Consider the following 142,109-nt stretch of genomic DNA (forward strand, 5'->3'; position numbering starts at 1 on the left):
TCTGCCAGCTCGGATAGCAGGGTGAGGAGCTGGAGGGCAGGGGATGCTCAGCCACAGCCGCCTGCTGCCCTTTTCCAGCACAGCAATGCATTGTGTGCAAATATCATGTTGGGAACATAGCCCAGTTGTGCAGCAGTGTGCACTGGTGGGTTTGGAGGAGAAGCAAGCTGAGCTTGTGCAAGGACCTGATCAGTTCTTATGTATTGCATCACACGTGCACGACTCCAGTTGCATGGCACGGTGCTGCATGCGTGGTTTTGCACATGGGGCAGAGAACTGCCTCCAAAGAATGGGGAGGAACAGCCACCCTCCAAGCAAATGGGTGGTGGGCACCCCATGGCCGGCATGGATCCATCAGTACCTCTCTTGTTAAAGCCTTCAGCGGGTGTTTGTGTAAGTTTTGGCCGTGCTGATGCAAGCAGACAGGTCGCTGCTGCCGAGCTGCTGTATAAATCATCGAGTCTGCTGGCTGTGCTATTAGCTTTCAAGTTTAATAGCATTTAGAAATAAGTCGTATGTTTCTCTGAGATTCACTCGCGCAATTAGAAAGCCTGGAGGGATTTTTTTTTCTCCCCCCCTTTAAATTCAAAGTATTATTATAAAAGCTTTTGGAAGAAGAGGGAGAAAATAGCGATGGTTTAACTCTCCTTTTTAGTTCCTAAATAAAAAGTCTTTAAACTGGATCATTGTGGAGCAGGCTTTCCCATATACATTAAAGGAACGTGGCTGCAGCTGGAGAAGTGACTGTGTAAATGTGATGTTACGCACTCATGTCTACCCAACTTTAATCATTTCTGGATTCATCCACTGCAAAGTGAATTATGTTCCCTCTGCCCCCAGTGCAATGCTCTGGCATTCTGCAGCCAGCTCCAGATCCATCCCCAACCCACGCCTTAGAAAATTAACCATAATTAGCTTTACTATTGCATTGCACCTACGGGGAGCAGGAAGAACTTTGTGAAGGAGGAAAGCGTTGCCCTGCTTTTGCAGAAGCGCATTGGGTAAAGGCTGCATAGCACCAAAATCAGGGTGGAATAATGGGAATAGATATGGGGGTTGGTGGGCTTCTCCCTCCTGGGAATCCCCAAGGGCAGCCAATGAGGAGTGAGGATTATCCCACATTACTGATGGACACGCTGCCTTACATCAGTGCTTCACCCAACACCAGCACCATCAGAGCATCCCAAAGGGCAGATGGGAGAGTGATGGGGCATTGCATAAAGAGAAGGCTCAGCCTCATTGGGATCTTGGTAAAACCCCAGAGCTGGGGGCTTGTAACTGTACGAACCTCCCAGCTTTCATAACACAATTATAAGAACTTCAAATAAGAGCGAGTTTCCAGCCCCTGTGATTGCTGTTAAAAGGTCACATTATGACTTCTGTCTCCCAAATGCAAATCGCTGCTTCAAATCGTTATTAAACTCTCAGCTTTTTATGACCCAATTCATTGGTTTGTTTGGGGAAGGAGGGTGGGGGGCAGCTGACTGCTGCCATCGTGGTCTCATCTTAGCAGAGAGGCATCCAGGGAAATGAAAGCGAGCCACAAATCTCATTGCTCCAAAGGGACCAACCTGCAAGGGGACGTCGGGGCAATGGGGAACTGATTGTGAGGATAAGAAGAGCTGTGAAAGAGAGGAAATACATCCATGGCAGGAAATGAACCTGGGCCAACAGCTGGTGAAATCAACCCCACCAAAAGTCCATAGGGTCTTGCTTATCCAAGGGACACAGAGGGTGCTCAGCCATAGAACGAGAAGAAATTCACTTCTTCCTGGAGCCTTGCTCTGATTCCTTCCCATCGCTTCTGTTAAACAAATCAGGGCGTATCTGTGTTTCACTTCTTGAAGTATGAAATGGGAGAGGCTGTGTTTTCTGAGAGGAGATGATTTCAGCAAGGCCTGGCTTTTCAAGGGCTTCCTAAGCAGGAAAAGCTACAAATCTCCCAGCGATACAAGATCGTTGTATTCTTTATCCCAGGTTTACTCTAATGATGCTTCTCTCCTGATCCCAGTGCCTGCAGGAGGGCAGTGAGAGGAGCTGTTCAGAAGCAATGCTAAGCCCCAGATCCCAGGCAGGAATATGAAACATTAAGGAGCAGCTAACGAGAGGAGAATTGAAAGGAGGCTTTTCCCAGCAGAGGCTTGAGAAGAAAGCCCAGAGGCTCTCTAGGAAAAGATCAGCAGCAGGAAGATGTGCACAGTACAATTGCATCCTGCAAAGCCCAGAGCTGGTGATGGGATGGATTGAGAAGGGCTGGTAGAGGTGTGGGGACCTAAAGACCTCAAGAAATAACCTTTGCCTTACTCCATCCTGTTGGTAACCCAGCCTTAGGCTGCTTTTAATCAGAGCCGCAGAGCGTGGCGCAGCATCCTCAAAGCATCAACGAACAGAAAGCAATTAGAGGTCCCCAGCCTGCTGAGCTGTACAACCTGCTCCCCTCCTACCACTTTTTAACTATGCCTGGCCCATTATAAAACTAATTGTTTTCCTTTCATGTTTGTACAACAACCCAGGTCAGACCTGAGTGGTGAACACCAACTAGTTGACTCTTCTGCCTTGATATCAGTGCAGACCAGAACTACTTTTCTCACTGAGCCCTCCCCCTCTTGCCATGCTGATGGGAAGGAGCTCAGCTCCCCAAGCCTAAACAGTGCAGGGCGTGCTGGTGGGAGGCAGCCATTCCCTGCTTGCACAGCTTCATTTTTAATCAAAGGTGGCACGGCTGCTGTCCCTGGGTTCACAGCTTTCTTTTATCTCCTCTGAAACTCTTGGAGCTGGAAGGATGCCCTCCACCAGACCTCTATGATTTATACATCTGTAGGCAGGGAGCTGAGCATCCCAGAGCTGGCTTCCCCTGCTTCTTGGCATGGAATCCTCCCATTGCCTCACCCACACCTTAGCACTGTTCTCTCATTCCCCATCACACACTCCATCCCAGTGACCCATTTCCTTATATTTGCTCTTGTTTTGGCTCAGTGGCTCTGGTAAGGTTTGCTGGGCTGGTGTAAGGAGATGAAGCGTGAGAAATCAGATCTTTATAACCCGCAGAAACATTTGCATTTGCCTTTCAGGCTCGAGACATTTTAAAGTCGCTGAAAGTTGCATTTTTTATTTCTCCTTCGTGTTTCTATGCTAAAAACAAGTGCCCGTGCTTCTTGCAAGGAGCGATCCCACTGAAAGGAAGAAAAGAAATACAGACACTGAAGTTTTCTAATGGCATCATGGAATCCTTAAGGTCAGAAATGATCTCAGATCATCACATCCATCCCTGCATGCCTGTTGACCCATGGATCCCTATGACATCCCTGGAGCATCCCCCCCCCCCTCACCCATGGTTTTATGTCATTTCAACTGATGGCCGTCACTATAAAAATGAGCACTTTGTTTCCTGATTGAATTTGTTTGGCTCGAGCTCTTTGCTCTTACCATGCTGGATTAAAAGCCCTAAACCATCACCTTCCCACCCAGAACACCCCTGAGCTACGATGGCTTATTGAGCTCTCAAACGGAGCCGAACACAAAGCCAGCATTTGTTCCCTTCTTACAGCTCCTTGAGCCAATAAAGACCAAGAAGCAGCTTTTATCTAATTTGTTTTTTCCCCTTTAAAAGCAGGGGATATTTCTTCCCGTGGAGGCGGAAGCACACGCGGGCAGCGCTGTGCTGGGTGTGTATAAATAGCTGGGGCTGAGAGCAGAGCACAATAGCTGTCACTCGACCGCAGCAGAATGGGGACATGAGTGGTAGCAGATGAATTTCCTAAGCAACAAAGACCCTGTTTTCATGCAAATATCTCTTAGTAATAAAATCCAGGAGAAAAAGAAAGACAGATAATGTGTTATATAAGCAGAATTATCTTGGCGCAGAATGCTTCTTTCAAGGATTTTTTTTCTTCTTCTTGGAGACATCAGCATCCTTTCAGCAACTTGATTTGGGCTGCGAGCGGTGGTGAATGATGCGCAGCGGAGAAAGTGCTTCAGTCGCCTACAAAACGCTGTATGAATTTAACACAAGCAGCAGCTAATGCGAATAAAACTCAGGGAAAAAAAAAAGCTTCCTGGCAGTGATAACACGGCCTTCCCTCCCCCAAAGGATTTCTGAGCGCTGTGCAAACCTCCATTAATTAAGCCTCAAAGGAGATCCCATCCCCAGTTTTACAGCAGTGGTGAGATGGAACGTTCTGCTCCGGCGCAACGCAGGCTGCATTGGGATGTACTGGAGCCTGGACCCAGCATGGCTGCTCCCCTTATACTCCTTGTTTGTTCTACAATGGCCACAGGCCAGAGGGATTTTTGACTTTGCAGCTCCTGACCTTGTCAGGCTGCTCTGATGCCCGTATCCCTCTTGGGATGCTTCCACCACTGGGCAGCTCCAGCACGGAGCAGCAATGCCCCTCCATTCAATCCCAGGCAGTTCACTCTGCTATTTCTCCTTCTATTGATATTATTATATATATATATATATATATATTTAAAGCTATTTTGCATTTTCAAGGGGAGATCTGCAACAAAACAACTTCATCTGTGGAAGTGTATTCAAGGCCAGGAGTTGGCACCAGCGAGCAGCTCTGCATTGACTTCTGCAAGCAGTGGGAAGTAGAGAGAATACCCCTGAAAAATCAAATGCCAATGTGCTCTGTTTTCTAGTTTGACTTCAATACACACAGCTAGCAGAATAAAGGCTCAAAGCCAAGTCAGCAGGCTGAGGAAGAGGCAAAGCATGGAAAGCAAGAGGTAATGCATGAGCTGGGTGCCATCACTACTCCAACATATACCCCGTGCATTGGCATGCCCATGCCCTGCACCGTCTGTCTGCATTTATCACAAAGTACTTGGACTGCCTTGCTTGCCCCCTCATCCTGACACACATTACAGTAGTTTGCCTCAGTCAGGTAAGATAATTTAATGTAAAAACTGATTGAGATGGGGGCTTTCAAATAGAACACAGCATAAGTCTAATGTTTAGGTCCAAAAAACCAAAATGGCAAAGCCCTGGAGCTGGCTGAAATGCAAACCAAGTCCTAGATTGAGAGCTCAGACCCATTTGTTTTGTGAGATCTGACATTTGGAAGCTGGACCCTGAGCTCTGAGTGCTGGGAATCCAAATGAAGTTCAGATCAGTTCAGGTCCTGCTTGAATTTTAGCATCCTCCAGAAGCATTCGGCCTCTCCTCCTGCTGCTCCTGCTTATAGAGCAGTACCAGCCCCCCCCCTTCCCCCTCCAGCTCTGCTGTAATTACCTGTAGACATTCAGGCTATGCAGATATTTATGTTGTTGCCTGGCTTTTTCCTGCTCAAATCACGCTCCAAGTTCTTCCACCTTTCCGTCCATTAACAGAGCCTCCAAAGGAGCCAACAGGGAGATGTGAGCGTTCAGCTTTCCATGCTCGTTCGTTCCCCCGGTTATTAATGCACTTGGCATCGATGGCGTGTTTTCCTCGAAGCCTGCAGGAGCTCTCATCGGGGCTGTTAATGTAGCTGAAAGGTCTCTTGTGTTTTTCTTGGGAACGTGCATCTCCTTCCTGCTGCACGGAGCCCATTGGGCAGATGGAGTCAATCTGATTGCTGCAAGAAGAGGTTATTTTTCCTTTCTAATGAATGAAAGTTTGGGGCAGAATGGATGTTTTCCTTCCCCAGGGCTTGTCTCCTCACATTTGTGCTTGCCCGCTGTAGGTGCAGGTCCAGAGTTGAGGCTCTATCTGCAGAGCAGTTCCTCTCTGCATTGCTTCTGGTGGGAACTGTTGAACAGCTTGATGGTTGGGTATAGGCAGATCCTGTGCTGCAACACGTTTTGGAGGCTGCTAACAGTCCATATGCAGTCATGACATATTCCAAAGCTGTTACGGTGGGGTTAAAATACAGGACAGGTGTATCTGAGCAGACATTGAAATGGTTAACACAGCAGAGAATGGGAAGGTTGCTGTAGGAACTGGGAATAGAATCATAGATTTGTTTGAGTCAGAAGGGACCATCTGGCCCAACTCCCCTGCAATGAACAGGGACACCCACAGCTCTATCAGGTGCTCAGAGCCCCATCCAGCCTGACATTGAGTGTCTCTAATTACAGGGAAACCACCACCTCTCTGGGCATCACTACTGTATGGGAATTGCTAGGTCACAGCCTGAACCAATGATTGAGCACTTGGTGAAGGGACACAGCCAGCCCTGGGGCACAGGTGAAAGCAGTTCAGGGAGGAGTGGAACCTGGTTACACCACACCTCCCTAAGCCTCATTTAAAGGCTGGCCCCCGTGGGGGGGAGCTTAGTTTGTTTGGGGATCCCTTCTTTTGGAGTGTTTGGTGGGCCCTGATCTTTGGGACAGGTAAGCAACTCTTTCTTTAACTGGATTATGACTGTTGTGCTATTTTTTGGGGTAACTTAGAACTGGTTATCTGCTGTTGCCTTTCCCAATGACTACACTTATCATAAATAGTTCTTTGTCTTACATACAGTCTGAATCTTCCCTAAATAGACCCATCTTTGTAGAGTGAGCTTAACTCGGTAACCAGAGCAGTCTCCATGCGTCTGTCCTTGTTCCAACCTGATAATCTTGTGCTTTTGGAAATGAGCCCTTTCCAGACCTTGGCAGTATCTATTGGTCAGGTGAGAGGGGTGGGAAGTTCATGGCACAGGAGCCTCTGGTGGTAGGGAAACATTCATGTCTGTTTTGCCATCAAGGTAAGGAGGCGGTCATGGTGACTCAGGGAGTCAAGAGAATGGCTGAGTTGGAGGGGACCTCAAAGCCCATCCAGCTCCAACCCACTGTTATGGGCCTGCTGGCACTCGCTAAATCAAGAACTCAGGTGGTCGGTCCAGTGCCCAACCAACCTGACCTTGAGCACCTCTGTAAATGGAAGCAGTGGTGGACACAGGGCCATGCCCCATTGAGCACGCTTGTGCGCAAAATGGGATCACTTGTTGCTACCTGAGCCGTTTGGTCTCCCCACACACCACTTCCATGTATATCATTGCAGAGACGTGCTGCTGAGCCCCCCCCCCGCCCCAGTCCCCTTTGTGCCCCCTTCCACCAGCACTAAATCTGTGAAGCAAACCCCAGCAAGAGCACTTTCCAAAGGCTGCCAGCTATGACAGATGTTATTTTATGGAACACGGCACCAGAGATGTGAAATACATAGTTCATAAATGTCAGGAGGAAGGAAGCAATATCCTGGATTGAGGTCGTTTGACTTCTTTTTTCCCCCCCCCCTCTCGTGTGAAAGCATTCTTCCCAATAAACAGCTATTGGTGCCTTGCTGCTGCTGGGAGTGAGGTGTAGTTTGCCTTGGAGAAGCCTGTGGCACCTTGCAGGCACTGGAGGCAGGAGGACAATGAAGAAAGAGCCTTTTCTAACTCCAAGGCACAACGTTTGTCCGAGGAGCTCAGTGTCAGGAGATAAGGCTGAGACCTGGCTTTGCTGAGCCCTCCAGGGGAGGGCATTGTAAGTGTGCATCTATAGGAAGAGAATACATATGTGTGTGTGTGTCTATATATACCCAGTGTGTATACATAGCACTGCAGTTAATTATGATTAGCAACAAGCTGGGAGGGTTTCTGCCATCTCCGTAGTGTATAATGCTCAGTGCCAGCCTTCAGTGCTGCTCTGGATTCTCTCGTGCTCTGCATTCACCCTGAGGCCATGAGCTCCCCTCTGGGCATGTGGTGCCCCTCACCATGTGGGGTTATTTCTGGAGCTATAGTTGACAAATATCCCCCTGGAGCTGGCAGTTTTTTAATGCAGGTGTCAGAAAGCGTTATCGAGATGGTCCATCAGCTGGGGAGGGCATGGGGGACAGCCCGATGTCACTCACATCTGCCCGCTTGTCTTTGCTGAGCATCTCATGCCTGGTAAGATGCATTCCCAGCCCGGCATGCACTGAAGTGAGCAGATGTGGCATTTAATGCTAATTCCCAGTGACTGGCTGCCCACGGCTCCCTGTGCTGTCACTTCTGCTGCTGCATGGCCATGCTGGGTGCCAGCTGCCCCCTGCTTCCCCTTCCTTGTGGTCAGGAAGGGATCGGTGTCAAGGGCTTTGGATTGGCATTAGCAGGGTGTGAAGATGGGGTGGTGCTGGACTGTCTGTTTATTCCCATTGCAGCAATGGTGTCTCCAACCCAAACCCTCAGGGTAGCTCTATTCTCAGTCGTATCCCAACCCAGACCCTCAGCATAGCTCTGTTTTCAATGGTAGCTCCATTCCCAATGGTAGCTCTAACCAAAACCAAACTACAGCATCTTCAGAAAGGGAGAGGGAACCATTTTCAGGCTTCAGGTGGGCAAGTAAGATGAGTTTTCCCCTGCTGCTGTGTGTGAGCTGTGGGGCAGCGGTCATTTAGGTCTTTGGCTGAGACTGGATGTGCGATAAGCTTGCACAAACCTGATCCATCAGCATATGGTTCCCATCCTTCCTCCTTCCCATCTGCACTCCTATGGATGTGAACAGATTCCCCAGCCCTGCTCCATCCTCCTCAAATACAAGAATGGCCCCAAAGCTTCTGCTCCAGTTCTAGGATGCGGCGTTCTCTTTTCTACCATGATATTGGCTTCAGGAGGTGCCTCATGGCTGTGATTCTGGAGTGGGGGGTATTGCAGTACAAAACTGTAGGGAAATGTCATTTTTCTTTTGTTTCAAAGCTGGGAGGAAAGTCTTGAATTTCCTTGTGTTCTCTCGGCTACGTTCAGCTGGAAAATAGGCCAATTTCCACCTTATCTAATGCCTCCAGCTGTGATGTGAAAAGCTCGAAGGAAAAACCACATCTCGCATGTTATCTCTTAACTGCAAAGTTTAATTATCCTCAGCTGTTCTGCTGAAATGTGGCTGTGTCCGGGATGCACTGAGTGAGGGCTGTGGGCACTGACAGTGACTGAGGATGGTGATATGAGCAGGGGGTGGCACTTTGCTTTTGGGGGTCTGGATGCTGTTGGGGGAGGTCTGGAACCTCCAAGTCCTGGTGGGGGTGGAGAAAAGCCCCCTCCAAAAGGAGCTTTCCCTGCAGGCATCTGGGAGGAGAACATGGTGTATCGATCCAACACAGCCCTGTGCAGCCTCCTATGTTGACCCATGGGTGTTTCAAATCCAGATAGCACCTTAATTTTGCTGCTTGGGGAAGGATGAGGCAGGCAGGGATGTTCCCCATCCTCCTCCCATCAGACAGTGAGTTCCTATGATGAGGAGCACAGATTTCCTCTTCTCGTTCCCCAGGCTCTGCACATTCTGTGCCCAGAAACCTGTGTGGGATCTGCGTGCAGCAGAGATGTCCATCAATTATTTATAGTAGGAATATATTCGTTTTTGCTCTTAATTTATTCATCGATGGCTTCATTGTAAATAGAGGGAGATAAAGAAAAGGGGAGGGGGAGATGTGTAGATATGGATGGAGATGTGGAATAGCTCCGGAGAAATAAATCTGCTAAGGAGGGCGAAAATGTTACAGAATGTGATAGAGAGGAGATGAGAGAGTTTGGAAGAAATAAAAAGCTTTAATCTAAGCAGGGCTTAAATACACTTGCAAATGTCAGCTCCCTAATAGCTTGTCCGAAGTCTCAGCATGTTAGGAAATATAAATGATGGAGAGATCCTTCTCTCCTTCCCATTAGCAAACATCAGTAGTGCTGCGTGTCTACATCTGTTCTCCTTGATTGCATCTGGCCTTGTAGGTGGTTGGTTCTGATTGGGTTTAATTCATTAATTTCTCTTTGGGTGCAGCTTCCTTCATAACCTCCCCTGTTCTTCTTGCTCCAAACTCTTCTTATTTCCCTTTAGGACTTGGGGTTTGAATTCCTGTAGCAGTTGCATTGGGAAGAGATGGGGAGCAACAGGGTGTGATGTAAAGAGCTGTGAACAGCCCACTCTGCTTTTTCAACCCAATGTTGCATTAATGAAATAACAAAATAGTCAATGCAGGCACTAATGGAGGAAGGGGAGGAATTCAATTCCTGGGTTCCATCTTGGCCAACTGCTCTGCCTGGAGGTCTCCTCTCATCCTGTCCAATGAGGGCAGTGCTCAAAGCCTTCAACCCCATAGGGACAGATCTGGTGAGGACAATAAGTACCCCCAGTGCAAGCAGGAAAGTGCACTGAGGTTCAGCTCATCTGGTGTAATGCTGTTATACAGGCTCTGGTTTCTTTTTATCCCCACGGCAGCCTGGTATTTTCTTCCTGGATTTGTGTTATTTTCTGTGTATTTGTCAAGGACAACAATATTTAGGAAGAAGAAACAAAACACCCTCCAAACCCAAAATACACAGCACTTGAAAGACTGAGAGATCAAGATCTCTGTCAATGAAAGGAGTAAACTAAGAGCGTGACTGCAGAAAGCCCTGTGAGGATCCTATCTGTCATATTGCTGTCAGCTTTCTGCTAAACATCCATTAAAGAGCATTTACATGAAAAGCATGAGATCCCTTCCCCAATCAAGAGGGAACCTAATGCTGCCAACAAACTGCAGGTGACATCTGAAGCCTTTTTGTGTGCAATGGGGGCTTTTTCTTCCTCACAATGCCTGGAGGTGACTGCAGGGCGCCTTCTGTCTTCCATCCTGCTTATAGAATCATAGGAACCTTATGGTTGAGAAAGACCACTAAGACCATTAAGTTCAACCATCAACCCATCACCCCCACTGATGTCCCTCACCCATTCTGATCTCTCCCATGGCTCTACCTGGATAGATTTGATCTCAATGAGCCAAGAGCAGTGCCTAAAGTTAAAGGATGCCACTGGATTAATGGGACTTTGGAAAGCTCAGCAGAAATCCTTTGGAGAAAGCCAACCTGAAGGTCTCATTGAGGCAAGGTTCAGTGCTCTGTGCATTGTGTTAGGTCTTAAGCCAAGCAGATGGAGCAACGTTCAGTGTCTGAAAGCTGAAGGCGACCACGTTTTAATTGAAATTAAAGCTGTGCTCTCAGCTGGCCTGGTAATTAATCATGGGATCCACCACCAAAGGTCAGTGCTTGTTGTAGAGATGTGCTCTGACTGCATTAGGCTGCGGGCAGCTGTGCTTGAGCTGGGAATTACTGGAGCATTTGCACACTCTCATTAAACACGATGTCAGGTGAGGTGTGGGCATCTTCCAGCCTTCAGCAATTGCTGCTCATTGTCCCTCTGTTTCCAGCAAAAAAAGGAAGGGGGAGGCAGAAAAAGGCAGAGATGTGCAACTGCAGACCCTGCTGTAATAGGACACAAGCAGTGCCTGAAGAGTGCAACCAGGCAGGGTTGCAGCTGGCATAAAGATGCACAGCAGCAGTAGAGGTGGTTTGGCTCAAACAGGTGGCTCCACCATGCAGGAAAAGGCAAATACAGCCAAGCCAAGTTGTTACTGGTTAGGGCTGAGGGCAGCTGGTTCACAAATGTGTTGTATCCAGCCCTGAGCTCAGGGCACGCAACTCTCAGAGCGAGTTGCAAAGCTGGGAGTCATTAAATAGAACAAATCGGCTGCTAACTAAACGAGCTGCAGCAGCAAACGAGGTTAATGCATGCAGCGTTGACAGCCACTGGCATGGGGGTGGCCAGCATGCTGTGTAGCAACAAGAGATCAGAGCTCACCTCTCCCTTCCTGATAGTCTGGGGAGAGGTTTTCATCTTGCTAACAAATGCTGTGTCTTTATAGGGAGCGTGAGTGATTGCAAATGGCTTTTGTGTAGTCATGATGACATATGTTGAACCATATTTCCGAGGTGATGGGATGCTGTGGGGGGAAATGTGGAAGCAGGAAGCTCTTCCCCAGAGGAGATGCTCTTAAAACTTGTTGTGAAAAATCTGTTGCAGATGCATCCCGGTTGGTGCGTTGTAATGTGAGAATCAGCATCCATGGCCAAAAGGCATAATTTATAGGGTAGTACCTCTAGGTTAATAGGGAGCGGTGCTAAAGCTCTCCTCTCCTTCAGGAGCTGCAGTGTTAAACTTCATTTCTCAGTAAAATCCAATGCAAAAAATCATCCAAATGAGTTTTCTCGACTCGAGCTCTGCGAGGAGGGCTCGTAATTTCATCACATCTGGGGTGTTTTTATGGCAGCTTTTCTCAGGGCTGAAAACCCGCTATTAAATCCCCAAAGCCTATCACAGGGAGGAAGTGGAGTGTGTGTGTGGGGGTGGGGTGGGGTGGGCTGTGAGCTTGAGTGTTTCACAGCTGCTCTGTGGAAGTGGGGGCTCTTCCCACCTCTTGCTGCTCCCAGGCACTTCTCCATGCTAAGCAAGTGCAGTGAGTGCTGCCTATGAGCAAACCCCATCCCTTGCCCTGATTTCCTGTGTCCTGAGCTCATTCGCTGCCTGTGAGCACAGAGCAAATGCTGCCAGGTGCAGCTCTGGGTCTTAGAGAGAAAAAGAAGTGCTGGATAGAATGGAAGTTATCCAACCAAGCAGTGCACAGCAAGCTTCCCCCTGTGTTCCTGGCTGCTGTAGGTGAGATGCTCATGGCTGGGATGCAGGTCTCCATGAGATGCTGTGTGCATCCCCTACTGCTGGGGGGTTGAAATGGTTCCTGTATTGCTTCCCCTCCTTTAGCACAGCTCCTGAGGCTCTTCAACAGGGACCCCAGAGCCACAGGTTCTCCTCTGCAGATGGGCTGTGATCAGGGACATCACACTCATTCCATCTCATTCCCTTAAGCTTTCTATCTCTTGCTCATCTTTAACCAGATGCACGGATCTCACAATGATTTATGCCTTGGCCGGAGTGAAAAGGAGCCCAGATGTAGAAGGCGGCACAGAGGCTGCTGTCTTTTTGTAACAGATCAATGCATATCTTTTCCTGCTGTGTAGTTAAGACTCTTCCCTCTCTCTACATCTCTCCAAGGGATGCAGCCGGGTCAGAGATGAGCCTAAATTTCTTTAGGCATGGATTCAGAGCCAGTATTTAAGGCAATGTTGATGCCTCGTGGTGGAGGATGCTCGGCACGCACGTGGCTCCTTGCAGGGTCAGAGGGATGCAGCAGCATTGCAATAGCAGCTGCCTGTTTGCATCAGGCACACCAGGATGTTAATGTTGAACATTTGGTGTTAGATTTCCTTCACTGCGCGTGCTCAGGGGGGAAAAAAAAAGAGCATCACTTTTGTGTGTGTGCAATCAAGGAAACTCTGCTCTGATTAACGTACAGTATCCTTGGGGAAAGAGGGGGGGAGGGAAAGAAAGGAAAAGAAAACAAACAGAAATTGGACCCAAGATCTTTTTGCATAGTGCTCAAGGCAAACAAATAAAGGATGATAGATAACCAAATACTGGAGAGGAAATTGTCCTCGTCTCTCCTCTAACAGCCCCACAAAAGGCCCATCTCTCTGGTTTTCTGGTAATTACCAGCCTCTCTGTCAGTGGGTTACCTTATATTAATTAACGTTATTTATTGCTGTTGGCAGAGTGACTGCTACAGTAAATCAAGCAATTAGCAGCCTCGCATATTGCACTCGGAAGAGAAGTAACCAGGTGCCAGAAAGGATTTACTTTCTGCTTCATGTTTTATTCAGGCTCTTGGTTTCACATTGCATTTCTCCATTGTGGGCACCAGTTGCACTGTGAGAGGTGTGATGGGTAGGGATGGAGGAGCACAGGGGACCTCCTGGTGCCACCAGCTCCAAGAGAAGGACATGGGACAAGGAGGAAAAGTTCCCAAGTTTTCCTGCTGTTAGAACTTAGGTTTGACTTTAATGGCTTGCAGTGAGGTGGAAGCAAAGCCTGGCTGCAAGGTGAGATGCTGAGAATGGGGAAGATGTTCCCAAAGCCTCAAATGAGGTGAGCATTAGTCAGCTTCCAGCCAGGCTAATCTGAGTCCAGCCCACAGCCTACCAAATCCTTCCTCCAATGCCTCGCATGTAGTTTTGCTGCTGCTGGTCCATGCCCTCCCCACCTTCTTGTCTTTCTCCATTAGCATCCATGAGCTGTGTCTAATCCCATAGTGTCAGCTCTGGACCTGGAGGATGCTATGGGGAAAAAGCCCTGAGCTTAAAACCTTTCTGTTTCCATCTCTTCCTCCCTCTGTGACACTCTGCAGGTGAGAAACATGCTGTCCTCAGCCAAATGCCTGCTCTCACGCGTTATTTGAACAGTTTCCTAAACATCTCTCTGCAAAGTCCTGTAATGAAAGGAGTGGTTTCCCTTGGCTCCCTTCCCAGACCTACCCAACAGAAGGATGCTGACCTAAGGCTGTTAAACACTTTGATGTATGGCCGCGTCTCCTTAAGTAGAAGATCCATATTCTTAAGCTAAGCTGCCATGACACGGGGACATTATGAACTCTCTGAACCAACTGAATCCTACAAATGAGCCATTAGTTGACTGCACAGCGCGTTGGCTCCCTGTGCCTGAGGGGACTCCTGTTAAAGAAGATAATTGTTGCTGTCCATACGCCCTGCAGGCTGCTGTGTGTTCATTTTAATGCGATTTGTTTCAGCCAACCCCTTCCCAAGTCCAAAAACCCCCACGCTGCTGGACTGAGGGGAAGCTGTGGTTCTATGGTGCCCAATGAAAGAGGGTTCAGTGAGTTTTGCCTTTCTCCTTGGTCTGGAAACTGGAGGAAGATCTACACATCATTCATCAAAACATGACTTCTATTTGCCCTGGTGCCGAATGCCATTTGCTGCTGATGGTAACTGTGTTTGAGGTACCCAGTGGAGACCAGCGCCATTGAGAGGAGATGCCATGAGATCCTTGGAGATGCTGAAAGCAGCAAACACTGAGCGCTGAGCCCAGCCCATGCTCTCAGGCAATGCTGGTGCAGCTCCATGCCCCACTGAACCACGTGCAGGTGCTGGGGAGAGCATCTTAGAGAGATGCCCTGCTTGAGAAGATCACTGTGGAGTCTTAGCATAAGGAAAAAAAAACCCAAAAACCAGAAAGAAGGCTAGAAGAGGGGGGGGGGTAAAAAAAGAAGTGTAAAAATGAGTGATTTTTATCAAATAAGAGTAGCATCTCATCCAACAAACCCAGCATGCAGTGAAAGCCCTGGGGGGTTTTGCACACCCTGTGCATCCCAGCAGCACTGCTCGCCTCTCCGCTGCGCGCCGTCTTTCTCTGCTCCCACTGTGTTGGCTTCCCCTGACAGGTCTCATCTGTCTTGCAGCACTGTCTGCATGCAGAAGTGTGAAACGCAGATCATCTCTGCGGAGAGGGAGGACTTGTGGGCTGTTTATTGCCTGGCGAGGAAGGGAAAAGGGATTTGGTTCCTGAGAGCGGCGCGTGTAATGACGGATTATTCCGTGACCTCCTCTGCAGGCAGCAGTGGGGAGCCTCCTTCGAGGAAACTTGGGTCATTTGGAAATGGAAGCAAAATATTTGCTCAGGGTGATTGTTCTTGAAGAGGCTGTTGCTGTGGTTTTAGTGATGAGAGAGGTGCGAGAAGGAGGGCTCCTCTCTGAGCACGTCAAATGAGATATGTGCACTCGAGGCTTAAATCAACAGCTGTTTTAGGGGGTTTGCTTTCCACCCATGGGGGAAGCCTTTTGCCAGCATCGTCTTTTGGGTTTTAGAAGTGCTGCTCTGTGCTCCAAAGCCAGAGGTGTTGGATCAGAAGGCATAAATCATGGAGTCAAGGAATGGTTTGAGTTGGAGATGACCTGTAAAGGTTACCTGATACAACTTTCCTGAGGGGCTGTTATCCAGATTTCTATTGATACTTTGGAAATAGCAAAAGGGACGTGGTGTGGTGAGGCATTGGCATAGCTGGCCATCACCGTGCTGGGAGGTGACCCAGAACCATGAGGATGTGACACTGAAGGACATAGTTGGTGGGATGTGTTGGGTTTGGATTGGGGGATCTTAGTGGTCTTTTCCAAACGTAATGGCTCTGTGATCCTATGGGCTCGTTGGGGATGGGTTGGAGGTTGGATTTGACAATCTTAGTGGTTTTTCCTCACATCAGTGATCCTATGGTCTCCCTGCTGGCGGTGTATGGGAGTAAAGTGGCCCAATGTGGAGCAACAGAACAACGCGTTCCATCTCCTCCTTCTAGAGGGAAGAGTTCAGAAGAGCAGCTTGCAAGCTTGCTGCAGAGCAAGGAGGACCCCTGACAGGCAAAGTGTTTGCCTTGATTTTATTCTCATTTATTTGCTGCCAGGGTTCCTAACAAATATAAGCTTGCACAGCAATTAAATTACATTTAATTTGATTAGATTAAAGCTGAGGGAAGCGCTATTCTCCCTCTGTTATGTAAGGAAAAGAGAAATGAAACACGACTTTGGGCTTAGAAATGCAAAAAAAAACCCAAATTCATCTCGATGAAGGAAAGGAGATGTAATGAACTTGAATGGAGCAGGAAGCCTTGAGAGAGTTAGAAGTTTGGGGGATTCATCGAAGGACATAATTGCAACATGTATATTGATTTTTACAGAGATAAGAAAACAAATGTTTGTGGAGATGGGACTTTAGTTTATTACATTTATTTCCCCACAGAGCTGATGTTTCTCCATTAGGGGAGGGGAAAAAAAAGAAAGACCGTGTTCTTAAATGCATTGTTTTGTGCTTTTCTTTTTTTCAGAGATGCTTATTAAGTTATTGCCTGATCCCACTGGCTCTATCTCTTTGCAAATTGGTTTGTCTGGAAGGAGGTTACACTTCAGGCAGCTTATGAAGCATCTTTTTCTCCTCCTTCCCCCCTTAATTGTTTGCATTAAAGAAGTGGCATCTCACCATGCTTGGGAACTCGAGGCAAAATCCTTCCTGCTCCATCGTGGAGAGAAAGTGGGGCAAAGCAACACTGTGACAACCGTATGGGAGAGGTGAAGCTTTCCTTTATCCATCAGCACGCTGGCTTTGGCCGTGTAAATTAGTCAGCATTAATCCTGTGTGCTCCTAAGTCTCCTGGTAGCTGTTCAGAGCTCGCTAATACCGCTGCTTAATCACGGCTCAGGTTCTGCTTTACATGTCAGCCCAACAACGCTCCCAGGTCCTCCTGATTGGGATTTAAGTTCCGATTTCTCTTAGAGCATAATCAGGCCTGAATGGGAGATTAAAATAATGAAAGTGAACTTTAAGTGACATTCAAACACCGTCACCTGCTGCTGGCTCCGCTTCCCCCCCCTCTGCATTCTGGGAGCTGCAATTTACACCATCATTCACTGCGGGGTGATTACAGCTGCATCTATTCAACGTGCTGCAGCAGCCTGAAAGGAGCGTGTTCAGCTGTCAGGACCTGAGCTGTGCGTGGCTTCCAGGAAAGCTCAATATTTAAAGTGTGTGATGGGGGCTGAGTACTCACAGAAAGCCGGGACTGATTCTGAATTAGTTTTCTCGACGTGGCATTTACAGATTGTAATGAATACGTATTATGGTTGTGGTGTATAGTAGTAAGGGCTTTATTGATTTACAGATCATTATTTTACTATACATCCAGATAACAGCAACCTGCAGAATTACTCATGTGGTCGGGGTCAGCTGCTGATCCAAAGCCTCTTGTTATCTATTCTATTCAGATCTGGGGCTGCTTAAATCAAAACCCAGCACAAACAAGCTTGAGACAACAGGAGAATGTGAAGCAGGAGGGGCTGCTCCTGTTTGGGGGTCCCATTTATATGGACCCCACAAAGCTGCCCAGTGGGAAGGTGGTGCTACAGGAGCTGGTTGAGGTGGGATATTTGCACAACTTCACTCTGTTATGAGTTTCCCATTCTTCTTTCTTTCCTATCCCTTTTTATCACAAAGGCAGAAGAATCAGGAGGGAGGGAAAGATTCCCCATTGGTATTTTGAAATGGAAATATACTGCAGGAAGTGAAGGAATGAGGAAAAAGGCTGAATTTAAGGAACAGGTTGGGAAAAAGCTTTCTGATGGGGTAAGAAGCAGAAATCTTCATGGGGAGCAAAGTCTGATGTGATGGAGGAGAGCAAGCAACCCAGTGACCTAATGGCACGTGTCCTGCTGCCTGGGCATCTATGTACATGGCATATGCACAGTGACTGCTGACTATAGGAGTGCTGGCAGCGGGATGCTGCTCTCTCTTAACCACCGCCGCTGTGAAATCAGCTTTCAGCCTGACATCCCCAGCCCTATATTTGCTCAGGGAATGGAATCCAAATCTTCCTGCCCTGCAGTAATGCATAGATCAAGCATTGTTCTGCTGCCTCCTCTGGATCCCCATTCTTCCCGATGTCAGTGCGTGCATCTGGTTGATAAGGAGGGGATGGAGGAAAGCCAATTCTCGAGCTTGGTGTGCAGAAGGAGCCCGGCACCAGTGGCACAATGCTACCAAAAGCAGTGACAAAATTCAGCTGAGGGACATGGGATGCTGAGGTAGGAGATGGAGCACGAGGTGATGGACCACTGTGCTGTGGTCGGTGGTAGGGCCATATCTGCAAACTGCATATCAATGGGAGATCTCTGGTGCCGTGATGCTGTTGTGAAATGCTCTGGTGGTGGGAGAGGGAGGAACAGGGGCAAGGAATGCAGAAGAGGTTGCTGATGTAGTGCTTTAGCCTGCATCTCCCAGGTGATTTCACCAGGACCCTGTAACAGTACAGGTGATCTAGCAAACAGCATCATGGGATGCTTATGGAAGTGATAACTTGGTATGAGGTCGTGCCATGTTTTCCTGCTTGGTATCTCTTCTCCCTTCCCATCCGTCCACAGTGACATCTGCTGCTTTTATCTCCCTCTCAGCAGCAGGGATGGGAGCTGAAGAAGGCTGCCAGGCAGGAGCCTGGCTGTGCTCCCTGGGAATCTCCCATCAATCTGCTGTTCGGAGGCAATAAAGCCTTTGCCTCGGATGTTTGCAGTGCATTTGTGTTGCTGTGCTCTGTTGTGCTGTAAGGATCTGGAAGTGCTGCCAAGTTCACTGCAGCTCCCTTGTGGCAGTGGCTTTGTCCCTGCTGGGGTTGCAGCTGGTGGGACGCATGCCTTGCATTGCACCTCGCCTCCCCTGCCTTAGGATTCCTGCCTGCGCCTTTGATTTCGCTGCCGTGCTGGGGACAACACGCTGTTCTGTTCATTTGTTTTCTGATAATCTCCCCTGGTCTCCAAGGCTTCCTTCCCTTTGCTGCAACTGCTGGCTGCTAATTTCCATCCAAATCAAGTGTGGCTCGTGGCTGCTCGGCATTCAGGCACAGCTTTTAAGGGCTTAGCACAGATTGCCTTCCAATGAGCTGAGGTACAATGGGAAAGGAGGGATGCTGCACGCAGGGAGGCAGCTCCAGAACCTCCTATGTGCCAAAGTGCCACGTCCTGGCTGCCAGGAAGGAGATGTGGAGGTGTTTGCTTAAGAATCAGAGGAAAGGACTGTAATTCTTCTCAGAACTCTCATACATGGGATGCTCAGGATCTCAGCATCCCTTACATATGCTTGGTGGATGAGGGATTTTGACTGTTAAGAAGCTGTTTGTAGATATAACTGTGCATCTTGTTTTCATGCATCCATCACGTTTCCTAGTCTTGGCTCCTTCCCTGTGGATCTTTCACCATCATTATGCTGATCTGATGCCATGTTTGCTCTGGGAACTGGAATCATCCCCAGAATGACTTGCAGTGCCTTTGGGAAGCTGCAAGGTGCTGATGCTCATGCGGTGCTGCCCAAAGCAGCAGGAGTGCAAAGTAGGATTGTGATGTGGAGAGGAAGAAGAGGAAAGAAGCAGTCTAGGACATACCTGGAAGAACACACCCCAAAACACAGGTTTTTAACAGCCAAAATAGGATGCAGGGCAGTAAAAGGCCATTAAATGCACTTTGGTGGGATGGTGCAACCATACAGGTATATTTATGGCTGCGGATGCAGGCCAAAGGCACCACAGGTCTTGAGGAAGCAATGGGAGGATGAGAGCTGACAAAGCAACAGAAATCAAGGCAGCACAATTGCTGTGGCTTCCTATCTGCAACTGGGGCAGCTTTGCAGCTCTTTGCTTCTAATTACCCACAGATAATAAGCGAATACAATAGTGGAGGATATTAGAATAATTTACAGTTCATCAAAGAAAAAAGATTGGGATCGTTTGCCTTCAGTACATCCGTTTCTGTAACGAGGATCCTACCCAAGAGAGCATCCAATCAGCCCCTCCTGACAACTCTCGCCAAAAAATCCGTTACAGCTATTAGCAACAAACTTATTAGCTGGTAATTAACTCTGTAATTAACTGGAAGAGACTTCAGCAATCAGCGCTGAGATCTGGTGTGAACAAGTCGTTGCATCGAGCGCCTTTATGCCTGGGCAGGTCGGTGCATGGTGACAACAGCAAGAGGTGACTGCTGGGCTGTGTCCACGTGCAGCCTATGGGATCTTGGCAGCATCCCATGCTTTCCAGCTCTTTAGATGCCAAAGTGCAACCCAGTATCTCCCGACGAGTTGCTGAACAACAACAACAACAACAACAAAAAAACCCCATTGCAATGGAGTTCTTTGCATTGAAGCGCTGAATTCATCTCTTCCTCTTCGTTTCTCACAAAGATATTGTCGCCTTCTGATCTTCGGGCCGCTCTCTCCAGTCTGCCTTTCAGCACAACCAGGCACTCCAGCTCAAGTGGGTTTTATTCCCAGTCTCTCCCTCCTCTGCCCGTCCCCTTCCCTCTCCACCCACTCTCACTGCGGTGTTTAATACCGCCTGCTCTCCTGCATGAGAGTCGCCTCCGTCTCATCGCGGATATGGAGGGACTGGGAGCAAATTCTGTATTTAATAGAGCCATCCTCAAGGACACCAAGGCAGCTATTCAGGAACGATCAAATGACAGGTTTGAATATCAAACAGCAGCCCTGACAGCCGGGGAATCAGACGTCTCTCGCCGTACACCTGATATCCTAATCTGAAATGAGAATCTCGGGGGAGGCACGGCCTTTTCAAAGGGTGCTTTTTTGGAAGAAAAAGGTAACTTTTCCCTCAGCCTTCAGAAGTTTTAACAAAAGTGCATCCATTCAGAGGGAATCATTTATCTGCGGTGGCAATCAGCTTAAACGCGTCCCATTATCAAGCTGCCTGTTACTGTACATCAGCAGGCGCTGCTACGACAACGCGGCTGAGCGCGGATAACACGCCGGTAATTACTTGTCTGCAACACAAGCTCAGCTGATGAAGAGGAGGGGCGAGCAGGGAGTCAGGATGAGAATGCAGAGGGCAGGGAGGGGCTGGGATGCCTCGTACTGCATCATATTCCCTTGGTCCCAATGGGATCGGTGCTGCCCTATTGCATCGCGCTGCTGCTCCATCCCAGCACTGACACCCCATTACCTTCAGCCCACGTCTGCACAGAGGCTGCCTTTCTCATCTCCAAAAACATGTAAGCAGGGCTGTATCTCTATACCTTATATGTATATTTCTTGATATATAACTTAATAAAAGTTTATGGACCTAGGATAAGGAATCCACGCTGAATAAGATGAAGCAGGATTGAAATATGGTCCAATTAAGTCTGTAACAGGGCTGGCTTTACTTTGAACATCCTCCAACTTGAAATGAAATCTCCACTGAAGGAGATAAATCAGCCAACATAAAGCTCTGCCCTGCTCAGCACGAGCAGGGCCGGGAAGAGCAATCCCAATAGGAGTCTGCTCTGCATCTTTCCCTCCCACCTCCTCTCCATCACTTGGGATGCTCATCCCCATCCTTCCTTGCTTGGTCCCTGTAGGAATGGGGCAGGAGCAGCCCAGCCTGGCCCTCCATCTCCCCTGCACAGAGCCCATCCTGCAGCACACAGTGAGTGCCAAACCCCTCTATATCCCCGCAGCATCAAATTGTTTTGCCATCGTGCTCCCACAGCTGCAATTAGCAAATTCATGTGTCAGTTTTATTTCCCCTTATTCAGCGTCCTCTTTTTTTTTTTCCTTCCCTTCTGCCGCCGCTTGAAGAAAAGGAGATTATTTTTAATTACAGTTTTACACTCGATTAATGAACATCAACAATGTGCTAATGAACGGGACGGCGGCACGTGGACACGATGTGCTCGCATGGCTTTCAATGAGTTTCTGTAGGCATCGTTATTTATCTGCAGGCTGCTCTGGGGAGAGCTAGAAATGGGGAAGGGCAAAGCGGGCAGAGAGCAATGTGAAATTCTCCTGCATGTGGGCACATGTAATGCCTCAGGGTTTGACCTGGTCATGGGATGGGTCTGAGCATCCCTGGGGCTGCGATGTTGGTGGTGGCAGTTTTCTATGTGTGCAAATAACTCCGTGTTATTGGAAGTTGCATCCTGGTGTCACTCTGCATAGTTAAGAACAAAAAGCAGCGTTACTGTAATTTTCTGTCTCGTGGTGATATCACCCGTGGAGTTTGAGGCTTTGTTTTTCATCAAAAGCAGCTTTACGCTCTCCCCCCAAATACAAGGAAATGTATGGGTTTTCTGCATGTGGAAAAGGTCACTCCATCATCAAAACCCGCCGCCTGACACGCTGTTTTTATTGAGGTGAAAGGCAGAAGTATTGAAATTCTGCCAAGCTAAATGAAAAGAGAAAAGCAAGCTCTCCAAAACAAATAGCAACCCTCCAAAAACCTGCTTCTGCAGAGGTGTGGGTTTGGGGGCCGTGGGTGCAGCATTTCTCTTCCCAAGTTTTCTCCGTTCAAGTCAACTTAATGAGGGAGCATCATTCTGATGGGCATCCCTCCTGCTACAGGGCTCTGTGCTGCCCTTTCCTCCTTAAATCCTCCTCGGGAGCCTCCTTAGCTCACAGCTCTTCGGGTGATCCGGAGCGTGAAGGACGCTGCAGAGCTGCAGCAGGGTTGGGAGGAGGATGTGGGGCAGGGATGGAGACCACAGCATCCCGATGGCACCCAGTGTACTTAAATGATGTATGCTAAATCTGTCCTCTTTTCCTTGTAAAAACTGCTCTTTTTGGGCTTACTGCTGTTGCTGTCTTTGTATATTTGGTGTATCTACTGCACTGTATGTTAGGTGCAGTAACAATAAGCCTTTACTTTGTGAAGTCCAACTTTCTCTTTGCCCATCTCCCCTAGTATTAAGGCAGCACCCACGCATCTGTCCATCCATCCGTCTATCCATCCATCCACCCACCTTTTCATTTATCCTCCTGTCCATCTGTCCTTCCATCCATCCATGTGTCTGTTCATCCACCTGTCCATCCATTTGTCCATCCATCCTTCTATCTGCCCATCTATCCATTCATCCATTTGTCCATCCATCCTTCGATCTGCCCATCTATTCATTCATCCATCTGTCCATCCATCCTTTCCTCTGTCCTTCCGTCCACCTGTTCTTCCATCCATACACCTGTACATCCATATGTCCATTCACCTGTCCATCTATCCATCTGTTCATTCATCTGCCTGTCCATCCATCCTTCTATCTGTCCTTCCATCCATCCACTTCTCCATCTGACCATCCAATCATCATCTTTCCACCTATCCATCTATCTATCCATCCATCCATCCATCTGACCATCCATCCATCCACCCCCTTATCTACTTAACCAAACACCTGTGGCCTCGCTCTGCCTGCAGCACGAGGAAGGAAAGCTGTGCATTAAAACACTCCCCCTCCTTCTCAGCATTTCTGATATTATGAGGAATGTCGGTGAGGATTTGGGGTTTTATCTTTAGAAAACACGCTGCGTACCAGCGGTGTGTTTTTACGGTGACAGTGTCCCTTTAAGGAAGAGATTTATTGAATTCCTGAAGTCTCAGCCCAAATCAGTAAATACTGACAGGTTGGATACCCACCCCTCCATTCCCCCTCCATATGAAAAAGAAAAAGCAACCCAAAGGAAAAGGCAAAAGCAAATGCAAACGCTATATATTTGTCTGCCTCCCGCAGAAGGGACCTACACTCATCCTATCTACAAGGCTCAATGTGCATATGTCCCCAGCATGATAAGGCTCCTTTGAAACCATTTTCAATCCCCGTGCTCTGTTGCCATTGGCTGCCTTGTTGCCGAAAATTTACCATGAAAGGAAAAGGGGGGGAGGGGGTGAAAACACACCCAAAAAAGACTCCGGACTGAATCAAATCTGTTTACTCCCAATTCATAGAGCGTTTCCCTTCCCTCCCCATGGGGGCTGTGCCTGTATCCCAATGCATTGGCACCGCATCCCCATCACCATGAGGTGGGGGATCCACCAAGACCCCATTAATTCCGCAGTGAATTCCAAGTCAGGGTTGGGGGTGGGGGACGACTGGGTGGCACCTCGAGGTGGAGTCAGCCCTGCAGTTGTCGCTCACATTATTATTTATGAGCCTGGGAGCCTTTTGTGATAGGAATGAGGTTTGATCCCTCAGCTAGAAAGTATCTGCTGCTGTCTCACCCCTTCCTGTCTCGTTCCTGAGCAGGCTGAGGGCTGAGGCTGCCGATGCTTTCTGTTTTCATCTCTAATAATTGCTTAATGGTGACGATTAAGCTTGGCAACGCTCTGCAAACTGTCACTCTTGGAGGGCTCGTGGTTTTTTTCCTGTTCTGGCTGCTTTTGAGATAGTCTGCTCTTTTATTTTTATTGTTATTACTATTTTATATCCCTTCTTTTTTCCTCCAGTGCCTCAAAGTGAAATAATCAAGCTGCAGTTTTGGGTGAGGGGCTGACAACCTCAGCCTTTGTTTGCAAACTCTGACCCCCATCCATGAGCTCCATCCATAGCCCTGAAGCAGCATCCAAAACACAGCTGTTGTAAATCAGTGTTAATGCACAGACCCTCGTCTCCGTGGTGTTAAACCTGCACTGACCAAGAGTACGAGCTTGGGGGACCTCATTACTTTGCTTTTGGGGTGAGGCTGGGTGCAAGGAAAGCAGTGAGATGCTCAACCCCCAGTGAGGCGTTGCGCCCATCGCTGCATCACGCACACAGTTATCTTGTAGTAACATTGGTTTTTGCCCGCGTGTGTGTTATAAGGTGTATTAATGACAGGCAGGCTTTGGAATTGGATCCCCAGGCTTTAATGGGCTGTTTCCCTCCACCAACAGACGGCTGCTCATGGCTGTCCCATTGCTGAAAACACCACGTTATAACAAGAGGGGAAAACGGTCCGTGTCACCCTGAAATGTTAGCAGAGTAATTGGGAGACGCAGCGAAACGACGCACTAAAACACCCCGTAAAACCAAAGTGCTTCATCACCATAACGGATGAAAATATATGATTGCTAAATAAAAACAAACCCCCAACGATGGGTTGGATCTGATGGCTTTGTGAGAGCTCATTGGCACCGAATGGGGGCTGTGATGGCAGCTGGCCTTAGGGGGGGGGGGGACTGCCCTCAATTTGGGGCACGTAGGATCCCAGTTTAGGGCTGTAGGAGGGTCTGGTGCTGGACTGTGTGGCGTTGTCCACTTTGTCTCCTGTTTTCCTGCCCTTGTTGCTGTGTGGATGGAAAGCTGAGCCCTGTTTGTGCTCCTGTAGCCTCTCCTCCCACCAAGCAAAACCACCCGTAAGTAAAAAAAAAAAAAGGGGATTTTTACTTAAAAATTAAAAAAAAAAAAATTAAAAAAAAAATACCACTCTTCATTTTATTCATAGCAGCTAATTCCATTAATTATGTTATGATGCAATTAAGCATTTCATTTCCTAGCTATTAAAGCTTAAATTATTTATTAATAATTACAGATCATTAGCTGATAATGTTCACTAAGCAGCTTGGGAGCTGAATAATTCATCTGCTGAGGATCCCCCCCTCCTGCCTTGAAACGTGGCTCTAACCTTTGCCTGTGCATTTGGGTGCTCGTTTTGCAGCCTGGGGAGCAAACACCCCCTCCAATGCTTTGTGGCCACGTCCTGCAAAATCCTTGAGGGTTTTTAGCCCTTCCAGCCCATGAATAGCAAAGCAGAGGTCGGTGCTGCTCCTCCTGCTCCAGCCTTGGCAATGGGAAATGCACTTTGGGATGCAGGGGAGAGGAGCTGGGATGGAGCCCTGAGCCTCAGGGGAGAGAGTAAAAGGCACTTCAGTGTAACGCAATTAATTGCTTAATGCTTGTATGGCACTGTGGGGATGTAAAGAGTGAGGTAAGAGCTCGGTGTGTTGCTGCTGGAAGCTCTGAGGAGCGATGTGGTGTGCTCGGAGCCAGAGATGTGCTCAGTGTGGAGGTGGGAGTCCACTCTTCTCCCTTTTCCCATTTTCCCCCCTTTTTGACTTTTCCCTCTTTGTTGCTGGGGAAAAGGGAGAAGGGGGAAAATGGGCCAGGCCTGGAGGAGTTCGTTACCTTTGTAACATCCTATTGTAGATCTCACAGGAGCAAAAGTTTGGGCTGAGCCCATTGCATGGGATGCAGAATCAATGCTTCACCCCAGACCTGGACCGGGGGTGCTTTGCAATGAGATGGCAATGGAAATTGGTCTTCAGAACATGAGATCTGTTGGGGAGCAAAGTGGCAGAGCCCTAGGAGTGGTTGGGATAAACCCAAGGGATGAGTGGGACAACAGCTGCAGGAGTTGGGATCCCGTGGGAGCCATCCCTTGCAATGCGTGGAGCGATGAGTGTTGCTGTCAATTAAAGGATGCTCTGATACCCGAGCTGAACACCAACACGAGGCCCACGTGTAGCTGTAGGTGTTTGTGTGGACACTTTAAAGAGCCCAGCAATGCCTGGTGGGAGGGCAACAGGGTTGGATGGGGATGGTGCTGCTCATCCCATCCTCTCCTCGTGCCTCCAGCAATGCTGTCCATCTCCAAAGTTCTCCGGGAGGTGGGGAGCAGAAATCAGCATCTTCCATCAGCAGCACAGCTCCCTGCAAAGAACAGGGAAGGGTTTTGTTGCCTGTCTGCCTCCTAATGCTTCTTACCATCAATTAACATTTCAAAATGAGACGGCATTCTCGGCTGAAAAAAGCCGGAGGTCTCAATTTGAAAGCATCGGAGTTCGACTTTCTGATTATTTCAGCTCTTTTCTTTTGTAAGTGGGGGAGAATTCATTGAAACGGATCCTTTTCAGCGCTGATTCTGCTTCTGATAAAACAGTGTTTTTTAATTAAAGGAAAAATTACCAGCGGTGAGGCTCCATTTGCTTGCAGAGTTAAAGAGGGGCTGTCGCAGCGATGGGGACAATGTGTGTCGAGACAGACAGCTCTCAACCCATCAACCCACACTCAGTGCTGGGAACTGTGTCCAGATGTAATTAAGAGGCGGACTACCCTAGAGATGCCTTGAACTGCAATAAATAATTCATACAGGCGAAAAACAGAGGAGGTTTGCAAGGCTGCATTGGGATGTTCCAAAGCAGGGACCATCAGCTGGAAGCCCTCGCCATGACAAGAGCAGCTTTAAGGCAAAAGGGAGATTGCATTTTCCCATGTAGCATCCCATCCATACTGTGGCAGGCTTGCTAAAAGCCTTGGATCTTTCAAATAGCTCTGATTCAATGAATGAAGGGGAGGGAAGGATGAATCGATGTCAGCAATAAACAGAATTTGTTGCATAAAGCCTGGCTTGAAATCCAAGTCGTGGAGTGGAGCTGAGGCTGCCTTTTAAACTTAATTATGCACATGTTTCTCAGCCAGAGTTTATTGAATCATATGGTATGAACCATAAACAAACACTAAAAACCTGGCTGAGCTGATTGCTGCGAGCAACAAAATGATCTTTAAAGACCAAATATTTATTTCACAATCCCAGAGGCGGGAGGGAGGCAGTGGGATCCCCGTGCAGGAAACATCCCCATCACTGCTCTGAGCTGCTGCCTCATCCCCAGCCTTCAGGGCTTGGGAGCGTGAGCTGGCGTTGGGATGGTGGCTTTGGGGTGGTGACATTGGGGTGATAGTGCAGGGTTGGTGATGTTGGGGCATGGTGGTGGTCGCATCAAAGGATGCTCTTCACAGCATGGGGATGTCACAGCACTCTTCTGCAGCACTGACCCAGCTCTTTCCTCTCCTGTTTTTAGGGGTTCTGGGCTACTTGAGGTCCATCACTGCCCTGCATCATTCACCTGGATGTGGTTTGTTCCCAACCTGCACAAAGTGGGGATGCAGCTGTGAGCATCCCCTCCACACTGAAGGGCTTTGTTAGGGGAAAGAGCTGAGGCTTGAAAAGAGCCCCATTGCTGCTTTCGGGGCAGCTCAAGTGGGCATCACAAGAACACCCCCTTCATCCCCCTGTACCCCACAAACTGCTCCCTCCACCCATCCCTAGCGCCTTCCCTGTGCCCCCATGGTGCAGTTTGGTGTACAGCTTCCCGTATCCCAAAGGGGAGGAAATATTTGTTTGCAGTTGGATATTTATTGAAGAAATAGAAGATAGATATCTCTTTTTTTTTTCTGGGGGAGGGGATGAGAACAAACAGAGCAGCAGAGGCCGCCTCCATCCGCTGCCTTATCGGCGCTCCAGTTCTCCTTCATCTGCTTTGAAATCTCTGCAATTTACTCTTCCTTCCCTTGCAGTGTTTATGGCTTTTATGTTGTTGTTTGAAGGTTATTTATAACAATTATGTAAGGAAGGAGGAGTGCCACAAACTGAGGTAATTTACTGTAAAATAGCCAAAACTCTAAAGTTAACTAATTAATTAAATAATCACCAACAGTTGCCTTTCTGCAGCATTCCAAGGCACCCATTGCTGCAATAAAGCTTGGGGGTGGGCATTGCTGACCCGTGGTGTTTGCTTCTGATCACACCCAAGCAATTCAATTCAATTAAATTCTGCTTGGGAAGAAACAGCAGCGATGGAGGAGGCAGCACCCACATTGGGAGCTCCATTGGGAGCGATGCACCGCATTGGGAGGCAGCACAGCTCCATTGGGAGCGATGCTGCAGGATGGGAATGGTAGCGGGGCTGCAGGAGAATGGCCAAGCAGTGAAGGAAAGGAGCTTTTCCCTGTTGTCCCTGCAGGGCTAGGAGCCCTTTTGTGGTGCTGGCAGCAATTGGAGGGATTGAAGCTCTCTGTGGCAGGCGGTTTATTCAGGTCCGCCTCTGCAAATGTGATTAGGATGGCTTAAAGAGAATCACTCCTTGATAAGGTGACCAAAAATAATAATAAGGAGAAAAGCTGAATGGGAATAAATGAATTTGTTGGGCTGAACGATGATGGCTCGGTCATTAGTGGAAGGGAGCCAGCGCTGATGTGGCATTTGTGTTCTCCCTTTGGTCTCTCTATCACTTTGTTGACCCTCTCCCTCTCTGTCCTCCCCAGCAGGAGGAAAAAACACAGCCAAATGAACCAAGTGACTCGAGTAACATAGAGGTACCCATCGCCCTGATGGGCCCATGTCCTCATCCCCAGCCCCATCCAGGTTGAACCTTGGCCTGGGGACATGGGGACCACTTATAGCTGTGCCTTCCAGCTCCTCTGGAAGGATGAAAACCGTTTTCTTCTCTTTCTTTGCGTGCGCTTTTGTTTTTCCAGTGACATAATTACCTTACGGCAGGCGTTTAAGCGGCATCATAAACAAGATGGTACGTAAATGGAGTGAAAATAGGGAACAATTGACTGTAAATAAATACACAGGTAGCAAGAATGATAGCAAAAAAAGAGTTGTCTGATGAGACAAAAGCCATCAGACATGAGCTTGGTGACAGCCTGGGTTCGGAGCCACACAGGCACAGGGTTGCAATGAACCATGCCAAGGAGCCCCAGGGCTCTGCTGGCTGCATCTTGTAGGGCTTTGGGGGGATCCCATAGCACCCCCATTTTCCTGCCTTTTGGGATGCCCCATAGGCAAACACTGCCATGCAAGCAGCCCCCACCGTGCTGCCCTCCTGCTTTGAAGCCGCCTTGAAAGAGAATTTCCAATCAGCCCATTTGTGCTCAGTTTTACTGGGAGGCATCGAGGACTCCATTCTCCCTCTCCCAGCCCGTGTGGTTTAAAGCTTAATGTCTGTTCAGGGGCTGCGGGTGATTTTTTCATGTGAAGACAAAGGAGTTTTTGTTGTTTGTGTTCTTATTTTGTGTGTGTGTGGGGGGGGGGAAATAAGTAAATTTAAATGATGTTTGCCAAGTCACCGTGGGCTCTTATCAGCCCTTTCCATTTCCCGAGGAATCCCATTCTCTTTTCTGTCCTCTGTGAGCTCGAGACCTAGATCTGAAGAGCTGTTCATTATCTGCTTTGCCTTCTGATAAGCTCCTGTTTATAAATTCGCCTCCCCTCGTATACATCTCCATTTGTTTCTCCTGATCTATTCGTTTTATCCTGGAGATAAGGCTTTTTTTTTTCCCTGTGGCTGGCGCTGGTTCCTCCATTGGAGCCATTGGGTTTCACTTCTCTTTTGGGATACTGGGAGAGCTGATTGGGATAGTTGATTTTCCTCCTTCCAGAGCAGCAAATAGCTTTGGAAACTCTCCTTTCTTCCACCCCCATAAAGATCAGGTTGTGGTTGCAGCCCTTCATGAAGCTCTGCTTTATTATGTCCTAAGGATGGGTGATGGTTGTGGTCCCGTCCCGGTAAATATTTACTGACTGCAAAGTTTTCTCAAGTAATCATTTGGGGGAGAAAAAAAAAACAAGGGCAATTCATCACGCTGATGTCAGATCATGGCCTCTTTGTTCCTTGTAAAAGCCAGATCCATCATGCTCCTTCAGAGCAAGGACACGGTGGAAGGTCTCTGTCGCTGCCATGAAATATGCCATGCTGCAGAGGCCACCATGACCGCGGCTGGGAAAAGTTTGAGCAGACCCAACTTGTCCTTTTAATTACTCCTGAGCTTTTCCCAGGGGGTTGAGGCTGGAGATGAGAAGGCTGAGGCAATATGAGGGTGCTCCAGGATGGAAATGTTCCTGCAAAGGGGGAGATCTGCAGCTGAAAAATAGGCTGGATTCAAGGAATGCTCATCTGGGCTGCAGGAAAACGCAAATCCCTACCTGAGGTTGCTTATGGATGGAAGGGGGCAAACGTTTGCTGTCGGGTCTTAGAAACCAGATGGAACAGCATTCATTAGGGATAGGGCAGGAGGTTGCAGCAGGCAATCCCTCCTGGCTTCCCAGCGGTGCTTCACTGAGTGCATCCAGCTGCTGGGATCGTGTCTGTCCTTGCAACTGCAAGGCAGGGTGAGCAAGCTGGCTCTCCTGAGCAGCATGCCAATTGTTTGCCTGCGTGCACAGCTGTTCAAAGACAATAAAAATTACCCTCCTGCCCCGCAGATTTCTTTCTGACATCCCATTTGGGTTTGATTTGTGGGAGGAGGAGTCCTGCGCTGGCGTTTGGGCGGCAGCGATCAGGATGCAGGGAGCAGAGCATCCTTCCTGCAGGATTAAAGATGCACGAGCAGATAGGGAGCGTAAACGTGACTCTGCTGGGAGCCGGGCTGCTTTGCTGGCTTCAACCTCAGCCCTTTGCACTCTGCTTCCACTGTGGGGATCCTGGAGGGTGGCTGAGAGCAGATGGTGATACAGAGGACCAGCGCATCCATCACGTTTCATGCACATCCCTATGGCTATGGAGGCAACAAGCCCAGCCAGCAAGGAGCTTATTGCTGTCATAAAAGGGGGTTCTGTGCAGGGCTGGTTGTGCTTGTATCCTGCATCAAAATCACAGTGCATCCTGCAGGAGGAGCTTGTCTGGATGCTCTGACCATGGCTTGCACCCCAATATGAGATGCCCACTGCCAATGCTGCCCTCTGCATCCCCATATTCCCTCTGTCACCATACGTCTGCCCTGCCCACCACCCCTCCCAGAGCCCCGATGTGCTGCTGAGCCTCTGACGCTATCTCAGATCTATTTCAAGGCTGTTATCACCCTCACCTCTGGACACCGAGATGTTTTCATCTTCAGCTCCCCAGCACCTGGAGCTCTGCTCACACCCCCGCTGATGCTGTTATTGAGCAGCTCTGGGCCAATCTCCTGGTGCCGGGGGCTCTGTAGGGGATTAGGAGTGAGTGGAAACCCCACAGAGAGTGGGATGGGGACAGTGCAGGATGGAGATGACGTGGTGTTGGCGTGGCAAGGAGCTGGTTCCATGCAGGGAGCTATTGGAGCCGTCCTTCTCTTTCTCCTGGTGCGATTTCTGCTTTCTGGGTGTTGCGTTCCTTCTTCTACAGATTTGAAGTGTAAAGAAAAAGAAACCCCATACATAAAAGGGAATAGGGGAGGGGTAGGGAGGCTCGGCGCACCAGAGGGGCATTATTCGCATTCCAGTTCGTCTCTTGGGTGTCAACTTGTGTTACTCTGAATGTCTCTAAACACCGACACAGTGCGTGGGCCTTGGGGTAGAGCTGCAAGGTGAGAACTGCGGGGTGAAATTCAAATTGGCAATGGGCTTTTGCCAGAAAGGCATCCCGAATCCAAACAGCGAGGGCTGAGCAGAGCACCGAAATCTCAATTAGCTCTGAATTAAAGCTGGTGGGAGGTGGAAAAAAGCGAGCATCGATTTGCGTTGCCATTGCAGATGTGCCCTTGTTCCCATGGGAGAGAAGAGGGGTGGGAAACCTTTGCTCTCCAGGAGCCCCGGGGAGATGCACGATGCTTCTGCAGCAGCTCACAGCTGGAGGTGCTGTTGCATTGCTTTTCCCCGCTGGGGCACTGCCCTCTGCACAGCTGTGGCACAGGGGTGTTCCCACTTTGCTCCTGTGGCAGCAGTGAGGTGAAGGTGCCTGCATCCTTCCTATGGGAAAGGGGTTGCCATGGAAACCCATCCTTTTCCTTTTTTGACCACTTTCTGCACCACCATTCTAAAGGGGACCTGGAGTGGGAGGGAGCGGATAATAAGTTTGGCAACAAGAAAAGGCAGAAGGAAAACATTTGGACAAAACAAGGGGTTGGCACCGGGGGCTGGAAGCCAAACTAGCATCAGAATGGCTACGATGGGCCCATCCTGCCCCACTGCCCATCGTAGCCATTCTGGTGCTAGTTTGACTCCCAGGCACTGTCTGTGTGCTGAGCAGCCTCTTGCAGCCACCTGAACTTTAATTCCAGCGGGGACCAGCACGAGCTCTAACATTTTCTTGGAGGAAAAGGTTGTTACTGAGATTATTGACCTGGAGGGCAGAGTTAAAACAGACTGGAAATGGTAACAAAAAAATAAGGATTCCATTTTCTACCTGGACTATCAAGGCTCCCAGCAAAGTCTTCTCATCTCTTTGCTTCCTCCTTTTTCTTTTCCTGCTAACAGGCATTTTTTAAGGTCATGGTGCCTGCTTGCTGTGCATTATCAAGTAATTTGCACAATATATTTCTTCCCTCTGTGTATCTTTACTGATAATGTATCAAATGCCAGAGTGCTAACAGGAGGTTTCGGTGCAGGTGTTTGCTGTGTAGGCAGCAAGAGCTGAACTGTGCCTCCAAAGGGTGGAGGTGAGAGCAGTGAGATGAGAGGAGGACGGGTAGGAAGGTGAGGAAAGGTGGCAGCATTGAGTTACATTGGCAGGGAAACCACTGAATGAACCATCGATATTATTGCGCTGGATGAAGATTGCAATGGGGATTCACCCAATAGGGGATGGGGGAGAGGCTTCTCTGTTCTGATGCCATGAGCAATAATAGGGCAGAAGAAATGCTCTGGGTGCTTTTTGTGACTGGAGCTACACGTGTGGCTGGCATTAGCCATCAAGGGATGGAGGCAGCCAGCTGTCACAGGGTGCCCATGTGTGATGCTGGCCCCCAAAATAGTCTTGGGATGGAAGGTTTTGTGGGAAGGTATCGATCTGGGCTTGCCCTGGATTCAGTCCACTGCGCTTCAGCCATAGGCAAAAAGTCTCTTTAGTCATCTACTTCCCTCTACAGTCACTGGGAAGAAACAGCATCTCTGGCAGCAGCACAGAGCTGCTCCCCCCAGCCATGCTTTGTGCATGGTCCCTGTGTCACCACGGGGCTCTGGGCAATGGGATGAACCCCACATTGAGCTGCGTGATGGAGCAAAGCAAGAATAGCCCCCAAGTCTGGCTGGTGGTCACCCTCCCATGGAGGAACAAAACATCTCTGGGCTGACCTCTCTTTGAGCAGAGCTTCTGATCATTCTTAGGAACAGCTCATAAAGAAGAAAGCACCCAGAGCCCCACAGAACCCAGAGCATCATTCCCTGCTCCCTTTTCTTCTCAGGTTGCTGCTGTGCCGGGTTGAAGGCATTGCCTTTCTGCTGTGCTGCCAACAGATGCCTGCAGCTGGCTCCCTGCCTTCCTCTTGCAGGAACACGAGGAGTTTTTTGCTCTCTTAAAGTTTGTGCTGTAGTTGCCAGCGCTGCACAGCCCTGCCCACATCCACTCTGCTCTCTGAAAGCTGTTCCCTTTGGAATAAACAGGCAAACTTACCTCGGGGACAACTATAATAAATGGAGAAAACAGGCAGCTTGGCGTCGGCCATTGATGCTGAGGCAACATCCCATCCCCACGTATGTGCTTTGGTCTTCAGGCTTTGCTCAGCCTCCCAAAGGAGGGATGAGGGCTGGAAATGACGAGTCCCTGTTTGATGTGTGAAGAAAGCAAAGGGAAAGGGTGAGCTCCAAGAGAGAGCTGCGAGGTGCATGGGAACAGCTGCAGCTCCTCCAGAGCCCCTGGAGGATTCCTTGTTTGGTTGGGCAGCAATAATTACAGATTCTGATGTGGTCAGGTATATTAATGGCCCTCTGAAAGCTTCAGATCAATGATGGAAGGGAGAAAAATAGAATACATGCATAATTAAAAAAAATAAAGAAGAAAAAATAAAAAGAGCAGAAACTTTGCTTGACATGATGACATTACTGATTTTTTTATGATCTTCTCAAATGCACTCCATAACAGTTGTTAATTTAGCAACGTTAATAGCTCATCCTTCAAATGTCAGGCAGAAAGCGAGGCTGCAAAATGGGATTACAATGGGCAGAGGGGAGGAGGGAATGGAAACAGGGACCCAAAGGTAATGGCACCGTGCACCCACATGGCCATGGTGCATCCATCTCGGCTCCATCCCATTGGAGACATACTCCTGGTCATTGCAATCCATGGTGTTCCTCTATTAGTCTTGTGGTCAGGCAGCACAAATGTAGCGGTAGGGGAGGCCTCTTTCTCAATGGAGTTTTGTCCAACCTACCCCAAACTGGGAACTGTGCTCAATGAAATTAAAGAACAAAGCTTGTGCTAAATACAGGTGTCACCATGCAGAGATGCTTTGGTCCCCGTGGCTTGGGAAGCTGCTTTAGTTGATGAGATGCACAAAATGAGCTCCTGTCTTCCTCCTTCCCTTCGGCTCCTTGAGCAGAACTGTTGGCAGCAGAGCTGGGCACATCGCGGTGGTTTTTCTTTCTCAGTTCAGTGCTAGTAATTTATTCTGATTTGGGGAAAAAAGGATTAAAAAAAGGAAATCATTGGGGATCGACTCAAGTCTTTTGTCTGACCCGAGGTTAAATGTTTGTCTCATTTTGGAATTAATTATCTCCTGCTCAGGAGAAAAAAAAACTTTCCCTACTCATTGTGGCAGTGGAGAGACTGGGGGGGTGATGAGGAAGAGCCACAAAGGAACAGAAGGGCTGAAGGTTGGGCTCCAGATGGTGAGCACTGATAGGGCTCTGTGGTCTTCTGGGGTGTTCCGAGGATGGGGATGCTGCTGAGGTCTTGCTTTGCAAACCTTCCTCTTTCCCATTGCCATCACTTGCAAATGCAGGCTGTGGGATGCAGGGGTTGCACCAAGGAGGAGAGCAGCTAAAGGGTCCCAGCAAAAGCAAAGGGGGAATCCCTCCCTGTTCCCTCCTATGGGCAGGTTTTGGTGGCAGCGTTCCCAATGACAGGCTTGGATGTGTGCCTGCCTCTCATTCAGATGCAATATAGTGATTTACAGGAGGAGGACGGGGAGAGAAGAAAAATAAATGGAAAGGGAGAAAGAAAACCCTCAGAAATTCAATTAAATCTGTTGCCTCCTTTAGAAAGTGAGAGATACTCACTTTGAATGTGGCTAAGTGGGCCTTTCTTCTGCAAATCAATTTAGTTTATAAGATGCAAAAGGGGAGGAACAATACAGAGAAAGGCCTGGCTGTGCATTGTCAGCCCATGGTCCCTCACCTCCCGGAGCTGCTGCCTCTGTCTGATTTCCATCCCATTCTCTTTGGGCCTCCCCCTCCTTTTCTTCTTCTTTCTATTTTTTTCAGGCCGAATGGGCAGGATCCCAGGTGTTGGTGTTGCCAATTCTCTTGTTCCTGTTAACAGCTTTCCGGCCATCGATATTTCATTCTTGGAGATGCTAATGGCTTTGAGCACCTTTCAAGGCGAGCCTCCTCCCTTAGCTCAGCAGCACCGTGTCTACATTTGTCCCCAAATTGGGATGGCTCTCATTGCACCCATACTGTGTGTGAGGGCATCGAAACAGCCCCCTGGGTAGAAGGACAGCAGAAACCTCAGCCTTGGGTTTTCTGCCCCTGTGCTGCTCAAAGCACGCAGCCCCATCCCCCAAGGCTTGGCAAAGCCACCCCACAACTCATGTGCCATCCATCAGTCCCTGGCAGAGGTAACAGCGCCAGGCTCTGACCTTCCCCTAACACCCAATGAAGACAACAGGTGGGTGCAGCTGGCCCTGCAATGCTTCTGGCCCATTCAGAGTCCATTAGGGAGCTCAAAGCCATCGGAAAAGATGCCCAGGGTCATCAGTTCTTCAGCCTTTCTTTTTTTTCCTCCCATGTCACCCAAGAGCTTTTTATGTTTGAACCACAATGGCACCCATCCCATGGCAGCCCAGTAGGCAGCTCTATCCCTCCCTGGTAACCCAGAGCATCCCTCATCCTTTTGGGCTGTACCAGGATGGCAGATGCCCAAAGAACACACGGTGCATCCTGGGGACTGCTGCCAACTGTGCTGTCCATCCTCGGGATGCATGCAGCATCATGCTGCCCTAAACACAATTAAAGCAAATTAGCTTCCATTGCAAATAAATAATTGGGAAGCAGCAGTTCCTGGGCTGTGTTTGCCCAGCTTTCAAGATGCCACCTTCCTCTGTGTGCTCAAACAGAGCTTGGCAGATGCCTGAGAGCATCCTGCTTGCCAATGCAGCTTGAATGAAGGTCGGAGCAGAGGGGACAGCCTGGGGACAGCCTGGGGACACAGAGCAGCGCTAGGGCCAGGAGGCAGCCATGACCCCAATTTGCCTGGCATAGAGGAGCAATGACACAGCTGAAATCAGGCAGCAAGGCAAAGCAATGTGAGTGGGACCTCGATACTCCCGAGCAGAGCAGCGCGGTGCCACGCGCATCCGCAGCACCCAATAAAGAGGGCCCTGACCTCAATTGAAGCCTCTCAAAGCCACTGCGATATAAAAATTAATGAACTGGCCCGAGGAGAAGATGCTGTCATTTCAGGCTGGGATGAGTTCCCTGTGTCACCACTGCTGTCTCCCTTCTTTTGCTTTGCAGGGATGAAGGTCGGAGTCCGCGACACGGGCCAGACCCCAGTGGCTTTGGCAGGGGATTATGGCAGGGATGGGTGGCTGTAAGGGGATGGAGGAGGAGGAGGAGAAAAATGCAGAAACTGCTCGAGCTTAACTGAGCCTCCGTGCTGGAATCCTTACCCCAAATCTTCTAATTAATAGTCAGGATTAGCAGCTGCTGAGGTTGGGTCTTAGCCATCTAATCATAGCAGCGCAGACCGGCTGTGCTCAGCATCCCGAGCACAAGGCAGCCTTTCTAGACTAGCAGATAAATAAGTTCGCAAATTAAACAACAACAAAAAAACATTAACATTTGGATGGAAGCGTTGTGCTGTTCGGAGAGAGGGAGGATTTGCTGTTGCAGTGCAGTTCCTGCTAATAAACCCCTGCTTTGTGCTCGGGATCTGGCTCCGATTGCCACAGCCTCCTTCCAAAGCACATCAGTTTTCCCCTGCTGATGGGTCCTGCACCCACGGCCTGTTCCCAATGCAGCTACAACTCCGTGGGGTGGATGTAACCCACCCCACTGCCCCAAAAGCAGCAGGGCTCTGCTCCCATTGCTTTCCATCCTCCCAGGTTGCTCATGGCAATGTCACTAAAGATGGTGTTAGATATGGTGCACCCAGAGGTGCCCCAGACCACCGAAGGGTTCAGCCCATTGGGTCTGCACAGTGCAACCAGCTGAGCTCAGCTGGGACCTTGGCTAGGACTGTGTCCCTTTGGGGAGGTGCTTAGAGGGCACAGTGGTGATGGAATGACCGTGGTGGTGATGGATGAACTCGATGACCTTAATGGTCTTTTCCAACCTCAGTAATGATTCTGTGACTCTGTGATGGTTGCACCTCAGTCTTTGCACTCTGGTTCTCACAGCAGAGGTGGGAGATGCTGAGCTCACCTGAGGGCGTCCCAGACAAAGCACTGGGGGATCTGTGACTTTGCCCTGGGGATGCACAGTGCCTTTGTTCCCATAGCACTGCCACCCTCTGAGCACCCTGTGCCATCCTCTTTGTGCTATCGGATTTTCTTTTTTCTTTCCCCTTAGCATCACTGCCTGCTCTTTTTGTGAATGTACAGTAGGAACAAAGGAGCTCAAGCTGTTTGTCTTCATTTCTCCTGCTGCCTTTTTCCCATTCAACGCTGCTCCTGCCGTGCAAACCACTTCTCCTGGCTCTGTGCGTGCACTGCAGGTGGGACGAGCATCCTGAGCTGCAGACCCCGGTGGTGAGAGATGCAGGGGTTACAGCAATGCACCAGGGTACATTTTGCTGCCCGTAGCACTCACAACACTTTGCTTTCTCTTGCATTTATGAGTGCCGCCTCCCTCCAGCTGCTCTGCTGGGTATCTGCGACTTTTCTGCCTGCGTTGGGATGTTATGAAAATAGCCAGCTGTATCCAAAAGCGCACGGCTCCGAGTCAGGGGGGCTGAAAACATCATATGCCACATTGTCCCTTTGCAGGATGGAGATCAGCCATCCCCTCACCCTCAATTCAAAGGATGCACAGACTTTGCTGTGAGCCCCTCGCCCAGGGGAGGTGAGAGGAGCCCACCAATGCTCTCATGTAATAAGGATTCCTCCTCAAGTTCCATTCTTGCACATTAATGACTTTGTGGCCACAGGGGTCCATGTGGGGTGGCCGTGCTGGTGCTGCTGGGACCACGTTTTTTGCCCGCAGTCCCCCTGGCATTTTAGCACAGATGAGCAGGAGACACTTCACCACTTCCAATCGTCTTTTATGGAGCTCGGTACTTGTTGCCATCTGCTCCCAAATGCTCAGTGCAAATCAGCATTCACTTTTACTGTTTTAATTAACCTAATAACAAGCAGTGCGTGCTGGGCTGGGAAGAGGCAGGCAGCAGCGCTGTGCTCGTCCCCTTCCAAGTTGAAGCCTTTGATTTTGGGTCAAAACCCAACTCTTGAGCACTGGGTGGAGCATCGTTCACCCTTCATTCAACACTGGATGGCCGCTGGGGAATTAACCACGAGTTAATGAGCTAAAGGCAATGTACCACAAAGATTCTTTTCCTTTTCCCCTTAGACGCATGTATTGGCCCCCAAACCCCACAGCTCTCCCACATCCCACCCTGAGGCTCCAATCCCATCTTTATTCCCTCGGTGTCCAGTGGAGCACAGCACCTGAGCTCACCCTACTGCATCCATTCCACAGCATCCCCTTTGCTTCAGCTCCAAGGAGGCTTTAATTTCATGTAGTTTTCATTTCCTCACGGGGCTGTTGAGATGTTTTATCTCAGAAAGACCACTTTTTATTTCTTTTTCTCTTTCTCTTCTTTCTTTTTTTCTTTAAGCATAGGGGAAAAACAAAGCAAATGGAAACATGCCCTTTGGGTAGATAAACATACTTTTCTCTCTTGTTTTCTATGATGAATGTGTCAGAGAATGGGAAGCAAGAGAAGCAGAGGAGAAGATGGTAGTTATAAAAGTGTGTGTGGATGCATGGGTAGATAAACAGACATTTTGTTTCCGACACTGACTGGGTCACTAAGTGGATAAATAGATAAATCTCTGCTTCGTGGTTCCTATGGTGGCTGAGTCATGCAGGGGTGAGATGGGCGATACTCCACAGCCAGCGCTCCCCACTTCCCAAAGCAGCACCTCTTCTTGGCCTCCATAAAGCTCTGTTGTTCCAGCATCACAAGATCCTGGCCGTTATCTCTGTTAATTACATCAAGCTATCTTTTGCTGACTTTCCCCTGCTTTATTTTCTGCTCTTTATCCTGCCTTGTATCATCCGTAATAACACCTTGGATGCGCTCCCTCCTCTCTCATTCAGTCCCAGTGGGACAGTGGTGGGTTTGTGGATGTGTGCGAGGGAATGAGTGAGCAAGTTGTTTTCTTTTATCTCCTTCCCATTCCATATTATCGCTCCCCATGCCGCCTCCTGAAGTGTGATATAATTGCCTCTGAAAGCACTGCCTGCCTGTCATCTCTTATTGCTCGGGTAGGGTATCAACAAAATGCAAAGCTGCCACAATTTAAAAGCGTTCAGTGTCTTTTATACGTTTCCACCCCGTTAGAAACATATTTAATAAAGTTTTGACATGTAGAAAGAGGCCCAGTAAGTGATGATAAAATTCTGAATGGTAGCGGAGCACCAAAGGAGACGTATTAAAGTTAATGAATAAACGGGCTGATTTCCACTGAAAATATGGTTGTAAATAAGGAACGACGTGGAAACGGAGAGCAGGGCCGCGTGCGTTCATCTGGAGGATGCAGCAGAGATAAATGGGATGTGAATAAAGACCTGATGAAGGCAGATGAAAACGGGTGGAACTCCCCAGGATTTCTGGTGACGTGTGACAGAAAAGTGGGATCTCACCTTTTGTGGGATGTTTTGTGAGTCAAACCCGAGGGATATGGGTTGCAGGCTGCAAAGGATCCCTGTCTGTGCTGCTAAGCCGGTCTGTATCTTCTATGGGGGATGCTGTGGTCGTGGGGCTGCGCCCACATGGTACCCAACCCCTGGCAGTAGGGATGCTGTGCATCCAAAGAGCCTACAGCAGCAGTGCTATCCGGAATATATATGAGAAATCCAGAGATATGCAGGAAAACACTGCGTCTCCTCTCTGATCGTTCGCACAGCAAATAAGCTAAATTCATGAATAAATTGTTTGCTACAAATAGATCAAAACACTTGGGGCTTCAGCCATGTGCTGGCTTCTCACCAGGGAGAAATGTGTGCACTCGGCTGCTCATTCCAGACCGCCACATGGTCCAACCCGTCCCATTAATTAGCAGCATCCCCATGCCTTTGCTCTTGCTGGGAGGGAGGGCTTCCCATTCCCAGCCATCCCCCCTCCCCCCCATCCAAGCCTTTGGGATACGGCTTCTCTTTCTTAAATTCCCCTTTCTGCTCTTTTTCATATTCAGAGACACTGCTGAGGTTTCTCAGTGATGGCAAATATATTTAAAGATCACAGCAGAAACATTCAAGCCCAATTAGCCCACCCAGCCCAACCTCCCACGGGTTCAGCTGGGATCCTCCCATTGACGATGGAGCTCACATGAAGCGGATGCTGTATTTAATCTGACAACAAATGATCAGTCCCAACGAGGGAAGAAGAAAAACCATTCCTACAGCGATTTCTTTTGCCCAGGGCACTCGATGTAGGGCGAATATTGGGGCAAACAGCAGAGAAAAACAAACACTTATTTCCAAATATCCTTAAGAGCTCTATTTGGTGGTTAGTTATTTAGCGGAGCCTTAACGCTCGAGCGCACACTGTAATATTCCATGGGTTGGTGTGCTTGCCTGCTGCAATTACGTGTTTAGCCCTTAAGTAAGAGGTCAGCAGGACTGTCTTATAGTCAATTAGTCAGGGAAACCAGCGCTCTCCTCTTTCAGGCAGGCTGGAAATACTGTTGTTATTTCTTCCTCTTGCAGTCATGTGGTGCGGTTTTCCCTTTGCAAATCAGTAGATAATATGGGGAATACAAACACAAATGGGTGAGGATGCCACGTGTCCTTCTGTTGCACTCTAGTGAGGAGGTGGTGCTTGGAGGTTAATTGTGGTTTGGTGTTGGAATTGCATTGGGGAACCTGAGTGGGAGAGCCAAGTAGAGCTGGAAATAAGGTTTGTGTTGGTTTAATGAGCAGCTGCCTAACTCAGTCCATGGCAGTTTTGTTCCGTGAGTCTGGTTTATGTACTTTAGCAAACCAACCCAACCCAAATCAACGCTAACTCTTGGTTCACAAAACCCAGTGACGGTGGACATGGTGCTGATGGGCTGGCAGCTGGATTAGATGATCTTAGTGGCCTTTTCCAAGGGTTGTTGCAAGTGAACCCAGATAAGCACGCAAGATGCACATCTGGTGCAGACAAGCCTGCAAAGAGGGCGAGCTTTGCTTTAATTTCTGTTCTGAGCAGCTCAGGCACACGCTTGCAAACAGCACAACCCAACTCCAACCCTAGCAGACACCATCCTCCATTCCGAGCGAGTGCGGAGCTGCAACGAGGCCGCTGCTGCACTTAATGCGACATGACATTTAATTAACTTCCCAACAACTGTGTCGTGCTGCTCTCCGGGAAGCGGCTGTGCAAGAAGCAGGCACGGCTGGTCGCCGGATGCGGCGCACGGTGCAAGAGCTACTTGGAGGAAAACAGTTGAGCCAATGGCTCGTTCTGCAGGGAAATGTTCTCCTGAGGCTGGAGTGGGGACTCCAGCCCCTCCCCAGCCTCCAGTACGGTGCTGCATCACTGAGCTATATAATTGCATATTTGTTCCTGTTGGGTTTTGAAATATTAGCACCCAGCGCATCATTCCGGGGCGTCTGCGCGGCAGCTTCTGCTGCGTGACTGCAGGGGGGAAAATTGTGCAGTGGGAACAGCACTGGGGAATTAAAAGCGATGGCTGAGCAAAGGCAGGAAGGAGGAATGAGGGCAGATGTTCTCAGCTCTCCTGCCTGCTTGATCAGGAGCAGAGCGGGGTGGCTGTGTGCTGTGCATGGAGCTGGGTGTGCAGGATGAGCCCAGCTCTCATCACAGCTGCTTTGCCTCCACATCCTCCTCCATCCAGGAGATGCAAAGCCATGATAACTTCGGGGGTTTTCCCCTCTCTCTTTATTCCTAGAAGGCAAACGCATGCCCAGGTGAGAGGGCTTAAGTGACAGCACCTCCACGGCAAGAAAGAGGAAGGGAGAACAGGGGAATGTATGTCATATTGGCAGAATTGTTTCTAACTAGAAGGTTTTTCAAAGTTGTCTAAGTGTCAGCGGCTCTTCTTAGAGCCTGAATTTATTTGGCATGGTGTCACAGTTATCTCTGTTAAACAAGTCCTCATATGCACCTTTCAGAGCTTAAGAACACCTGAGGGAAAACGTATTAGGATCTCAGCTTTCAATCTTGCTGTAATTTCTGTCTTACCAAGGGAGGGGAAGGGGAAAAAAAAAAAGGAAGAAGAAACGTAATGCTGCTGCTGGGGATTTTTAGGGCTCTTTTTAATCCGAAGTGACTTTTGTGTGTCAGGGAAAGGTGATCCCTTGGAGGTGGGGCTGTGATGGTGCCCATGATGGTGATCCCACAGCCCGGAGGGTTGGAGCCGGCGGCGGATCCACGAGTCCAACCCAAATCCAATTAAACGGCTGGGTTGGAACCGTAATTGCTACAAAAAGCGACATGTCAGCTGGTGAGATGTTATTAAAAAATATAGGAAACAATTTGTGCTTCCCTCCCTCCCTTCCCTCCCCTCCTCTCTTGTACCACAAAGGCATGGATGGGAAGCGTGGCGTACCGCTGCTTCTCCAGCACAGAGCGTCTCCTCCAAGGTTCTTTCCAGGGAGTTGGAGCAAAACCAAATGATCCTCTGCAGTGCACTCCTGGGAGAGGCCGTGAAATGAGTGCTGGGGCTCAGAAATCAGCCTTCATCCCCTCTCACAGTGCCATCCTCCAATGCACGAGGCTGCTAATGACTAAGTGTTATCACCAGTATCGTTGTTACTCCAAAAGCCCTTCAAACAGCCATTAAGCCATCTGTTTCTCAAGCAGACTTCGGGGTGGTGTTTTACCCTAACTTTCTGCTGTTGTCATTCCAACACAGAGCATCTTTCCATTATCCCATCATCACACATCCCCTGAGATACGTGGCCACCTGCAGAAAGAAACAAAAACCTTTGTGACATCCATCTTTGAGTGTATGGGGGGCAGGTGATGCTCACCCCTTGGCACCATAGGTGTTAGAATAACTGTGTCCCCTGCCCTGCTTACAGGGTCTGCTTTTGCTGGCAAATAGCATCACCCTCCCGCACGTATTCAAACTGCAAAGCATGCTTTTATGACTGTGATTCAGCCAAGCACTTAAAGAAGTGCTTGGAAGTAGTGCGTGCTTGCACGTTTCCTTGACACTGCCTCTATTTGCAAGCAACAACAAGTCTGAAGAGAATAAACAGCGAGGAAGAGGAGAGGGCTGCTCCTGTGGGGCTGCGTTGGATGGGATAGCTCAGTGCCAAGCAGCATTGGGTTCCACCAGTGAGCATCTCCAAAGCAGGAACACAGTGCTGCTCTTCCAGCCAACACCCCCTCCGAAATTCTCCTTGTATCACCCTGCATAAAAAAACAGCCAGACTTTGGGTAGTAGGTTTGGCCCTTATGCTGAATCTCGGCCCCTTCATTGTTAACCAATCAAGCTGGAAAGTGACCATCAGCTCCCACTTTTCCTTGGCTGCCATGGAGGGGCACTGGGAAAGAAGTGAGAGGCTGGGAAGAGTAACAAATATTCACCTGATCTGCAGAGCTCAGGCAGAAGGAGACCAACATTTGCAGTGGGAATGGAAAGGACCCCTTATCCAAGAGCAACCATGGGGTTTGGTGTAGCAGAAAGGGATATGAGGCTCCATGCTGGGAAGCAAACACTGGGCTCTGTTGGCTCCTCTGCTTTGAATCTTCTACCACAATCATTTCTGCACCTTAATAATTGCCCTCAGTCTGTCTGTAAGACACGTGCCCTCCAAAACAAGGCAGGGTTTCCCAAGCAAGAAGCAGACAAAGGCGCACAACGTGTTCATCCAACAGCATACCGAGCAGTTCTGGGAGGGCTCCTCTGGGACAGTGGATGCTTTTTTGCTCCCACAAACTCTTCCAGGAGTCTCTATACTGTCAGATGACTGCTGGCCTTCGAGCTCTTGGCTTTGCATTGCACTTCTGTGTGCATAGGCACAAGGAATTGGGGCTTGCAGAGCTCAGCACCTCTGCAGAGGGTGCAGGTGAGGATGCAGATGGGCTCCGTGCACCTTGAGATCCGGGGTTCCCCAGTGGCTGCACTCACCCCCTGCTGCCTTCTCCACCTGCAGCTCCCCATCACCCCTAATCTACCTTCTGCAAAGATTCCCTCGTATTTGCAAAGCATTAAGAAAAATAAAAAAAGCCCTCTTCTAACTAAGAGCCTGCTTTCCATTCCGGAGATAGGTTATATTCTTCACTGCACACACACGCCTGCATATATTTGAACAAGTTTGATTCAGTATAGCTGACACAAAAACCACTTAGTTGTTTCCCCTACATCATCCTAAGTTAATACTCCTGACAAGCTCCAGGAGGCTTTTCAGCAATTTTTCTGTTTCAGCTCCCTTTGCTTCCTATGCTCTCAGTTTCGCCCCCTCTGTACAATTCCCCATGCCTAAGCAGCTGGCTCTACCCCAGCAATTGGTATCCGAGACTCTCGAAACAAGAAAGAATTGAATGGGTGTCCACGGGTGCACGATGCAATGACCTGAGTCGTCGGATGGATGACATCTGTATGCATTCGTTTTGTGCTCACGGTGCTTTCAAAGGAGATGAGAAATAGGGAGATGGAGAGGTTGGGATGCTCCGCACACCCAGGGTTGGTTTTATCACTGGGGAAAGGTTGGGTTGCGAGCTGAACGGGCTCCAAAGAAACAAGCCCTGGGGAACGATTGCTCATAACATTAAGTTTCCTTCAGCCAAGTACCCTTTCATGGCTGATGTACTAATTGATTGACCCTTTTCCTGCTTTCTGCCATTGTGAGAATGTTTTCCTTCTGTTGGTCTTTTGTGGCTGCTTCTGAAAAGCGGTTCCTTATCGCGGTCCTTCTCTTTGGGCCTCTAAATGTTTATCCTGTGGTTTCATTAGGTTGGTAAATAAACTCTTGCACCTTTTCTGTTCCCTAACGTTGCCTTTAAGTTTAATCTCTCACCAAGTAATTGGGGAAAAGAGGAGGTTAAGTTGGAGGAGTTAGATGGAACAGTGGTGAGGGAAATGACTGTATTTAAATACTTGATTTTAGTTAAATTATCGACTAAACACGATCACAACTTTGACATTCATGGTTCTTAATTGCGAATTTTCTGTATTGGGATGCAAAACCACAGCCTTCATTTGGAACAGGAGAAATGGGGGGCTGGGCATCCCAGTAAGGGGGAAGGACTGGGAAGGGCTGGGAAGGGTTTCCCATCCATCTTTGGAGGATCTGAGATCTCATTCCTATTAAAAACTCACTGAAAAACCCCACTGATTCTCCCAGTTTGATGGGTTTAATAGAAGCCCTGACTCACATGCATAGATTTCTTCCATTGCACTCAACATGGGGAAGAGCAATGGCTATGGGAGACGAGAGCTTCGTGCATCCAGGTTGGGGCAGGTTGTTTCCATGCATTCTGCTTTCCCCTCCCAAGTGTTTCATGCTGGATGGAGCTCCCCATGCAACCACAGCATTGGAGTAGCACAGTGAGCTCCCACATGGCTCCCCCAGCTCTTTAACTCCCTTGGAAATAAGCACAGCTTTGTCAGCAGCCCAAAAAAATAAGAGAGAGGAGAGAGGAGAAAGTCTAGAAAAGGAATGGAAAATAAATTGCCAGCTCCATTCAAATAACAGAGCTGATTTAAATCGGGGAATGAGCTCTCTTGAATTTCTGGGTTGTAATGAGGACAATGCAGAAGTATTGTTCAGAGCCTTTCAAGCAAGCTGTATCCAAACGCTCAATAGAATTAAGCTCCGATCCTGCAGTCACTTACGCCCATGGGTAGCTGGATGTCCTTGCTGAAGACATTATCCAGGCTTTCTTATAGCACTGAGGTGTGCTTCAGCCTTTGAGTAACTGGAGGAAGAAATAGCCCACGTGCAAAGCTGAAGAGAAGGAAGGAGCGTCGGGGATGCTCTGAGACAAGGATGACATGGACTGGTGCAGCAGTGCCCTCCTGCATTCCTCACCCACTCCTTCCCCCACCCCAGGACAGTGCACAGAACTTCCCCTGTTCACCCACAGTCAGTTCCCAGTGTTGTTCTTCTCCTGCTGCTCATCTCATTCAGACGTGCTCCTCATTTCCCAGTGTTTGTTTGCTCTGAGCGCTGGACCCCGCTCGATATTTGCTTTCCCATCCCCGCTATTTGCTCTTATTTCCATGTGTTTAACATATATATTTGTTGTTATCTGCCCAGCAATCACAGCCACTTCCCCTTGCTGCCTTCAGTGATGGGCATTACCATTACCGTGGTTATCCACATCCCACGAGCAATGTAAGGCTCCCTATGGGTCCCTGTGTGGGGCAATGTGCTCTGAGCCCCATCAGACATTGGGGTTTTGCTGCAAGCTGGAGCAGGACATGCAGACAGCAAAGCCACAGCTTCAGGCTTTTGCCTCTGAGATGCAGAAAGGTTTCCATAAAAGCTCAACATCTTAATTCTCTATTTCCCTCAGAAGATGTTTCTCTCCAAGCTGGCTGTTTCCTTCTGTGATTAGCTAGCTTATATCCAGCAACCTAGATCCTCTTTGCAACAGAAACCCCTTCCTGCTCTGCACGCAGGGACTACGTTTGTGCTTGAAGCAGGTGGATGGCACCCATGGGAGGGACCCGGTGCCACTGCTGTGGGTCATCCCCAGTTTGTGCTGGGTCCCTCCATCCCCCAGGCTCAGTTTTGGGTAGCACCGTAAATTCTGGGGCTGAAAAATGGAAATAAGGGAGACGGGAGGTGGAAAAAGACGCAGTAAGTGAGGCACAAATGGGAATTTGAATGCACGGGGTTTGCTCTCCAAAAGAACAGCCTGTTGTTTTGGATCAGGTTTCCCCTTGAGCAAACAATTGTGAAGTCAGCCCGTCCTGCGAAATGAGCTGTCACTCTGTGCCATGAGCCAACGCTATGGATCGCAGCGGGGAGAGACACCTGGGGGGGTGAGCCCTGCTGCTCTGCCCCAGGGTGCAGTGTTTTGGGATAAGGGTATGGTGCATCTTAGCACGCAGCAAGCAGAGCTTGGAAGGCAGCACTCCGTGTTGGCTGCAGGGATGCTCTTGGAGGTGCCAAGCAGCTCTGTGTCTTGCAACCCCCTCAAGGCTCAGCACTGGAAGCATCCCTGCCCTTCACCTGTGCTGCTATAGCAACTGCTGGAGCTGCTGCCGTCCTGCCCAGGGCTGTTTGCTTGGAGCAATGCCCACTTCAGGCACTGCAGTATCACCATCCAGAGGTCTCTGCAGCCCATGAAGCTACAGGGAGGTGTTCCTGCTGCTTGCTGGCAATGGTGCACACATATCCGTCCCACCACGAGTAGACCCAAATGCATTGGCCGTACTCATCCATCACGTTTATGCTCCACACTCCATCCCGATGGATCCCAACACGCTCCGCAGCAGACGCTGTGCAACAGGATCCATCATCTGGTGTGGAAGCACAGCCAGATCCTGCTGGGACAGCTTCATATCCTGCAAAGGGGACAAAAAAGCAGCGGACAAAAAGCATCGTAGCAAAAATTCTGCCGTGCTTTGAGCACTTTCTGGACTTCCCAGTTATGAAGCGCTCAGTGGGCTCAGATGTGGCTGCCACCCAATGCTGCTAATGACTGGATTTAATAGCAGCCATGCGAGTGGCTTTATAACCCCAGCAGTAAGCACTGTGCAGAGAGATTAACTGACTTTGCAAAGAGCTGATAAATATTCTCCAGTTCCCTGTTCTCACTGCTCTGGTGCACCCAATGTTTGGGGAGAGAAAAGAGGAAGATGGGTGCCTTCCTCACCCCATCACCTTGCCCAGTAGACATAGGCTGGATGCTAAGTCAGATGTGTTGATGTTAGAGCCTGGCACCGCTCTGCTTGGCCCTACCACCCCTTGGGGAAGGGGTTCCTCCCCCATCCGCATCTCCTTCCGCTGCCAAAGCCAAACGTGGCTCTTTCCATCCCACAAATGGGACCGTCTGGTAAAATATTTTGCAATGCACTGACAAAGAAAGCACTCTGTCAGAGGGAGATATTATTGATGTTGTTATTATTGCATCTCCCGTCTCCGCTGCAAAGGATGCCTGACCATGCTGACAGCTGCTATTAAGAAAGTTGCACAGGCAGTGTTACTGGGGATGTAATTCTTTCTTGAGCAAAGTTAAACACTAAAAGGGGTTATTTCATGGAGTAAAAGCAAGAGCTGTGAAAAAGTTTCTATGTGACATGTGAACGTAATCACGCTGTGCATTACCCAGGTAGACCTGTTAGCCATTCCCTGAGCACAGCCAGACCCTGCAGTCCCAGCTCTGCAGGTGGGAGAACATCCCCAGCACTCAGGGCAGTGTGGAGGGGGAATAATTCTGCTATAGGGCCCAAACCCAAAGAAAAGGCTATTTCTCCTTGTATGGGAGAAGCTCGCTGTATGGCCTCAGTCCCTTTACAGCTTATGGCATAAAACCAGGAGAAGTGCAGCAGCTCAGGCTGGGTTTGCTCTAAGGCATTAAAATAGATGGGGGGGAAGAAGCAGATGAAGCAAAGCGGAGCGCACATCAAAGTGCAGGCAGTTGCTTGCAGCATCCCTGTGAGCACCTGAAGGGCTTTGGTTGGCACTTGGGTGAGCACAATGCAAAATATGAGGAGCTTGAACAGCACAGATGCCCTTCCAGCATCCTTAGCTGAAGGCAGTGCTGGGAGCTTTGGGCCTTGCAGAACCCCAGCAGGGCTCAGCTTATCATGGGGACCCAGTCTGTGTCCCGGTGTGATATCTCTTGTGGGATCCCAGTTGCCATCCATTAGCAATTTCCACAGTGCTGCCATTTATCCCCGTCGTTTAGGGTTCGTAGGCTATTATTTAGTCTATTTCCAAGATCTTATTGCATTTTTTATTCATAGAGAGGTTAGATTTATATATTGAAGATCAATAAAAGGCTCTATCATGGCTACATTATTAATAAGGACTACATTACATGTAGACAGACAGCCCACTCGATCGGATTTACTTAGCAGATGTGCTTTTTGGGGGCAATTCTGAAAATTTACTACCTGTTCGATCTCTCTTCCTCTCCTTGTGTCTCCCCGGGCTCCCATCCCTCCCTCTTTCTGCACAGGGATAATAGCAGCTTTATTTAGCATTGTGTATCCTCTGTCCCTTCTGATGACACCATTGTTGTTCCATCCTCCAACAGCCCTGAAGCCGGTGTTGGTGCTTTGTGCCATAAGGAGAGCCTTTGGGGGAGGGATTTACCCAAAGCCAAAGGGGGAAGAGGCAGAAAATCTCCACCATTGGGCACCGTGCCCCACGCTGAGCTTTTGGGTGCCAGCATCCCACGGTGCACTCGCTCATAAATCTGATTCTAATCAGTAGCAATTCATTCTAACCACCGTCATTAACGGAGAGTGGGAAAATATTAGCCAGAATAATCAAATCTGATTTTTCTCATGCCGTCTTCTCCTGGGAAACCTGCGAGGCCAAGAGTCGTCTCAGTCAGCTCTATGCCCACCAAAGGATCTGTGCTTTTGAGCAGTCTTGGCTGTCCTGGCTTGCATAACGATGGGATGCACCATGGGAGCATCGAGGTGCCCAACAGACCCTTTGCATCCCATTCTCCACCTGCTCCAAGCACTCTCCATCCCCATGCCTCCAACCAAAGGGGAAAGCAGAGCAGCAGAGCAGCAGAGCAGTGCTGGTTAACACGACAGGGGCTGGCAGAAAGCGTGCAGCAATGCAGTTTGGGTTGAGGGGAGGAAAATCAATAAAACACATGGAGTTCTGCATCCTGACAATGGCTTTTCTTCCCCTGGTGCTTGTAGCATTCAGGAACTCTCCGCTCTCGGCTGTATGAAAAGAGAGCAGAGATGGGTTTACAAATGTTTAATTATCATCCTTGCTGCCCACCTGTAGGTGGGAGGTGTCAGATAAGGGTTACAAGGAAGATGTCTGTGATAACAGCACAATTGCAGTGAGAAGTGCTGCCGTTTATTAACAGAGCATCACCTGTTGGGTTGGTCTTTGCCTTGGTGGAGACCCCCATGGGCTCCCCAGGGTGTCTATGGGCTGTCTGCTCCAACTACAAGCAATTGTGGCACTGCACACCCATCTGGTTTGCACCCATAGGTGTAAAGGATGGGGTGGCCATCCCCACTTCTCTCCTCAGGGAGCAAAAGGAAACTGGAGATGGAGAAAGTTCAGCCCTGCTTTAGAAACAAAATACAGTAAGATAACAATCCGGCTCATTTTTGTTCTCCAATATCTCTCCTTTTTTTCCCCTTCTTTTTCCTATGCAGCAGGGAACAGCCTTCCAAAAGTCCCACGTCGTCCCCATCCACCTCACAAAAAGGCTGTGTGATCAGAATGAAATCAGGTATCTCACCACTTCAAGTACTTTTAATTGCGCCGTTCATTATGCAGCGGGTCGCTGCTTGTTACAGCGATTCTCAGCCATTAAATGGTTTTGGAGGGGATTTTTGTGTTTGGTTTTGGGTGTTTCTTTTTGTTCTCCCAGGAGCCCGTAGCACTTAGAAGTGTGCCATATAATGGTATAATCACCTAAATTAAATGTATCCCTGCTGTACGATGCTTTGTGTCAATGCTACATGAGGAGAATGGAGCCTGCAGCCCCATGGGGACATGGTGACGGCATCCCCAATGGTGACAGTTCTGCATCCCCAATGGTGACAGTTCTGCATCCCCAATGGTGACAGCTCTGCATCTCCAATGGTGACAGCTCTGCATCTCCAATGGTGACAGCTCTGCACTGCTTGGGGACTGCTGGAGGTTGGTGCATTGAGGCTGAGCTCGGAGCTTGCAGAGACACGAAATCAGCTCGTATCAAAGCAAGCTCCGTCGCTTCTCCATTGCCCTCGTGCAAAATCTTGTATCAGCACCAAGGCTGGAAACCCAGCAGGTGTTTTTGAGGCAGAAGAAGAGATGAAAGGCAATATTTGCTGGGGATTTTTGGAATCGTGCTGGCCCCAAGAGCTGGAGATGCTGCAGGATCCTCTGGGCAGAGGGCACAGCATCCCCACCCCCTTCCCATGTGGAGCAGGAGGGTGGGCCAACAGGTTGGAAAGGCATTGGTATGCAAGGAGAGGCCCCGGCAGCCTTTACATCAGAGCCTCACAAAGGCAATTCTCAGCAATTGATATAAAAAGGTGTCAGTTCTGGTTTAAGTACTGTATTACCAGCAAAGATTTATCTGCTTCAAAGGCAGGCCTCGTGCCACCGAGGGAATAAACAGCTCTTCTCCTTATCTCTTTCGCATAGCGCAATATTTTCTCCGTTCGAATTTGGCTCAGAAAAGACTTTTTTTTTCTCTTGCACTTGGCCGTTGGCATATTGTAATTTAGAACAAGATGTGATGCCCCCCTGGGGGTCTCATGGTGCTGGGGGGCATAGAGGTGGGGCAGGAGGGGTCCATGCAGGATGGGGGACCCGGGTGGGTATCAGGAGCATCTTCCCTATGTGCCGACGTTTGGCACTGGGAGCAAAGAGCAACAAGCAGCCCTTGGCCAAGCACCAGCCCCAAGTGATGCCACCACTGTGCACTGCGCTGCCTTTCCCCAACCATTCCAGCTTTTAAAATTACACCTCTAAACATATTTACACGGGGCCACATATATTTTACATGCCTGCACAATGCGTTTTATGAAGCATATAAAAAAAACAGATAGAAATTATCTGTTTCTCCTGTAGAGCTTGTCTCCTTGTTGGGGGGAAAGATAACAAGGACCTATTTCATTTTGCTGTTTGCTGCAGGACGCCGTGCAATAAATTGAGAAGCGAAGTTGTGAAAAATGCTCCTTTTTCTTCTTTTTCCTTCCCCCCTCCTTTTTTAATGCCATTCTAAGCTGGAAAGATCTAGCAAACGGAAAACATTATTTGCAGGCTATCAGCCCGGAGTCCCTTTTGCTCCCCTCTCTTGTTTGCTCACTGAAATGAATGGGCTTTTTTGGCAGCGAGGATCACGGTGTTAATCGGAACTAAAGAGCGCGGTGTTTGCGAAGAATCAAGGATCCTCCCCTTTGCAAACTCTGTGGAATGGCTCTGCAGGTATTTGGGTACAATTGAGCTCAAACAGAAGCGAGGCCCGCAGACGGGCAGCTCCGCTCTCCATCCATTGCTCAGTGCAGATGTTTCCTTGTCTGCCTCATTCACACAGATGGGTGGCTGGAGAAAGAGCGGGGCAGGTGGGGGGCAGCAAGCAGGGCTTCACCTTGCATAAACCCCTCATTATTCACATCCAAAGCAGTCAGGTGAATGGAGACATCGAGCTGTGCAATCGCAGGAGTGCTCAGGAGTTAATTAGTCACCTTGCTGGGCAGTGGAAGGAGCCCTATGGGGCTTGGGGTGGAGGTGTAGGACGGCTCCAGCACGACGATGCGTTGGGTTGTTATGGATTCTGCTTTATGTGCTTGCAAAAGAAAAAAAAGCCTTGTCTACACTATGGGAGGGTTTACAAGCAAATAAATCTGGTGATAGCGTGAGCTGAAAAACATCAGGACCAGGCGTTTGTGCCCGGATCCAGCTTTACTCTGCTGGCCATTAAACTTCCCGTCTGCACGCGGTGCTCCAGAGCGGTTTATGAGCACTTGAAGTGGCTGAAGCAGAGTGAGGAGCGTTCTTGCTTTCCTGTATCCATCTTTGGAGAGGACAAAGAGCCCAGCTATCTCCTGGGGATGCCAGGCTGGTTGTGCAGTGCTTTGGGAAAGCCCTGGTGTTGCCATGGCCAGCTCTGTGCCCAGTGGATATGAGCAGCGTCACACCTGCAGTGGTTTCACACCAAAGCACACGTGGGTTGCTCTGCATGCAGCCACCTGTGTGTCAGAAGCCATTGGTCACTAGGAATGCTATGGATTCATGCATCACTGTCAGGGCCCCACTTAGCCAAACCGGCTGGCTCCTTTCCATGCAATTACAATGCAGACACTTGAGCTGCAAGCAGCCGGGCCGGGCTCCTGCATACAGATCAACACAGGGTGTTAAAAGCAAAGCAAAACCCTGGAGCTTGCACCAAAGAACAGCAGGCCCTGCTGCTCTCCTCCCCATCCCGTGCCTATTACAAACCATGGCAGGTGGAGGTTCCTCCAGCCTACCCAAGTATTTGGCCACCGGCTACCAGCGGCAGGAAAACTTTGGGATTTATTCATGGCCACCTGTCAGCGGCTGTCATTTCCCACTCTGAGCTATAGCCTGAAGTTTGCCGTTCTATAAATCAGCTCCTCTTGGACATAATAACTCTTCTTTATAGGCTCTTTCCCCTCCATAAATAAACCTCATTCCATATGTATATGCTGCGAATGGCGAGCCCTGATTTGCAGCTCTCTGCTGGCACTGGGGGCTTTTCACCAGTAGGTCTCCAGTGGCTGCGGTGGAGAGATGGGAGATGAGGGGGGCTCATTCTTACCCTTGTTCAATGAGAGGAACCACCAAATGGGGGATTCAGCATCTGCTGAAGGTGGGAGCAATGCAGATCTACAGCACAGTGTCCCTCCACTGGGAGAGTACTGGGAGTGGGGGATCAGCCCAACCCCAGACAAAGAGATCAGTTCAGCCACAGCAGCTGAGCAGTTTCCGCGCCCTGCTGTCCACATGAAGAATGGAGCCCTCTCTGCTGGTCCTCGGGCTGGTATTTTCATGGCAGATTAACAGGAAGAAGGTCTAGAGGTGCAAGCTGAGTGGTTATTTTTTCCCTTAGAGAGACTGCAGAGCTTCACGCTGGCGGTTGTATTCAGGTTTTCCAAGCAGCACCCACCCCCAAGCCCAATTTTCTACTGCAAAGACACCAAACTCAATGGCAGGGGGGACCGAGCACCTGGAGCATGCCGTGGCATGGCACACTGGGGTGACTTCAGTCTCTTTTTGGTTGGAGATCCTCATTTGTGCAGCAAATGGGGACTGCAAGGCTGGGGATGAAGGGTTCTGCATGGGGAAGGAACTTGCACGCGGCTCCCGGCCTCTGGGATCGTTCATGCATTATCTGCCTCTTGACTATTAACAAAGCTGTTGGCTGCTGAGTATTACTCAGAAACCGTAATGCAGACTGATCAATAGTGCTCTCAGCCATGCCTGGAGCTGCCCAGCAAAACCATCCCAAAACACGGGGTGGGCTTCCCAGCCCCAAACCCACCAGTGCAAGGAGATGACTGTTGACTGAGGATGGTGAACTTCCATTGGATGTGCCAGCACTGCCTCCAAACCAGGTGTCCTCCTTAGCAAAAGGGCCCCAGCTATTCCCTTCCTGCTGCTGATGTGGGTTCATGGGATGCTCACAATGTGGGTTTATGGGATGCTCACGGTGACAACCACACAACACCAGAGAACATCGTGATGCTGCTCCTCATTTACATCCATGATCCCCACTTCATGGAAAGCATGGCCGATGCAATCCAAGCCCAAGGCGATTTATACCGGCGTGGCAAAAAACGTACGCCATAAATCATCTTCAGAGCAGAAGGATTTCAGCCTGCCTGTCCTAGATCAAGCTGCGTCCTTGTCAGTCTTCAGCTGGAGAGGAAATAAATCCCCCTCTCCTGGCTTTTTCCTGCTCATAAACCAGCACTTGGGTGAATCCAAGCCCTGAATTTCCTTGGGCTCGCCATGGTGAAATAGCCATAGAAACAGAAACAGAGAAACTGAGGCAGGGACAGAGAGACATGGGGAGGTCCCACGTTGCTGGAAGGGAGCTTTGAGGGAGAGGAAATGCTGCACGTTGCAAATCCCCTTCGTCACACATCAGCTTGCACAGCAAGAGCCCATGCAGGGGGCACTGGGTACATGTGGGACAGAGAAATGCAGAGCGTTGTTGGGTTGTGGCACAAGAAGGGGCTTCATGTCACCCCCCAGCAGGGTCCTCCCTTGTCTTCTATCCCCAGAGCTCCGTCTCAGGGTGAACAAATCCATCCACAGCTAGAAATCGATTTCCTAAGTATGTGATATGCACACAAAGCCCAACATGGACAAAATACATCAGTGTGGAGCTGGGGGGGGATTGGGGGGAGGAACAGCTGTGCTTCTTTCCTACCCCTCTCCCCTCAAAGCTTCTGTACAAATACAATGGCACTGAAATCCAACTAATTAGGCGGCGGTGCTAAACGAACGTCTTATTTAAGGATGGCTCAGCAGTGAGACACAATCTAATCAGGACGAAGCAGGAAATGTAGCAGTTTCCAGGTGAGTAAGCTGAAATGCTGAAGTCATTGCATGAAAGGGAAGGGGGTGGGGGGGGGGTGGGGGGAAGAGAAAAAAGCAAACAGGGCTGGAAATGACAAGGGAAGGAAAAGAGAGGAATCAGCTACATGGGCAGAGCAATAGCAACACATTGCCATCATTATTCCTGAGCGGCAAGCGCAGCAAAAAGAATGAGGGGGAAACATGGAATTAAATCAAATATGATTACTGAGCAAATAGAAAAGGAGCAGTGAGGGTGGGTGGTTTTGTTTTTATGGTTGGATGGGTTGTTCTTTTTTGCAGCGTGTGTTTGGGATGGAGGTGTCTGCTGCAGGGATGTGAATGTGCCTCAGTTTCCCCATCCCAGCTCAGGCAGGCCCTGCAGGTAGAGAACCAGCATTGGAAGCAGGTGGGAGCTGTTACCTGAAAGCATGCTTTGATCCCATTTCCATGCAAATTCAGCAGTAATAAAGAGCAAGGAAATGCAACACAGCTACTGGGGCATAACTGCTTCTGAATAGATTGCTTTTTCTGGGGGGGGGGAGTGTAGCAGAAATGCTGCATCGTGGCTTGAGGCAGTGATGGAGCACCTGGTGGGAAGGCAAGGCCAACTCAGTGGAGCTCAGCTGCATGCCATGCAATGCAATGCACCTGATTGACCTGATCCATCCCTTCCCAGCCCTCATTTAAGGGTTGGAGGTGGAAGAAAGGCCCTTTCCTTGTATACTTGAGGCCTTCTGAAGGTAAGCAGCTTCTTTATTTCTGTGCCCATGGCTGCTGAACTCAAGCAAATCCTCACTTGTTGCATCCTGGAACCTCATTGCTGTCCTTGCTGTGCTCCTATCCCTATATCTCAGCATGTGTGTCCTTGGGAGTTACGAGCTGCAGGGACCTGTGTGGGTCCTGGGAAGTATCCTTTGTGCTCTGGTTTGTGCTGGTTGAGCTCTGTTACTTTATTCTGGTTGTACTCATCCATTCAACGCCAGGTTCAGGAGTGTTTTAGCTCTCACACCATCCGTGCCACCAGCACAGTGCATCACCCAGAGCATCCTGCTGATGGGTTCTTAGCTGGATGACCACCAGGATGAGGCAAAGGGGCCATGAAAACATCCCTGCTGTAATCCAAGGTGTAATGCACAGCTGCTTTGGGTGCATGGACCCACTAAGGGGTGGTGATGGGGCTCTTGGGGGGCGAGGTGTTGGAGAGGAACCAGGCACCTGCAATTTCCATTTGCTTTCCTATAAGGTTTGCACTGAGGCTCCCGGAAAAGCCCTTTCACTCTGCTCCTGTTTTGCAGCTCTGCTGTCCCCCCAAAGCACTGTGCAGCCGCAGTCCGCATCCCCATTGCAGCAGAGCATGGAAGAGAAGCACGCAACGCCATCCTTCCTGTTGCACACCTCCCTGCTTGGATAGAATGGGCTTTAAATCCTCAGCCCTCCCCCCTCTGAGCAGGAGCCCCGAGCAGAGATCCCACAGCCCTCCCTGCTTTGTGAAGGTCACTCCTGCCCTGTGCTCCTCAGACGTGCTGAGTCTCCACCTCATTTCCTATGCATTGAACTTCCCAGACCTGCAGGACTCTCCGACAGCAAGGCATGAGGATTTGACCATTATTTTTCTCTTGCTTTCTCCCTGCATCTCTCTCTCTCTCTCTCTTCAAGAGAGGATTATGGGTTGCACCTATTAATTTTAGTCCTGAAGCAGCAAGTGGAACTTTGCTGAGTGTTTTACAACCTGCTTTCTCCCGAGTCTCTTCTCTGTGCCCTTCCTGGGAGCAAAGGAGAAAGCCATGCTATAAGGCATGGGAGGGTTGTGCTGCATCTGCATCCAGGTTAAGGATGCCGAGGAACCCCGTAGCAATGCATCACCCTCTTTGTGTTTGCATTTGCAAAACTGCAGCATTGCAACTTGGTGGTAGCAGCAGCCAAACCTCCCTCCCCCACCCCCCATTCACTTCCATTCATGCACAAGGAGAAAGGCAAGGAAAGGCCACAGGTTTGTTTGGCTTTTGGTGCATCTTGCAGCAGAAACCAGGCAGTGCTGTCGCCCCCCCCCCCCAAATGCTACACTTGCTTTTTGGGGGGGAGGGAGGGGATATCAGATAGGGTTTCAGCTGTGATTAAAATGTGTGGTGTGAGGTGGGGATGTCATAAACCCAGTGGTGATGGATGGATTTCAATCCCCAACTTTTACACCCCAAGTCCTGAGCCACTCCAGCAGCGAGCACAGCCATGCAGGGAAGGTTTTATGGAGCATAAAGGCACAGGCTGCCATAAAACTGGGGGAGTGGGAGGGAAGCCAGCCCTGCTTAGGAGGCAGCGTGGGCATGAATGCGTGGTGCTATGGGGGTGATTTCCAGCAGTGCTCTGGCAAACAAAACTGGGCACTGCCGTTGTCAGATCTGGGGTGTTTTTAACCATAACCGAGATGGAGAGCGGTGAGCGTCAAAGTGGCGTTCAGTGGGTTTTAATTGATCTCATTCTTTTTTTACTATAAATAACCAAAAGACTTGAGCCTAAATGGGCAAAACCCATGGTATTGATGGCTTGCAACAGACACAAGATGAATTGAACCCTCCGTCCGCCAGCATCCCTCTTGCAACAGGGGGAAACGCCGACGCCATAAATTCCTTAGGACAGGATTGCTATGCAGTGGCATAATACATCTTCTATTCAATCTTTTATACATTATGTTTTGTCCTGCAGTTCGGTCGAAATATTTATGGACTGGGAGATGCTCTTTGAAGAAGTATCGGCCCTCAGGGCCCTTCCTGCTAGCTCTGCTTGGTGGCCTTGGGTTATTCAAAGGGCTCTGCTGCATGGGGTAGGAACTAGAGGTTGCATAACTGCTAATAGTCAGCATTCATTGGTTTGGGTTTTGTTTCTGACCCTGAGGATGCCTGGAGCAATCGGCCTTGCCTCTCTGCTCCTGTTTCCCCTCCCCCCCCCCCCCCCCCCCCCAAGGAAATAGATGCATGGTGCACGATGCTAAGGCAGCAGCATGTCTGCTGCGCAAAGCTGGTGGGGGATTTGCAAAGCTGCTTTTGCTGGGTTTCTTCAATGGGGAAAAGCACCAAGGAAATGCACTTTAAATAGGTAAACAAAGAGAGGAATTCTCCCAAATCATAACTTCCTTTCATGTGGCTCTGCCTTAAGGCTTCTGGCTGGTGAAATTAAAGAAATACAATTAAACTGGAGCTGGCTCCCTGGTGCCTCTGAGCAAACAAAGGGGAAAAAAAAAAAAAATACTACCAGCACACGTGGCCAGACTACCAGAAAAAGCACCCACAACTTTGCTGCTTTAATTTAAGCTTCTATTCACATTGCTGTCAGCATCCAGGAACTGCTCCCATCTGCTGCTACTCGAGAGCCGCGTATGAAGTGTGCTGGCAGAGCTCACCTCCATCCATCCCTCATGGGCAGGTGCCAGCGAGCTAAAAATACAGCCAGAAGTGACCCTTTTCTTGGCAGCCTCTGGGAAGCCTGAAGGCAGCAGCAAGCCAGGCTCTGGCGTGGAGCAACTCTGAGTTGTTTTCAATGGGGAAGTGCTTTTTGATCGTAGACTTTCTGGTTAGGGCAAGTCTGGTTGGTTACGGAAGTGTCCTGTTGGCCGTGTTGCTGCATTGGTGCAATTCCAGCAAGGCTTGTTCCGCTGGAGCATCTCAGCCGTGCATCCCATGCATTTCAGCAGCTGCTGGTCCCTGTGGTCTTGGGCAAGCTGCACCAAGGAGGGGGAGCAGCAAACAGAGAGCTTGGAAGCCATCTCCCTGCCTTCTGGAGAGGGCTTTATCTCATTAAAACAAACGAGCAGATGACTGCTGCCTGTGTCGGCAGGGGGACTGAGCTTCATGATTACACTTTATAAACCCCAAGCTGTTTACTGCCTTAGCAGATAAGTTGAGCTTTTAAGAGGAGGAGATACAGTCTGGGGTTTGCACATTTAATAGACTCCTTGCGTGTGCATGCGGCTGTGTGATAACACCCCAAGCCCAACTGCACGTGAGGCTGCAGCATGGCAGGGCTTCGCTTCCAGGGCTTCTCTCCTCACCACCAGATGTAATGGATGCGCAGAACGTAAAGCACATCTTAATCAATGTGAGAGATTCTGCTTAAAACCCAATGATTTTGATCTGGAGCCTGACAGCGTGGTAATTTATATGCAGCTCAGCATAACCAAAGAGCTTGTTATGCAAACACAGACCACTGATTTGACAAATCTCCTGGAAACAGAATTAATGTCTGTATTCTGCGAAAAGATGTAATTTATTTTAATATTTTAAAGAGGGAAAATTATATATGCGTATGTATAAATAGAGCTAAATAGGAATAAACACATATGCAGACGTATATATTTACAAACACGCGTTGCAAGGCGCGAACAGCAAGGGTGAATGGATGGCCGGCTCTTTAGTGGCTGTGGATCATTGTATTTCGACTGCTGTCAATGGGATTATGGTGATTTACACCCGTCTCAGATGCAGCCAGGAGCAGGCAGTTAATTAGATCCATATCAATAACCTGGCTCTTGCAAAACACGGAGTAGGGACCGTCTGTGCGCCATGTTGCTGCAGGCGTTGTGCCGCTGCGCTCAACAGTGCGATGCTGGGTTGGAAAGGGGCTTTGTGGTGTTGGGTTGGAAGTGACCTCATGAAGTTGGATGGGAAACAACCTCCAGACCAACAGCTTATTGATGTGTAGCGATAGTACTGGTGTAACGTTCTGCTTGTCTTTTTCATGCAGGCTGTGCTTTATTTATGGCGGTGAGGTAGGAAGCAAAGCCTGCATAATTGAGGTTGTGATGGAACGAAATGTATGTGAGAAATTTCCTAATTTGATTTCAGGCTCCTCATCCTTCCATCTATTTGTCTTTTCCGTATGGATGCATCCATTCCTCCATCACTCTGTTGCTTCAGAGGCTCCCACTTCTGCAGGATCCACTCGTGGAGGAGGCAGAAATGCTGGTAAGGGTGGGAAGGAAAGCTCCTGTGAGAATCTGAGCATGGAAATGGGGGAGAGGGAGCTGGAGAAAGGAATAAACACCACTGCAAAGTGAGCGTGGGTTGGTTGGGCTGGGTTGATGGGTAGGGCTGGGTTGGTGGTGTAGGGCTGGGTTGGTGGGTAGGGCTGAGGGATCTTATAGGACTTCTCCAACCTTAAGGATTCTGTGATTTCATGGTTCTGTGATACTGAGAAAGAGGATTAATGCAAAGCTGGGGGTCATCAATGCAGGAGCACTCACCATTGGGAATACCAAATCGATCAGCAGTCATTGATCCCATGCTTCATGACCTGAGCCTTATCTCACCCTTCTCCCCACCTCACCCATGTCTTTAAGTGAGCAGCCCCCTCCTCTCCTGCAGCACAGCCCCCCAGTGCTTTTGCCCTCTATGTGTGTGTGCAGCCTCCTGTAGGCAGTGCAGTCCCCATACTGAGCAAGCAGGAGAGGCTGTAGGAAACTAATTAAGAATTCTGTCCTCCTTTTGCCTCAAAGATGCTATGCAAAACCAAAGCCTATTGAATGTTCAGGCAGAATTCTTATTAATTTTATGGGGGAGATAGGAGAATAATTGCCTGGAAACCCGGTTTAAAGAATGGAAACGGACTGTCTCTTCTTTCTTACTTAATTTGTATTGACTTCTTCATTTTTATTTTTGGGAGCTGAAATTGTGGAGTGTGACTTTCAATGCTTTAAAACGTGTATTATATCCCCACTTAAGGAGCTGCTGTGAAGTGGGCTGGATGAGAGAAGATGCAGCGTGCTGAATGCCAGCAGAAGAGTAACAGCGGTAAGGAGGGCAGATGTCAGGGCTGGTGCTGCTCCGTGGCTGTGAGGCTCTGAGCTGCTTTGGAATGGCTTTTGCCAGCTCAGGTGTGCGGGGCAGTTGCATCACCTGTGTGTGTGCCCACCTGTGTGTGCATCTCCCTGAGTTCCTTGCAGAGGGATGAGAAACTCATAGGCAGGGCAGGGAGAGAGGAATGCACAGCACAAAGCATGAAGGATGGGGAGATTTGGAGAGGCTCAGCACCCTTCCCTTTGCGTTGCAGCCACAATCTACACCCCAGGTCCTGTTACCCAGTGCTGCCCTGCACTGCAGGCTATGCCCAGGGCAGAGGGGTGGCAGCAGGGCAAGATTTGGGGTGCTACACCCCCAGCCCTGTATAGGAGTCATACAGCAACCCCACTCCTCTGTGCTCAGACATTGGAAGTGACCTTTAAATGTCATTTCCAAATGCCAGCCCCAGCTAAGTGGCTACAGAATGCCTTGATGGGGAGCAATGGGCCTGATCTGCTCACCTCCTTTTGGTAGCAAGGCAGAATGGCCACGTTGACCTGCCCCACGTTGGGGATGCAACTGGAACACCCCGTCCCCATATCCTCACGTGCAGAATGAGAGCTGTGCTGCAGGTCACGGCTCATTGCACGCAGGCAGTTTTGCTTTCTCCCCTTTGCATTTGCACACATTAGCCAACACGGTAATGAGTTTCCGTATGGGAGCTCAAGTGTGGCAAAGAAAGGGCTTGCAGCAAACACGGACCTCAGCTGAGCTGCTGTTTTCCTGCACTCTGCAGCTCCTCCTTGGCCTGGCTTCCACCCCAGCATCCCACTGAGGACCTGGGGCTGCAGGTGATGCTCACTGGGTTGAGAAGGGGGCAGCAGTTTGGGTCACTGGCTTTGTGTAGAGATGGAGGTTCCCATGGTGCAGAAATCGAGGCTTCCCTGGCATGGGAATAGGATTCCAATGGTGCAGAAATAGGGTTCCAGTGGTGCAGAAATCGGGGCTTCTCTTGTGCAGAAGCTGGTAATTCAATGGTGTGAATATTAGGGCTCCAACAGTGCAGAAATGGGGGCTCTTGTGGTACCACAAGGAGTCAAGCCCCTCTTTCTGTCACACAACGCGATTTGCCCTGCTTCTTAAATGCTATTAATTAGTTCAAAAGAAATAGTAGGCTTAAGAAAAACAAAATACCCTCAGCTCACTATTGTGGTTCTGATGCCTCACAGTGTTTCTTCCACACTCCTGAGCGTGTGCCTTGAGTTAGACCTGGCCAGCAACCAGGGGAGAAGAAAATCACACACGGTTTTGCTTCCCATTGATTGGAGGCGAGGGTGAACACACATGGGTTGCTCAGCACCAACCCAGGCACCCACTGCAGGGTAAACCCACCCAATGCTGTCATCAAATGGAATACAAAGAGCCCGTGCTGCAATCAGTGCCTTGCTGGGGCTGTCAGCAGTACCCGGAGTGAGATAGCTATCCAGAGGAAGGCGAAAGGCTTTGGCTACACAAATTGTATTTCCCTAGGCAGCAGATTAATTAAAACTATCAAGTGTTCCCAGCTTTTTGAAATTAACTTTGAAAGTGTTTGGATAAAGAAGAAAAAAAAAATGGGGAATTAAAGGAGGAAAAAAAAAAGAAGGTTGAACGTTTTCTTTTCTGTTCCTCTCTTTTGAGTACAAGGAAAGAGTGGGGGGGGAAAGAAGGCAGATTTTCTCCCCTCCTCAGCACATTCACATCACAGGGAAGAGCACAGCCCATGGGAGCAGAGCTGTGCTTCAATGCGATGCTGTGTGCTCAGAGCAGAGTTCAGGCTGTGCTTGCCTGGTATTGGGGTTCTGCAGGGTTGGGAAGGGCTGTGTGGGTTCCCCAAGGGGTTCCCCTGGTTTTCACTTAATCCCTGTCTGTCGTTGTGGTCCCATTTGAGGGCTGGTGATGCTGTTCAAGCATGGGGATCATGGATGGAGAGTGGAGAAAGCCCCAATGTTCTCATTGTCATTGCAACCCACAGCAGCCGGATTCTGGCTGTTCTGTCCCACTGTGGTCCCCATGTGAGTGCAAGGTGAGGCCTCATCAATAGTGCAGCAGATTGTCCTGCAGAGGCAGAAAGCGATGCAAGGGATGCAGGTGATGCATTGCAACGCGTGCAATGCAGGTGATGCATTGAAGTGCATGCAATGCAGGTGATGCATTGCAACGCATGCAATGCAGGTGATGCATTGCAACGCATGCAATGCGGGTGATGCATTGAAATGCATGCAATGCGGGTGATGCATTGCAACGCATGCAATGCAGGTGATGCCCTGGCAGAGCAGAATGCAGCAGCTGTGGTCGGATGCTCTGTGTGGCATAGAAAGCAATGGGGTGGATTTTCAGTGAGCATCTGAAGGAGGATGGGATCTCCAGCATGTCTGTGCTCATGTATAATAGAAACAGCTGGGGAGAGGCAAGGAGATGCACTGACAACACCTGATATAAACCAGAGGTGATAGAGAAATAAAATGGGGGGGGGGTGGGTAAAATCCCCACCCAACAGCCCGTGTACAAGACATTAGGGGCAATCAGGGAGAATCATGCTCAGTGCCAGATGAAGAGGCTGTGCCGAATATACAGGAGCCGACTGCCTGCGGGGATGGCTCTGTGTGATCTAAGAGAGCAATCGGAGCGACGGAGCCTCGCTCCCCTGTGGATGGGGGTTTATTTCTCAGCAGGTTTGGTGGTGCTGTAGGTAAATTATGCTTTGTCGTGCTTCCTCGGGTCTTATTTCATGGCCCAGTGATGATTGTGCTACTGATCTTCCAACGGGGGGTTGTTGTGGGATGGAGAGACCTTAATAAATAAGGATGTGGAAACCTTCCAGGAGAGACAATGGTTAAGCACACAGTATAGGCAGTCTGTCCTATGGAACATAGGGTGAAATAGAGGTGTCCTGCCCTCTTGGAGATGGTCCCAAGCTGTTCCTCCAGCATATACACACATACACATACCCGTGTTTTGCCCTATTCCATTCCAGGAGCTAATATAAACAAGCCAGGAGCAGCAGAAGCAGATCTGGGATCCCAAAGGGTCCTGGATCAAACCTAATTACTCTTCAAATGACTTCTAAGCAGCTCTCCCTCCCTGCTCCTTGGCTCTGAGGTTGCAATGCTGTTGATTCTGGGATGCTGAAGCGGAAACAGTGGCTCCATCCTTATTTCTTTCCTCCCCCCCCCCCCCCCTTATTATGGAGGCAATAAGGACAAGGTGGTGGCACAGGGACTGAGCCCGTGAGGCTGGCCCTGCTCAGCACCAGTTGTAAAACACAACGTTAACACAAAGCCCGCTCGGGCGCTTTTCTCTCGATTACCTCGGAATTATAATTACACTGGCCCTTAATATCCCCACATCCAAGTAATTACAGCCGACTTACAGCCTCCGGCCGCGTCTGATATTAACTTTTAATCACCTGGCTTCTATGCTGGGGAAGGGATGGTGGTGCTGAGTGGGGTTTTGTGCTCTCAGCATCCCCTGTGCCCCCCCATATCAGGAATAGTGTGGTGTGGGGCAACATGCCATGCCTGCTGTCCCCATGGCGTCACACTAAGCAGCTCCGGTGCTTAAATCCAGTGCTCTGGGGAGAGATGGCAGCCCTGGGGGTGGGAGCTGAAGGCCAACCCCCCCCCCCCACCCCCCAATCAAGGGGTGAAGGCAGCCAGCCCTGGGCGACATTGGAATGTAGGGAAAGGATGGGCAGCAAAAAGAGGGGGGAAAAAAAACCACTCTGCTTATAAAATACTCTCCCACGAGGACCCATTTCAAAGGCATTTTTTAATTAACCGTGCGTTTCGCTGGAGCTTTGCAGTGGAATTATTGTGCGTTGAATAAACACGGGTTGATTATTAAGAACATATTTACTGAGCCCTAAGCACGCTGCAGCTCCGGAGCCGTCGGCCTTTTTGCTTTGTGCTGGGAGCATCTCCATTGCCATCCAGGATGGTGGGATGTCCCAGTGATGAGGAGGACAGGAGGTTCCCTTCTTCCCTGCCCCATTTCCCAAGGAAAAGCTGTTGCTGCTTCTGTATTTCTTGGAGCAGACAGAAATGGGGACCTGGGGCTTTGTCCCCCTTATGGCTGATGGGCACAGGGATGGATGTGAGTGCAAGGGGATGCTGAGCAGCCTGATGGGGAGCACAGAGTAGAAATGATGGCAACAAGTGGAACACAGAGCAGAAAAAAAGTAACCGCTTTGGATTTTATGAGGGTGAAATAGCAGAAATTGGGTAAATATACATATATGAACCTCGTGTTCGGATAGGAGCAGATAGCCATAAGCTGGGCTCCGTTCCCATTGCAAGAGCAGATGAAGGGTTAACAGCTGTGATTTCAGCCCTAAATCAGCCACCTCCCCACATTCTCAGCTCAGGAATGGGGTTTGTATCCCCCCAAAAGGGCCCAGGGTTGCTCTGGGACCAAGAGAAGGCTTTGTGGCTCCCACTGTGTCCTCTTAAGAATAGATTCATGGCTCCTGCCTGCCCGGCCCATCATTTTGTAAGGTTTATGCACAAACCACATACGAATAGACTGGAAACATAAAATTATATAGGGCAGTTAATTGAAAAACTGCCTGCGCTGCATGTAATGATTGACATTAAGTGTTGTTTGGAGCAGGAAATCACTCGATATTAAACTGCAGCAGCACTGGGGGAAGCTGCCCCACCGTGGGTCCTGCTTTGTGTTGGGGCTGCTCCAGGTTTGGGATGGAGACAAAGCTTGCAGGTCTTTGCTTCAGGAGCCAAGGTGGAAGGTGCTGATTATATCACCTTATTAGCAACATCACCATTTATGGACATTTTTCCAATGAGGAGCTATCAATGTATTTCTTTTGCTGCTGATGTAGAGCTGAGCTGTGTGCAAGGCTTCACTCAGCCTTGCCAGTGATCTATCAGCCCTTCGATCCATAGGATTTCCCCCTGTTCACATTTAGCACTAGCTCAGAAGGTGGCTTTATAACCAAAATCCCTTTCAGCTCCCTGGGAACTCATTGGGAGCAGCATCCTTTTGGTTCTCCCCAATTGGGACCAGTTGGGCTGTGGGGTTGAGGATGAACAAGAGCAATCATAAGGCTCCCAGCAGCCCGCTTATTTATTTGAGCAACGACGGCTGAGCCTTTAAATATTTATAGTGCTTCCTAATGTCCTAAGAAGTGTACAGTAGAAAATAATCTGCAAAGAGAGCGAAGCCTCTCTGAGCTCACAGCAAATATCATTGTCTCTTTGCTGCTAAATCTTTGATGAGAGCTGGGGAAGAAGAGGGATGTGCACGTGCTGGGATTGCGCCCAACCCTGGGGCCTTCAGAGCTCCCATCTATGGCACCAACCTTATGGGATGGGGGGGGGGGGCTGGAGCAGGCCATGCTTCAACACAGCAGGAAGTGGGAAGTATTTAATCAGTGCCAGTTCAAACTTCAGCACTGACTTCATTACTCCAGTGACCATTACGGCGTGCCATAAAAGTTTAATGGCTTTAAACCCAAAGAAAAAGGAATAGAAAATGCCCCGTGATCCCGTTTTCCACCCCTTTGAGTTCTGAGAATAAATCTGCAAATAGGGAATTTATTATCCCTTGGTGAACGCATCCCTTCCCCTCTGGCTCCAGGGAATCCCCACCTGTATGGCTGTGTCACCATGCTGCCCCCATCCCCATTGATCCCCAATGATCCCCATTGATCCCCATTGATCCCCATTGATCCCCATTGATCCCCAATGATCCCCATTGATCCCCATTGATCCCCATTGATCCCCATTGCTCCGTGGCACATCGCAAAGCCCTTCTCCTCGCAGGAGGCAGCTTGTTGGTACGAACAGAATCAGAGCTGACATCCTGGGGAGAGGGAGGCTTTGAAGTGCAAAGTGCTGCAGGGTGAGCTGGTGGGGATCGCGGCACGTGGGGGACATCAATCCCCATTGGGGTTTGGAGTGCTCAGCCCTCACCCAGTGCAGCTGCGTAACGAACCCTGCGAGGAACGCGGGCAATTTTGCAGGGGAAATAGAAATGTATCTATAATTAATGATGCTCCGAGAACGCACGGCCCCTTATTAATGTAGCAATTTGGTGAAACATAATTTATGAGGCGCTGAGCTTAATCATTGACAAGATCCCGTGTCAGGCGTGTGGGAAGGGAGGGAAAGGGGAGTCGCCGGCTGTGATTGTGCATTCAGAGGACACTTGTATCATCCAGCACTCCTGGCAGGAGCAAACCCCTCATGATATGGCTGGAGGGGACCTGATGTAAGAAAGCAAATCCAAGCCAGCAGTGTGCTTGCAAACATCCTTTCCCCTGGGCTCTGTGCTCATGAGAAAATCAATAGATCTTCCCAAATGCGCCTTGCCAAAATGCTCTTCTCCATCCACGGAGAATGGATGGAAAGTGGGAGATACTTTTCTTGGTCTGTGGATCACAATGGAAGGGTCTTTTGGGTGACTAAGTGCTTCTCATAGCCCTGCAAGTGGTCCTCCCTTGGAGCAGCAGCAGTTTGGACCCCCTTGTAAGGGGTCTTAGGGGTGAACCTGGGGCTAAATTCCCCCATATAATGTGGGACCAGGCTCCAGAGTCAGACATTGAGGGGTTTCCATGTGGAGGTTTGTGGTGGAAGAGCGTTTGCTCACATTTCGGTGGGAAAACCCATTTTTGCAGGGAAAATGGAAGAAGTAAAATACCGACCTGGTTCTGATTACCTGATTTTTTAGGGGTTTTATAGTGATAATACTCAGCATATGTCAAAGCAGCACACGCAGAGAGGGGTGGGGGTAGCAGCCGGTGGGGAGATATTCCCCGTCAGCACTGGAATGGACCCAACACAAAACCAGCCCAGAACAGCGGTGAGTTTTGCAAAATCATCTTCTCATTTCCCATTCCTTCCCCAGCTCCAGGCTTTGGATGCTCAGCACTTCTGCAAAGTGGTGCAAGCTGTGATGCCACATGCTCTCTGCTGAGCTACCAGAAGCCCCTCTTCTCTAGCTTTTATGATTGGGAGCTATTAACAATTAAACAGCACTCTGTTATTTATCTTTTTGTCTTGCAAAAGCTCTTAGAGACCCCAGGCAGAAGCCAGGACCCCGGCTGCAAGAAGCAGCATCAGTGAGTCCGCATTTAGCATAGCAAGCAAGAAATCTGGTGGCAACATTTCTCCTGTGACAGCCCCCTCTCCTCAGCAGCTCTCTGCCCGCTATGTGGTTTAAATTCATTTTAGCAGTGATTAAAAAACCCTCATGCATCCACGGGAATCAGCACGCCGAGAGGCTTTTAGTGGATGTTTCTCAGCTGATGGCAGAGCGGTGACATCAGCACCACGAGGTCCCTCTGTGAGCCACCAACCCCAGCATTTGCCATGGGTTGGGATGGGATGATGGCCATCCCATCGCGTGGAGGTGGCCAGAAAACCATTTGGGTTTGCCTCAGCATGGGGACAGTGGAGCTGTGGGCAGGCAGACAGACAGATAGAGCCCCACGCAGCTCCGGCCCCAGCTCGATGCTTCCTCAAATCATGCTCCAGTCCGATAAGCATTTGCTTTAAAATGATAATTGCACAGTACGGGCTAAAGCACAGCAGCCGCCTCATGAATATTCATGTGCAGAGGGACCGGCGGTGCATTGCTTTCAAAGGGAAGCCAGTGGCACGGCTCTGATAGCAGCTCCGTGGGAAATGGCATCCCTGCTCAGCCAGAAACGTGGGGTTCTCATGTCCTTTCACCCCCCAGATCCTCACAGCGCTGGAGGAGCAGCCCAAGCAAGCAGCGATGCTCGGGTCCCTCTGCTGCATGGCACAACCTATAGGCACCTGCATAGAGCTAACTGAACCCATCCTGACTGCCGCCGACCCCAATGAGGTCACTGTGACATCTGTAAAGAAAAAGAGCCCCGAAATCAATTATCCCAATCTCGGTGACAAGGCGGCAGCCCGCCTTCAGCTTTCCAAGGGGATGTCTGCACGCCGCAGCCAGCCCTGTGCTTGCAGAGTGGTTTAATTAGTGTGATTTATGTCGCCTTCCATTGATTGAGTCCCCGGAGCTTTGGGAATCCATCAGAGGGAGAACGGACGGCATTGATCGGTTGGACCGAGCCCCGCGTTGGGATAACCGCGGCCACAGCGGTGGTTAATAAGCAAAAGTGATTCTGCGTGGGAAGCAGAAGTGGGATGGGGAGGGAGTTTGGTTGTCCCAAGCCCAAAGAGAGCTCATCCTGTGCCTGAGCATGAGGAAGAACTGAGCAATGGAAAGCGGTGAGAAAGCAAACTGAGCCTCCAGCTAAGCAGAATCCTTGAGAGTGCATAAAAATGGTGAGGTTTGGCATCCTTGCATGAGCATCCACTTACATAGAGCATCACAGCCCCTTCTGCAAGCAGAGAACCTTCCTGGGCTGAGCTGCTCCTGCTCTGCTCCGGAGCACTGAGCTCTTTTTCTTGCTCTTGGTTGAGTTTCTCTTCTCTCTTGATCCTAATAAAAACTAACTGAAAGCGAAATGAAGGCAAAAAGCTTTTGCAGGGCGAGGATGGAGCAAGGCAATTAGTTTGTGCTCTTGAAAATTATTCACTAATTGTGCAAGGAATTGTGTACAAAAAGGGAACTAATAAAAGAGATTTAATTTGATGCTGGGAAAGGAACGAGAGCGGAACGAGCAGCAGAACGCGGCTGAGTGCTAATGGGCTCTGCTTGGCGTGTCCCCGAGCAGGTACCGCTCGACAGACGTGCAATTGAATCTGGAGGCTTTGGGGACAGTGCTCAGAGCAAATTACCCGTGACGGCGCGATTGCCTTTTCCCCAAGGATGGGATTGTTGCTGGGGAGAGAGCATTGCGTCCCGGGTAACGGTACCGCATTGCATTGGGTATGGTGAGCAATGCCCCCATTTTGCAGATGGGGACACTGAGGCATGTGGTTCTGTCTCATCATGGGGTAACCCTGACCCAAAGATCTCCAAACATCCCCTGGATGCTTTGGGAGCTGTAGAGATGCCAGACCCGGTGCTGCTGGCACACGAGGCCACGGTGCTGGTGGTCTCGCCCCTGGCACCAGCTCGTTCTGCAGCATTTCCTTGGCTCTGCAAGGAGAAGGGAAAGGGAAAATAACTTCTGCAAGGGAATGAAATGCCTGAGGGGAACCTGAAGGCCCCTTCGGCAACAAGCTATGAGACAGAGGCTGAGCAAAAGCAGAAAGATCAGCCTTTTGTGGGATGCGCCCTGAGAGCGAGTGTGGTGCTGTTGGGAAGAGGAGGGCTCAGAGGTATCACAGCGGTGGGTGTTGTTTGGGAAATCAATGCCAGCCCTCTGTGGTCCATCCCCGGCACCCCCAGGCACCCAGAAGGCCTTCAGCCCCACAGGTTCCAGCATAAAGCCAACATCTCCAGTCAGCCCTTTTGGCACCAAACAAGCCAGGTGCTCCATGCAAGAGCACATCTGTATTTCTGCTTCGTTGTCAGCAATCCCTTCCAAAGCTCTGGCAGAGCTGCTGGGTGATTTTGTATCAACCCTACAAAAAAGCCTCCCTCAGTGCCTCTTCTTTATCCTCAGATACTCGGGGAAATGCTTTCAGACAGCATTCTTGGACCATGGGCACAAGGGAGCATAAATCTGGCAATGCATCTGGATGGCACGGGACAGCAAAAAAAAAGGGGCTGCTGGAAGACAGGTGTCCGCACCCCAGGAAACAGCCTGCAAAGCCCAGAAGGGATGGAAATATCTCCAGAGAAACACAGGGAATTAAAAAGAGTTGAGATCAATAAAAATGTTTCATTTCCACTCTTTCTGATGGATAGGAGCGCGTGGGGAGGGCTGCGTGATGGATGGGTAGATCTGAAGGCAGATGGATGAACAGGGAGTCTTAAATGAGGCTGGACATGTTTTGGGGGGATTGCTTTGTTTTGATGACAGCTTTGGTTCCTCTCCCTGCATGCCCACCCAAGTCTTGATCCCACACAGGGATGCATCTCTGGGGCTTGAAGGGAGCAGAAGAGCTTCCCTGGATGCCTGCAGCCCCAAGGATGGGATCTGCAGGGAAGGGACAGCCGCAACCCCATTATTGTCCTGCTGCATCTCTTTGACAGGTCTGGTGACGTTTATGGCTCTGAAAGCTTCAATAAAAAGCACTTTAGCCACGACCTAATTTCCAGTCAAATCCCACCACCTTCCCCCCTCCTGGATTGAAATCAAGGCTCAGCTCGCTGACAGCCCATCAGGCACATCCCTGCCCAGTGTGCATCTCACGCTTGGAATCCAAGGACAGGAGTTTGCTAAATGGCTAGAAAATGACACAGAGAGAGAAAGAAAACTGCTGCTGGACACTGACATCCCTACAGCAGTGACAGCATCCCCGGCACTGGGCAGAAGGCAGATATTCCATGGGTCTCCCATGGGTCTCATATAGATATCCCATGGGTCTTCCATGGATATTCTATAGACATTCCATAGGTCTTCCATGGATATTCCATAGACATTCCATGGGTCTTCCAAGGGTTTTCTGTGGATATTCCATGGGTCTCCTATAGATATTGACATTCCATGGGTCTTCAATAGATATTGACATTCCATGGGTCTTCAATGGATCTTCCTTGAGTATTTCATGGAGTTCCCCTTGTGTGAATGCTTGGATCTGCTTGGCACAGCTCTGCATGTGGAGCTGGGATCTTCCAGCTCTCTCCAACCTCTGCTATCACCACATGGTAACGTACAGTTATCATCAGAATCAAAGGGTTTATACTTGATTGAAGCCAACGTTTGGACAAGCACTGAAATGATACATTATGGAGATATTGCTGCATGATTTTCATCAGGTTGGGCTTCTGAAATAAAATAAAAGGAAAGGAAATCAATATTTATAGGAACATCTCCAGGTTTCCGAAGGGAAAAGCAGTTGGTTCAGCAGTGATGCTGAACTCTCTCATTGAAGGAAAGGGATTTTTAAACCCAGTCTCCCACTGGCTTTGTAATGGCACTTCTGCTCCACTCTTTAGGGCTCTCAGATCCAACTCTGAACTTCTGCTCCTGCGCTGCCCCAAAGGCAAAGGGCAGAGAACAGCCCTGAACCACCTAGCTGAAACCGAGGGGGAAAAGCAAAGGAAACACAAGGAAAAGTCCATAAGAGACTTTCCATAAGAGAAGAAGGTTCCTGGAGCGAGCAGAGAGCTCAGCTCCCACACCAGCAATGCTAAGTGAATGCCAAACACCATCGGAGCAGCACTTTATTTTCACTTTGCACAGGTCTAAGTGTCTGTAGAGCAATGGGAAATGAGGCCCCCAAGCCCCCGGGGCAGCACTCGCCCGCTTGCATTTGCTATCCACAGCACAATGAGCCACAACACGGGATTAATCTCAGCCCTGCATTATTCAGGCTTGTTGCTCGGGAAAGTCCTGCCAGGCTGAGGCTCAGTGCATCTCATTTCTGTGCTTTGCCTCTCGCCACAGTATCAAAGGTCCTTATTTAATGGTGGCTGCAATTTTATGCAGACAAATTGCCTTTGAACTCGAGGGCTGTAAGCGAGGCTGCGGGTGTTGCTGGGTTGGAAGTTTTGAGTCCTCGGGCATAGAACTAATCACACAGTCCTGAAATCCTCTCTTCCCCACGACTCAGTACAACCTCCAAAGCTCCTTCGTGCTCTCCCTTCCTCGGCTTTTTCCATGAGGCTGATGAGACAGGCCAAAATATTTGGCTTGTCTGATTGATTCTGCTGGCTCATGGCTCACATGTGGCCGTAGGTCCCAGGCTGGATTGAGCCCTACAGTCTGACACTGGAAGCTCTGCTGGGATGCTCATGCATTGCACACTCATGGCTGAGACAGGACATGGACAGAGGGCAGGAGTTGGATCTACACACAGGTATCTGTACCACCACACACAGCCCCGTGGAGGGGGTTAGAGGCAGGCATAAAGGGCTGAGCATCCTTTGGGGCACCCTGAGAAGGGGAGTGGAGCAGCAATGCTAAATCATGGCTTGAAGCAGTGATGGAGCAGCTGGTGGGAAGGCAGGGCCAACACCAAGCTCAGCTGCATGCAATGAAATGCACTGAGTGACCCAAAGGGCTGGAGCCAGGATCCACCCCTTCCCAGCCCTCATTTAAGGGTTGGCAGTGGAAGCAAGGGGGATCTTGCTGGAGCTCCCTGTGTACCTGAGGCCTTCTGGAGGTAAGCAGCTTCTTTCCTTTATTTCTGTGCCTATTGGATTTGAGCAAATCCTCACTTGTTGTAGCCTGGAATCTTGCTGCTCTGCTATCATTGCTGTACATTCACTCACGTTACAGGGAAATAAGGCAGGATGGGGATGGATGTATGGGATCCTCATGTCCCTTGCCCCAAACCACAGCCTCTTCCTCCACAATGTAGTAGGGTCTGAGCCACCACTGGGGATACTTCAGCGCGTGAAGCTGTTGAAGGAATCCCACCTGGATGCATTTCTCCTCCTCATGCTGTTCTTTCTCCTCCTTTCTTATTGCTCCTTGGTTCTCCTCCCCTTTTCCCTCTCCAGAGCGTGCTGGGTGAGTAAGGAAGGGGCATTGGTATGCTTCACAGAGACCTTGGGACTTCAGGGATTTATTTTAATCCAGTCCATTAATCAATTTCTCTGTTGAAATTGAATTAACTGTCTTTCATCAGCATCACATCCTGGGACTCGAACACAAGGCGCCGACACACAGGAATGCAGATGAGCACCTCTGCAACCGGGGCAGTGATGCTGTGAGCCCAGCATGCAGCTCAGCCTCACTGCTTTCCTACATGGAGCTGCAATCAGATCTCGCTCCTTGGTTTTCTTACTGGGGCAGGGTGGGGAATATTTGCTTGAAACTCAATTTAAAATGAAAGCAAATCAGATCTGGCTCTGTAATTCGAAGGCAAGGCGCTTATTACTCCTCTCTCCCTGCCACTGGGGTCCCTAATGCTATGTAAATCTGACAGCACAGAAAGGAGCCATTCCTCATATCTGTGCTTGGAAACCCCACTTCTTGTGGGATAATTGGATGTAAGTGAGGACAATGACAGCTGTCATCTCATACATGAACCTGTGTCCAATGTCCTGTGAATCAGCAGCACTGCATCCTTGCAGTTCCCATTGCCAACCACTGGGGATAGCACTCCCCATCCCACTGGCCTGCTCCTATGGGTTCAGCATCCACCAGCACCCATAGATCCCTAACCAGACAGTAAATCAGAGCTCTGGGTAATGGTTCTTCTTTACATTAGCCTTTAGCTGTTAGTTCATAGCAGCTTAACCTGGAGCGAGGCGCGAGGAACAACATTGCTATTGCGTATCAGTTCCCAGCCTTGGCCTAAAGAAGCAGAGCAGGAACAGGAGCAGAATTTGCAGAAGAGAAAGTTGCTGCATTATTGAGAAATTTGCTGATGAATAATTTAGTCAAATGAGCCCGCGAACGTTAGACAATATTGCATTACCAAATAAATCAATTACGGTACGCGGAAGGAAAAAAAACCTCCTCCTTGGCTGGTTGAAAAGCACTGCAAAGGCAAACAGCGTTCCCTTTATTAAAGAAAAGAAGTTTAAATAAGAATCTGATAGGATAACCAAGGCACCGCTGTGAGCTGCTCAGAGCCATGGAGGGGAGGAAGCTTCCTCCTCTCCCTCTATTAATATTCCTCTCCTGCTTTGGTGAGGTGAACCTGCAGCCCTGGCACAGGGAGCTGTCTGCAAACACATCCATGTGTTGGAGCAAAGGGAGCTGAGGTGGGAGTTCCCATAGAGGGTGTGATGGGGCAGAGGATGCTATAGGATATGGAGAGTCCCTTGAAGCCTGGAGCTGCTGGGAAGCTCTGTGTGTATATATATGTACAGCCCCATAAATATGGGGTAGGCTGGCAGCCGAGCAGCGCTGGGGGACAAAGGGAATTTCAATTTCTCCCTGCCCAAGTAGAAGTCGGGCTGCAGTTAGTTATGGCTTTATTCAGGGCTTGAAGGTTTTAGGGAGGGAGAGAATTAAGGCTCCTCGGCCGAGTGCCAAGCTGGGGCACCTGTGTGCTTAATTGAATCCTGAAAACGAGTTTAAATGTTAAGCCTTCTCCTGTCAGCAGTAATTGCCTGTCGGCTTGATGGAGAAACCTCTGCACATGGATGGTGTGCGTGCATGCATTGGTATAGGGTGGTGGGTGCTGCCTGAGCATGGCTTTCCTGGAGCTCTGCTACCCCTAAAAATGGAGCTGGTCTTGGTGATCTGAGGGGTCTCTTCCAAGCTGGATGGTTGGTGGTGATGGGTTGATGGTTGGGCGTGATGAGGTCTTTTCCAACCTTCATGATTCAATGAGGAGGATGAGGCAAGGACAGTGGCGCAGGGAAGGGCTGCTGGTGGGATGGCATGTGGGGAAAGCCAGCTGGAAGAGAAGCACGCAACCTCCAAGCATCATTTGCTTCATCATCTCATCCGTGCTTTGGGGAAACCAAGCTGCTATGTGATTTGGGATGGATTTGGGTCCTTATCACCCCGGGTTGACCTCTGCACCCAGTAGAGTTTGGGATGCTGGTGGTGACGCTGAGGGCTGAACTCAGCCTTCATGCAGCAGCACAGGCAGGCTCAGGTGGGTCACATCCAGCACATGCTTTGGCCTTTCTGAAGCTGTGGGAGAAACAGGCTTCTCTCGTGTTAATTAAATCACAGAAGAGGAAATGATGGCGTGGATGAAAGCAGCAAGCACGGAGCAGCTGGGAGCCGGTGCAGGGCTGCGCTAATGACGGCTGATTTCGCATTAGCACAACTGCCTTTGGTTTGCAGACAGAAATATGCTGAAGCAGAAGCTTTTGTCAAACCGGGGCCAAAACACATCTGTGAATAATTGAACAAAATTCATGTCGGAAGAGTCAGCAGTTTGTCACTGGCTTCCTCTGCGTGCTCAGAGGATGGGGAATGGCTTTCTGCAAGCAAGAGGAGGCGAAGGCAGTGCTGGCGGTACATCAGCAGCACGAGGGCATGCAGAAGAGAAGCTGAGACCTCCTGGGTGCACATAGAGATGGTTTTGGCCCCATGTTTTTGCTGTCCTGTGAATGGGAAGGAGGGAATCCATGAGGATTCAGGGGGTGTAGGTCCTGCCCTGCACCACTTTTCTCCCCTCCAGAGGGCAGCTGGCCCTGTTAATGAGGGCCTCTGGTGGATAATATTGCCCAGTGATGGGGTGACTTGCAGGAGCTTCACTGAGTGCCCACTATTGGTACTTAGGGACTGATAGCACTGCTCTGTCCCTTGCAGCCTGCAGGGTTTTCTCATTGATCCCACGTTCAGGAGGAGCAGCACCGAGCTGCCTGCAGTATCAACCCTGAGCACTGGGAAAACAACCTTGTTGTAAGGAAAGCGAAGGGAGGGAATCAAAAGGATTTGCAGCCAAACCCCCAAAAAACATTTCACCTTTGAAAGAGCTCCCGCCCTCGTTTGTACAACGCGACTTGGCCTATGGAGCAGCACCAACAGAACTGTTTGATTGCTTCTTGCTGCCGTGCTTTCAGCTGAAGGAAAAAAGAAATCAGCTTTCCCACTGCAGCCTCTGGCACTGCTGCTCTATGTGTGCTGCTCTCCTTAAGGCCGTGCATGCTGCTTTGCCGTTACCTTCAGCAGCACGACAGAACATGCATCTTGCAGAGCTGCCCATGTCTGTAAACATGCAGCAGTGCAAATAGGAGTAAATGCCTGCTCTGGGCTTCAGGGCTGATGCTGATGCTTTTGCTGTCCATTTGAATTTGCTTTTTCCCCTGGACAACCCTCTTTCTGTCTTAGCTTTTCTGCCCCCAAAGGGCACTGGCACATCCCTAGCCTTAATATCCTAATACTAATCTATTGAGCACTAGAGGGGGATGTGTTGGGGACAGCACAAAATGAGCTTCAGGGCTTTCAATAGCATTATGACAACACAAATGCCAGCAAGGTTCCTATTTAGCATTTGGAGACATCACATAAGTGTGTGCCACGGGAGCTGACGGCAAAATCCTATTTGCTCTATGTGGGTGCTCACCATGGCTGTGCCTTCACTCCTTCTTCCCCAAAGCAAACCATGCTATTTGCTTTCCTTTAAAACCCAACAGCTTTGAGTTTCTCATTCTTTCCTTCCTCTTGTCCACTTGGAATGAGTTTCGAGTTTCCTCTGCGTCCCAACGAGGGCCAGCAACTTCCCAGTGAAAAGGAAAAGAAAACCATGATTGGCACAAAACCCTCTGAGCCAAACTCGGAGGCTTTCAGGAAAATAACAAATATTGTGAGAACTGTAATAAAATTTGGAGAGCTGTCAGCTCGGAAGCCATAAATCACCACTCGGAGCTGCCGAGCAGCAGTGTGTGGTGAAGCTGTGCTGAGCTGGAGTGGCTCCATCACTGCATCTCCCCTTGGATATGGGGTAAGGATGGGGGCTGCTGGAGCTGCCACCTCTGTGTTCAGGGGAGCTTTGTGCATGGAGGTGATGGGGATGAGCATCCGACACAAAGCCCATCAGCCGGCTCTGATTTGCTTTCCCCCTCCCTCCAACCTCCAGATGAATGCATTCCCATCTCCTTGGCTGGGAGCTGCCATATGGATTCGATTCTTTTCCTGGAACTTGCTCTGTAACACATGCGTAAAATGAGTTATTTTCACCCTGGCCCAAACGCTGCCATTCCGCCACGTTTCCCTTTGACCTATCCTGCTCCTCTGGCTTATTTATGGGCATAATTACACCGCGCTATTGATTTTCTGACAGCTGTCCTGATGGTAACTATTTTACAGAATCAAGCTCATTTCTACAGCAAAGGTTTTCACGCTCCCTGGCAGCCCAACGTAGGCGACTGATGGAAGAAATCACCTTATTTCTGATACCTGCTGCTGCGGCAGAGCAGCCAGGCAGGACTGGGGTCTGTCTGTCTGCAGGGCCGTGTCCCCTCTTGTCACCAAAGCAGGAGGTATATGGAGACCTATGGGTTGGCAAGAGGGATTGGCTGCCAGGCAGCTCAGATTGGGAGCTGGAGAAGCCTTATCCTGGGGGTTCTGGCTCAGACTTTCCCCTTGGAGCACAGGGAGCTGGGAGAGACATCGGGGTCTCATGGGAATTTCTGGCACTCTTTTCCATCCCGGATAAGTCAGAGCAATGGCAGTTTTAGTGGAATACAGAGCTGAAGAGGAAAAACAGAAACTTAACTGAGTATTGAAAGAGTTCTGGGGTTGTTGTTTTTTTTTTCCTTTCCAGAATAGGAATTCAAGTGAAAACACATTGAAGCAGCAACATTTCCAAGTGATGTGTAAAACCACCATGAATTCCTGTGCGTGGGAAGGGAAAAAGAAAGCCCCAAACCAACTTTCTCTGTCTCTGTTCCATCCACGCTCTGTGCCAAGAAGCTCCATCCGCAGGCAGCAACAGAAACCTCTGGGCTCCATGGATCCCCAAGGCAGCTCCAAGCATTGCCCATTGCATCCAATGCGTGGTGGGGAAATAAAGGTGAGCGCAGAGGGACGCGTCTTGAAGCCTTGAAGTGATCCCTGATCCTGAAGAGCGAGCAGAGCCATCGCTTGGATCCAAAGAACTTTGCTGAGGGCAGAGCAGCCCAGGTGCAGGAAGGTATTAATTGGATACATGGTGGTGCTGAGTGCCTCATGTCCATCCAAAGCTGTGGAGGTTTCCTGGTGTGCAGAAGCAAAGCTCTGCAAAGCCAAAACCCGAAGCTTGGGATGGTTGGGGGGCACTGGCTATACTTCCAAGTCACCCCATTGCCATCACTGCAATGTGGGATGCACCAGCTGCAAGAGGTTGTTGTGATTTCCACCCCCTAGAAAGAGAGTCCTATAGAGGTTTCCCAGTCCATCACACTCCTGCTGGAGGATGAGGAGCTGGGTTTCCTCTATAGTTTGGGAGCAAGGGGCTGCATTATGGTGTGGGAGCTGGGGATAGGAAAGCAAACCCAGTGGGGAAAAACCTCTGCGCTGAAGCATGAATTTAATGCATGTGCCCAGCCAAGTGAATGCACAGCTGTGCTGGATCCCTTCCTTGGGAGGCTGCTGGAGGCAATGGCCTTGTGTTGTTGCACCAATGGAGGCTCAAACTGAGCATTAGGAACAATTTCTTCTCAGTAAGAGTGGTCAGTGGTGTCACTGTCCCTGGAGGTATATAGAACCATGGGGATGTGGCACAGAGGGACACAATCAGTGGGCATGGTGGGATGGGTTGGGGTTGGACGTGGGGATCTGAGAGGTCTTTTCCAACCATAATGATTATGTGAACTGCCATTCAGACATCACACCACAGCCTGGGTGGGATGAACCCCACAGTTATGGAGTGCAAAACCAGCAGCCAGAGGGGCAGCTCGGCAACAAAGCATCTCTTTCATCCCAAGCGTGAAGTCGGCCAACACACACATGGAGCAGCCCCACACCTTCCATCCTCCACAGCAACGTGGGTGAGCAGCAGGCCGTAAATTCACAGCACAGCTCAGCCCCTGGGCAGCACCGAGCTGCTCTTTTTCCTTTTAAAACAGAAATAAAGGTCATAATGAGGGGCAGCCATTAGAATAATTAGCCCCGGTGAAAACAAAAGTGTTGGGGGGGGGACACTGCGAAGTCGGTAATTGAAGCCAAATAATGAATATTTAACTATCTTAAGTAAAGTTTAATTAAGTTATCCTATGGCGGAGGCTTTTTGCAGTATATTACTGTGGCTTTCAAGCACATTAAGGTGAGCCAAATATAACTGTGCCAGGGGCACGGGGTGCTCCCCCTCTGTTCAGCCTATGGATTTCATTAGCAAGGAGCTGTGTGAACTCGTATATGGCTTTTGGGGCTTCACCCTGGGTGGAGGAGAAGGCTGAGCTGCTGCAAAGAGCTGCACTGCACCCAGGTTGCTCCAAATGGGAGCAAACAGCTGCTCCCACTTTGCCATGGGAATGCAACAAGTGGCTGCAGCATCCTAATTTCAGTTAACCCTCCTGTTTACTCCACGTCTGAGATGTTGCCAGGCTCCTGCTGCCTTCCCTGGGTGCTGCAGGCCGAGACCAATGGAGACCTTTCGTCTTCACCCCATAAACCCATAATCCTGGTCCCACCCGTGACCGGAGGTGCCCCCACCTCCAGGAAGGATTCAGCGCTGATTGCTCCTCGAGCACAACCCAAATTCATTAGCGCACTTCCCCTCTCTTCCCAGGTTTGCCCTTTAGAGCTCTCAGCGATGGCTGTTGATGAGCATTAACTTCCCCTCGGAGCACACCTGATGAACAACAGCCTTAATGTCACCCGCTAATTGCGCAGCGCTCTGTCTCCAGCAGACGATGCTCCATTAGCGGTGGTCCCGAACCGGCTCTGTTCCGGAGGAGGAGATCCAACCCTATGCACCCCAGCCCCACTCTTTCAAAGCTCCGCTCCTGCAATCAGCTCCAGGACTTGCGGAGCCGCTGAGTGATTCCTAACAACACCCATCAGGTGCACGAACCTTCCTGTAATTGCCTGTCCTTCTCGGGGGCTCTTAAAAGCTTTCCGCCAGAGGAGAACAGAAGCTCCTTGTCAGAAACAGGCTATTATACAGATGAAAAGAGCCCCCACTCCCCGCCTCTTGGTTGTGTGTGTTGGTTTTATATATATATATATATATATATTAATGTTTTATTTTTCCACTGCCACGCTCCTCTCCCAAGCTATTATGGCAGGGGGTGAGGCGCAGCTAAAAGGGCAGCACTTGCATGCAGCATCCCCGCTAGGGAAGGCTTTGCAGGGCAGCCTTAGGGAGGGCACAGCCTTTAGCACGAGCCTCAGTGCACACAGGACCATGCAAATCCACGCTCCTGTTGTTTATAATGCATGTGGTGTATGTTGGAAGCAATGCTCTAAAGACCTGCGTCCCCAAACCACAGTGTGACATCCCAAACTCTTGGAGGTCTGTGAGCATTGCGTGGCTCAGAATGAGCCTCAGTGCACACAGAGCCATGCAAGACCATGCTGTTGTTGCAGAGTTTGCAATGCACGTGGTATAAATTGGCAGCCATGCTCTAAAGACATGGAGCAATATGGAGCATGCTGCATGCCCTGAACTCCTGGGGATCAATGAGCATTGCATGGCTCAGAATGCACACACAGAGCCATGCAAGTCCATGCTGTTGTTGCAGAGTTGGCAATGCACGTGGCATAAAGTGGCAATAATGCTCTAACCCCAAAGCAACATCCCAAAGGTCTCAGAGGTCTTCAAGCACAGCTCAGAGCCTACAGGGCACCGCAGTGCAGCAGCACTAAGAGCCTTTGGGGGATGCATTGTAAACGTGGGATAACAGCAATTAACGTGGCTTCAAAGCTGGCCCACAGAAGGCATTTCAAACAGCTTCCCACCCGTCTGCCCGACATCAAACCGCTGCTCTGCTGACTCATAACGCTTCATTAGCGATGTGCCAGCAATTAATTCAGCTCTTGATGATGTTCGGGCACTTTTATACTGTGATTTCCATCTCCTTTATGCCAGTTTGGCTTCAGCGTCTCATTGGGAGCAGGTTGCAAAGCAGCAGAAGGAAGCAGGGCAGTAACTCAGTGCTTTCAAGCATCCTCAGCTCGCTCTGATTTCCCACATCTTTCTTTGGAACCGGCGACTTTCGGAGGCTCAGAGCACAGCTTGGACAGGCTGCTGGGCTGATGCAGTCTGACAGTGCTTCCACTTGGCTGCTGTGCAGATTAAGGAGAGGAAAACGGGGTTTTCCCTTTGAACCAATGCTCAGCCTGCACATGGGGGTCACTTAACGTGGCCAAATGTCCTTCTCTTTGGAAATAGCCTATCACAGTGCCACTCAGACACAGAGCAGAAGGCAGCCCTGCCCAGAGCTCAGGCACTTGGCACCTCTTGGCATCCCACAGCCCCATTTCTCCTTGCCCAAAAGCTCCTGCAATCAGCCCAAAGCCACCCCATGCACCTGGACGGAGCACAGGGCTGGGATGCAAAGCCAGCTGCATGGAACGCAGGCTACAAACTCCTTCTCCTGCAGCAAGAGAGAGCTGGGAGAGCCCCTAACAAAAAGAGACCTCCTTGAAAACCTGACTTTTGCTGCAAACAAATCAGGCAGAGGAGAGATAGAAGCCAGCCCTGCTTGCATGGAGCAATTTCCCCCCTCCACCCCCAAAACAAACCTCAGCGCGGCTGGAAGCCCAGCGCCAGGTTGGGAAGTGCCACCATCCCTTCCTACCTGCAGCGAAGATTTAAATACTCATTTTGAAAGCTCAGCTCCATTAAAGATTTATCTCCCTGCACAGCCACGGGAATTGGGGCTGCCACCACCGCCCGCTTCGCTTGTGTCAAATGCGCCGTACCAAATTGGAATTTGGGGCCTTGAAAGGATTTGACAATGCCCCCTTTCTTCCCATTGCTGTTCCCAGAGGAGGTGGCGCTGAATAGATGTCCTCTTTGATTCAGGGAGAGGATTTTTCTCCCTAACCCATAATTGCCTCCAGCTCTGTGCGTTTCCCAGCACCGCCGGCACGGTGGGGGTTTGTAGCAAAGCAGGTTTGCAAGGTGGGTGCAGAACCCTGAGCTGCTCAACCCTGGGGGTGCACGGAGTGTGTGGGGTGCAGCACCGGAAAGCCACCCCTCTTTGCCATCCCTCCCACTGCTGGAGGACGATCCCCCCTGCACACCTGCACCGCAGCACTGTGTTCTCCTTTAATCCCACCCATGCCATCCACCCCCTATCCTTCCCCTTCCCTCCCTCCCCCCCCCCCCCATTTCTCTATTTTCGGGCTCTTTTGTTCCGCCTCCCTTCTTAACACTTCCCCCCCACTTTCCCCCCGCCCCATATGTTACTTCAGAAGGAAAGAAGTTGGGCTGAGGCTCCAAAAAAGAAGAAGTGCAGCAGCAGAGCGGGGTGTTGCGGAGAGAAAGGACAGAATAAAGAACAAACACACACACACACACGCAAAAAAAAACAACCACCAGGATTAGTTTGAAAAGGAATGGAAACAATTACAACCCTAATGGAGTGCTATAATGAAGATGAGCTTGTTGGCTTTGGGTTGTTTTTTTTTTTCCCTTCCATCATGAGGAAGAAAAACCAACGAGAAAAGGGCGCATTTTGCTATGACTCTAAGTGGCGTTTTGCAGTCATTTTCTTGATGGCACAGCACTCTGTGCCACCTTCCCTCCTCTGCTTGCTCCTGCATGCTGCTCTGGAGCAAGGGTTGTGCCCCCAGGCTGTGGGTTCGGGATGGTTGTACAGTGAGTGCATGGGAAGGGATGGTTTGGGGTTTGGAGGTGGAGGATAGGATGGGAGCTGCGAGCGAAGCCGCCTCAATCAGCTCCCATTCATCCCCTCGCCGTGCCCTGGGGTTCCACTGAAAGCCCTTAATCATTTCTCTTATCTCCAGGCTGAAATGGTGGTGGTTAAAGACAGCAGGGTCCCCTCAGTTTAACAGAGAGAGGGGTTCAGCGTGGGGTGGGCGCAGCAAAGATGGGCATGCAGCTCTGGATAGGGTGAATCTGGAGGCTCCCGGTGCCCCAAAGCAACCAAACTGCTTCTCCCCATAGAGCTGCTCAGGCTGGGAATCAATTTGTAGCCTCCAAAGATCATCAATGAGAGCCTGAGCAGCAAGCTGCAGTAACGAGGGTGGCTACATGGTGAGCACTGCCCTCAGTTCTGCTCCCCCATCCCTGAGAGTGAAATAAACTCTCTTTCCCCGTGTGCTGAAGCCCCATTCATCTTTCTGCCAGGGCTCATGCACCACCAATGGGACAACACTGCTCCAAACCCTTCCCTCCTCGTTTAATCACTCTGAAATGGTTTGCTTGGGGTTGGAGAGAATAAGAATACAGGAGGGGGGGGGGAAACGGTTACCTTGTTCTCCTCTCCGGTCCCTTTGTTCCATCCAGAGCTATAAAACCCAATGTGATTTTTATCTTTTCATAAAGTTTTATTGAATCTGATGCCGGGAGGGCCGCGGGGTGCCATCCAATTAAACTTCCCCCTAATCCCGCTCTTAACTGCGCCGCACCGATGGGAGATTACGAACTAATAAAGATGACAAATGAGAGGGGATAAACAGGAGCTGAGCGGGAGGGGGGAGGGCAGAAGGGCACGAAGAAAGGTCCTTAATTGTGGGAGTCTATCCCCGGTAACTCCAGAAATATGGCTTTCATATACTGCCAGGCTGTGGGAGTTGGTCAGCACCGGTGTTAAACAGCCCCATCCCTAGCAGAACCCAAAGGGCCTCATGCATCCCCAGCTCTATCTTTTAACATATATAGATGATAGGTGTAATTCAGGTTGCTAAGAGGACTCACTCAACAAGCGTCTGAGCTGTCAACAAGGCTCTAAGAGAGAAGTCTCTGCTCTCCAGGAGCATCCACGTCTATGGGATGTGTCCATCCAACCACTGGAGGGGCAGTCCATCACCCAGAGCATGTTGGGCATTGCATCCTCCCTCTCCCCAAAGAAAGATCCTGGCATCTCCCATGCAAAACCATCACAGGCTTGCAGCAGAGCTGTAAGATAGGACCTAACCCATCAGCTAGGAGCAGCTTTGGCCTCGCGATCTTGTTCCCATTAACACGAGATATGGGAAATACGGCAAATCCCACCAAGGAGAGCAGGGCAAGTTTCCTGGGAGCTGCTCCTCCGCAGCCCATGTGCCTCCCTCCCCGCTCCTTAGAACGGAATGTAATTGGCCTTGATCAGGAGCTGCTGCTTTTAATTCATTTACCACTGACTCATGCCTCCGCTCCCCAGCGCCCTGTTCCAAATGCATGGCGAGCGGCACTCCAACGCGCTGGAGCTATTTTGACACACTAAGTAAATATCAATTAATTCGCCTTAAAAAAAAAAGAAAGAAAGAAAAAAATAAAGTTAAAAAGCGTAATTGAAAAATCTGAGCCCAGATTTGCAGCTTTGTTTTAAGCTGATGGGGGTTTTACAGCTCCCACGAGGTAAGAGCTGTGGAAGAGGAGCCATACGAGTCAATGATGATGGGAAGAAATGAAGTCTGCGGCACAGGGCTGTGTGATGGCATCACAAAGATGGGGTTGGAAAAGGGTTTGCTACATCCAGAGCCATGTCAGCACCTCCTGTCCCCATTGCTTTCAGTGGGAGCTGCTAAGCATGGAGCCTTGCCTAAATTTCAACGTGGTTAATCCAAGAGTGAATTGATGCCATCCTCCGGCGAGGGCAGTCATTAAGGCTTGGTGGGTAAGGCATAAAACAACAAGAGAAATCCACAGCCTTGGAGAAAGGCTTAGTTTTGTAAATAATTACACCAGTCAAAGCGATTTGCTTTCATGCTGCAGTTTGCTGGTGGAGATCCGCTTCGGTTTGGGTTGTTTCCTTATTGCTGGTGGGAGGCAGTCACCATCAGCACCCATTGAGGGGGATGCTTGCAATGGGAAGGTTCACAGCATCCCAAGAGCCTGAAGTTGGACTCAGTGACTTTCATGGTTCCCTTCCAACTTGGGACGTTCCATGATTCCCAATTACACTTTTGCTGTAGGCAAGCCCTATATTTCCTCACAAAGCCTCCAAGCTCCCAGGGACCCTCACTGAGGTCCCATCCTCTAGTAGAAAGATGTCAATGAGGGGCTGTTCCCTTCAATCACTGCTGTCTCATGAGCACTTCACCGTATTTTCCTCAATGTCCCACACGGGGCATTCCTTCCTACAATTCTGGGCTGGAAACCAACAGAATCCCTTCATGATTTCAGAGAAATTGGCTTTTTCCCTTCGCTGCATCCATAAAAAGAGAGCGCCAAGGCTGGGTGCTGCGCTCAGCTCCGCTCCCTCCTTCAGCATCATCTAATTAGGGTTCCCCTTTGCAAGCAGCCTTTAATTACAAGGGGGGTAAAGCAGAACGTGTGAGACGCTCCGTATTTTTAGACAGTGCCTAAATAAATAGATAACGTGGCTATCTGACACATCTATTTCCCCCCCTCCCGCCTCCTTCCTCCCTCTCTGCTCTTCACAGCTGCCCTTAGCTGAGAACTTCCGCGCTTACGAGTGAGAAAGGGATGGGGGAAAGGTTAAGCAAGCTGTCAGGAAGGGTTTTTATTCCCCCCCCCCCTTCTGTCTCAGGCTGTGTAATAGGGAAATGTGTTTACTGTTGGGCGTCGGGGGAGCTAACGAGAAGTAGGCACTCCCCAATCTGACATTAAGTGCCTCTGACATCGGTGACGGCCCTTTGGTGGGAGCGAATTCACCCGGTGCCCAAACAGATTATTTCAAGTGTCTGTTGCTGGAGAGCAACCGCTTTGCAAATATTCTAATGTTTGAACTGCCAGGCCTGCATCCGCCGTGATTCGAATGGGGTGAGCTGCAGGAAGGGAAATTAGAGCACGAAGAGCTTTGATTTGGGGTGTTTTCTTCCTTCGTGTTCATATGGCGGTCAATGCGACTGCAGCCAAAGGGTGATTAGCAACCAGTTGTTGCTGTTTAGCCCATGATGGGGTGTTTCTCCATTAGCTGGCACCCAAAGCTCAGTCTCTAAGCATGCAGAGCTGATGATGTGCCTTTGGGTTAGTGGGGCCATGATGGGTTGGATTAGTGAGGGGCTTTTCTCACCTTAGTGTTCCTATGGGTGAGGTGGTGATGATGGGTTGATGGTTGGACTGGGTGACCCCAGTGGTCGTTTCCAACCTGAATGCTTCTGTGATTTGCAATGCATCGTGCTGATCTTGGTGCCAATGGGAATGGGATGTGTGCAGGGGGTCCTGCCAGCAAACCCCACCAGGACAATGCTGTTTCCTGCCTCTTAAGGGAGGAAAGCTTCACCCATCTCTCACCTCCAAGAGTGACGTGCGAGAGAAGTGTCACAGAGCCAAGGAGAGACGATCTGAGACAGAGCCTACAAGAAGGCAGCACTGAAAAAAGCTGACCTGTCAGAGCAAGCAGCGTCAGCTCAGCTCAACATCACTGCTGGACGCTGCTCCTCTTCCACCTCAGTGTTCCTTTTAATATCGTTAAAGGCCATCATGTGGGTGTCCAAAGAGGGGGCAGCCGGAGGGATCTACGTGGGGACCCTGGAGGATGCACACAGGTTGTGAGTGCTGGGAGAAACCCTATGCAGGGGGGGAAGAGAACTCGGGCTGCGGGGTTTATCATAAGGACAGCGGAGGTGACTTGATTGCCACGTGTAAGTACCTTCCTGGGAGCAAATGCAGCTGCTGAAGTATCTTTAATCTAGTGAAGAAAGACATAACAAGAGCTGGGAGTTTGATCGTGTCTGGCTGCTGCTTCCCGCTAGAAAAATAAGGCATGTGTTTTCTCGCAGACAGGATGGTTAACACAGGGTCAGCAAAGAGCTGCATCGTGTGTTTTAATGGCTTCCAATCTACACCAGGCCCATTGCTGGGGGCAGAGCCACCCAGCACCCGCCCTGCTTCCTGTGCAAGGGTGATACAAGGAGGTGGGTGATGCATAAAGCAGCTGGAGCAAGTTATTTTGTGACCCCTTTTGTGGCCTCAGTGCCGCTACAATTGCCCTTCCTAAAAGCTCTGCACTGCAGAGTGCATAAAAATCCCTCCCTTGTGCTCACCGTGTGGGTTTGCTCGCATCCTTTCCAACCCCATAGGGCTGCCAACCTGCTCCTGCCCTGCAGCAACCTGTACGGTCACCAGGGCAGAGCAATGCAATGCATGCAAAGCTCTGGGTGCACAGTGCTGGGTCATGCATGAATTTCTCTGCAGGAGCTGAATGTGTTTGTTGCAATGTACTCCCAGACGTGCTGCAGCACCAGTGGTGTTCCTTTGCACGCTGGCATCTTTTTGGAACCCCTGGGGCTGATTTGTTTGCGGGTGTTGCTTTCAGTGCCAACAAACTTGCTTGTAACACATACAAGATGTCAGAGCCCATGGGGAGCTGAAAGCTGAAGATATTCTTTTTGTTCCCCCTTGCTTGCAGCATTTGTTTTCCATTCAAGGTTGGAAGGAAAAAACAGAGGGAGAAGAAATAGACTCAAGCCAACTAAGTGACTTAGAAAGAAGCTGGCCAAGGGAGCCCCCATTTGCTGTTGTTTGCAGAGAACCCAGGGCAAAGCCCCACTCCAACTGGGCCACGTCAGCAGCTCTTAAATCCCTGCCCTCAGCTCCATCAGTAAGCAGGAATGAGCAGATCTGCTCACCTGGGTTGGCAGAGGAATGCAATCATGCATGAGTGCCGTGGTATGATAACACCATAATGCAGAACTGCAGCAATGCAGCACTTCCTCCTGCGTGGGGCTTTCCAGGAGCAGGGGCAGCAGATGCTATAAATCATTCAGCAAAAGGACAGGGAAGCACCATAGGAGCCGTTACCTCCTCAGAAGTCAAACAGCACAGATCAGAATGGAAATTATTGGGGTGTTTTTGCAGGGCTGGGCAGGGATTGCTCAAGGCTCAGCAATTCTCTGCGCTCCATCTTTGGGTCATTGATTTATTTGCTTCTTTGCCACTTGCATTGCATGCTGTGCTGAGTGAGGCTGTGAGGGCTCTGAGGCTGCACCAGGGAGCGATTTGGGGTGCAGGGAAGGTCCCAATGGGGCTGAGAAACACAGGTTGATGGAGCACAGGGCCGTGCCAAACAGCACAAAGCAATGGCTGGGCACCGCTGTTGCTTTCCTGCTGCTCCCAGTGCACGTAGGGGGATAAATGTTCCCAGATCCTCCCCAAGTGGTGCCAGGGAGGATGGGATGGTGTATATAAATACATACAGAAGTGGTTGGATCCAGGAGCTCAGCTCCTAGAGGTGACGCTGTTGGGTTTGGCACCGAGCTTGGAGATGCAGCGAAGATGCTGTGATGCATTCGGTGCCAGCTTTGGATGGGCAGAAGCCACAGATCAAAGCGTGCTTTTCTGCATTACCTGCACCAGGGCCTTGTTGTCACCATGCAGAAATAACCACCCCTACAGCAGCAGCAAAACTAGTGGGGAGCAGCGAGTTGTGCAAGGTGCAGCTTCTATGTAAGGAGGAAACAAAGCATGTCTCCTGTTCCCCATTAAATGCATCCCAAGGGGAACCTGGCGGTGCCTTACCCTGCTCTGCAACCTCCTGAGCAATACCCAAAGCAAAGCCTCCTTCCCAAACCTTGCAATCCTTTGTAGGAATGCGTGGCACTAAAGCTGAGCGCCGAGCACACTTTTTCCCTCTTTATATTACCCAAAGGAATGAACTGCTATTATGAAATCATTAAATTAATAACTTGGTAATATAGGCAGATATATAAAACAATCTGTTCCTAGAACAAAAGGAATTACCACGTTCCAAACATTCATAATTTAATTTAACAGCGAATTAAAGCGCCCTACATGATTTTTTTTTCCTCCCCCCCCCCCTCTAAAAGTCAATAGTGCTGTGTCAATAGAGCCCTGTGTGTGCTGGGGCTGGGAAAGGGCCGTGCAATGGGATGGGTAGGAATGCTCCTAATAGGGTTTCATGGCCAGCTGCACCCTTCAGTGCTGCTTTCCTACCCCATTCTTCATCCTTCATCCACAGTCTTTAAACCAGCCCAGCTCCCGTTTCCCTCCTCCTTTCATTTCCATTCACTTTACCTACAACTTCTTTTTGTTCCCCTCTTTTTGTTTGAAATTAATTTGTTCTAATTTACGGGAGCGTGTTTTGATTGCTTTTGATTAAGTTTAACAAGCGGGGGGGGGGGAAGAAAAACTAAGCCTGGTGCATTAAACATCAAAGCAAACAAATCCGTTTTCGAGGCCCGCTCGTGCATAATTAATAAAGGCTGTCACTCCTCGTACAGTAAATATATCTATTATGCTACAATAAATGGCGTTGCTGTAATTAATACACGCAACCAAAGTGTGCTCTGATGAAGATCTGGGTGTAGATGTGCTTGTTTGTACAGCACCCACAACTCGGAGCGGTTGTCGTGCATTTGTAAAGGAGGGGGGGGATGCTTCTCTTTGGAGAGGGAAGTTTGCTGTCAGCCCTGGGTGAACAAATGCAAAATGCCACTTCTTAGGGGCTGCATGCAACCCTTCTTGCCCTGCAGATGGGGGTCCCTGCAGATGGGGTCCCTGCAGTTGGGGGTCCCTGCAGATGGGGTACTTGCTGCTGAGGGTCCCTGCATTTGGGGGTCCCTGCAGTTGAGGTCCCTGCAGTTGGGGGTCTCTGCAGCTGGGATCCCTGCAGTTGGGATCCCTGCAGATGGGGTCCCTGCAGCTGCGGTCCCTGCAGATGGGGGTCCCTGCAGATGGGGTCCCTGCAGCTGATGGTCCCTGCAATTGGGGTCCCTGCATTTGGGGGTCCCTGCAGATGGGTCCCTGCTGCTGGGGTCCCTGCAGTTGGGATCCCTGCAGATGGGGTCCCTGCAGCTGGGGTCCCTGCAGATGGGGTCTCTGCATTTGGAGGTCCCTGCAGATGGGGTCTCTGCAGCTGTGGTCCCTGCAGATGGGGGCCCCTGCAGATGGGGGTCCCTGCAGTTGGGGTCCCTGCAGATGGGGGTCCCTGCAGATGGGGTCTCTGCAGATGGGGTCCCTGCATTTGGGGGTCCCTGCAGTTGGGGGTCCCTGCTGCTGGGGTCCTTGCAGCTGAGGGTCCCTGCAGATGGGGGTCCCTGCAGTTGGGATCTCTGCAGATGGGGATCCCTGCAGCTGGCGGTCCTTGCAGCTGATGGTCCCTGCAATTGGGGTCCCTGCATTTGGGGGTCCCTGCAGATGGGTCCCTGCTGCTGGGGTCCCTGCAGTTGGGATCCCTGCAGATGGGGTCCCTGCAGTTGGGGTCCCTGCACTTGGGGGTCCCTGCAGATGGGGTCCCTGCAATTGGGGTCCCTGCAGATGGGGATCCCTGCAATTGGGGTCCCTGCAGCTGGGATCCCTGCAATTGGGGTCCCTGCAGTTGGGGTCCCTGCAGCTGGGGTCCCTGCATTTGGGGGTCCCTGCAGCTGGGGATCCCTGCAATTGGGGTCCCTGCAGATGGGGTCCCTGCAGCTGGGAGTTCAGCATTGCCTGCAGTTCCTGGTTGTTCTCCTGAGCTGCGATAGCTGTTCACTTTTGTTTGAACTTTCTAAGTAGGGCAGGGTCAGATTTCAGGCTGAGTTCCCTGCTAACTACCAGCTCCTGTGCTCAGCCCCAATTAGAAGGCAGAAAGCCCAGTGTGCAATCCCCTTCTGCTTGCGAAACCTCATTTAACCCAGCGGCGCTGGCTCAGTGCGTGGGGAGCAGAGAGCAGCCCAGGGGGGAGGTGTCAGAGAGCAGGAGGGCTCTTAGGATGCTCGGGAGGAGATGTTCCTATTAATTGCCCTCGTTAGAGGAGCTGCCCTGAGCTCCAACAGCCCGAAAGTCCTAAGGCGATTTGGGGCTGAGCCCTCATCCAGGTCCTTTATTTGGGGGGGAGGGGGGGGGAAATGGGTGGAGAGAAGGGAAAGAAGTAAAGGTTTGGGGTGGAAATACGGTAAAAGGAAGGGGAAAAAAATAGCAAAGCCTGGAGAAGCGAAGGGGAAAAATAAAACCAAACCCAACAAAAAACAACCCTGGACAGTTGGTGCCACTTCTAAACACATTAAATATTGATGGGCCTTTGCCCGTAGCTCCAAATGGGCTGTAAATTGAATGGAGGTTATTTTCGAGGTAATTAAAAACAAGGAGAGAGGGGTGGAGGGGACTGCTGATGGGAAACCATAAAGCCGCAGCTACCGGAGCTCATTGCCCACTGCTATGTTCAATGTCCCTCCTGTGCAGCATCCACCCCCCCCTCCCTGCTGCAGCACCCCCAGATACCTGCAGCCCCATTCCCTCCATCCCTCCTCGGTGCCTGGGGCTGCTGCTGTGATCCCCCAAGTGATGCTGAGAATAGGAGAGAATAGGGTTTGTTCCATCATGGGGAGGCTGGTATGGGTATTTTCTGGGCTGCTTTGGGGGCATGAAGGGTCTCACCTCATCACACCCCCCCTTCATAACGCAGTGAAAATCATCATCCAGAGTTCACCTCCTACAATGGTCCCCTCTATTGCCATGCAGAGCTGTTAGCATCCCGCTCCTCAGCAGGGCTCTAACTCAGCCCCTTATTAATGTCAGCTCCGCTGCCAGCCTATTCCTGTGCAAATTAATCCTTTGGGGAGCAGGAACCTGCAGGGCTGGGGCTGTCTGTGTGCGATCTCCCTGCATCCATACCTCAGAGATGGGCATGCTGGAGGGGTCTGCTCACGCTGCTGTGAGTCAATGCCACAGTGCTTTGCTAACCCAAAGCCTGGCCTTCCTCCCTGCACGGCTCCTCTTTATCCGGGTCCTGCTGTCTGCATGCAGCTCCATCCCAGCTGCTGTTCAGAGCTGTGGATAACTCCGGTTCTCCCTTTGCAGCCAGCAGAACACGCTGCTTTTTGCCCCACTTGGCCGGCACTTCATTATTCATCCTTTTGTCCTGATGCAAAACGCAGCGAGTCTCATCCCTTCCATCCCTCCTGCCTGAGAGCAAGCCAGAAACTCCACACTGAGCTGCTCAAGTTATCTGCTGCCTTCACCCCCCCCATAACCCACAGACATCATGGGGTGCCCCCTCCCCATCCCAAAGCCAACCCAGAAAGCAATGTTACCAAGCCTCCCCAACATGCAGGGCTCTCCTCCCACTCCTTGCATTCCCTTCCCTCAATAACTCAAGCAGATGGTCAATCCCTTTAAAACAATCCAAACCATCTCTATGGGGGTCCTGCTATGGCAGCCTTGCCTTCCAGGAGGTTTATTCACAGCAATATTGCAGCGGGTTAAAGGGGGAAGCCATGCATGGCTTTGGGTTTCGGCAGCAGGGCGGTGATTTGGGAACGCTGCAGCCTTGGACGTGGGGCAATTGCATGCAGGGCAGTTGCCCACTGTTGCACCCTTGCAGTTCAGCAGGTTGGGATGCCCAGCTGAGCACAGGTGGTGGCTTAATGCCTATAAACAAGTGCAATTAGAAAGAAGGAGGGACCAAGGAGGGGAAGCGAGGCAGGGAGATTAACAAACAAACAGAAAAACCCCTAAATCCATCCGAGCGGAGGCTAGAAAACAAATTAAAGTTGTTATGGCAACTGGTGTGTGTGGGCAGCAACATGCGACTCCCAGCACACGGAATTAAAACGAGCGTCATGTTCGGCAGCTAATTAAATCCTGCCGGCCAAGTGCGTTGAGTGGGGACCCCTGTGCAAGCCCAGGGCCAGCGGGATGCAGCTGGGCTCCCACGATTGCTTCCAGCCCCATCCCTGTCTGCTTTGGCTTCCTGCGTGCTCAGCTGGGGGGTTGAATGGGGTGAGCGATGTGTGAGTGATGTGTGGGGATGGGGGGGGTACAGCCCCATGGGTGCCCCCAGTATCACCCATCTATGGGGAGGGTGCAGAGCCAGTGGGAACTGCTTCCCCCCTTTCTTTATGTGCTCTGTTTTCTCCAGATCCGACAGCGCAAGGTCACCGAGGGGACCCTGAGGCCGCACAGCCGGAGGGAAACATTGCAGCCCTTGTTCCATAGGAGCTTCCAAAGGAGCCTCACGATGGGGGAAGAATTGCCAGCATTGTGTGCCCCGATGGCCCCGGGGTCGAGCTGCTGCAGAAGGATGCCTTTGTGTGGGGAGGGCTGGGATTGGGGCACCCTGGCCCCATGTGTCAGCTCCAGGGGTGCCAAGTGCAACGGGGCTACAAGGGGGTGACCTTAACCAGCTCATTGCTGGCCATTCGAGGGGCTGAAGAGCTGATAGAGTTGTGCTGATGCATCCAGGAGCGGTGCTGCAATCTGCCCCACCAGCAGCCCCCAGCATGTGCTGCAAAGGGCCGCAATGTGTGCTGCAAAGGGCTGCAATGTGTGCTGCAAAGGGCCGCAATGTGTGCTGCAAAGGGCTGCAATGTGTGCTGCAAAGGGCCGCAATGTGTGCTGCAAAGGGCCGCAATGTGTGCTGCAAAGGGCCGCAATGTGTGCTGCAAAGGGCTGCAGTGTGTGCTGCAAAGGGCCGCAATGTGTGCTGCAAAGGGCCGCAATGTGTGCTGCAAAGGGCCGCAATGTGTGCTGCAAAGGGCCGCAATGTGTGCTGCAAAGGGCCGCAATGTGTGCTGCAAAGGGCCACAATGTGTGCTGCAAAGGGCCGCAATGTGTGCTGCAAAGGGCCGCAATGTGTGCTGCAAAGGGCCACAATGTGTGCTGCAAAGGGCCGCAATGTGTGCTGCAAAGGGCCGCAATGTGTGCTGCAAAGGGCTGCAATGTGTGCTGCAAAGAGCCGCAATGTGTGCTGCAAAGGGCCGCAATGTGTGCTGCAAAGGGCTGCAATGTGTGCTGCAATGTGCATTGCAACGCGTGGTGCAACCGCCTGTTGCATCTCACCACTTAATCCTTGACATCCCAGTTGCTGCTGCTTCTGTAATGAATACACAGATGGGGAACCAGAGGAGCCTTTGCTCGGTTTTATTTCACCCACAGAGTGTAATTAATGGATAGGAAGATGCAGCACTTGAGCTGGCACTGAGAATTAATTCCTCAGGGCAGGAGGGAGCTGAGCTGCATCGTCCCACCTTGGGCACAAGCAGCAAAGCCTTGCAGCCTTCGTGGCTCTTGAGGGCATTCCAGCTAAACCCAATGATGCCTTTTGCTCCACGTGGCCACCCAACCCTCTGCTATCAGTGTATTCCTGGGTCATCTTGTTTGCTTTCTACAACCTCACATCACTCCTGGGAGCCCTTTGCGCATCTATGCATGGCAATGCAGATGGAACCCAAGGTTAAAGTTAAACCAAGAGCTTTGCTGGATGTAATTCAGACACCAAGAAGAGAAGAGCTTGCATTCTCTTGCACTCTCAGCCCCACAGCCCTGCTCAGTGCTCCCCCCCCAACCCCAAGTTTCTGCTCTGGCCTCATCCCAGCAAACTGCAGCTCTATTAACGTCAGCTTTCCAGCAAGTGCTCCCCACTCCCCAGCTGGGATGGTACCTCAGTTTGGTGCTTTTTATTTTGGGCACAAACAGCAGCTATTTTTAATCAGCATCGCTGCAAAACGCTCGCTGTAATTTCAGTGCTCCCACAGGTTGGCATTTCCTGCAAGCAGCACTGGGAGGATTTCTCCTTGCTTTAAGAAGGCTGCGAGCAGAAAGCAAGCTCAGGGCCTCGAGCCAGCCTGCTGCTGAGCTCCATTTACAGCAGCAAGCAGCAAAGCAAAGGTGAGAGCCCCAGGGAGGAAGGAACGATCCAGCAGGGCACAGCACTCCATCCCCTCTGCCCTGCCCCAACCCAAGTGTCACCCTTTGGATGCAGAGCTGACAGCTGGGAGCAAAGGGCTGTGGGGGCTGCTGTGCAACACTGAGCAAGATGTTTTGGTCTCCAACTAGGTTAAATTGCTTGCTGTATTTAAATTGCCTTCTAGCTGGTCACAGCTGCGAGGTGGAGGCTTCCACCCAATTAACAGCTTAATCCTAATGGATTAATCTGTTGCAATCAGATGGTTTGGGCACAAACCTTGGAGATGTGCTTGGCGTTGCTGGAGACACAGGGATGCATGCAGCAGGAGCAGCACAATGCATTGCACAGCACGATGCAAAGACTTTCCATGCAGCAAAGCACCTTGCACCACTCAGCAGGGCCAAGCTGCACTCTGACCCCAGAGCTACAGCTAAAGGCAAAGGTTTCCCTGCTCCTTTATCCAAGGCTCTCTGCAAAGAGCTGCTTTCTTCAATTATTGTTTCGTGCAACAACCAGGAAGAAGAAAAAAGGGGGGAAAAAAAGGAGAAAGAAATAATAGTGTTTTCAGCACTTTCTCATATCAAGGAAGTAATTGAGTCAAAACGAAGGAGAAATTATCTATGAAGTTAATTATCTAGCAGACATGTTTTACACTCAGTCATTTTTCAGCAGCACGCAGTAACTGGAAGCACAGGCATTTCTCTTTCCTGTAATTAATGTGCTCAGAATGCATTGCAGAACGTATCTGGGGTTATTTTTCTGTTGGAGGAGCACAGAGGGGGAGGAGGTGAGCTTTTGGACTCGGTGCTCAATGGGTTGCTTTCCAACCTTTGGATTTCCAGCTCTTTGCAGCCCTGTTTGTGCTATGGTGAGAATTAAGGCTGTGTATCCCGAAGCTGCTGTCACCAATCCAACGTTTCCAAGCGTCCTTTGCAGAGCCATAGGGACAAACTCAGCCTCCCCGACGCCTTCCCTGCCCATGGCCAGTTTCCACCATAGGAACTTTCCTGTGCTGATGAAGGGATCCTTTCAGCTCCATCCCGTGTGTGAGCACATGGCACGGCACTTGTCCTGCCACATAGAAACCTCACATCCATCCCAAAGCCCTCAGGTCCTCTTGGCTTCCTATTGAAGCCATCAGCTGCTACACAACCTGCTGCCACCAAAGTGCAGGCAGCTCTTTGCACTTCACCACCTTCAGGCCTAGAGAATACAAAGCATGACTGCTCCAGGCCAACAGAGCAGGAAAGCAAACAGCAGCAGGGATGCCAGCATGCATCAAAGAGCTTTGCTCTTACAAAGGAAAAGGCCATCTCTCAAGGAAGGGATGAACCCCCACTGCTTGGCTCTTGCCTGGGTGCTGGATGGGCACTTTGCACTGGTACACCAAGCAAGCGAAATCTGCTTTAAAACACAATCTGTTTTCACTTTCGTGAGGTCTTGCAGCTGTGGTGTTACACATCTGTCTATCCCTCTTTCCCACCCTCTGTCCATCCATCCATTCTTCCATCCATCCACCCCTCCATCCTTTCATCCATCTACCCCTCCATCCCTCCATCCATCCCCCATCCCCCCATCCATCCATCCCTCCATCCATCCACCCATCCGTCCGTCCATCCATCCATCCATCCATCCATCCATCCATCCATCCATCCATCCATCCATCCCTCCCTCCCCATCCATCCATCCCCCCCCCCATCCCTTCCTTCCTCTCCCCCCATCCATCCCCCCCTCCCATCTCAGTCCCACCAGCCCTACTCTTTGCCTACATCCCAGGCTGCCATCCCTATGCAGACGATACAACTTCTGATCAGGACACACATCTGGAGAAGAAAAACCCTTACAAAGCCCTGGGGATTGCCTACCTTAAGCCAAGCAGAGCTCTGACCCCTGGCAGCTCTACACAACTGCATCTCTCCCCCTTTGCCTTTCTCCTTGATTTAATTCAGTGTTCATTTACTGCTGTAATTATATTAGGAAGCTGTAACGCAGGACACCAGAGTCCCTCAGAGGCTGCTAATTGTGGCTGGAACGAGGCCATTGGGGAGGGAACAGAGAGGGAACCAGCCTGTTCTTGCAGCTGGGAGACCCTGGGTTTGTAGATCTCAGGATTTCCAGGTTCCCAAACAGTTGCTGTGTTTCCAAATGCCTGGATTTCCACATTTCCACCTTGCTGGATTTCTGAGCTCTTTGCTCTGCACACCCTGCGCTGTGGCTGCTTTGCAAGGTGTTATTGTTGGGCCTTAACAATTAAATACCGTGCAGTGAAAGGGGGGAAGTGGGGGGGCAAAAAATAGGTGTTCCTTATGAAGTGAAGCAGCTCAGCAAAGTTAACGAGGCAAAAGCGTCTGCTGGTGGGAAAGCTGGAGGTGTCAGGAGAGCCGCGGGGTGACAGCTTGCTTAATGGAGGGTGAAGAAAGGGGAGGAGGAAGGTGAGCATGGAGTTAATTGCAGAGGGCAGAGGTGTTATCCCGTCTGTTTCCAAGCATCTCTCCCTGTGGAAAAGTCTCTCAGTGCTGCTGGATGTGGAAGATGGGACGAAATCCATGCGGCCAAATCCTAAAGCACACACAGGGTATTTGCTTGCAGGTTGCAGGGGGACGAGCAGCCCTTAATCCTTTTGCATTTTCCTTGCTCCCAGGAGGTCGGTTGGCTTCTCAGTGTGGGCTTTTTGCAGCTGGATTCCTCTTTCCTCTCCTCCTTGTTGAGCCTAAGCTGCAGCATCGCAGTCCCCGTGCATGACCGAGGTGGGGATGTTGGTGCTGGGTTTGCAATGCAGACTTGAGGACCCCCAGAGCCTGCACAGCCCCCAGTGCCTCCTCACAGTGCTCCAGTGCTGGGGGCTGCAAAACCCAAACCTGCATGGGGCCTTCATTGCTGCTCCTCGTGGCATCTTCATCCCCTCAATGCATAAATAGATCTCACAGATCCCATAGATCCCACAGGTTCCACAGATCCCATAGGTCCCATAGATCCCATAGATGCACAGATTCCATAGGTTCCATAGATCTCATAGATCCCATAGATGCACAGATCCTATAGGTGCATAGCTCTCATAGATCCCACAGATCTCAAAGATCTTATGGATCCCATAGATCTCATAGGTCCCACAGATCTCATGGATCCCATAGATCCCATAGGTGCATGGATCCCATAGGTCCCATAGATCCCATAGGTCCCGTAGATCCCATTGATCCCACTGATCCCATAGATCCCACAGGTGCATAGATCTCACAGATCCCATAGATTCCATACATCCCACAGATCCCATAGGTCTCATCACTCCCAAAACTGCATAGGTCCCCATCGGTCCCATAGATCTCATAGATGTGAACATCCCACAGCAGCACAATGTCTGCACCTCGGACCCAGCACAGCACAGCAACCCGAACAGCCCCGAACTCTGCTCTGCTTCCACTTGGGGCACTCCAGCAAAGCCCACACTGATGCCCATAACCACAGCCTGGATGCTCTCTGATGCCCATGGAGAACCCAAGAGCTGCAGGGAGTGGGGAGATGGGAACATCAGAGTGACACATGGGATCAGGATGGGGAAACACTTGGCAGATGGGGCATCAGAATGGAGATTTCCTTCTGAGCTTTCTATTGAGAAATAGAGGAGCCTGGGGTGTTTCCAGCCAAGAGGAGCTCAGGGCCATTCCCGTCGTGCATCACCACGCTGTTCCTCTTATATACCCAAACCAGGGCACATTTTGGCTGGGCTCACCCCCAACCCAACCCCCTAAGCCAAGATGTGCTGATGTTTTCTCAGTGCCAAACTGCTTAGCACATCTGGCTCTCTATTTCAGAGCTGTCATTTTCCTGGCTGTTAGAAGAGAGAATATGTTAAAGAGCAGCCTGGGTTTGCAGCTCAGCTCCGGCGAGAGACATGACATGTTTATTTTCCCCGTGCCAACTTGCACATCAAACGTGTTTTTTTCATTCCCTGCTTTGCAAAGGGGAATATTTGCCCCTCTTTTTGCAATGGGGTCTCGGCAACCTTGGAGCCCCATTGCACAGAGCAGCCTGCAGGTGGGTGCTGCTGCTGCTGCAAGCACCAAGATGGGAAAAGGGGGATGGGGAGGAACACGAGGTTTTGTGTGACCCAAATTTCAACCTTTCATTTGGGTTTTAAGCACTGGGGAGGGGGGGGGGGGGTGGATAAAAGCAGCACAGAAGGATGAGGTGCTTTCAGAAACAAAGTCATTTCACATTAAAGAACGCTGCCACACGAGAACGCATCAGCTCCTTTGGAATGTTTGCTTGTTTGCTCATCTCCCAAAGCCAAAGACATTGGGATTGACCCAAATCTGTGCCTTTCTATAGCTGAGCATCCCCCAGTGCAGAATCAAGGCTTGGGATGCTCTATGGGACACAGACCCCCTCCTCCCATAGGGGTGATGCTTTGGTTTTCCTCTTGGTTCTTTCTTCTTCTTTTATTATTATTATTATTATTATTATTAATTTCCATTATAGACATCGTTTTAAAAAAAATAAACTTTACAATAATACATTTTCGCAGCCGTCGCCGTTTGAGAGCTTCCTTTTGGTAAAATAAAGGGGAAAGGAAATGTTAGAAAGCCACGCTGTAGATGTATATGGTGATGTATATACACACATATCCGTAGGTATAGGTGAGCGCTATATACATACACTATATATGTATATATAAAAGAAAACTGAGTAACATACAGAGGATTCCAACCACAGCCTGAGGTCGGATCCCATTCCAACCCAAATCCAATGGAATGAAGGTGGGAAAGATAGAAAGAAAGAGAAAGAAAAGAGGGGGGTTAAGAATAAAAAGGAAAAACCTCCCCCTCCGAATGACAGATAGAAAAGAGCAGGACAACCTCACACCGTTTCAATACTGGTTTCTTTTCTGATTTTCAAACTCTCGCCGACCACTGGAATGGGAAAGAAAATGATCCTGGGGACGACGTGGAGCAGCAGAGCTCACTCTGTGCCCAAAGGAGCCCCAATGGCACCGCGGCGATGCGCAAACGTCCCACGTCCCATAGCGGGTCCCTCCAGCACGCTGGGTTGGTGGCCCTGCAGACAGCCCCATCCCAGAGCTCTTCTTGCTGCCTTTATCCCCTCCCTGGTGCTGCTGACCACGCTGGTTCCCCTTTGTGGATGCCTGGGTGGGTTTTGCCCGGCTCGCGTTTGAGCGTAGAAACCCAACGTGGCAGAAAATGAACCCAAAAGGCCATCCCTCCCCATCCCCCCCCCCCCAAATAAAAAGAAGGGAAAAACAAAGAAAAGAAAGAAAGAAAACCACCAAAGTCTGTCAGCACTGTGAGGGTCCTTCTGGTCCTTGGGCATCGCTGGTGTTCCGCTTGCAGTCTGGAGCCCCGAGTTGAGCCCAGCGCTCCCGAGCTGAGATGCGGCAATCGTAACCCTATAGCAGCAGCAGCTTCAGCAGCACAATGGGCACAGCTGGAAGGATCCGGGCCACCCGGTGCTGGCTGCTGGCTGCCTTCTGGTCCACAAAGCTCTTCTGGTCTGGCATCGTGTCCGTGGTCAGCTGGGTCTGAAGAGAGGGGGGACAACAGAGGGGATCAGCAGTACGCTAAGAATTTTGGGGGGAAGCATTCGGTTTTGGGACACATCTCTTTTGGTTTTGGCTCGCTAAGCAATGAAAACAACCATCCATGGGAAGATGCCTTTGGGTCCCCATCCATCTGCTGCTGACACATCCCCACCCATCTGCAGCTACTGGTAGCACCAGAGCCCCTTCCCAGCCTTCCCCCTGCCCCAAATTACCTCTGAGTAGCACAGGCTCTGCTCTTTGGACTTGTTTAGCTTCTGTCCGTGCTCCTGGAGAGGAGAAAGGAGGCTCAGGGCACGCTCACGCACCCAGGGCTGCACCCCGGGTGGCTCAGGATCTTTGCTATGTACTTCATTACTTATAGGGTTTCTTTCTTGCAACCGAAGTGAAGCTGTAAGCATGCGCTCAGCCCCAGGTCCACAACCTGCTGCAAATCCTCCCGTGTTGAAACTAATACCCCCATCCTGCTCCCAGCCCAAAGCAAAACAGCAAGATGCAGGAAAACATGTTTGGATTCCAGACTGCCCAAAACCACATGGAACATAACTGGTTTTCATCCTGACCAAGCCAAGGGCACAAGTGGGGCTCAGAGCCTGCCCTGAGCATGGAGTAGAGCAGAGATCCTTCCTGTTCTTGCACTTCAGCCCCAGTGCTCCCAGTTTCCATCCCCCAGCACCCAGGGGGCACTGAAATGGAACCGCTGATCATCTTACAGAGCCATTAACCAGAAAACAGCAGAGCTGGTTACTCAAGCGTGCCGAGTCTAATGAGAGGCTGCCCATGGGTGACACTGTGTGGGTGAAGGCAGTGCTCTCATCCCTGACCTTGTGCACAGCATTCAGCAGGCACAGCATTAGCTTTGCTCTAGAGCTGCTTGGACTATGGTGGCCACACATATGGGATACCAACTCATCCAGACCACGTCCAGTGCTCACGGCTTGAGCTGAGCTGGACATCTTGGTGGGTTCAGTGATGATGGATTGACTGTTGACTTAATGACTGCAGAGGTCTTTTCTAACCTTAATGACTCTGTGATCCTATGGGCCATGGTGGTGATGGGTTGATGGTTGGACTTGCTGATCCTAGCAGTCTTTTCCATCCTTAATGGTTCTACAATTCCCTGCAGCAGGGCTCCTACCTGGATGGAGGTGCAGGTGGTGATGATGCTCGTGTCGTACATGGTGTTGCTGTCGTTGATATCATCAGGCAAGGCAGGGCTTTTCTCCATCTTGGGCAGCACTGTGATGGGAGGTGAGGGGTTCTTGGGGGAGAGGTTGACATCAGTGCCATTGCCGAAGGCCTGGATGGCGTTTCCTGAGGGCAGGAGAAGGTGTTGACATGTGGACGTGGGAATGAGATGGGATGGGATGAGATGGGGTGGGATGGGGTATGGTAGGGTGGGATGGAAAGGGATGGGATGGAAAGGGATGGGATGGGATGGGATGGGATGGGATAAGATGGGATGGGATGCAATGGGATGCAATGGGGTAGGGTAGGGTAGGGTAGGGTAGGGTAGGGTAGGGTAGGGTAGGGTAGGGTAGGGTGGGGTGGGATGGGATGGAATGGGATGGGATGGGATGGGATGGGAAGGGATGGGATGGGATGGGATGGGATGGGATGGGATGGGATGGGATGGGATGGGATGGGATGGGATGGGATGGGATGGGGTAGATGGGGGAGAGCCTTACGGAGACAGGGGTTCTCGGTGAAGTCCCGCAGGAACTTCTCACACTCCTCCTCCAGGTTGCCGCTGCCTTTGCAGGAGCACCAGGGTGAGATGGTGATGCTGGTGGTGCTGGCATCCACGTAGTTGGGTGTCATATCAAAACCTGCATAGGATGAGGAAGAGGAAGAGAAATGAAGGCTTGAGGAGAGGTTGTGGCTGGAGGGAGTTTTCATCCACCCATCGCAGCACTCACCAATGAGCCCTGTGTAGGAGCCCAGGCACGCCTGGTAGTTATCCCCAGGGCAGTTGGTCAGAGACTGGAAGGAAGCCTGGCAATTGGCATGGAAATCAGCCAGCCGGGACCTGGGGGTAGAAAGAAAGGAGAAGGAACAGGATTTCACCCTTCTGCAATGTGAAAGTAAAACATAAAAACAAATGGGATAGAGGAGAGCTCGGCAGCTGCGTGAACCCATGAGCGTGGGACACTCATCTCCATCCCCTGCTGCTGCTTCCCATTCCCATCCCATCACCACGCTGCCGACATCCCATAAACGTCACCATCTCGTCGCGCTGCTCCCGGCATCATTACACGACTGTAAAATTTGACTGCTTGTTTTCATCTCCCTTTGAAACGTTAAAGCTTAGAGTGCAATTAAAGTGCCTGAGGTTGAGGGATATATATTGTTTTATCCTTTCTGTGGCTGAGATGGGGTAAAAAGCAAAGCAGGGGAGCCCAGGATTGGGATGGACCCATGAGCCTACTGCCCTCCTCCAGATATTGAAGTGCAGCCATCAGGGAGGATGGAAACGTGGTGATATTTGGGTGTATCTGTCACCCAGCATTGCTGATGGATCCAAAAGAGACCAAATAAAACCACATGGCGCCCAGCACAACACCTGGGATGGATGGACCGCGTGACAGAGGCTGAATAGGAGGGGGTGGATGGAGGAGGGGATGGACAGACAGTGCGGGCAGACAGAAGGACACAAAGCCTTTCCCCATGGACTCAGCCTCCAGGTGAATGGCCGTGAGGCTGAGCTGTGACCCACGTTGGATCTGACAGCAGAGATGAGACCTCGCATCTCACAAGAGCAAATCTCCTCCGCTCTTCTTCTCGCGCGTCATATAGAAAGAAGGAGGCATACGTTATTTCCTTCCTTCCTTTCCCTTCCTTCTTAATTAAATGTCATCTTTGTCCAAGCAGTGATTGAATCATCCCGCGCTACCTGCCTGGAGCCATAAGAACTGATGGAAGCAAAGGCTGGAAATGGTGTTGTTTTTTAAATAGGAATGATTTGTTTTCGGAAGGGTTTTTTTTTGATCAAATTAAATGGAGGAACAAATGAAGCGGTGATTGAACGAGGTAGAAGGGCTCTGCAGTAATACCTTGTGCTTATCCAGTGCTTCTTAGCACTGTGGGTTTCAAATGCACTGAGGGGAAGGAGGGGGCAGATGCAGCCCCATTGCCTCAGGACACATGGGGAGTGCTGACCAATAGCAGCAGTGCACCTATAGCTGAAGTGCTGTGGCTTGAAGCAGGGATGGAGCACCTGGTGAGAAGGCAGGGTCGACCCAAAGGAGCTCAGCTGCATGCAATGCAATGCAATGCAATACACTGAGTGACCCAAAGGGCTGGAGCCAGCATCCACCCCTTCCCAGCCCTCATTTAAGGGTTGGCAGTGGAAGCAAGGGGGATCTTGCTGGAGCTCCCTGTGTACTTGTGGCCTTCTGGAGGTAAAAAGCTTCTTTCCTTTATTTCTGTGCCTACAGCTGTTGCATTTGAGCAAATCCTCGCTGCTGTGCTTTCCACTGTGCTGCAGCACCTCTGAGCCTTGCAGGTGGGGATGTCTGCTCGCTTGCATGGGAAAAACTGGGGTCGTGCAACACGAAGGAGAGCCCACGTGGGTTTTGCGCTGCAGCAAAGCTCCATCCCTGCTCCCTTCCATCCTTCCCAGTGCTGGGAGGGATTTTGGCCTCGCCGTTTGCTCTGCAGGAGATGGATTTTTCCAACAGCGTTCCTCTCCCCAAATCAGAGGCGAACGCGCGTCAGTTCTCTTAAAGGACTGTGGCAAGTTCATCACGGAGTGCCACAAAAATTTGTCATGCTGATCCCTGGGGCCCTGCTCCTGGCTTGTAGCATCCTCTAAGGCAAATGTTATTCTTTTCATAATACATGACAAGCCAGCTGGTAATCTTTCCAGAATATCCAAGCCAGATGTCACTCTTTCCGTTGCATACAATGAGTTTGCAGTCGGTGGATGAGGCTCTAAGTGCCAGGAATAAACCTTGCTGGAAGCGGCCCATGGCTTCTCAGATTTCTGCTTTTAAGTGCCCAGGCGAAAGGGAGATGGAGCCAAAGCCAAGTGCATCTGAGCAGAAAGAGGGGGCTTGGTGCCAAGTGCTGGCTTGTTATGCAGGGTGGCAGGTGGGCTCGGCCAGCCCCTGCCTCGAAGTGCTGGCAGCTGGGGTCAGCACAGGAGGCAGCGAGCGCAGCCATGAGGACACGAAGGAGTGGAAAAGGGAGTAGCAGAAACCATCATCTTCTATATTTATGCATCCCGGAGCCAGCTTGAGCACTGGGTTTCAAAGTTTGGGCTTTCCAAGCTGTTTCCCTTTGATGCATCTACAGAGTGTTTGATTACTGGGTAGGAGGACGTGAGTGATGCCAAGGGTTTTCTGCTGCTTTTCCCTGCCCGACTCCAGCTGACCCTCATACATCTCCCACCCCATCCAAGCCAACCCTTCCATGGTGGAACCTGCATTTGTCATGTTCACATTCATTCCAGCCCTTCTGCATGACCCCTGCACCCATCCTAGAGCATAAAGTCATGCCCAGGACCCACTGTTGCAGCTCATCCCCCACTCATTGGGCACCACTGCAGGGAGCAGCCCATCCATCCCTCTGCTCTCCCCGCATTGCTGTGTGCAGGGATTCAGCACGACGCCCTCCCTCTGATATTCAAAGCCTCTGATATTCAAAGATACCCGCCCGGCAGAAGGCTTTGATAGTTGGTTTTCTTTCTGCTTGTTGGCACATCGCGATTTCTAAGCAGGGGGAAAAGAAAGCCCCGCAACAGATGCAAGGTGCCTAATTGGGTGCTAATTGTTCCCATCGCCGCATGCCTATAGGAAACCCGAGCCCTGTGCTGGTGATAACTCGCTATCCATCAAAGCAAACAGTATCAGGCTCTTGAATATTTCATGCAGAAAATGTCCGAGATTACTCAAGACGTGTGTTAGGTTTTTTTTTTTCACAGGCAATTTACAGGGACCCAGGAAAAATGGCTTTAATAGACACCAGCACCGAGATGTGCAGCAGGATCGTGTCTCACCCCTTGGCAGCAGATGCTCACAAGGCTACAAGCCCAGCAGGACATGGAAAAGCCCCATGTGCCCTCAACTGCTCCCTTCTCCAGTGATAAACACAGGAGAAACCCCAAATGAGAGGGCGAGAAAAGCCAAGCTAACAGGAGAGAGAAACTGAGGCTGGATGGGCAGCCATAGGGCTGAGCTGGGAGCTGCTAAGCAAGAAGTTTCTTCATCCAGATGTATTTTTGGGACGCTGCGTTTTGATTCATCACAGATAAGAGTGGTTCAATGATTATGGTTTTTTTTTTCTTATCCTCTTGCCTATGCTCAAACCCTATCATTACCCGGCAAGAGAAGGGAAGAATTAAACACACGCATCATTTGATTTTAATTGAAGGACTGTTCTATTTCATTGAACTGCTAACTAAGCCGAACAGGAGATTGTGTTTACATAAGCAAACCCTGAGTCAGTATAGACTTGCTGTCACATTAAGTCAATACTTATGAAGGCTCTCTATTTAATTATTCAGTGTGAATTGACTTATTTTGTTAAGAGTGTGCTTAGCCTTGAGCGAGGCGGCCACCGAGCCTTGATTGCTGATGGCTGCCTCCATGCATGGGTGCCCATAGGGTGCAAGGAGCAATACTCCTCTTCCTTCCTCTCCATTCCTTCCTTTGGTGGGAAGCTGAAGCCACCAGCCCTTGCAGATTGGATATTTAAGGTGATTTTGGAGGTTTTCCCTATAGGTTATTGCAATGTGCCACTGGGACCTCCCTTAACCATGATGTGTCCTATACAAGACCCCATTTGGACTCCAATGATCATTCCACATCCTGCTCAAGACCCTGTTGGAACCACACTGATGTTGACCATGCCATGTTCCATTCAAACCCCATTGAGACCCCACTGACCCTGTCATACTTGGGTCCCACTGTCCACACCCTTGGGACCCCATGGGCCATACCATCTCCCACTTGGGGCCCCACTGACCACACCGTGTCCCCCTTGAGACCCTACTGGTGCTCTATGGCCATCACACCACCCTGTAGAGACACCCCTGACCATGTTATATCCTACACAAGACCCCGCTGGGGTCCTGTTGCCTGTGCCCTTAGGACCACATTGTTTCCCACATGGGACCCCATTGACCAAACTGTGTTTCACTCAAGCCCCTGCTGACCACTCCATGTCCCACACAAGACCCCATTGGGACCCCGCTGACCACATCATATCCTATGTAAGACTACACTAGGGGTCCCACTGTCTATGCCCTTGGGACCCCATTGGCCACACCGTGTCCCACTCAAGACCCTACTGACTGCTCCATGTCCCACACAAGACCCCATTGGGACCTCACTGATGATGCCCTCAGCGCTCCCTCCCTGTGTCACTGATAAACCAGGAGTCTTCTTCCCCCATCCCCCCCCAAAAAAGGATGCAGACAACTGAGCCTCGCTCCCGAGCTGCTCATTACACAGTAATGAGAAAGTTGAGCTGCTGCTCTGCTGTTTATCGAGGTAACATCCATTATGGATGGCACTTGGTGCTAAACAGAGGGCGCGAAGGTTTGAAGGAACGCGTGCTGTTCCTGTTGGATCAATATGAAGCCAAATTCCCACCCCCGAGGAAGAAATGCTTCTCCTCTCCAGGGCTTTGCACAGCTTCCAAAACACGGCCAGAATGGGATCGTTTCCAGCCCAGCTCTGCAAAAGCAAACCCCGCTGCCTCTCATAGAGGTGTTGCTGCCTCCATCCCTCATCCACAGCCACAAACACTGCTGGAAAGCACTGAAAAATGGAGAAAAACGGAGGCAAATGAACACCAGCGCTCTGCCTTTGGATGCTGAGGAGCTACAGCAGAGGCAGGGAAATTCTTCAGCACCAGCATCAGTGAAGCATATAAGACCAGATTATTTGTGTTCCCGACTTGCTGATGCAAGATGAAAAATACAGCAAACTGCAGCTGCTGAAATCAGCTCTTTTTCTCCCCTCTCCTTCCCTTTCCCCTTAGCTGAGGTTAGTGTTTTGCAAAAAGGTTTTTATATTCTGGGAGCTAAAACCTGTCTGTTGCAATCAGACACAAAGCTCGGGGAGTTTGTCAGGCTCCACCGCCGCGCTGGGAAAAGCTTCTTGGCACAAAAGAGTTGCACAAATTGCAGCGAGCTGGGCTTGATTGCACCCTGGGAGCTGAGCTCGGGGACTGGGAGGCCCATGGGGAGGAATTGGTGGCCCCAGGGCTGCCCCTTTGCAGAGCATCCCTTGCATAGTGCTGTACAGAGAGGGCTCCGGGCTGAAATAACAGCAGGGCAGTGCTATGAACCCCGCGTGCACACGGTGTGCCAGAGCTCTTCCCCATCCCAGACATCACCAGAGGCAAAAACCCTGTGTCGTTTTGTAAAGCAGTGTCGATTGAGAAACAAATCCTTTCTTTTTTACTCCTGCAGAGAGTTCAACTCAGGTGGTTTGGCCCGGATAGGTCGCAGCTTTAAAGTGCTTTCACAGCTGCAAACACATTGAGGTCATGCGAGCCGCTGGAGCACGTCAGCATCCCCAGGGGGAGAGCATCAGCATCCCTGGCTGCCCTGAAGGCACTTAACCCCTCCTGCATCCCAGTGCTGCATCCTACTGCATGTAAGCTACTCACAGTCAGGAGCAAACCAACCCACACCCCTCAGCCCCCCAGCAGGGTAGCAGGGATGGGGTGGGACCCTTTGTGCAAACCCAGGTCGGGTTGCATCCCTGTGAGGTCCCATCACGGGGATGGAACAGCTCAGAGGAAAGCAAAGCTCTGCACACCAAACCCTACAAATAAAGGCTGGATTTATCTACCTCTCCCCAGCCGGGCACTTCCATGTTGCTGCCAAAAAATGCATTCCCCTATGGAGCAAACAGCCCCAGAGCTGCTGATGTGGGTTATGGGTTATTCCCATCCATGGCACCGAACTCCTCAGCAAGCGTCTCCCGCTGACGGAGAGGTGCTGCCATTAATTTGGCTGCGGCTCAGCGCAGCCCTGCTATCTTTTATTCATCCACATTGGCGTATTGTATTACTTTTTGATAAAAAGCCACATTCCCACGCTTTGAACGCAGCCAGAGGAGGACCCTGAACACTCTTATTTATTTTGCCACCAGGCTGCGGGAACCTCCATCACCCTGATGGCACCGAGACCCTCCTCCTCGTAGGAAACAACTTCTTGATGTGGCTGATCTGGGGCCTGGGGGGCGGCCAGGAGGATATTTGCTGTATGAATAATGAGTTTCATAATAGAGAAGAAGCCTCATCTCCCTCCTCTCCCCCCGACTTCACTCTGCTGCATAGAAAACGGCACGCGTGGCAGCGATGAGGTTATGCTGGGGATGCTGAGAGCGCAGCGATGGGGTTTGGTTGGGTATGGGCACTATAACCACCATGGAGAGCTCTCTGCCTCCATCATTCATTTTAAGGAAAGGTCAATTAGCCACAGCTTGGGGAGATGGAGCAAACCACACTCTGACCCTCACCTACAGTGAGTGTTCCCCTCTGCTTTCTTCCCACCTTAAAGCCTGAAGGCTCGCAGGCTTTGCTGCCTCCTCCTACCCCGTGCATTTTGGAGACGTTGCTGTACTACCAAGTGCAAGAAAAGAATAGATGTGGCACCGATGGGGGAAGCACTCATCTCCAAAAAGCTTCAAATCTACGACGTTCTGCTGTCTTTTACGTCGTGGAAGAGTCGAGAATATGGAAGTCATAGACAAAACACACTGAATAAAGCTCAGATTGCAAAAGCTCTGTGGATTTCCCTAGAGGAAAGGATCCCCTACCAGAGAAACTCTGGCCTTTAAAGCGCGTATAGAGTGAAAACAAGAACAAGAAACATCCCTTGTAGAGCAAAAACAAGAACAAGAAACACCCCTTATAGTGCAAAAAACAAGAGCAGGAGACGTTTCACATGGGGCGTAGTGTGGGGGAGGAGCAACCAAACCCTTGGACTGATGAAATAAGGGTGAATTCCAACACAGCCACCTTCTCAACGCGCTCCAGGCCACCTCCCAGCCCAATACCCCTCTATGAGCAACCACAGCCACGAGCCTCCCTCACTTTACACCAAACCAGCGTGCAGGAGGAGACCCAGGAGGACACCAAGAGCCACACAAGGAGGGACCCAAATCCACCCCAACTCCCCATTACCGGCAGAGGTGGTCGGCACGGCACATGTTGCGTAGATCCAAGCAGTTGGGTTTCTCCTTGTCCTCATAGGAGCAGGAGGGGACGATGGTTTGTCTCCGGCGCTCGGCGCACGCCTGGTCCTTGCAGGAGCAGAAGAGGAGGCGGTAGGTGTATTCGCTGGGCACGCGGTCGAAGAACTGGCGCAGGGCTTTGTGGCATTTCCTCCTGCTGCAGTGCTCGGTGGCCGAGATCTCCTTGCTGCAGGTGGAGATGTAACCCGAGCGCAGGCGCTTGCAATTGTCGTTCAGGTTGCACGCTTTGGCCGCGTCGAGGCAGTGGTTGCTTTTGGAGTTGGTGGCGGGGTCCATTCCTGCAAAGAGAGGTGAGAAGGGGGTGATGGCAAAGCAGGGTTTGGAGGTGGGGATGGTGTGTAGTGCTGCAGATCATACAAGGTTTTCACCCTTTCTTCCAACATGGGAAGTGTCGTCCTTTAGCACAAAAAGGATCCATTCACAGCCAGCGCATAAAGGTCAAGCAGCTCCCAGCGCGTAACTCAACGCGGTGACTTTGCAGTGGTTGTTTTTCTCTAGTTAATTATTCCAAGAATAATTATTAATTATCCAGCCTGCTCTAAAACAAAACCATCTGCTGAGCTGCACAAGGCAGCCCCCCACCAGGACCCCCAAATCCAGGTCACCCCATAAGCCCTGGGGGGGATGGATGGGGTCAGAGCTGCCACCAGCCACTAAGCTGCATCCCACACCATTGGGAATCCCAACCAGCAGCAGACACAGAGGAGAGGAGGGCACGAGTGGAGCTGAACCACCGAGCGGGAACAAGAGCTGATTTTTCCTTTATTTTTGTCAAAATGATGAATTGCCCTTGGCAGGCCAGGTGCTATTTTAAAGTCACCTGACTGCACCAGCAATTTCTCCCCTAATTTCCTCTCCTGCGCAGCCCAGACAATTCTGTGGACTCTTCCATTGTCTCCTGCTTCACGCTGGCAAAGACAAATGACGGCGCCGAGGAGAGTTCCCTACCAGGCGTATTTGTAGGGCCCTGTTAATTAACAAACAGCAATCAGGTGCAATGGGGAGTGCTGCTCCCCTCCTCGCTCTGCTTCACGTGGAGTGATGCCCACAGTGCAGGGACAGCACAGGACCTGATTGGTCTCAGTTCTGGGGGTCTAAATAAAGTTGGTGCAAGCATCCCAACTGATGTGGGCAACCCAACATGGATGAGGATCCCAACTGGTGAGAGCATCCCCAATGTGTGTAAGGATCCCAACATAGATGAGGATCCCAACGTGTGTGAGCATCCCAACATAGATGAGGATCCCAACATGGATGAGGATCCCAACTGGTGAGAGCATGTGTGTGAGGATCCCAACTGATGTGGGCATCCCAACATGGATGAGGACCCCAAATGCTCTGAGCATCCCAATATGGATGAGGACCCCAGTTGGTGTGGGCATCCCAACTTGATGTGGGCATCTCAACACGGATAATCATAAGCACTGCCTGCATTAACAGATCCCAATTAAAAGTCAAAACACAACACCCATCCTTTGGTTTTGTCCCATGCAAACTCCCAGTTCCTACACCCCATAGCTAAGCCTATAGCTAACCCCATATGCACACCCATCAGCATCCCTGAGGTCCCCTCAGGATGCCATCAAATGTCACCTGCGTGGTGAATGCTCCACGTGGGAGCAGGGTGAGGAGCTCGGTATGACATGCTTAACGTGATTCCTTATGATATATGATTTATAAGCAGGTCTGCCTTGAAAAGCAGTGCGAGAAGCAGGAAGGTTGTCTGAGCTAAGAGAGATGTTTCAGCTGGAAATGAGAGGAATAAAGCTGCGAGAGGGGGGAGCAAAGAGCAAAGATGAGACCCGGAGGGCTCTGCAGCCCCCTAATAGTGATGGGGCCCAAATTGGACTGCAAGAGCCCAACAGCCCTGCCGTGCAATGGGTTCCCTCTAGCTGAGGATGGAGGCAGCTCATGACACTGATGCCAGCAGAACAGGAGGGGAAAAGGGATTTGATGGGGATGGGGGAAGTGTGGCCCTCCTTCCTGCTCCAAGCCAGCTCCTGCTCAGCACTGGGATTCACGGAGCACCTGTGGGCTCCTGTGCAACTTATTGCCTAATCCTCCTGAGCAGCTTCTGCCCTACCCCAGACCTGCAGGGACCTGGCTGCATGCTAATGGAGAGGCTGCTCGGGAGCTCGGCGTTTCAGGGGAGCTCATTAATAAAGCACAAGCATGAAAATTTCATGAGGCAGAAAGGGAAGGAGGGCTGCGCAGCGCTGGGGGGACGCGGTGCCACCAGCCGCCCCCTGGGTGTGGGATGGGAACCGGGGAAGGAGGAGGGGGGGGGTGAGGAAAGCAGCGCTGCTCCGTGATGCCCGTTGCTTTTGTAGGGTGATCCCAAAGCTTCCAAGCAAAGGGCTGATCCCGACTGAAGCAGAGCTGGGCAAACCCTGGCACCGATCCGCTCTTCCCTCGCAGCCCTGGGCGATGCACTTGATCCTGCTGCTCCAATTCCCCCTCGTGCCAGCAACTAGAGCTGAGGTTTCTCCTTCCTTCCCCGCTCCTGCTTTGCATGCAGGCTTTGCAGGGCGCTCTGCTATTTCTGCGAGCATCCTCACCTGCTGCTCTGCCTTGCGGGACTCCCCAACCTCCTGCTCCCCCCTTATGCCCACACAGAGCATCGCTCCTTGCTTCCCCAGCCCCTTCCTTCCAGCAGGGTAATGTAATCCCTCCGCTATCCCCATAGGCAATTAGCAGCGCGCTGGCTCAGCCTTGTTATCCAGATACAACAGGAGCAGCTCGTTTGCTTTGAGCACACGGGCTGCAGGCTGCCATCACCCCCAGCCCTGCTTAAATCCTGCATGGAGGGGGGGGGGGATGCAGAAGGGCTGTGATGGGAGCAGCCAGCCCACCCCCATGGCCATGGCTGAAGGTCCCATTCCCCTTCCCCAAAAGGCAGAGAGGTTTCCTTCTGCTCTCTCTTTGCTTTTATGAATAAATCAGCCCTTGAGCGTTTAATCCCCCGCTCCAGACACTCGGCTTCTCATACTTTCCAGCAGCTAAAATATTTCCTTGATGGTAATGTAATCCAAAAAGGCACGCGGGAAACAGGAGGGGGTGGCATCACCTCCTGATCCGGGGCTGAGCAGCCAAAAGCAATGGCAAAAAGGGTCCTATGAGGTGTGGAGGGGTCACAGGGGGGTATGTGGGGTCCCCAAAGCCCCCATGTGGCTTTAAAGGAGAGGGTTGAGAGGAGGAGAAGGCACGGAGCTGCTGACCTAAATTTGAAAGAGGGTTGTCATGGAAATAGATGGCAGGAAGGAAATTCCTAATGGACCCGTGTGGGGTTTGGGTTCCCAAGAGGGGATCAGAGCAGCATCTTTGGGGCTGAGACAGCAGGCATTGCCACTCAGCACCAGCTCTGCCCAGCAGAGAGATGCCCAAAGCATGGAGGAGATGTGAATGGGGAGGGCTGGAGGTGCCATGGACACTGCAGGTCTCAGCTGCAGGATGTAGTTGTGGGTGAGAGAGGGTAAAGAGGTGGATGGATTACCTGAGAAAATTGAAGCCAGTCTGAATATGTCAGAGAGACGAGAGGTGATCGGCTCGTAGGGGGAGGCTTCGTAAAACTCTTCTCCTGGGGTGAGGAAGGGAGGAAAAGGGAGAGAAAGCAAATGAAAGACCCCAAAAAGGAATTGAAAGACCCCAAAAAGCAAATAAAGTCCTCAAAAAGCGAATGAAAGACCCCAAAAAGGAAATGAAAGACCCCAAAAAGCAAATCCAAGACCCCAAAAAGGAAATAAAGACCCCAAAAAGCAAATGAAAGACCCCAAAAAGTGAATCAAAGACCCTGAAAAGGAAATGAAAGGCCCCAAAAATCAAATCAAAGACCCCAAAAAACAAAGAGCCCAACAAGCAAATCAAAGACCCCAAAAAGTAAATCAAAGACCCCAAAAGGCAAATCAAAGACCCCAAAAAGGAAATAAAGGCCCCAAAAATCAAATCAAAGACCCCAAAAAGCAAATCCAAGACCTCAAAAAGCAAATCAAGACCCTGAAAAGGAAATAAAGGCCCCAAAAAGGAAATCAAAGACCCCAAAAAGCAAAAGAAAGACTTCAAAAAGCAAATCAAAGACCCCAAAAAGGAAATCAAAGACCCCAAAAAGCAAAATAAAGGCCCCAAAAAGGAAATCAAAGACCCCAAAAAGCAAATCAAAGACCCCAAAAAGGAAATCAAAGACCCCAAAAATCAAAATCAAAGACCTCAAAAAGCAAATCAAAGACCCCAAAAAGTAAATCAAAGACCCCAAAAGGCAAAACAAAGAACCCAAAAAGCAAATCGAAGACCCCAAAAAGCAAATGAAAGAGAAGGAGCGCAGCCCCCCTGAGCATCTCCCTCCCGCAGCCAGAGAAGGGCAAAGCAAAAAGGGGTTTGGGGGGCTCTGCAGGGCTGAGGGGGGTTATGTGGGGCTGCTCAGGTCAGCTCAGTGCTGGTGTCTGGGTTTGGGTTTGGGTTTGGGTTTGGCTCAGCCCATCCCCTGTGTTCAGTGTGAAAGGTTGGAGATTTTGGGGCCTGCACTCAGTGCTGGATTATGAATTACTTTCCATTTTTTGTATGGAAAAGAAAGAAGGAAATTAAGAAGAAAAGCATTTCCTTTCTCAAAGCAAAGCACTGCCATCCAATGCTTTCCACCCTGCAGCCCCAAAAGGTGATATAAGGAGAGAGCCGCCCGCAGCTCCCACCAGAGGAAATGCTCTCCTCCAACCAGGCCACAAGGTTTAAAGAATAATCACATCTACAAACATTTACAACCAAATCAATGGCCAAGCTTGGAAAACTCAAATTGAGGCTGACCGGCAGCCCCATAGCATTGATTTCTATAGGGCCTTTGGGTAGGGTCCTGCACCCTGCGGTGATGCTGGGTGCTCTATGGGGCAGGGGATGCCGCTGTTTTCATTGCTGGTGGGAAAGGAGTGTTCTCTGAGCTCCGTGTCCTCCCATCCTGTTGGGTTTCCCAACGCCCCGATGACAAATTGCCCCTTGATTAAAGTGCATTTAGGAAACGCTGTAACCTCTGCCTTTATATTGCTCTGCCGATGCAATAAATAATTGAATAGCAGCCGAACCCTGCTGCTCGCTAGGAAAATTAGCCAGCATTAGAAAGGGCAGTGGACTTTTCTTGAGCTCACCGAGATGCAATTAACCTCCAGGAGTGGAAGCAGCTTCTCCTTAATGGCTGCACAAGGGCTGGGGAGCAGCGGGCTGCTTAGAGGCACCAGGTTGGGTTCTGCTTTGGGCTCCGTGCTGTGTTACAGCCCCTGCTCTGTGCACACAGCCCCCACCCCTCCTCCTGAATGGGACACTGTTATCCCACTGCCATTGAGACCCCTCCATTGAGACTGTCCTGAAGGAAGGCTGCTAACGAAGGGCACAGAGCAATTAGCAGCAATCTGGGCTGGTGCAGCTTAAAGGGATGCTCTGCCCCCCACCAGGATGGGATGCTCCTGCGCCAGAACACATTCAGTCCCTTGAAATCTGAAGGAGGTGGCTCAGAATCACCCAGCACCCAACATTAGGGCAAAGCACAGCGACCACAGAGGGGTGAGGGCTGAGCCCCATTGCCTCCAAGGCAGCAGATAACGCTGCCTTCCGTGAACAAACCATTGCTGCTCTGGCAAAATCCAATTTCAATTACCTGCGCTGCTCCGGTCTCTGATTTATGCCCACAACGGGCTGCAATCAGGATTGCCTCCCAGGGCTGTGATATCCTTCAGCTTCCAGCCCTTCTGAGCAAGGTTAGAAGGGCGTGAGGGCACCCAGGATCTACCTCTTCACCCATGGGTGCTGCAGGGACCTCAGTCCCAGTGCTGGGCTCAATGGGAAGGGTGAAGATCAGGGGATGGGGAAATGATCTCAGGAAACCCTCAGCTGCCCTTTAGGACTCGAGGTGCTTGCAAATGGAAATGGCAGAGCAGATACGGGGATTGCCCAAATCCATAGGGGGAAAAAAGAACAACAAAACCTTATTTCCTTCAGCATTTATGGCAAGCGAGATCTGGAGCAGCCGCCCTCATTCCAGGCAGCAGAGAAGGGACCCCAACCTCTTTGCAGGGTGGAATGAGGGAGGAGCATCCTCACTCTCAGCACCCTCCAAGCGCTCTCCCCATGCAACCCCATGCAAATCCCCACATCCCCATACCTTCGGCCAGCCCGAGGTGTATACTCCAGTAGATCTGAAGGCACTGAAGCTCCTTTTTCATGCCCCTTTTGCAACGGCAGTCGTACAACGGGCTTTCCTGCAGCACCTCCAAAGCTGCCTGACATTCCTTGTTGGCCAGCATGGTGTTACGGTCTCGTCCGGCCAGGCATTGCCGCAGGGTTCGGTACCGGGAGCTGCAGCTGCCCTCGGCTGCACACAGCTCACTGGCACGCACGCAGTCCACCGGCACCCTCCAGCCCTGCAGGTCCTGCCCAGGGGGGGATGGGGGGGCGGCCAGCGAGCGGAGGGTCTCATCTGAGCATGGGGAGATGAGGGCAGAGAGAGGTGAGGGGGGGAGGGCTGGAAGGGGAAGGCTTCGTACCCGGTGCTCCAACCCCATCCATTGCCCTCTGTGCTATTGCAGGACGATGGGCTGATCCCGTCCCCATACCTGAGGGATTTAGGAGCAGCCTTAAGGGCCGCCATTCCCATCACACCCTTTAGAAACCATGCACTGCTCCAGAAACAGAGCACGTCCCATTACATCCCATTGTCTCCCCCCCACCCCCAGAACCCCACACGTCCTTCCACCTCTTGCTGTGTCTGCTGTGGGCAGCAGCCTCGGGTGGGGGGGGGTCGGGGTGGGCCTGCAAAACACAGCTGGATGTGCTGGAGGGAGCAGCAGGATTCCATGCAACCCCTACAGCAGCACCGTGCCCACGACGTGGTGACGGGACACGGGGCCTCTCTGCTCAGTACTGGAAGCAAACAGCAACGAAACACAATGTGCTCCCAGCACTGGTGATGGGGAGACAACACGCTGTGCTTGACCTCTGCAGAGCCAAGGGAAGCAGCGCATGGATCTGACCCTCCCAGCCCCCCCTCCCCACTGCGTGCTGCTGTTTTTAGTTCACAGCTCAGCGTTTGCAGCCCTGCCACGGGATTTTTAGGGCATCTGACTCATGGTTCTGAGCTCTCAGGCTTGGCAGGGCTGTGGCTTGGCGTGGTGCGAGCTGTGCCCCCAGCACGGCCCCTTGCCTGCCTATGGGACGTGGCCATTCTCCAGCCCCATCCCTGCACGCCTCCTCTGGCCACCAGCCCCGTGCCCTCCCCTTGCTAAAAGGCCTCCCCTGTGCTCTCAGTTGGGTTTTGCTGCTGTGGGTATTTCGTTTCTTGCTTTTGTGTCAGCCCTGGGATCAGCTCACAGAGACACAGGGATGGGCTGCAACGGCATCGTGTGTTTCCAAAGCCACGATGGGGACAGGGGAGGAAAATGCAGAGCGCCCACCATTCCTGAGCCCACCTGCAACCTCGGGCAGATGGGAGCGAGGAGATGGGCACAGTGGGACTTGGAGGACGTCCCCATAAGGAACACCCCATCTGGTGCCCTACCGTGCCCTGCTTTGGGAGCAGCCAACATCAGCCTCCAGCTCCGAGCCCCCAAGCTTGGCCGGGTACTGCGTGGGGACAGTGACACCTACAGGCATGTGACAAGGGCCACCTGTGTCCACTCGGCCTCGTGGGCAGCTCCATATCCCCAGCTGCAAGATACAGAGCCAGTGCAGGGCTGTGGGGGGGATGAGGGGCACTGAGGGCTATGCAGAACACGGAGCAACGCAGGGGGTGGGCACGGGCAGCACCCCCCCCCTATGGGAGCACATCTGCTGCCCACCATCCGGCCATGGAATGATGCCATCCATCCTGCTGGGCTCCATCCGACGTCCCCGAGTGAAATCCCACGTTACATCCAATGCAGGGCAGCACACGGCCATCACCACGGCCAGTCACCATTATATTCCATACAGGAGGTGGGGGAGAAGGTGGCATCCCAATCCTGAGGCAGGAAAGCAGCGAGGTGGGCAGGCACATGAGCCAAGAGAAAGGTGAGGTTGTGGTGCTCCAAGCAGCACGGGGCCGGCATCTCATCCTTGCAGATGGGGAAGCTGCATCTGGAGCCTGAGCTGGGACACGCTGCTGCTTCAGGACGTGCAGAGCCATCCCACAGCTCAGCTATTCCGGTTGCACATCCTTCCAGCTCCTGAGCAAACCCAAAGCTCAGCTGCACGTTTTTTCTGCTGATGCCACGAAGCCTCTTTGCACGCCCTTGGTGTGAAGCTTCTCCTCCGGCCGCCGCGCTCCCAACCTCCTTGCTCAGCATGCGGGGATGATGCAGGAAGGACGACAGCACCGCTCTGATGCAAAAGGTGCTGGGGACACACGGAGCATCCTCACGAGGGTCGGTGGCACCCTGGGCAGCGCGGTGCTGGGCTGGACGTACAGCAGTGCCAGGCAGGGAGCTCGGCAGTAAATCCACCCGCTGATTGTATGCTGAGCTCCCACGGCCCCGGGGCACAACCCGCAGCACATCCCCTATTGGCAGCACGGATCTTTCCCCTTAAACCCGCTGGATCAGAAGGCACGGAGGCTCTGTTTTCCCCTTGCACTCCACCTCCTGCCGCCTTACGGCACCTCCAAGCAGGGCAAACCCCCCTTCCCCCCTCTCCCCCCCGACCCCTAAACCTCCCCCGAGCGGCGAGGTGGGGATGGAGGAGCTCTTCTCTCGCTAAACTCACATCAATAAAACATCTGCAGAGAATTCCAACCTAATCCCGGCGGTCCCCGGGGTGCTGCTGGAGCACGGCAAGGCTTTGCAAGGCGGATGCACGAGGCTCCAACATTCAGCAAGCGGTACGACCGCCCCGCTGCGCTCTGCAGCCTCTTTTTCTCCCCTCTTTGCAAAGCACGTTTCCTTTTGGAGGCTCTGCCAGAGACCTCCGGGCTCAGGCAGCGTTAGGAGGTGAATGTTTATCCTCACAACTTGGCAATAAATAAAAGGAGCTGCCAAGGAGCACGCAGCCTCGCTGCTGCTTGAGCGATGCTGTTATCCACGACCAAAAGGGAATCTTTGCCTCTTCGGGAAGAAAAGCTCGGATGCTGTAAGCTGGGCTCCCTCCTGCCCGCCCCAAGGCACGGGGATAAGGGCAGAAGGTCCGGCTTTCAGACACCCCGATGTGAGCATCCCGGAGGTGCCCAACCTCTCATCAGACACCTCTCACTGAGCCCAAGGTGCATCCACACCGCTGCCCCATAGCAGCCCCCTTCAGCCCAAGTCCCACCCTACCTACTGGCTGGCTGGGAAACCTCCCCGCCCTGCCCCAACGCTCTCCATATCCTTACAGAAAAGGACGTCCCAAATCAGGGCTGGGATTTCTCCCACCCCACACGGCAGCACGGGACCCACCGCCCCCCCAGCACCTCTGCTGTCCTTCCCTATCTCACAACGGGGACGGCGCATCCCCGCAGCTCTCCATCCCCGGCAGCGCCGAACGCCGCACGGCCGAAGGTTCCCCGCACACACGGGGGGCTCCACCCGGAGCTCGGGGTGCCGAAATCCACCTCTCCCAATCCCTTCACCCCGGGGTGCTCCGGGGCTCCGTTCGCAGCAGGGCGATGGGATGGAGGTTGAGTGCTGGAGCGCAGCTGGAGCGCAGCACGCAACCCAAGCACGCTCCTATGGATTTCAGGACAAAAACGCACTTTCCTCATTTCCTCCCTTCTCACCCTTCGGCCTCTGACTTTGCTCCCTTCCCTCCGTTGCTTTTTGGCTGCGCTGCCCGCTGTTCCGCTTGGGGCTGCCCTATAGACTCGGTGCGCTCCTCCTGGCACAGCCGGAGCTCCGGAATAAGACGCACACGAGCTAAAGCAGAGCGTAAGGATTGCTAAAGCAGAGCGTTAAGGATTGCAGCAGCGGAGCCGGCAATTCCCTGAGCTCGGTTCAACACATGAGATCGGTTCAACTTTCCCGAGCGACTCCGAACGCTGAGCTGGAAAGCATTGCAAGGAACGGGGAGAACGAAGGCAAAGAGGGGAAAGCTGAACCCAAAATGCAAAGGCAGCGCTGCAAGGAGAGGGGATGGGAGGCTGCCGCTCGCCGATGGCTGCTCCGGCTGCTCCCCGGGGCACGGCCCTGCAAACAGGGCTTTGATCCTCGCTTTAAGTTGGATGGAGATAGGGGAAAATCGAGCTGCCCTCGGTTGGATTCGTGCTCCCGGTGCAGGCGCAGAGAGCGGAGGGGAGGACTCGCACCGCTGCCCTCTGTCCCCCGGTGCCACTCACCTACAAAGAGGACGATGCAGAAGGCGTTGGCCAAAATCATGTTAGGAAGCCACGAGTTCCTCCACGTGCGTTAAAAAAAAAACGATAAGAATTAAATAAAAAAAAAAAATTTGGGGGAGGGGGAAGGAAAAGAAGGAAGAAAAGGCAGATGATGATAATTCCCAACGCGATCCTCCAGGTAGATCCCAAATCCGGGTGAGGAGAGACGCGGAGGAGCGCGGTGTGAGCTGAGCCCGTTGCGGGGCCGCTCAGCCCCGTCCCGCCGCCTCCCGCATCCCCATCATCGCCTCCCGCAGCCCCATCGCCTCCCGCAGCCCCCCGGCCCCGCTGCTCTCGCCGAGCGCCGGCGGCGGAGGAGAAGGGGCAGAGCCGGCGGTGCCGCCCGTCCCTCCCTCCCACCCGCCCCGGTCCGGCCCTCCCCGCCGCTCTCCGCCCCTCCGCGGGGGTACGAGCGCAGCGTAGCGCGGGGGGGAGCGCGGCCGCGGCCGCCCTTCCGCCGCCCTTCTGTAGGGATGGGGATGGGGATGTGCCCGGAGCGCGGCTGGGGGACGCCCCGGCTCTCCTACCCACAGCCCTGCACCTCCGCGTCCCTCCAGCCTTTCGTCCCTTCATCCCTCCATCCCTCCATCCCTCCATCCCTCCATCCCTCCATCCCTCCATCCCTCCATCCCTCCATCCCTCCATCCCCACGTCCTTGTGATCCTCCATCCCCCCAGCCCTCTATCACTCCCTCCCTCAGTCCCCGTGTCCCGGTGTTCCTCCGTCCCCATATCTCCTCATCCATGTCCCCCCATCCCCCCTTTTTCACCCTCTTCATCCCCCTGAAGCTGCACAGGGTGACCCCTCTATGGTGCACAGCCCCATCTCCCCCCATCCCCCTTCTCCCTCCTGAGCCCTGGTCCCTGCACCACGGGGATGAGGATGGAGGGACCTGGGGGGGGTCATGGGGTCTGGTGGGATTGGGGTTGGGTGGACATAAGGATGGGGATGGGATGGGATGGGATGGGATGGGATGGGATGGGATGGGATGGGATGGGATGGGATGGGATGGGGATGGGATGGGGATGGGGATGGGGATGGGGATGGGATGGGATGGGATGGGATGGGATGGGATGGGATGGGATGGGATGGGATGGGATGGGATGGGATGGGATGGGATGGGATGGGATGGGATGGGATGGGATGGGATGGGATGGGATGGGATGGGGATGCGATGGGATGGGATGGGGATGGGGATGGGGATGGGGATGGGGATGGGGATGGGGATGGGGATGGGGATGGGGATGGGATGGGATGGATGGGATGGGATGGGATGGGATGGGATGGGATGGAATGGGATGGGATGGGAATGGAGATGGAGATGATGGAGATGGGGGTGGGGTTGGGACCACCTCTCTGCCTCTACCTGGAGCTGATAAGGGACCCCCCAACACAACCTTGCCCCTGGTGCTGGCACACAGCTCACTGTGCTGGGTGAAGATGCAGAAAGAAAGATGAGGGGTGGCACAGACAACAGATCAGAGCAATAATCGTTAGCGAGGCTTCCTGTTTAACATCTCTTCCTGTCCTATTCTTTTCCTGCTCTTCCCTCTCCTTTGCTTGTCTTTGCTTGAAAAAAAAAAAAAGAAATAAATAAAGGACAAATCCAAACACCAAAAAAGCACAGAGCAGCTTAGCAGGATGTGACTGTGCTTCATAGAGCCTAAATGCAGACAGCAGTGCCAAGCAGTGTCCTTAACTGCCCGGCACCGCTTTGACTTTGTCGGGTCTCATCATCCTGCTGCAGGGTTCCCCCCTGTGCCAGCCCTGGTGAGACAGACCCATCTCTCTTCATTCTGTCCCTGTTCCCACATCTCTGTCCTAATTCCCTGAGCTGAAGGACGGCCGCTTTGTGTGGGGTTGTTGTAGGGATCCGTGGGGTTAAATCCCAGCCCTCTTCCTTGCTGCCTTATCCTAATGAGGATGCCAGGCCCTCCAGCCAAAGGGGAGCCCAGAGTGGGCAGCTGTGGTTGGGGGTCAGGGTGGGCAGCACCCTGCTATAGAGATGTGACACCCAGGTGACTCAATGGGATGCAGGATGGAGGCTGAGCCTTCAGGAAGGGCTGATTTGGGACCATGGGGGGGGGTTGTGTACTAACACAGCCCTGTAAATATTTGTGTTTGGAGAGCAAACAAACCCGTTATGCTGCAGCAAAAGGAGATGCTCTGTGAAATGACAGCACGACGTCACCAAAGGGCCCCATCCTGCTGTCCCCCTCCCATGGCCAGGGCAGCCACAGCACTGAGTTCCATCCACTCATTGCCTGCTGTGTGCCATGGGCTGCTCCGCGTGCTCTGCTCCTTCTTGCTCCAAAGCATTTTCCCATTCAGGGCAGGGGATGCAGACCCAGAAGTGCCCGGATCAGCTCTGCCATATGCACACAGGGAAAGGCTGCACCAACCACCGCTGCACAAAACTCCCCCTTTGCTTTCTGCTGGGGCAGCACTTTGTCTCCATCCTCCTCCCAACATCGGGGTGCCCTCAAAGAACAGATCCCAGGGCTGAAGCCCAGCCCAGCACCGTCACCCCTCTTTCCCTTTGGGAATCTCCTTAGGGATCCTATTTGCAGGGCTGCTGACAGCAGCCTCTCGTAGCCACCGGCTATGGGAGTCCTTGCTGCACCCCGACGCTGATGGACCCCGACAGCTCCATGCACACAAGGGCTATTTTTTCCCTCACTGCTGATCCTTCCCTCTTTAACCTCTGCCAGGGAAAACATCCCCCATCTGGGAGCAGAGCTGCAGGGGATGGGAGCAACGCATGGCAAAGCCATCCACAAAATCAGAGCCGGAGTGGAGCAGGAGGCCACGCGAAGCAGGTTTATTGTGCACACGTTGGAGCTCATTGAGGTCCCGCCGTGCCAGGATGGATGGAGGGAAGGGCGAAGGAGAAAGAAACGGGCTTTTGCAGATGGATGTGGGGAAGAGATGGGGGGGGGGGATGAGGTTGCAATGAGCTCCAGGCTGGGTTGTGTTGTGTGCCCCCCCCCAAACACACACAATGTGGTGGGGAATGAGATTTCCATCCCCTGGCTGGATGCAGGGAGGGGTAATTGCCATGGATTGCGTTGGGGCAGGGAGTGCTTGAGTGGATCTGACATAATCAAATGAAGCTTCCCTGTGCCTTTGCTGTTAGCAGGACAGGCCCCCGTGGCAGGAAGCAGCATTGCATTCCTATAGATCAACGTGATGGTTGAGGGAGGGGGTGAGCCCTGCATAGGGGCTTCAGTGGCATGGAGGGGCTCTGAGTGACCTCATGCACCATGCAAGGTGCTGGGGAGGGTGAGCAAAGCAGCAGGTGTCCGGGCAGCAATAATGATGCACTGCAAGCCCTGTGCAATAGGGTTCAGCCTCACAGTGAGGGAGGGATGCAGACCTCTTCCTATGGAGCAACATCATCCCCAGCCTAAACAAGAGATGCCCACAGCCATGCAATGATCCCTGCCACGTCCCCGCATCCCTTGATTCCTTTTATTGTCTGCCTTGCACTTTGAGCCCTGCTTGCTGTGTCAGCAGCGTATTTATAGCTGCATTGCTCCCTGCCCGACGGCAGCGCATCCCTTCTCCATCTGATCCCTACCTGGCCCTGCAGGCAGCACCGGCTGCTCACCTCCATCCCTCCCCTCTTTGGCACAGCACCACATCCAGCAAAACACGTTTCTCATTGAGCAGATCCACTCTCTGTGTCCCCACCCTCGTGCTGGGTGTTGCACGTGGTGTTTGCACGGCGCACATCTTGCTGCCATTCCTGCTAAGAGCAATGGGAACGTTGCAAGTAATCAAAGCCCTCTGTGAGCTGCAGATCCCACCAGCTCCGAGCAAACCTCCCATGGGAAAGGAGTTGCAAAGCCCCCGTCACAAAACCCAGCCAGGAAACTCCCCCTCCACCCCAAATCCCTCTTCATTCTTTGTTTATAAGCCAAGTGCCAATAGCAAAATACAAATCAGCTGGGAAAGCAGAGAGTTCAGAGCTGGATGAGCATCCCCCTGTGCTGCTCTGCATCCCAGCCTCCAGCTGCAAAGCACATCCCCGTGCATGCACTGAGGGAATGCTTTGCACTCAGGCATCCCCGCTGCACGCTGCATGCTGCATCCTGCCCTGCCTTTGGAATGCAGCAGGCTGGATTTGGGAAGCCATGCAAACTGTTGCATGGAGTTTTGCAGTGAAGTAAATCAGCTTAGCAAAGCTCTGATCCTCCCCCCTCCCTGCCTGCCTTTGCAACGGTGTTCGGGTGCTGCAGCACCCCTTTGCAGTGCTGGAATGGGAGTGCTGAGGTCTGATGAGCAAAGCCAGGGACAGCCCTAATTGAGCTCCCCAAGGCTGCAGGCACAAATTGGATGCGCCCAGCTTGGAAACCAGGCTGCTCCCAACCCGGGACTACTGCTGCCAATTAGCTCAGGGCCTCTCATTAGCACTGCTCAGCTTGCCAGGAGCTGCAAGGACCAAACCTGGTGTAGCTTCTCCAAATCCCATTGCAACGTGCTGCTGGGGAGCATCCCTCTTTGCAGCTTCATTTCCCAGCTTGAAGAACAAGCAAAAAAGCTCCATTTTCCCCCCTAAATCAGCCTTGCCTGCTCTCAATGCCTGACCTGATGCTGTCCGTCCCCTGCTGTCCCTGCAGCCCCAAAGCAAGGGCAGCAGCAGAGCCCCGGATGGGCAGAGCAGCAGTGGGAGATGTGGATGCAGTTGACTTGCTCTGGGTAATATCTCCTGATTATTTGGCTGCCGCATGCTGAGGCTGCGGAGTAATCGAATTAGGCAAATATTATGGGGAAGAAATGGGCAGATAAGTAGCTTAAAGTGATCGAAATGACCTGGAGGTGGCCATGCAAATGGTCTGGATAATATCCTGTAATAACCCTGGCCAGGCAGCTGCTGGGAGATGGGATTCCAGTAATAGGGAGGCTGGGGGGGGGGGGCACACAGCTGTGGGGTGGGAGTGAGCTGGGGGGGGGGTCAGAGCAGGATAACCCCCATTCACCTCCATGGGAGCAAAGGCAGCATCCCCCAGGGCTGAGATGTGTTGGGTTGCACTGACAGGTCAGGGTCAGGGTTGGGGATGGGGTCAGGGTTGGGGTCAAGGTTGGGGCCAGAGGCAGGGTTGGGGTCAGGGTTAGGGTTGGGGTCAGGGTTAGGGTTGGGGTCAGGGTTAAGGTTGGATATGGGGTCAGGGTTAGGGTTGGGGTTGGGGTCAGAGTCAGGGTTGGATATGGGGTCAGGGTTAGGGTTGGGGTCAGGGTTAGGGTTGGGGTTGGGGTCAGGGTCAGTGTTGGGGTTGGGGTCAGGGTCCTTCTCTTTGCCCACCCCAGGGGTGATAAATAGGGTCAGGCTCAGCTCAACACCCTTCATTCCCATTCAGGGCAGAGAGGATCATCCAGGGATGGGACACACTGATACTATATTGATATGGGATTGGTATGGGATGGATAGGAGGCTGATATGGGATCGATACATGATCATTATGGGATTGATAGGGAGTTGATATGAGATTGATACAGAATTGATACAGGATCAATAAGTGATTGCTTTGGGATTGATATAGGATTGATATCTTATTCCTGAGGGGGGGGGGGGTGGAGGGGAAGGGAAGGGGAATGGGGGTGTGATAGAAGCTCATTGGGGGGACCCTGAGTTCTGCTCTGGGTTTCTGCATGCAGGAGTAATAAGAGTTAATGGAGGGGCTTCGTTGCATTGGGGTCAGGTGGTGCTTTCCTATCAGAGGAAGCAAAACATGATGGATACCCGAAGCCACGCGCACTATAAAAGCACCACCCCAAATTGAGTTCCCCCATAGCAAAGGCATAAATGATGTATAATCCACTCTGCTCGGGGAAGCAGCTCCTGAAAGAGATTGAGTCTGACAGCCCAATAAATGTCAGCTCTGACGGCCCCGGCTCCACAATGAATCCTCCAAACTTTAATTGGAGACATGATGCTCCCATTACCCAGCACAGGAAACCCCACCTCCCCTCCTTGAGTTTCTCCATTGATAAAATCAGTGGCCCTATAACTCTCATTGATGGTAAATGGGGGCTGGGGGGGGATCTGAGCATCCTTGGTGAGGCTGTTTGCTACCTTGGGGAGGGGGAGGAAGAGGAGAGAGGGGAGGAAGAGGGGAAGGGGCAGGAGGGAGATGAAGATAAGGAGGATGGGGAGGGAGAGGGGGGAGGATGGGGAAGAGTAGGAGGGAGAGGAGGAAGAGGAGGATGAGGAGGAAGGAGGGAGAAGAAGTTGAGGAGGATGGGGAGGGTGAGGAGGGAGAAGAGGATGGGGAAGAATAGGGGAGAGAGGAGGAAGAGGAGGAAGGAGGGAGAAGATGAGGAGGGATATGAGGGAGGAGGATGGGGAGGAGGAAGAAGAAGAGAAGGATGAGGAAGAGGAGGAGGGAGAGGAAGATGATGAGGAAGAGGAGGATGAGGAGGGAGAAGATGAGGAGGAGTAGGAGGGAAAGGAGGAAGATGAGGGGGGAGAGGAGGAAGATGAGGAGGGAGAGGAGGAAAAGGAGGAGGAAGAGGAGGAAAGGGAGGATGAGGATGATGAGGAGGAGGAAGCAGAGGAAGATGTGCAGAGCAGAGAGGGAGCTCAGCTGTAAGGGTGGGGAAGAGGCCGATGCACAACCCATGCTGAAGGGCTGCGTGGTGCTCACGCTGCACACTCCCCCATCTAACAGCACTCGCTGCTGTTCCTTGCAACACTGCTACCAGCTGATGGCACCAATCAGTGCCCTGATGGCAAGAGGAGCATCGGAGCATCACCCCTTCCAGCTGCTGAGCAGCGGTTGCCTTCGTTTGCAAACAGCTGCTCTGATTAATTGCATGGAGGAGATGCGTTTCTCCTTTCGGTGCTGATGGAACTGTGGAGGAGCCGGGTCACATTGCAAACGTTGCTCCCAGATGCACAACCACGTCGGTGCTTTTGCATGGCAAGGATGCACCACCAGCCCGGTGATTTTGCACAGCAGGGATGCACAGCAGGAATGCAAGGCCACACTGGTGCTTTTGCACAGCAGGGACGCACAGCAGAGATGCACAGCAGGGATGCATGGCCACACTGGTGCTTTTGCACAGCAGGGATGCACAGCATGGATGCACAGTAGGGATGCATGGCCATACTGATGCTTTTGCATGGCAGGGATGCACAGCAGGGATGCACAGCCACAGTGGTGCTTTTGCACAGCAGGAATGCATGGCCACAGTGGTGCTTTTGCACAGCAGGGATGCACAGCAGGGATGCATGGCCACAGTGGTGCTTTTGCACAGCAGGGATGCACAGCATGGATGCACAGCAGGGATGCACAGCATGGATGCACAGCAGGGATGCATGGCCACACTGATGCTCTTGCATGGCAGGGATGCCCAGCAGGGATGCACAGCCACACCGGTGCTTTTGCACAGCAGGGATGCATGGCCACAGTGGTGATTTTGCACAGCAGAGATGCACAGCAGGGATGCACAGCAGGGATGCACAGCAGGGATGCATGGCCACACTGGTGCTTTTGCACAGCAGAGATGCACAGCAGGGATGCACAGCAGGGATGCACAGCAGGGATGCACAGCAGGGATGCACGGCCACACTGGTGCTTTTGCACAGTAGGGATGCACAGCAGGGATGCACAGCAGGGATGCACGGCCACACTGGTGCTTTTGCACAGTAGGGATGCACAGCAGGGATGGACAGCCATGCAGAGCAATGGGGAGGCCAAAGGGACACAGTACCATCCTGGCCCCCCAGCATGGGCTGCAAGTACATCATGTGTCCCCAAGCTGAGGCTGTGCAGCACTGCTTGGGAGCCTCTGCACTGCTGGAGGCTGCATCCTGCACGGTGCATGCAGAAAGAACCCACCAGCAGCAAACAGAGAGAGGAAGCCTGGCTTTTTGAGGCCATTAATGAACCCACAGCACTTTCTGAAAGAGTCCCCATTGCTCTCCTGCAAAGCTCTGGCCCCGCTCCAGCCACACTAATTACATTCTGCCTTGAAGATCTCCCCCCTGAATTTGTGATCAGGATGGGAGAGAGTATCAGCAGGGCAAGGATGAGGGAACACCAAGTGGGGGGTGGCTGCTTTGGGGATGCTATAGGGCTGTTGGGATGCTGGGGGGTGAGGAGATGGGGGGGGGGGGACACTATAGAGGAGGGGTTGGGATGCTGAGAGCTGAGAGCTCTCAGGATGCTGTCCCTTCTCCTTGTACCCAAAGCTTAATGCCTTGAGCCCCAACCAGCCCTGAGCCCCACATTGTGCACAGTGCTCCATAGGGATATAGAATCCTCCCGGAAAGAGATGCGGGACCCCAACCCAGAAGCTGGGGGGGGATACAGCCTCGTCCTGCTCAGCATGCAGAGCTGCTCCTCCGGTGACAGGTTGATGCAAGATGACTTATATAAGGAGTGTGGAACCGGAGTCAGCAGTAATGAGACGCTCGTGAAATCTTGCACCGATCTGTGTCAGCGCCCTAATCGCAGGCGACAGCTGGGCTCTGCGGCTGCTTGGGGATGATAATATTAATGTCAGGAAGCATCAAGCGGAGGATGCGCCTTTCAAAGGGGGGATTACACTCCTCGTGGAAGAAAAGGAAACAGCCCTCAGCTTTGCTGCTGGATCCTGGGGGTTGGCAGGAGATGGTGGAGGGGGGGGAGGATGGAAGGTTTGCACCAGCAGCGTGTGTGTGTGCATGGGAAGGGTGAGCAGAGAGGTGGTGTGAGCATGACTGCATGTGCAGTGGTGTGCATTTCATTGCCTGCTACTGATTCACCCTGCATCCCATCCCCTGCTGCTGCTCCATCCTGCATCCCATCCCATCCCATCCCATCCCATCCCATCCTATCCCATCCCATCCCACCCCATCCTATCCCATCCCATCCCATCCCCTGCTGCTGCTCCATCCTGCATCCCATCCTCTGTTCCTTCTCCACCCTGCATCCCATCCTCTGCTGCTGTTCCATCCTGCATCCCATCCCATCCCATCCCATCCCCTGCTGCTGCTCCATCCTGCATCCCATCCTCTGTTCCTTCTCCACCCTGCATCCCATCCTCTGCTGCTGTTCCATCCTGCATCCCATCCTATCCCATCCCATCCCATCCCCTGCTGCTGCTCCATCCTGCATCCCATCCCATCCTATCCCATCCCATCCCATCCCCTGCTGATGCTCAATCCTGCATCCCATCCCATCCCATCCCATCCCCTGCTGCTGCTCCATCCTGCATCCCATCTCCTGCTCTTTCTCCATCCTGCATCCCACCTCCTATTGCTGCTCCACCCTGAATCCAATCCCATCCCATCCCATCCCCTGCTGCTGCTCCATCCTGCATCATATCCCATCCCATCCCATCCCATCCCATCCCATCCCATCCCATCCCATCCTCTGCTGCTGTTCCATCCTGCATCCCATCCTATCCTGTCCCATCCCATCCCATCCCCTGCTGCTGCTCCATCCTGCATCCCATCCTCTGTTCCTTCTCCACCCTTCATCCCATCCTCTGCTGCTGCTCCACCCTGCATCCCATCCCATCCCATTCCATCCCATCCCACCCCATCCCCTCCCCTCCCCTCCCATCCCATCCCATCCCATACCATACCATCCAATCCCACCCCATCCCATCCCATCCCATCCCATCCCATCCCATCCCATCCCATCCCATCCCATCCCATCCCATCCCATCCCATCCCTGCTCCTGCTCCTGCTCCATCCTGCATCCCCCCCTCCTGCCTTCCCATGGCTCAGAACCAAACACAGGTGCAGCACGGATGCTCCCTTTTGTAGCTCAAGCTGCTCTTCTCCCCCCTCTCCGGGTGCTGCTGCCAATCCAGAGTTTATTAGCATGCAATCTGCTCTCATCTGGGACGCTGCTGAGGGGGGAGCTGACAAGCAGAGTGCAAACAAACAAACACACCAACTACAAAGCAAAGGAGCGGGGATGCTCTGGATCCTGACAGGAGCAGCTCTGAAGGATCCCAATTTTCTGGAGGCTTGACGTGGATCCCCTTTAGGAGCAGCTTTGGGGCCGGGTGTGATCAGACACAGCAGCCACATCGCAGCTCCGAGCAGCTGGGGCTGATGAGATGGGGGTTAATTAAGGGGAAGGGGCTGCATTAGGGCTATGCTGGGTGGGCCATACCCGGCCCTTTTGCTATGCAGAAGGGGAAAGCTCTTCTTTTGTTCTTCTGCAGGATTAAATGTTAGCATTGTGCTGTGCAGGTTGCAATGCAGCGCTGTGCAGTTGTGATGCTGTGCAGTTGTGATGCTGTGCAGTTGCAATGCTGTGCAGGTTCAATGCTGTGCAGGTGCAGCGCTGTGCAGTTGCAATGCTGTGCAGGTTCAACGCTGTGCAGGTGCAATGCTGTGCAGTTGCAATGCTGTGCAGGTGCAACGCTGTGCAGGTGCAATGCTGTGCAGGTTCAACGCTGTGCAGTTGCAATGCTGTGCAGGTTCAACGCTGTGCAGTTGCAATGCTGTGCAGTTGCAATGCTGTGCAGGTGCAACGCTGTGCAGTTGCAATGCTGTGCAGGTTCAACGCTGTGCAGGTGCAATGCTGTGCAGTTGCAATGCTGTGCAGGTGCAACGCTGTGCAGGTGCAATGCTGTGCAGGTTCAACGCTGTGCAGTTGCAATGCTGTGCAGGTTCAACGCTGTGCAGTTGCAACGCTGTGCAGGTGCAACGCTGTGCAGGTGCAATGCTGTGCAGGTTCAATGCTGTGCAGGTTCAACGCTGTGCAGGTTCAACGCTGTGCAGTTGCAACGCTGTGCAGGTGCAACACTGTGCAGGTGCAACGCTGTGCAGGTGCAATGCTGTGCAGGTGCAATGCTGCTTGCAACCTGCTCAGAAGTTCTTACTGCTAATCCATGCAACTTAAAGCTTTGCTTTTTGCCGTTTGCATGCAAAGCCTGCATGCAATGTATGCTTCTGTGTTGGGGCAGCAGACAGAGAGCTGCTTGGATGGGCTGTGAGCGCAGTGCTGGGGTGTGCAGGAAGCAGGAATGGAGCAGGACTGAGAAAGTCCCCATGGGAGGGATTTAGGGATCAATAACCCAGAAAGCAAAGAGTTCAGCAACCCTGGAATGTGCTGACAGGAGCAAAGTGAGGGTGCAGTGAGACCAAAGGAGCAAAGGTCATCAAGTGCAGAAGGGGCCGGAGATGGTGGCTGATGGGGCTTTTGGGGACTGCAAATGGGCAACGGCTGCAATAATGTGCATGAGGTTACAGCGGGATGAGCTGCAGGAGCACCGTGCTAATGGGGCCAAAAGCAATCAGGGCCTTTGGGAATGGGGCTGAAGGAGGAAGGGGTGCTGACCTGCAGGTCCTGCATGCTCCTGTGATGCTCCTTGTGCTCTGCGACAGCATGGAGCCAAAAGGAGGTTATAGGGGTGGGAGGATGCATTCGTTCAACCTGGTGATCAGATGGGGCTGTGTGATGCTGGCACCTCATGGTTGGGGTCCTCCCTGAGCACCCCTATGCTTATGTGCAATGAGAGAGGCTCTGTGCAAAGCCTCCGGTGTGGGTCTGAGTGCAGCCGTGGGGGGTGGGAGGAGGATGGGCAGCTGGGAAAGCACTGAACAGCAGCAGCAGAGCCACAGGAGCCGCGTTAATTCAAAGCAGAGCAGAGTCTGGGGTGCTCAGAACTGGTGGAAAAGTGGATCTGCGGCTCAGTGATGGGCTCTAACTCAGTTAGCTCTGATGCTGCTGCACAGACTCAGCCTCGTTTGAAACCTCTTCCCAGCAGAAGCCCTGCCGTGCAGCATACCTGGTGCTTGCTCTGCTCCCAGTTTGCCCAGTGCTGAGTGTGGGTCGTGGCTCAGCGTTATGGGGGGTGAAATGAGCACTGAGGTCATGAAGGCAGCTGAACTCCAGAGATCCCCACAAGATGGATTTGCTTTGTCTCCATTTTAGCACCCTGATGGCATCCATGGTGTGGATGGGGGCATGAATCGACCGCTGCCCTGCATTCCATTGCATTGCTTTGCACTGGATTAGGGTTAGGGTTGCATTGCATTCCATTGCGTTGCTTTGCACTGGATTAGGGTTAGGGTTGCATTGCATTCCATTGCATTGCTTTGCACTGGGTTAAAGTTAGGGCTGCACTGCAGTCTGTTGCATTGCTTTGCACTGGATTAAGGTTAGGGTTGCATTGCATTCCATTGCATTGCTTTGCACTGGGTTAAGGTTAGGGTTGCATTGCATTCCATTGCATTGCTTTGCACTGGATTAAGGTTAGGGTTGCATTGCATTCCACTGCATTGCTTTGCACTGGGTTAAGGTTAGGGTTGCATTGGATTCCATTGCATTGCTTTGCACTGGGTTAGGGTTAGGGCTGCACTGCAGTCTGTTGCATTGCTTTGCACTGGATTAAGGTTAGGGTTGCATTGCATTCCATTGCATTGCTTTGCACTGGGTTAAGGTTAGGGTTGCATTGCATTCCATTGCATTGCTTTGCACTGGATTAGGGTTAGGACTGCATTGTATTCCATTGCATTGCTTTGCACTTGGTTAAGGCTAGGGCTGCACTGCAGTCTGTTGCATTGCTTTGCACTGGATTAAGATTAGGGTTGCATTGCATTCCACTGCCTTGCTTTGCACTGGATTAGGGTTAGGACTGCATTGTATTCCATTGCATTGCTTTGCACTGGGTTAAGGTTAGGGTTGCATTGCATTCCACTGCATTGCTTTGCACTGGGTTAAGGTTAGGGTTGCATTGCATTCCATTGCCTTGCTTTGCACTCAGTCAAGGTTAGGGTTGCATTGCATTCCATTGCCTTGCTTTGCACTCAGTCAAGGTTAGGGTTGCATTGCATTCCACTGCCTTGCTTTGCACTGGATTAGGGTTGGGATTGCATTCCATTGCATCGCTTTGGATTGCACTGAATTGCATTGCATTGCATTGCACAGGGGCTGCAGGAGCTGGCTTTGGGGCAGAGAGCTGAGCCTCCTCCCTAGCAGTGAACCCACACCTCTGCACCATGCACCGAGCTGAGACAGTCACAGCTTTGAATTACAATTAACCACTGGATGTGACCATTCAGCCATCAGGTAGCAGCCCTACAGAAGGGCATGGGATTAAGACCTGAACATTTCTCCCCCCCTTACAACACTCATGGCCAGCCTGGGTGCACAGAGCCCCCCCTGGGGGTCCCCTCCCCCCTGTGCCCTTCCTGCAGTGCTGCAGTTCCCAATGCTGGGATGCATCCCTCAATCCCAGCGCTTCCATCAGCCCAACCCCTCATTAAGCCGCTCACCCCCCTCTGCACTAATTACTCCTATTTATAACTGCCTGCTCTCACAGAGCCCCTGGCTGCCCCCCTCCCCCTTTACCCCCCCACCGCTGCTCTCACTGACACGGAGCTATTTTTACCCCTTTCCTCCCTTTGCTCCTCTCCCAATTGCTGGCGTGGGATTTCAAGCAGCTCCATTGTCACCATCCCCCCCAGGGCCACTGTCACAGCTCTGCTGTGTCCCCATGGATGGGGCAGTGACACACAGAGGAGGGGTTGGGGAGACCAGCACAGGTGAGTTCCCAATGATGGGAGGAAATAGAACAGCCCTCTGTTTTGCTACCTGCAGCTTTGGATGGGGTTGCTGCGTTGCAAAAGGGAAGCGTTGCTCTGAGCTCTGCCCTGATGCCTCTCTGTGCCATTCCAAGGTGAGTTCAGCTCTGCTGCTCCCCGTGTCTGCAATGTGTGTGATAAAGGGTTTGTGGGTGGGTCAGCTTTGTGCAAACCCTCTGCCAGCTGTGGGGGAAAAAGGGACATTGTCTGTCCCCTCCAGCATCAATCCTGCATAGGGTTCCACTCATGAGAGCCTTCAGCATCCCTCCCCATTGAGCTGTCTGCGTCCCTCCCCATAGGATCACATGCATCCCTTCCCATAGGACCACCAGACACCTTATAGGATCCCAGCATTTCTCCCATAAGACCACTGGCACGATTATGGGGTCACCAGCTTTCCTCTCCATAGGACCACAGGCATCTCTATGGGGTAACTAGCATACGTCCCCATAGGACAACCAGTACTCCACCCCATAGGGCTGACAGCATCACCATACAGCTGTCAGTATCCCTCCCTATACGACCACCAGAAACCCTACAGGATCCCAGCATCCCTCCCATAAGACCACCAGCATCCCTATGGGGTTACTAGCACATGTCCCCATAGGACCACCAGAACCCCTTCCCATAGGACCACTAGAGTCTGTATAGGGTCCCAGCATCCCTATGGTGTCACCAGCATCCCTCCCCATAGGATCACATGCATCCTTTCCCATAGGACCACCAGAATCCATATAGGATCCCAGCATCCCTATGGTGTCACCAGCATCCCTCCCCATAGGATCTCATGCATCTTTTCCCATAGGACCACCAGAATCTATATAGGATCCCAGCATCCCTCCCATAAGACCACCAGCATCCCTATGGGGTTACTAGCACGTGTCCCCATAGGACCACCAGCACCCCTTCTCATAGGACCAGTAGAATCTGTATAGGGTCCCAGCATCCCTCCCCATAGGATCCCATGCATCCTTTCCCATAGGACCACCAGAATGCTTATAGGATCCTAGCATCCCTATGGTGTCACCAGCATAGAACCACCAGCATCCCACCCCATAGAACCACCAGTATCCCACCCCATAGAACCACCAGTATCCCACCCCATAGAACCACCAGTATCCCACCCCATAGAACCACCAGCATCCCACCCTATAGAACCACCAGTATCCCACCCCATAGAACCACCAGTATGCCACCCCATAGAACCACCAGTATCCCACCCCATAGAACCACCAGCATCCCACCCCATAGAACCACCAGTATCCCACCCCATAGAACCACCAGTATCCCACCCCATAGAACCACCAGTATCCCACCCCATAGAACCACCAGTATCCCACCCCATAGAACCACCAGTATCCCACCCCATAGAACCACCAGTATCCCACCCCATAGAACCACCAGCATCCCACCCCATAGAACCACCAGTATCCCACCCCATAGAACCACCAGCATCCCACCCCATAGAACCACCAGTATCCCACCCCATAGAACCACCAGTATCCCACCCCATAGAACCACCAGTATCCCACCCCATAGAACCACCAGTATCCCACCCCATAGTCCTTCCAGCACCCCCATACAGCCACCTGCATCCCTGCCCTGCATGCAGCAGTGCCTGCAGGCTGCCAGCTGCCACACATGGGGGTCTTTTGGCCACGGTTGCTACCTGTGACCCCTCACCACGTTGCTCACCCCCCTGCCCCCCCCCCCCCCATCCCCACACATTGCTGGCGTGGTGGCAGAGCTGCACATTACTCATTCCCACGGCACGTCGAAGCCATCTGGATGGCGTTGGCCCTTCTGCCACACGGCGGAGGATTGTTAACACAAAGCATATGCTTTGTTTGAAATTAATAATAATTTGAGGCTCTCACCAGCTGCTGCTAATTGGCTCCCCTTTCTCTGCCATCAAACCCAGAGCAGCGGGGTGGAAATGCAGCCACTTCCCGGCTCCTGTCCTAATGGGAGCAATGCAAACCCCTGGGAAAGGTGGGTCTTGTGCAGGGGATGGTGCGACACGGGTGGGACGTGAGCAACTCCATGCATCACAGCTGCAGGGTCTTCTGTGCATCCCGTGCTCCAAGCAGCAGTCACTGGGTAAAGCCATGCAGCAGCAGGGCGTGCTCTGCAGGAAAGGGGCTTTGCAAAAGGGCATTGCATCTAGATAGCGTTGCATCTGCATAGCGTTGTACCTGAACAGCATTGCATCTGCACAGTGTTGCATCTGAATAGCGTTGCACCTGCACAGCATTGCACCTGCACAGCATTGCACCTGCATAGCACTGCATCTGAACAGCATTGCACCTGCACAGCATTGCACCTGTACAGCATTGCACCTGCATAGCATTGCACCCAAACAGTGTTGCACCTGAAAAGCATTGCACCCAAACAGCGTTGCATTGTTGCATCATTGCACCTGCGCAGCATTGCATCTGAATAGCATTTACCTGCACAGCATTATGTCTGAACAGCATTGCACCTGTACAGCGTTGCACCTGCGGAGCATTGCACCTGCACAGTGTTGCACCTGAACAGCGTTGCATCTGAACAGCATGTTACCTGCACAGTGTTGCACCTGAACAGCGTTGCATCTGAACAGCATGTTACCTGCACAGCATTATGTCTGAACAGCGCTGCACCTGCACAGCATTGCACATACACAGCTTTGCACTTGCACAGCTTTGCAGCTGAACAGTGTTGCATCTGAACAGCACTGCACCTGCACAGCTTTGCACCTGCACGGCGTTGTCCTACACAGCTTTGCACCTGCACGGCATTGCACCTGCACAGCATTGTACCTGCATGGCATTGCACCTGCATGGTGTTGCATCTGAACAGCACTGCACCTGCAAAGCATTGCACCTGCAAAGCATTGCACCTGCACAGAAGGAGAAGGTGAGAAAGTTGCTGTGGGATCTTGACCTGCTGCTCACAGGGGCCCATAGGGCTGCACCCTTGGTTTGCCCACATCCCACTGAGATCCCATGGGATCAATGAGGGTCGGCCGGGTTGTGCCGCCCCGAGGCCATGGGATCAATGAGGAGTGAAGGAAATGCAGCCCAAGATGTGCGGTTTTACAGCTTCCTCCCCAAGAACGGCCGTGCTTTATGGACTGCTGGTAATTGCCAATTAATTGCGCTGCAGCCGAGGGCAGGAAAGCAGCCCACATCCTCCATACGGGGTGGGCAGGTGAGAACAACCTCCTTTCTCCCCCTTTCTTCCATGCAACCCCTCCAGTGATGTCTCAAGCCACCAAAAAGGGCTTTAATGCCCCAAAATCAGTCCGCAAAACACACCTAGTCCATTATACCCCCCCCCCCCCAAACACAACTTTCCATCCCTCTTCCTATTTCCCAGCCCAAGGACGTGCCCATGAGACAGCAAACAGAACCCAGACCCCTCCATTAAGCAATTTTTATGAATGAAGGGCTCTGCCCTGCCCTGTCCAAGGGCTGATAGTCATAAATCCCAGCACTGATTACGGGTTTGTCAATTAGCACCTCTAATGCTGCCCCGTAATTGTATTAGGGACTCCGCGGCGCGACGCTAATGCAGTTTGCAGCTGCACTGTGGCGCCTGGGATTCAGGCAGTGCTGCAGAGAGAGCAGCCCTAATATGGGGTGATGGCCATGGGGAGAGCTGGGGGGGAATGGGGTGGAGGTGGGTTGTGGTGTTGGGGTTGGTTTGGGGTTTGGAGCTTGGTTGGATTGGCTTGGGGTTTTGGTTGGTCTGGGATGGGGTTTTGGTTGGATTGGGGTTGGGTTGGTTTGGGGTTTGGATCTCAGTTGGTTGGGTTGGGGTTTCAGTTGCGTTGGGGTTGGGATGGGGTTTTGGTTGGGTTGGGGTTGGGTTGGGGTTGGGGTTGGGATGGGGTTTTGGTTGGGTTGGGGTTGGGTTGGGGTTGGGGTTGTGTTAGGCTGGGGTTTTGGTTGGGCTGGGATGGGGTTTGGGTTGGGTTTGGGTTGGGGTTGGGTTGGGCTTTGGATCTCAGTTGGTTGGGTTGGGGTTTCAGTTGTGTTGGGGTTGGGATGGGGCTTGGATGGGTTGGGGTTGGGTTGGGTTGGCTTGGGGTTTGGATCTCGGTTAGGTTGGGTTGGGGTTTTTGTTGGGCTGGGATGGGGTTTTGGTTGGATTGGGGTTAGGGTTGGGTTGGGTTTGGGTTGGAGTTGGGTTGCGGTTGGGGTTGTGTTGGGCTTTGGATCTCAGTTGGTTGGGTTGGGGTTTCAGTTGTGTTGGGGTTGGGATGGGGTTTTGGATGGATTGGGGTTCAGTTGGGTTAGTTTTGGGTTTGGATCTCGGTTGGTTGGGTTGGGTCTGAGTTTTTGTTGGGCTGGGATGGGGTTTTGGTTGGATTGGGGTTGGATTGGGGTTGGGTTGGGGTTTGGGTCTGAGTTTTGATTTGAGCTGTTTGGGTTTGCATTTGGCTTTGGCACTGAGTTCTGATTTGTGTTCTTTGGGTTTGAGTTTTGAGTCTGGATTTGGGTTTAGGTTTGGCTTTGGGTTTGGATTTGAGTTGGGATTTAAGCTTTGATTCATTTGGGTTTGGATTCGGGTTATTTGGATTTGAGTTCAGGTTTGTGTTACTTGGGTTTGAGCTTTGATTTGAGTTACTAAGGTCTTACCAAACCAGGTTTGGGTTTGAGTTTGGATTTAGGTTTGGCTTTGGGGTTGAACTTGAGTTGTGGTTTGAGTTATTTGAGTTTGGCCTTGGATTTGTATGACCTGATTTTGAATTTGAGTTCAGGTTTGGATACGGGTTGGGGTTATTTGGGTTTGGATTTGGCTTTGGCTTTGGGTTTGCACTTATATTTGGGTTGGGATTTGGCTTTGGGTTTTGGTTGTTTGGATTTGGGTTTGGGTTTTGGTTGTTTGGATTTGGGTTTGGGTTTGGTTGTTTGGCTTTGGGTTTGGGTTTGCCCTCCCCTTTGGGGTGAGGAGGCAGCAACCCTTAAATCTCCCACCAAATCTCTGTTGTGATTAGCTGTGCTCCTTAATGATTTATAATCAGCATAACACAATAACGACAACGACTCCCTAATCAGATTACACCGCTCTCCATTTGTCTGAGGCTTTGTGCTCTAATCTCTTCCCTCCTCTCTCTGCCATCGATTTGTGTTTCCTCATCTCATGCTCCACACACTCCCATGCTGTGAGCACTGCAAAGGGCTTTTCCAGCCTTTGCATCCCCCTTTTCTCGGCTTTCCATCCCAGCTCACATCTCATTTTCCACCCAAAAAGAAGAACAGAGAGGTGGGAATCCAACCACCCCATGCTCAACCCCTATGCAAAGTGATTAGCAGCTCCCAGCACAGCACAAATCCCATCACACTCATAGGATACCGGAGTCCAAAGGTGTTCCCACTCCTCCACTTAACCAAGAGGCCGCAGGCAATGCAATGGGATTGCAGCAGGGAGGACTGTGTTAACAGCCATTAATAATGAATAACTGCCATAATGAGCACTAATTAATTTGGTCACACGTTGAAGATCGTTTCCTTCTATTTTTTTTTTAAGCTTATAGGATTTTCTGTACCGGAGCATCCCTGCGCCATGGCTGTTCTCAGCCCCTTCCATTCAACGTGTGATAGATGGATTGATACGCGGCTTTAATCAGTGTAATATATAAAGCACTTAATTTGCCTTATTAAAAGTCTGCACTTTGGATTTTTCAGGCTTCAGGAAATTAACTCAAGCACCTAACCATTTATTTGATTGAGAGAGAGAGAGGGAGCATAAATAATTCATGGCTTTTGCTTTTGCTTTGGGTGGAAGAGCTGGAGGGTGATGGGGAACGTTCCTCAGCACCGGGTAACACGGCAGGGACCAACAGAGCAACCTGGACGGTGTGCAACGTGCATCCCTGGAGTGTGCATTGCTTGCAAGCCGGCCCTTATGGTGTGCAATGTGCAACCTCAAAGCTGTGCACTGTTGCCACTATGGCGTGGGACGTGCATGCTTGAGGCTGTGCTTTGCCAGCCGGTCCTTGCACTATGCAGTGTGCATCGCTGGGGTGTTCACCACCACCCAGCTCTTACAGTGAGGGATGTGCACCCCTGGGTCCTCCACCTTTACAGTGTGGGTCGTGCACCCTTTGGGATCACGCTTTGCCAGGCTCTGGGTTGCACCGTGCTCTGCTCCCGACTCTGGCCGTGCCGACCCCACAGCACGGACGCGCAGTGCCCTCCAGCGGCCGCAGCTGTCCAGATGTGCACCGCTGGCGATGGGGCCGAGCAGCACCACGCTGCTCTCTCACTGCTTGTTCCTCTTCTTGGCTAATTGGAAGACCACGTTGTCGTACTCGGTGTCCCCGAGCCACTCTTTGCCCTGCTGCAGCGGGACGTTTCTCTTGGGCACGGCATAGTCGTCCCGCTGTGGGTTGTAGGGATATTCGTGCCCTATAGGCTCCTCGGGGGCTGCCTGCAGCCTCCACGCTTCGCCCTTCACCTCCTTGGGCTCATCATAGACAGTGTGTGTGCACACACCCTCAGGCTCATCATAGATGTGCTCCGGTTTAACGCGGGGACGAGGCAACGGAGGATGCCCACCCGCCTCTTGTATGCTGTCATACAATGGATCTGGAGCATCAGCAGGACCCTGAAGGATGCTCCCGAATTTCCCAACCATCAGCGACTTGGCGATGGTATCAAAGGGAACGGCGTACTCCATGTCACCCCCAGCATCCTTCTCTGGAGCTTTGGGCACGGCTAAAGGGGTTTTGTGGATCAGAGGGCTGCAGGGTTGGCTGTAGATGCTCTTAGCGTGGTGCTCCTCCTGAGCCCGCTCGGGGAGCTGGGTTTGTTGGTGTGGCCTTGTGCCTTCATCCCCATTGCCGCCCCGTTCCCTCTGCACGGCGATGGCTGATTCTATCACCTGGAAGATCTCGTTGCCTTGTCTGGTCTCGAACTCAAAGTTCCCTTCACCAGAGGCACAACGCCGGCCGGCCTCGAAGGAGAAGGTGACCTGGAGGAGGGGAACAGCAATATCTCTCAAGGAAAAGGGGGAGGTGGAGCTTGGGGGACGTGGTAAGTGGGCACGGTGGGGATGGGTTGGTTGGACTCGGTGATCTCGGTGGTCTTTTCCGACCTCAGTGATTCTGTGGGTCAACAGTTGGATATGATGGTCCTAATGGGCTTTTCCAACCTTGATGACTCTATTGGGGACCGTGGGGATGGGTCAGCAGTTGACTTGATGACCTTAGTGGTCTTTTCCAACCTTAATGGCCCTATGGGCACCATGAGGATGGGTCAGCAGTTGACTTGATGACCTTAGTGGTCATTTCCAACCTTAATGGCCCTATGGGCACCATGGGGATGGGTCAGCAGTTGACCTGATGACCTTAGTGGTCATTTCCAGCCTTAGTGACTCTATGGGCACCATGGGGATGGGTCAGCAGTTGACTTGGTGACCTTAGTGGTCATTTCCAGCCTTAGTGACTCTATAGGCACCATGGGGATGGGTCAGCAGTTGACTTGATGACCTTAGTGGTCATTTCCAACCTTAATGGCCCTATGGGCACCATGGGGATGGGTCAGCAGTTGACCTGATGACCTTAGTGGTCATTTCCAGCCTTAGTGACTCTATGGGCACCATGGGGATGGGTCAGCAGTTGACTTGGTGACCTTAGCGGTCATTTCCAACCTTAGTGACTCTATGAGCGCGGTGGGGATGGGATGACAGACTTGACGACCCCGGAGGTCTTTTCCAACCCCAATGATTTTATGATGCTATGATTTCCAGCACACCCCCCACCCACCATAATCCCACCCTTTGAGCACCCCCTTACCTTGTCCCTCC

At 51.4% G+C, this 142,109-nt stretch overlaps 2 protein-coding genes and 1 long non-coding RNA gene across 5 annotated transcripts in view; 1 reads left to right on the forward strand and 2 right to left on the reverse strand.

Annotated features, from left to right (window-relative positions):
- Positions 1–4,600: 4,600 nt before the first annotated feature.
- LOC140262730 (uncharacterized) lies at positions 4,601–94,284 on the forward strand. 3 transcript variants are annotated; one of them, XR_011905857.1, is made up of 4 exons: positions 55,801–55,911; positions 60,747–60,866; positions 61,623–61,691; positions 93,948–94,284. It is a non-coding gene; the product is annotated as an uncharacterized lncRNA (long non-coding RNA). The 3 variants fall into 3 exon arrangements; XR_011905858.1 differs by lacking the exons at positions 55,801–55,911; positions 93,948–94,284 and adding an exon at positions 4,601–4,731 and having other exon boundaries at positions 61,623–62,280; XR_011905856.1 differs by lacking the exon at positions 93,948–94,284 and having other exon boundaries at positions 61,623–62,280.
- A 6,287-nt stretch (positions 94,285–100,571) lies between these two features.
- GFRA2 (GDNF family receptor alpha 2) lies at positions 100,572–121,060 on the reverse strand. Its single transcript, XM_072357092.1, has 9 exons — positions 120,736–121,060; positions 116,620–116,934; positions 113,974–114,057; positions 110,410–110,758; positions 103,185–103,294; positions 102,954–103,094; positions 102,404–102,579; positions 101,481–101,534; positions 100,572–101,247 (listed from the first exon to the last, which is right to left on the reverse strand). Exons 1-9 carry the CDS (start codon positions 120,773–120,775, stop codon positions 101,116–101,118), a joined length of 1,401 nt encoding a protein of 466 aa, XP_072213193.1. The 5' UTR covers positions 120,776–121,060; the 3' UTR covers positions 100,572–101,115.
- An 18,940-nt stretch (positions 121,061–140,000) lies between these two features.
- DOK2 (docking protein 2) overlaps positions 140,001–142,109 on the reverse strand; it is a 6,801-nt gene continuing 4,692 nt past the window's right edge. Inside the window, exons 4-5 of the mRNA XM_072357130.1 lie at positions 142,099–142,109; positions 140,001–141,275 (exon numbers count right to left, since the gene is read on the reverse strand). The exon at positions 142,099–142,109 is cut by the window's right edge and continues 168 nt beyond it. Coding sequence (XP_072213231.1) covers positions 140,565–141,275; positions 142,099–142,109 — 722 coding nt within the window. The 3' untranslated portion in view covers positions 140,001–140,564. The remainder of the gene's footprint in view (positions 141,276–142,098) is intronic.

This window comes from Excalfactoria chinensis, chromosome 25 (genome assembly GCF_039878825.1).
Source record: "Excalfactoria chinensis isolate bCotChi1 chromosome 25, bCotChi1.hap2, whole genome shotgun sequence".
In the NCBI taxonomy this organism is placed as follows: Eukaryota; Metazoa; Chordata; class Aves; order Galliformes; family Phasianidae; genus Excalfactoria; species Excalfactoria chinensis.

What these genes read in the sequence shown, in the direction of transcription:
- GFRA2 (XM_072357092.1), bottom strand. Translation starts at nt 120,775, where the DNA reads ATGATTTTGGCCAACGCCTTCTGCATCGTCCTCTTTGTAG. An exon ending in CGTGCCGACCACCTCTGCCG is followed by an intron (nt 103,295 to 110,409) that starts GTAATGGGGAGT and finishes TTCTACCCCCAG; the next exon opens with GTCCCGGCTGGCTGATTTCC. An exon ending in CCACCTGCACCTCCATCCAG is followed by an intron (nt 101,535 to 102,403) that starts GTAGGAGCCCTG and finishes TCTCCTCTCCAG; the next exon opens with GAGCACGGACAGAAGCTAAA.